The 144,179-nt window shown below is 42.7% G+C and overlaps 1 protein-coding gene and 1 non-coding gene across 3 annotated transcripts; both read left to right on the top strand.

The window, feature by feature from the left end:
* Positions 1–48,095: 48,095 nt before the first annotated feature.
* Positions 48,096–107,248, top strand: GPATCH2L (G-patch domain containing 2 like). Of its 2 annotated transcripts, none has more exons than XM_004426383.3 (10): positions 48,096–48,179; positions 50,377–51,048; positions 65,622–65,686; positions 70,519–70,695; positions 72,274–72,353; positions 75,615–75,682; positions 76,665–76,719; positions 78,666–78,751; positions 90,001–90,095; positions 96,432–107,248. In XM_004426383.3, the coding sequence occupies exons 2-10, from the start codon at positions 50,387–50,389 to the stop codon at positions 96,590–96,592; spliced, it is 1,449 nt and encodes a 482-aa protein (XP_004426440.1). In that variant the 5' UTR covers positions 48,096–48,179; positions 50,377–50,386; the 3' UTR covers positions 96,593–107,248. The 2 variants fall into 2 exon arrangements, with proteins under 2 accessions (XP_004426440.1, XP_004426441.1); XM_004426384.3 differs by lacking the exon at positions 76,665–76,719 and adding an exon at positions 76,569–76,608.
* A 7,599-nt stretch (positions 107,249–114,847) lies between these two features.
* On the top strand, positions 114,848–114,973 carry LOC147913912 (U6atac minor spliceosomal RNA). The gene has a single exon (XR_015556248.1). It is a non-coding gene; the product is annotated as a U6atac minor spliceosomal RNA (small nuclear RNA).
* The last annotated feature ends 29,206 nt before the right edge of the window (positions 114,974–144,179 follow it).

Genomic DNA, 144,179 nt, shown 5'->3' with positions numbered 1-144,179 from the left:
TAAGCAGCTGCAGTCCCAGGCTGCCCCGCTCTCGGGGAGCTGGGCTCACGCAGCTACACCAGGGCAGGGGAGCAGGACTCCGGGCCCCACATCTTTGCTCCGTTGTTGTCGGTGCCTTCATGGGGCTCCTTTGGCACCAAGTTATCCGTGCCCTCAGGCTCAGGAGCTTGCAGCCTGCAGGAGGCACCAAAACCCTGGGGCTCAGAGGTGACATCACCTGGCCGACGGGGTGAGGCACACCTGGTTTGAGGATTAAATGAGTTAATGCATATAAAGTGCTTGGAGTGGTGCCTGGCACACGGTATGTGTTGTATGAGTGGTGATGAGGAGGAGGAGAATAGTCATGGTTGTCAGCCGTGTTCTGGCCAGCTCTTTACTCCAGCCCTACTGGGCATAAGCAGAGATTTCTACTGGGCCTCCCCCCCCCCCCCCCCGCAGGGGCCTCCTCCCCCAGGGCCTTCACAGGACCACAGCTGCAGAGAGAAACAGGCCACAGGTCTTAGCTGGAGCTTTTCTCCCGAATTTCCCCCTGGAGACTGTGACTGGGCTTAGGGGGATGGCGGGAACCAGAGGGTCAAGGCCACAGACTGAGTGTTCTCTGTCTGAGGATGGGATGCTATCAAAAATACTGGCAAGATGGCAGTGAAAATGAGTGAATTGTCAGCATGCCTGAATCCCATAACTATAACATGAAGCCAAAAAAGCAAGTCCCAAAAGAAGATGAACTATGTGGTGGCCATTTATATAGAAGTTTAAAACTTGCAAAACAATACTGCATTTTGGTAACAGTCTAAGGAAATATACAGGGATGATAACACTGAATTCAGGATAGTGGTTCCCCTAGGGGGAGGGGAGTGCGCACGGAGAGGGGTGCCCGAGGGCCTTCACTTGAATTTGAAAAAAAAACACATGTGATTTCTTAAGCTGGCGGGTGAATGTGTGAAAGTCCTTCATATTATTCTTGATACCTTTTTTAGGTAAATATTTTATAATGTATATCTTTTTAATGGAGGCAAGGCTAATTTTGCAAAACCCAATAGAATTTTAGAGGTCTCCAAATTTTACCAAGAAGCCCCATAGATGGGTCAGTGGGGATGAACGCACCCCCATGGACAGTGTGCCCTTGTGGTGTGCGGGCTTGCCCCTGACACCCTTCATCCGTGCCCACCGATGCCCTCTCCCGCACACATCCCCAGCCCCTTCCTGCCCTCTCTGCCTGAGCCTGGAGCCCTTCCCCATCTGCTGGCTGTGCCGTTCCTTGCCCGGCCGTGTGTCCTCTCTGGGCTGTGGGGCCGGCAGAGGCTCTGGCCCCCTCCCCGGTGAGGTGGTGGGGCTTTGGAACATGTGTTTCAGGGAGGCAGACACCAGCTGGCTGGGGAGCCGTTTGCATATTCATCTGAGCCCCCAGAGCCAAGCCAGGATTGTGAGAAGCAGGCGGTGGCAGGACAGGGGGAGAGGGAAGGCTCTGGTCAGCTGGGGGTCAGGCGGAACAGATTTCGGATTGGAGAGACAGATGGTTAAAGCAGAACAAGAGGGAGGGGAGCAGATCCTGACTCCTACATGAAGGAAGCCATTTGAGAGCCCTAAAATATCTTCCCTCCTCACAGGACTTTGTGGTTTTCAAAGCATTCTCATATCTCGCGTTTGATTCCTCATTGTGGTACTGCAAAGTAGGTATTAACATCATCCCCATTTTACAGGTGGGGAAACTGAGGCTCAGAAAAGTTAGACCCCTTGTTCAAGACCACAGGGCTAGGGCTTGGGGTGGGGGATGTCTTTGGACTCCTAGTCTAGTGCTCTTTTCATTGCACCTCAGAGCCAACTGCATTTGCCATCTCTACTCACTCATCTCACAGTCTTCTCTCAACCCACTCCAGTGGGCTTTCCGCCCCCTCCATCCCATTAAAACTGTTCTTCTTGAGATTACCAGTGACCTCCCTTGGTTCCAAATCATGGTCACTTCTCTGTGCTCACCTTACTTGGCCTCTCCGCAGCATTTGACACCGGTGACCGCTGACCTCTCTCTTTTTCCAGAAACAGCCTCCTCCTTGGTTGCCTTGACAACACAGGCTCTTGTTGCCCTCCCACCTCCTTGGCTGCTCCTTCTCTGTTCTTTTGCAGGCTCTGCGCCACCTCCGAATGTTGGAGCCCAGGCCTTAGACCTCAGCCCTCTTCTCTTTCTCCTCTCTCTACACATCAGCCTGAGCCACCTCGTCCGGTCCTGGCACTTCCAATATTGTCTGTGCTCAAGGCTCCCACATCTATTTCTGCAGCGTCGCCCTCACTTCAGGCTGCCTTGCATGGTGGTCCAGAGCACAGACTCCGGAGTCAGACCAGCTAGATCTGGATCTCAACTTTGCCGTTTATTAGTTATATGATCTTGAGCAACTTTTCTATGTCTCATTCTTGCCATCTGTGAAATGGGATGATAAAGCCCTCACTCCATAAGGTGGGTATGAGAATTAAATGAAATGTAAAGGGCTTAGAACAGTTCCTGGTACAGAAAATGCAAGCTATTGTTACTTGGCATCTGTTCCTCCAACATGTCAACATCTTCTCAACCCAGGGCCTTTGCACTAGCCCATCCCTCTATCCAGAATGTTCTTCCCTTGATTTTCCTAGGGCTGACTCCTTTTAATTCAGATTGTCTGACCACCCAGGCTAATGTAGTCCCCTAGTCAGTCACTGTCACCGCACCCCATTTAAATATTCTGCATAACATCTATCATTATTGGATATTTCCTTGTTCATTTTTTATTTATTGTCTGACTCCCCCACTAGAACACAGTCCTCATAAGAACAGAGATTTTGTCTATTCTGTTCACTCTATCTCCCCAGTTCCTAGAAGGGGCACATAGTAGGTGCTAGATACAAATTTGTTGTGTGAATGAAGGGAATGGGGGCTTAAGCTTCCAGCCGGGAGCGGCCCGACATGTGCCTCATGTGCTGACATTCTTGTGATTGGCAGCTGCTTCCCACTGAGGAATCACTGAGGAGACATTCACTTGTGTCTCCAAGCCCCAGAAATGCTGGCGTCTCATAAATTGTCCCCCATCCCTTCCCAAGACATGATCACAGCAACCACACTCTCCCTCTGTCTTGACCCAGCCTGACCAAATCCTCCCCATCTCTGTCTCTCCATTTGGGTTGGACTGCTGATTCTAGCATGTGGAAGTCAGAGAGGAGAGGCAGTGTCTGGGTCACCTCCAGGGTCAGGATGCCCCCCTCAGGCATGAACTGCTTCCCCCAGGTCCCACTGCACTTCACTCAGATTTCGCCTTATCTTTTCTCTCGCCTGCTTCTCTTGCCTCCAGGGCTAAGAAGAATAAAGGGACGGTGGTGACTGGGGGCTGCATTTGGGCCTAGGCAGCTGGCCCTTTAAGGTACAGGGCGATTATCCTCATCTAGGGGCCAGGACCGCACTCAGGTTTTTTGTGGTCGATCAGGACCCAGCTCCCTTTGTAGACAAAGCTTTTGCCAGACCTTCCCAGAAAGCATGGGTTGCACATCCCCAATCGCAGTGACTGAGCCATTAGAGCACACAGGCTGGTCAGATGCGGGTGCTAGTGCTTGGTCTAGAAGCTCTGGTCATGGGCAATGAAGGAATCTGGTGTTCCTGCCCACCATGGGAGGGAAATGGCTTCAGAGAATGGTAATGCAGAGCCAGTGGCCCAGGAGAGTACACCAAGACTGGGAGGCCCAGAGATCCAAGTGGGTGGCTGTGAGGGAAGGTGGGCTGGGTAGGGGAGCAGAGACCACTCCCCATAACCACATACACCAAAACACACAGAGGCAGGACAGTGAGATCCCCCTGGGGATGAACCCACAGGTTCATTTTTATGGTTGCTACTATGCCGCAGCCCCGTTCACTTCACTGTCACAAGACGGCTACAGCAGCTCCGCTCTAGGTCCTCAAATCCGCTGGGAAGAGCCTCTTTTCGGATTCCCAGAAATAGACTCATTGTGTCCTGTTGACTCTGACTGGCCCACGTGCCCATTTAAGAACCAATTTTTGGGCCCAGGGCGATGGAAGCTGGGATTGGCTGGGGACTAGATTACCTGCTCTGAGCTGGGGTTGGGGCCCTCCATGCACAAGGCCTGAGAGTGGGGGAGGGCTGGTTCCCCAGAAGGGAATTGGGGTACAGACACCAAAATAGGAAGGAAATAAAATTTCCTTTTTTAAAAAATTTGTCTACTAGTCCAAAGATTGGCTTCTTTTCCACTCTGAAAATCTGGTCACCTCACATGAGGGCAATTCAAGAATTTACTCCCCAACAGGGCGGTGAGCCAGAAGCTCTGAGGCCTCCAAGTTCTTCATAAATATTTACTGAATTGAACATATGCTCTAGTGTCCAGCTGTTGATGGCTGGGGATGGGGTGGGGAAGACAAGGCAATGGAATTTTCTCTCTCTTGCCCTCCCCACCCCCTCTCTTTTCATTAAGTAACTACATATAGACTAGATAAAATAGTAGACTTTTTTGTTGTTGAAAGCTTGGGATGGCTGAATCAACAGAAATAAGAAAGCATACTGTTTCAGTTCTTTCTAAAGTGATTGATTCTAGTCTTTTTACCTATTTTGTAGAACATGTAGTATATATAGTATAACTGTGTTATGATCACAGGTTTTTCCCCCCAAGTTTCTTTGTCATAATGAGTCCATTTCACGTGCAATTTTCCGTAGTGTTTGATGAGTGACTTGGATGGGAGACACAAGGTCACAGGAGGGGATCTGGACGGGGAGGATCTAGACAAAGAGCTACGTGAGGTATGGTCAAAGGACCGGGGATCTTCATCCCACAGAAGAGTCTTCAAAGGTGTCATCAGAAGGCTCCATGGATTTATCTTGTGTGGCTTTAGGAAGAAAGTTAGAATCAACGGTTCAAAGTTCAGGGGAGACAGATGACAGCTGAGTATAGAGAGGAACTTTCTGTGAATAATGGACGGCCCAAATGGGAATTGAGTGTGGGATGGAGGCAGTGGGTCCCCCATCGGAGGCATCCCCTGAAGCTGGATGTTGGAGAGAAGACTGCAGCTCGGGAGCTGGTGCTCAGGAGCTCGGAGGGCCTTTCTGACTGTCAGGTTCTTCAGCTGTGCAGGTGGCAATGCAGATGAACACAAGGCTCAGATCTGGGGGAGCATCAGAAGTCCTTTTGCCCCCACCCCCCCATCCCCAGGTTGGGGGTTCTGCAGGTTCCTGTGCAGGAACAAAAGGAGGAGCCCTGGTGGGCCTGGGAAGGCCCGTGGCTTGTGCTGGCCAAGCCAACTCCTGACCACACATGAACTCTGCACACACATGGTCCCCGCACACACGTGGACCTCGCACACACATGGACCCTGCACACACATGGACCCTGCACACACATGGACTCTGCACACACATGGACCCTGCACATACATGGACCCTGCACACACATGGACTCTGCACACACATGGACCCCGCACACACATGGACCCTGCACACACATGGACCTCGCACACACATGGACCCTGCACACACATGGACCCCGCACACACATGGACCCTGCACACACATGGACCCCACACACACATGGACCTCGCACACACGTGGACTCTGCACACACATGGACCCCGCACACACATGGACCGCGCACACACATGGACCCTGCACACACATGGACCCCGCACACACGTGGACCCCGCACGCACAGACCCTGCGCACATGGGCTTCCTGCTCATGTGTACTGAGCTGGCCCTGCCTCCTATACCATGCAGCCCCAAACAGGACCCCTGAGGGCTGACCACGCCCTGGGAGCTCACCCGTTTCCGGGGAAGTGCTGGTGCCTTGAGGAGGTCTGGGCAGGGGAAGTATGAGGTACAGTAGAAAGGGTGGACTTTGGATTTGACTGATCCTCACTTGAATCTCGACTCTGGCCCTTTCCAGCCCTGTATGTGCCTCCATGTCTTCATTTCTAAAATGGAGAGACCAAGACCTACCTTAGAGCCTTGAGGTGAGACACAAGGTGATCTTGGAAAGCCTAGAAGGGGAAACAAAGGCTGGGAGAGTTTCAGCCACCCAGGTGCCCCAGCTAGTCAGAGGCAGAGCCTGGATGCCCTCAGGGCTCCCGGCCGAGTGCCCCTGCCAGCACTCCAGGCTGTTTCCTGCACCTCGGAGAACAGCCTGTGCTCCAGGTCCACAGGTCGGCGTGCGGCTCCTCGGTTCCCACGCGGCCTGGCCTCCACTTTGACCACGTCGGGGTTCTGAAGCTGGGGTGCAGTGGCAGCAAGCTCTCTGCAGGGCATCCATCACTAGAGGTCACTCTTCATCTGTGTGTGTAGTCTGGAGGGCAGAATGAGGCTGCCGAGTGGGTCCCCGGGACGCTGGGTCCCCGGGGGTCTCCTACGGTGAGGGTGCGGTCAGGCCCACCTTGCCAGGAGTGAGAGCCCACCCTTTCCCAAGGTCTCTGGGCCTGACAGGGGTGAGCTGTTCCCTCCTACGGGCCAGGCCCGCTGAGCGCCTGAGCCTGCCCGGGTGCGGACGGGAGGGCTTGTGTGGTCCCAGGGCAGCCTGGCCGGCCCGGGGTTCTGCCTAACACTTCTGGTTCCCCATGAGCCAGCTGTTGCCGAGGATGAGGGGGTGGGAAACGGGGGTCTGATGGGAGGAATTGCATGGCAGGAGGCCCGGATTCCCACCTACTAGTTCCTAAGCCTTGCTCACTGGGACCTGTGTGGGACTTACTTTCCTCCGGGCGGGACCTCACTCAGCACTCTTCTCTAGCACACTGGCTGTCCTGTGCTCGCCAAGCCCTTTCCTGCCACTGGGCCTTTGCACCTCCCTCAGCCTGAATGCACACCCCATCTGAGCTCAAATGCCACCTCCTCAGAGAGACGTTCTCCGACCCCCTAGTCTAAATTAGCTGCCTCCCAGCTTCAACTGGTTACCCTTTACCTCACCGTCCTGAGTGTCTCCTTCACGGCACTTACCACAACTGTGATGGCCCCCTTGGTTTACTTGCTTGTTGCCTACTCTCCCTTCCCCTCTTCACTAAAGCCCTGTGGGCTCAGAGACTCTGTCTGCTCTCTCTTGTGCCCCCAGCTCCTATAACAGTGCCTGTCACATAGTAGGTGCTCAATGAATATTTGTTGGAGGAGTGAACTGAAAAGTCTTAGAAAGTAGACTGTTAGTATTGTCCTATTTTACAGGATAATACTATTTTTTATAGATAAGGAAGTTAGTGAGAATAAGAGATTTACCACGACCACGCAGGTCGGAAATTGCTGAGCCAGGAACCCCATCCCAGGTCTTTGGACTTGAATCTGTCCCGTTCCCCCACCAGTCTGTGCGATTTCACACCTGAGCCCAGACACCCTGTGAGCACCCTGCGGAGGGTCAGCAGCCCCAGCCTCACCCCTCCCCACCCCCACCCTTGATTATCTGGGCGGAAGTGGGGTGCACGGTAGAGACAGAGGGGGGATAACGAGGTCTTAGGTTGAAGTGTCTGAGTGAGAGCACACACCTCTCTCAGTGGATCTGGGGACCCCTGAGCCCCCAGGTTGCATTTTTTCCGGGAGAAAATAAAAAGCTTATATGAGAGGCACAAACCCATTTTAAGATGAAAAGTACAGAAGTGACCACATTTCAATGCTTGTGTTTACAATAGGCACTTTGCTGCAATGGCTGAGGGGTGAGCTCCCCAGTTCACGCCTAAAGCAGCCCCATCCCACAGCCAGAGCAGCCAGCCAGCTCAGCCCCACCCGAGGATGGGTCTCAGGGCCTCTGTGGGCCTCTGCGGTTTCCTGGGGCCCTAGGAACACTCGAGAATGTGGATTGTGTAACCAGATTGTCTTGTTTTCACCTGCCCCTTCTAACCGGGTTCCACAGCTAGGGGGCAGAAGGAAGAGTCAAACTTAGACTAATGTTTCCTCCCCTTGACTTCCCAAAGGTTGGACACACCTTCCTCACCCCCAGCCCCAGCCTCCCCCCAGTCACCTGCCCCAGCATCCCACAGCGACCCTACTTAGTCCCAGACACAGCACTCACTGCTTCGCCTGTGTTCCCCGCTGCCCTGGCAATGGGATCCTGGCACGTGTTCTGTCTGCCGGGCTTGGGAGGTGGGCTGAAGCGCTGATGGAGAGACTGCTGGTGGTTGGGGGCTGATGGAATCTCCCTTCTCCTGGTAGGTGGAGGAGAAAGAAAGGTGGTTAGCTCTAGGGCTGCCAGTAGCATCCTGGGGATTGGAGAGCGGGGTTGGACCTAATGTAAGACTTCCAAGGGGCACTGGGACCTAGCCCACGGGCGGAGGCCCAACCCAAACCAATAAGCACAAAGTTCATGAAACCAACCTATCCTGGGTCTGTCTTGGCCTGAGCCTGATTGGAGGGGCCCTGGAGTAGGAGCCCAAACACCTGGGCACTAAACTCAGTCCTTCCTTTAACTAACTGTAGCCTTGGGCTACTCACTTAGCTGCTCTGAGAGCTAAGTGATATGATATAACATAATACAATATATTATATACATTTATGAATAATTCTGCTGCAGCAAGAATCAATAATGTGATAACGCATGTGAATAAACTTAGAAGATTATAAAGTCTGTGGAGGTGGAGGGTGGGCCCAGCCTCCACCTGGTGTTTTCCATCTTCTTCTGCCGCACCACCGCAGCCAGTGGGTCAGGTTTCGTCAGGCAAGGGGTGGGCTTTCGGCCTTAGTGTTTGTGGCCGGCATTCCAGCTGTTCCCCCGTACCCCACTCCTCTCTTTCCTGGCACGTGGGAGCGTTGTCTTTCTCCACCCCTTAAAGTTAGGCAGGGCCCTATGATTAGTTCTGGTCAGTGGGTTGTGGGCAGAAGTGCCACATGTCGCTTTGAGGCTGGAGCATTTACGTGCTGTTGTGAGACCCTCCAGCTCTGCTCCTCACTGGTGTGGCGATCACAGAAATCCGATCGAGATGGAGTTCTGTCAGCCTGGGTCTCAGAGTCTCGACCTCAGGGAACAGAGCTTCCTGACAACTTGCATTGGGCGTGCAGCTTGAGCGAGAAGTGAATTGTTGTTTTAAGCCACTGAGGGCTTGGGGGCCGTTTGTTATGACAGTGCAACCTAGCCTAACCCAATTGATGTGGGGCTCCATCAGCAGAGTTTCTCAACTTCAGGGTTCAGGGACCTACTGCCTCAGAATCACATGGAGCAGCCCTGTCAAAATGCAGATTCTCAGGCTTCACCCCAGAGGCATCGAGTGAGAATGCCCAGGTGGGGCCCCGGGATCTGCGATTCTAACCACAGTGACTGCTTCTTCAGAGGCAGCCAGCGCAGATCCAGACCTTGGGAGTGGTGGGGGAGGCTCAGCTCCCCACCGCCTCCTCATCTGGCGCCTCTGGATCTGAAGCAGGCCTGCTCCTGGCGTGGGCTGAGTTCTCCAGGTGCTGCTGGGCTCAGCGCTCAGTGCCCGACAGGTCCCTGCCCTCAGCTTGCGGTCATGGGGCTCCACCCTGCTCTCCCGCCTCCTCTCCCCGCACCTGGCAGTGTAGCAAATCCCCTGGGCCCGGCGCTGGGGGAAGGGCTCGCAGAGTGGTCTCGGAGCGAGAGCGGTAGAAACCCTGCGTGATGGATTGAAGGAGACGAGACCATTCCCGGCTGACGGCTGACGTGCGGCGGCCGTGACAGGCGGCGATGTTTGTGCTCTGAACCCGCAATCTCAGCTAATGGGAAAGATTGAGGGGTTCGTTATGAGACGCGTCGTGGGCCGCAGCCCCACGGGCAGAGATGCTGCTGGCGGAGAGCAGCGTAGCTTCGTGGCTTCCTGAAGGAGGGAAGGGGGGACACATTCCTGCCCCGGCCCCCACAGGTGGGAGAAGGTCTCTGGGCCCTGGGAGCCGGGCTGACCCAGCAGGCCCCCAGCTGCGCCTGTGGCTGCCTGTGACTGTCAGGAGGGCCCGGCTGGAGCTGTGGGAGGAGGCAAGGGGTCTCCTTGCTGCACCTTGAGCAGAACCTTCCCAGCATCTCCCAAAGGGGCTGCCCAGCGCAGGCGCACGGCAGGTGAAGCCCCAGGTGGGGTGAGGGCGTGAGATTGAGGGCCCAGAGCAGCCCTCGAGTAACTTCCTCCCCACAACGGAGCTTCAGGTGTCCTTCTGCGGGGGCAGCCTGAGGGAGGGGACGGTTGAAAACCAAGAATCAAAAGCTCAGAATCAGAGAATCAGCTCACAAACCTTCCATCACTTCTTTCTTGGTTTTGAAGCCACACTGCCCTGGGTTTGAATTCCAATGCCACCCTTTCCTACCTGTGACCTTGCACAAGGAGCTCCGCCTCTCTGGGCTCAGTTTCCTTGTCTGTAAAATCTGAAGGGAAAAACCCCACTTCCTGAGATGCTGTCCTAAGGACTGGATGAGAAGCTGTGAAGCGGTGTCTGTGCGTCACCAGGGATCCTGTGAAAACGCGGATTCTGACTCAGCAGGTCTGGGATGGGCCTGGAGAGCCTTCAGTTCTAAGAGGCTCCCAGGTGACGCCGAAGGATCACAGTTTTAGTAACGGGGATGTAGAGGGTCAGAGCAGGTGTTTGGTCCACAATGAGTGCTCAGAGTGGTACCTTTGGTTATTATTATCATCGTTGCCAACACAAAATAGGTGAGACTGTCCCTTTCCCTACCCCAGCCCACAGCTTCCTGTCTGGTCAAGCTTTCCCTTGAAGCCACCTGGACACAGAAATTGGAGGGGCCCATAGTTGGGTTCACAGCAAGCCTTGCCTCCAGGGCTGTCCCTGGGCCCTGGGCCCACCATGGGTGCCCAGTGGCCAAGCTGTCCATTAGGCATCTCTCAAAGCAGCCATTGCTACCCGCTCCCGACCCAGGGTCCAATGGGCCTAGTCACTGGGGCCTTCAACGGGGCAAGCTGGGACGGCAGTAGGTGTTGCCCAGTCACTTCCCCACTCCAGCCATCACACCTGTGTAAAGGCATGGCAGAGGTCACTACCGTATCACAGCTGTGTAAAGGCATGGCAGAGGTCACTACCGTATCACAGCTGTGTAAAGGCATGGCAGAGGTCACTACCGTATCACAGCTGTGTAAAGGCATGGCAGAGGTCACTACCGTATCACAGCTGTGTAAAGGCATGGCAGAGGTCACTACCATATCACAGCTGTGTAAAGGTATGGCAGAGGTCATTACCGTCCCCATCCTGCATCTCAGAAGAAGACCCTGCTCTCCTCTTTTCTCATGGGAGGGAAACCTGGGGGGTCTGGGTCTGCTCCTCCAGCAGCAGTGGAAGCAGCATGGCTCAGTGGTTCAAAGCTTGGGACCTTGGGAAACTCATGTAATCGTTTAGAGCCTCAGTTTCCTTATCTGTAAAATGGGGCTAACACTACCACCGTAGCTTGGTTGTGAGCATGAAATGAGATAATGGATGTAAAACTCTTTCCACGTGGTGTGCACCAAATGCATGTCATTTTATAATCATTAGCGTCTCCCTAACTCTGGATCCCGCCTCCTCCTCACCGACCCCTGAAAGCTGGCCCTGGAACTACCTGAGCTGTGATGGCAACCACAGGTTTGAACTGGCCCTGCTCTCACTTGGACTGAGGTGGTTGCCATGGTTTGGAGCCAAGTTAAGGGCAGTGGAAACACGAAGCCAGAGGAGGCAGAGAAGGCCAGCTGTTTACAGCTGCGGCTCAGGTGAGGAGGGCAAGAGCTGCTGAGAAACCACGGGAGGGGAGAAGGAGGGGAAAGAGGAAGGGAGCAGAGTTAATTGTGGAGAGGCAGACACAGTGCCACCCTCAGCTGAAGGCTGACCTGTCCATCATCTTGGGGAGTCTGGGGAGGGTCAGGGTGTGTGGTGAGTGAGGCTGTGGGGTGTGTGGTGGCTGCAGAGGCGCTGGAGAGAGATGCTGAGGCCTCGACAGCCGGATCCCCTACAACCCTCTCCGAGGACACTCACTGCAGGCCTGACTGTCCCAAAGCCCTTCATCCCATTTGCACTTGTGGTAAAATACACGTAACATCTTAACCATTTTTAAGTGAACAATTTAGCGGTATTAAGTACATTCATACTGTTGGGCAGCCAATTTCCAGAATTCTTTTCATCCCCCCAGTGGAGACTTGTCAATTTGACTACTCCAGGTCCCTCAGATGAGTAGAATCGTGCAGTATTTGTCTTTCCGTGACTGGCCTATTTCACTTAGCACAACGTCCTCAAGGTTCATCCATGTTGTACGTTTTGTGTTTTTGAATCCAACTTTACTAGTTGTTCTTGGAGGCCTGGTTGGCGGGATACAAGCTAGTCGTCCAAAGCTGGAAGCAGAAGTGCAGCCCCCTGGCCGTGTGGGGCGTGGGGCCAGCTCCCGGGCTGCAGACGCCCATCACCTGGGGGAGAGGGAGGCTGGTGCGGGAGCACCCCTCCCACTCCGCACTTCGTTTGTAAGGATTAGCTTTCAAGAACACCAGGCTGGTGAACTCAGCCTGCTGTAACCTGGGCTCACGAGGTCAAGTTCATGCCTTGCTCCCTCCAAGGACAGAGTTCAGTGCACTTGGGCTCTGGGGTCAGGTGGCCTGGTATGGATCCTGGTCCTGTTACTTACCCTCTACTTGGTCCTTTATAAAGTGGAGATAATAGGGTCGCTGTGGGGATTAGATGAAATGACTTCTCTACAGTGCATAGCCAGGCCTGGCACCGAGGAAGTGCTCTGCGAGGGCTTCAAATGACTGATTTTATTAGCATTTTGTGGGTTAAGACCTCATCTCCACAGCTGTGATGTTACCCAGCTCGGACTGAGGTGAGCAAGGTGTCGTTGTTCCCAGGCAGTTTTCAGTGTTTGTATATTTGTTTACAATGTTTGTAAATTTGTATACAAATTTGCCTTTTGGCAAATTCTTTTGTGTAGCCCTGGTATTGGGATGGAAAAGGAGAGTTGCTCCAACTGGGAGGTAGGAAGTCTGGCCCTCCCCACGCTGTGGGCACAAGCACACCCACCTACACACACACAGGCATGCACACACACTGACATACACACACAGACACTCTCTCTCTCTCTCTCTCTCTCTCTCTCTCTCTCTCTCTCTCTCTCTCTCTTGACGTCCCGCTGCCTCCTCAACTGGAATCCTGTAAAGCCCCGGGGCTCCGTGGGATGGAGTTGGAAATCACTACCTGGTGGGAAGGCCCCTCCTTGTAGAGAGTCCTGGAGGGGTCTCCCAGGCCCTGTGAACAAGGACCACTCACTGGGCTCTGTGGAAGGCAGGGCACGGCCTCTGCCTGATGGGGCCACAGCATAGTCACGGGCAGGCTGGGCTGCCAGGGGCCTGAATCAGGGCCAAAAGGAAGGAACACCGTGGGGCCCCCAGTGTCCCTTTGTCTCACCTTCTCTCGGGTCCTCGCAAAACACTTTTCCCTCACTTCCCACAGGAAGCATAACTTAAAAAGCAAGGTCTCCGATGGTGGGACTCAGGGTCACCTGCATGAGCTGGGGACAGTGTGTTTGTTTCTAGCACCCTGGCTGAGCCTGTCAGAGAAAGGGTGAGTCAGAGGTGAGTGAGTGTGTGTGTGCATGTGTGCGTCCATGCATGTGCATCCATCTACATGTGTATGTGTTTGTGTGTGTGCATGTGTGCGTCCATGCATGTGCATCCATCTACATGTGTATGTGTTTGTGTGTGTGCATGTGTGCGTCCATGCATGTGCATCCATCTACATGTGTATGTGTTTGTGTGTGTGTCTGTGTGTATGTATCTGTGCATGAGTATGTGTGTTCACGTGTGTATCTATGGATGTGTGCATGAATTCTCAGAAAGGCCCTCATGCTTCACCATGTTCCCCTGCAAAACTGATTAACTCACTAACTCACTTACTCATCCATTCATACATTCTTTCAACAAACTAAATAACAAGTCTTAAAATGATGCCTTATAATTTTGTTAAATGCCCTGGTGCCATGAGCGCATAAGCCCACGATTTCGTGATGTCATAATCCTGAGGTCTCTATAGGGACCTGTGCCTCCGTGATCTCAAACACAGCCAAGTAGGTTAGCACCTGGTTCCTGGCACCCCCGCAGCTCCGTGTCTGCTCTCTGAGCTGTGGGTTTGAGCCCTGCTTCTATTTATGTGCATAACCCTATTTCTCCCCCTACCTCATACCTGTGGCCTAGGGCCACCCCGAGGGCATGGCTGTTCCTCTTGCTGCTTTCTGCCACATCAGGCATACATGGGTCCCCTCAGAGGGTCCCAGAGTCAACTCCAGATGCATGTGTGTGTTTCCCCCGTGGACGTGGGAAGGTGTATTCTTGGGTGTGAGGTCTGGGGGGCTACTCAGGTCCTTGTGTCGGGGCATCTCCGGGGATGTGACTGTATCTCTGCGCTTGGCCTGGGCCTGGACCTGTTCCCAGCCCGCCCCCAGAAGCCCCCACTGCGTTGTCCTGCCAGTAATTACAGCAGATAAACTGCTACAGTTGAGGGCTGCTGTCCCCGGCTGGCTGCCAGCCGTGCGGCCCCAGGCTGCGCTGTGGGAGTCCATTCATTTTAATAAGAGGTACACCCTGTGTTATTAAGAAGAGTGTTTATTACTGTCGCCACGCACTGACAGCAGCTTCCATCATCGTTAAACGGCAGATGGGGGGAGTGCAGGGGGGCTGTGCACTGCAGCTCTTCAGAGGCCCTGGCCCAGCTGGCGAGGCTGGAGAGGGAGGGTCTCTCCCCCTTCTCTTGCCCAGGACTGCGTGGCAACCCCTTTCCAGCAGGCATGGAGCTGTTTGTCTGAGGCTGACCCTGCTTGGGGTGGGGGTTGGGGCTGGTGGAAGGATGATGGAGGGGACTCTGCTCAGCATCCGGGTGCTGCCCAGAGAGGGAAGGGCCCTCACGTTTGGGCTTGTCCCTAGGGCTAGGCAGGGCAACCTGTTGGCCCACCTGCCTGCCTCCCGGTTTCACCTGGAGTGCCCCACCCTGGGCTTTGCTTGATGGCTCCTCGCAATCCTGCAGTTTTAGCTCAATCTCAAGTAGTCCACACCTCCCACCCTGCCGCTGGTCACTCTCATCCCAACGCCAACTGAAGTCTTCACAGCCCTCTTCTCTCTCCCTCCCACTGAGGGAGGCTCCACGAAGAAGGGCCTTTTCAGTCTGTCCCCTGCTCTGGCCCCCGCACAGAGAGCAGGGCCTGCCTTCAACAGAGACGTGATCAGTCCTGAATGAGTGAAGCCTCGCCGAGCTCCTTACCCCTCCCGTCGTCTTTCAGGACGTTTGGGTGTGGACAAGTGTTGGGCGCAATAATGAGACGTGGGGTGGAGCACAGGAAAGAACAGACGTTCCTAAACTTTCTTAGTTCGTGGTGCTCTTAACATCGCAGTAATTGTTTTCACGATACCCCTTGGTTGAAGGAAACACCTAAAAGTTCTGTTTCTTAAGTTGTCAGGTCTTCACAACTTACGTATTCATGTCTTCATAACCGGTTAGCTATTTGAAAAAGCAATACATATAAATTTAAGGTAAAAATACTTTATTTTATTGTTAACCTCAATTACACACCAGTGGGACGTGTGTGCCTGTTGGGCACTGCACATCTTCTCGGACGTTGGAATTAGACTGAGCACCATCACCCTCGTTTCCGGTTCCACCACGATTTTTATCATAGCAACCACCGAAAACCCAGTTTCTCAAAGATATGATACTAACTGCGAAGAATGTAGCGTGATCTAAAGTTGAAGCTGTGAACTACCTCAAGCTAGCAGTTCGTGTAGTGCCCGACAGATGTCCAGCGTTGCCTGGAAGGTTGAAAACATCCTACGGCATCCCTGTGCATGTGCTTCAGTGCCCACGGGCACCTCAGCCACAGGTGGAAACTGTGGTGGTAAAAGACCTGGGTTCAAGTCCCAGTTTGTTTGCTTATGTATTTATTTATTTAACAAACACTTTCATAGTACTGACTCTGTGTCAAGCCCTGATCTAAGAGCTTTATAAGAATTAACTTGGGGACCAGCCCGGTGGCACAGCAGTTAAGTTCCCGTGCTCCGCTTTGGTGGCTCAGGGGTTCGCCGGTTTGGATCCTGGGCACGGACCGACTCACCGCTCATCAAGCCATGCTGAGGTGCCATCCCACATAGAACAACTAGAAGGACCTACAACTAGGACATACAACTATGTACTGGGGCTTTGGGGAGAAAAAAGAAAAAAAAAAAAAAAGGATGAAGATTGGCAACAGATGTTAGCTCAGGGCCAATATTCCTTAAAAAAAAGAGAAAGGCCTTTAATGATTAAAAAAAAAAGAATTAACTCATTTAATCATCATAACAAGCTTGTGAGATAAGTACTATTGTGTGATGGTTCACCGTATGTGTCAACGTGGTGAGGCTATGGTGCCCAGTTGTTTGATCAAGCACAGGTCAAGGTGTTGCTGTGAAGGTATTTTGTAGATGCAATTAACATTTAACTCAGTGGACTTTGAGTGAAGCAGATTACCCTACATAATGTGGGTGGGCCTCATTCAATCAGTTGAAGGCATTAAGACTGAGGTTTCCTGAGGAGGAAATTCTCAAGACTGCAACATAGACATCCTGCCTGAGTTTATAGCCTGCTGCCCTGCAGAATTGGGACTCAAGACTTCCAACATCAACTCTTACTTGAATTTCCAGGCTCCAGATTTCAGACTTGCCAGCCCCCACAGTTGCATGAGCCAATTCCTTAAAATCAGTCTCTCTTTGGAGAACTCTAGCCCTGATTAAAACATACTGTCATCTTCGTTTATGGATAAAGACACTGCTCAGCTACTAACTAGCTGTGTGGCCATGGGCAAGTCTTTCTCTCTTTGGGCCTCTGTTTGATCACAGCCACGTGAGGGAGTTAGACAAGATGAATTCAAGGTTTCTCCCAATGCTAACATATGAGCTGTGAGGGGGGTGGATAAATAGGGCTATGATCTTGCCGAGGATGCTGTGGTAGGCCTTGTTCATTGACCACCCCGCAGCCATTGCTAACCCATTTCTCCTTCATCAGCACTCACTATACAGTATAGATACTCTTGTTCCTCACCTCACTTGTAGCTAGGGGTAGCCATGTGACCTTCTTCTGGCTAATGATGTGTAAAGGGGAAGTGTACTGGGAACTTCTAGAAAATATATTTTGCTTCCCCATAGGAAAAGGTTGGAGAAGATTCACTGGTGCTGATCTTTCCCCTTTCTTTGTGCCCCAAAGAAGGCCATGGTGTCTGGAGCTGCAGCAGCAATCTTGTGGCTATGAGGCACAAACCAACAGCTAAGGATGGTGGAACAGAAACAAAAAGAGTCTGGGTGCTTGAGATACGGTTAAGCTGTCAAACCAACCCTAAGACCTGCTGCCTCTGGACGTCTTGGTATGCAGGATATACAAATCCTTACGGTTAAGCCACGGTGGCTGAGTATTCTCTTACTTGCAGGCCACAGCATTTTTAACTGATACAAGTGCCTTCCTCTATTGCTAGAGGCCGTGGCTTAGCTTGGTGAGGGATCAAGGGAAGGGTCCTGACTTTGGGGGTTGTTGCTTTGGGCCTCAAGGAAACTGAATTTACTCTTCTTGATTGAGTCATAACTTTGACTCCAAGGAGAGAGACGCTAATACTGTGTTGTCCCAGATTTCCAATAGGGGGTGCCACACATTCTTGATCACTAAGATGGATACTCCCCAGACAGTTTTAGAACAGTGTGCTGATCAAATAGATGGATTTGGAGCTCATAGAAAGGCATGGGGGTCACCGGGGCCAACATTGCTCACACCAGCCAAACCTCACTTTCCCTGTTTTGTAAGATGGATGAGGGGAAAGCCAGACACATCACATTCTTGTATGTCAGGGTGTTTAATAAACCTATCACAATAGACTTGGGCTTGATACAGAAGTGTGGGCTGAATAACAGCACAGTTTTAGTTCACCTCTCTTGAGCAATCAAATCCCAGCTGTTTGTTTGTTTAGCAAACACTGTCATATTACTCACTATGTGCCAGGCCCTGTTCTAAGAGCTTTACAGATGTTAACTCATTTAATCATCACGACGGTCGTATGAGATAGATGGTATTATTACTTTCACTAAAGAGGTCTGATCATTGGGTTGATGTCAGCCTAGGTGGGGTGTCTAGTGGCAGGCCACAAGGCTCTGCTCTGACTCCTGTCCTGTTAAGTCTTTTTTAAGATCAAGGACTTGGATAGGAAACACATGGCCATAGTTTAGGACCGCCAAAGCTCTCATATGTTAGATGATTCCAATGGGCTGCACTGATAGGGCTGAAACTATCAAGCTGAGACTGAATAGGATTACATATGAAACCATGCACTTTTGTTTAAAAAAACTCTACTGTACAAATACAGAAGGGGAGATGGGTGGCTAAATGGCAGCACATGTGACGGAAGACCTGGGCGTGTTAGTTGCCCGCAGGCTCTGGGAGCCAGAACTGCTGTGTGGTCACATAGTAGCAAATGGGACCCTTCATGTGTGATCAAAGTGGGGTGTCCAGGAGTGGGGTGGGGTAGACCTGAGACCCACTGTTCATGGTCGACACCACACATAGGAGGTTGGGTTCTACTCTCTGAACTAGACCCCACAGAGAAATAGCAACACACCAGAGAGTGCACAGAGAGAGTGACTCAGAGGGGACGGGCCTTGAAACTATGGCAACTACAGTGGGCAGTGGTGGTTTTGGCTCAACTTCCACTCTCCCTTGTTCTGGAAAGAGCTCCATGATTTTCCTTACGGCACCCGCCCCATCTCACTGTCCACGTCACGTAGGTGGGGCCAACTGAAGGTTGACCCAGGCCTGACCATTCAGAGATTTGCGTCTCCCTGGACACAGGGACTGGTTCAGGGGTGGGCGCATGACCCAAGTCCAGCCAAAGAGAGCCCACCCACAGCTTTTTCTGGAATTATTGGGAAAGAGGAGCTCTCCTTCTGCTGCACTTGCTGAGCTGGTGGGGTTTAGGCTGAGTCTGCCGAGGGCTACTGCATTGGGAGCGCCTGCCCGAGAATAGGGTCAATGCGGAGGAAGACAGAGCCAAGAAATGGGGACAGGTTCCTGCAAACATCGTTTGAACCTTTCAGTCCCGCAGTGCCTAACCCTGGATTTTGCATGTTTCATAAGCCAAGAAATTCCCTTTGGGGTCTGGATTTTGTCCCTCGTGATTCTGACTGACACAGCAACTGAACCCGTTGGGCCTGACGAAGGGTTTTCAAATTCTTAAAGTACATGAGACTTTTCCACGCGGATCCTGTGAGGAGCAGAAGAGCCAATGGTGGTGGTGAGGGGACCTCGCAGATCTGGGCTCCAGGAATATGAGAAAGGGTTTTCTAAGGGCAAGTGCTGCCTGAGGATGGAATAAACCATCCCTCTGAGGTGGTGAGCTCCTTGGCCCCAGAGGGTGCCAGCAGGGGCTCTGGGGCCATCTATGCTGGGGTTATCACGGAGACTGTTTGTGCATAAGGGTAGAGAATTGGACCAATAGCCCTTGAACTCTAGATAACGCTGACTCAACTATAAATTTATAAATTGGGTGTGGTGGGGGCAATGGTTCAGTAGAATTATGGTCTGGTAGAAAGAGACAGACCTGGAATCAGAATCTCTGGGTCTTCATCTCTCTTTCACTGACCAGCTGAATGGTCCAAAGCAGGCCAGTTAACCCCTCTGACTCATGCTCCCCACCTGCCCAAATGAGGATGGTGCTATCTGCTATCTCGGGGGGTTATTATGAGGCTCAAATATGGTAAAAGCTGTAAAGGGTTCGTGGAAGTTAATGCACTGTCCAGACTGAAGCAAGGGGCTGGCAGTGGGTGGTGAAGTGCAGAAGGAGCCACAAACAGGATGGAGGGTCTGAGTGGGACCACCCAGGATCCAGCCCTAGGCTGCAGGGGCTTCCTTGGGAGTCATGCTCCCTATGGGGAGGAGGTGATGTAAATGACTAGAACTGGGATGGAGTGAGATAGCAGGTGTCTGTGGAGCGTGGACTGGAGCAAGCCTGCCCTGTCTGAAGAACTGCAAATTCTAATTTGATAAAACAAATGCAGACCAAATAAAAGATAGCCATTGGGCCATATTTGGCATATGGGCCCCAGTTTGCAGCCCTTTGGCTAGCTGGGTAGGTAAAGAAGGACTTGGAAGTTGGCTGGTGTCTTATGAACGAGTGTGTTTCAGAATTACAAACTCATCCTGACCCAAGGGTCCACCCGTGAAAGGGGGACGTGCCTGCCCAGGTCAGGGTTTCAGGCCATCAGATTCCCATTCCTTCTCAGATGGCTTAGTGGGGACAGGTCCCTTCGTGCTAATCAGTGAGCTTGGAAAGGCCCTGATGGGCCCTGCCCATACCTGTGAAGTAAGCCCCTCCACGCCCTCTGTCCAGGTGACCTCTCTCCACGTAGGAGCCACCACACCAGGCTCTCTCTAGAAACTGGGGAGAGCTCCTGGCCTGGTGATGCTCCTGCCCCGTACCCTGCCTGGAAGTAGCACCTGACTGAGCTGCTCAGAGAGCCCCATCTGAGGATGGGCCGGGTTGCTGGCTCTAGGCTGCTTCTCCTCCCTCCCCTCCCCTCGGTGATGCAATAAACCAGCCTAGGAGCCAGCGTCCGTGGTCCTGCTGCCCTCGCTCATCCCACCCTCCCCAGGGACATCGGGGTGGCTGTGACATTGGGACTCGTGTGCAGTCTGCTGGCTTTGGCAAGGTTGATTGGTACCCACATGTCAACCTAGGCCACTTCCTCATCACCTTAACTCTGCGCCAAATAACAAGACCACGGGAATCTGCTAGCGCAGGTCTGGGGAGCCACTCCATTACTCTCTTTTATTCACTGGGGAGATTTATGTGGCCTATCTCCCTTCCCTTTGTCCACCTGCGAGGCCCTATAAGTCATGTCCCCAGGCTGACAGGTCACAGGGCCTGTGCTGCTGCTCTGTCAGAGTGAGTGATGCTGGGGGGTGATTAAAAGAGAGGAAGGGTGAGAGGTCAGCCGCAGACGGCATGATGGGAGTTTGGGATGTAATTATCACTCCCGTGACATACTGCTGGGTTGTTCTCCCCCTTCTCATAATAGATATACACACTTGGGTGCAGCTCAGAGAGGGGGGAGGGTGCTGATGCTAAGAGGAGCTGGAAGGACCTGCTGGAGCGGGCTGTGTGTAGTGGGCCTCACAGGGAGCTTAGAGCTCGGAGGACGGAGGAGCGTCGGTGGGCCACCCAGACAGCAGCACCCTCCCTGCAGTAACATGGTTTCCCAAGGCCATAGCGCAAAGCCCAGAACAGACAAAGCACTGCCTGTTATTGTTATTGGCTCTGAAGGAAATTATTAAGAAAAGGCACAGATAGAGGAAGCTCAGAAGGTAACTGGAAAGAAATCTCCCGAAAATGTCCTGGGCTGAGAGTTCACTAGTTGACGCTTATATGATGCTGGCATATAGTCAGTCGGAGGCACGAAGCTCCATGGGTGACCAAGAGATGTCACACCCCCACCTGCTCGGGAACCTCTCCCTCACCCACTTGTCACAATGCCTGGAAGTTTCGCCAAAGGAGCTGCTCCAGAAGACCACTACGGCTGCCTGGGAGGTGGGAGAGCCAGGCTGGGACTGGCTGGGGTGCATTAGCACGCTGAACGACAGGTTAGCAAGCTTGGTATGGTCAGTCAGTCCTGAGGGGAGATTTTAATGTGAGTTGGAAAAGGCCAGAAAGAGTTATTCTGGAGGGTGGGGTTGGGAGGGTCCTGAGAAGACCAGGTCTTACCCAGAGACTGGTACTGGGGTGAGGCTATGGAAGGTTTCAGAGAGAATCCTCAGCTGCACAGCCATGTCACCCAGGGTCAGCCACTCCCTAAATGCAGGAGAGTCACAGCTTCAAGATGGCGCCTTGCTGGGTAGGGGATCGCGCCTCTCTGCATTCACGCTGTTGTGTGGTTCCCTCCCAGAGTGAATCTGACTAGCCTATGACTTGCAGCAAAAGTGAGGTTGTGCAGTCTAGGCCTAGGTCTGAAGAGGCCTTATGGCTTCCACTTTCACTGTCTTGGAGTTCTGAGGATATAATGGGGCATCCTGTTAGAGAAGTCACGTGGAGACAAAGCCTCTGGAGGATGAAAGACCATCAGGAGAGAGAAGTCCCCGTGTTCCAGCCATCCCAGCTGAGGGGCCAGGCATGAGAGGGAGGCCATTTTATATCTTCCAGCCCAAATTGCAGCCATATACCAAGCTCAACCAAACCACATGGAGCAGAGATGAAACCACATGCGCCGAGCCCTGCGCAGCCAACCCACAGCATCATAAGCAAGAAAATGGTTGTTGTTTTAAGCCACGTTGTTTTGGGATGGTGGATGACTCTTTTGCCTGTGGTCCCTAGAGCCACCCTCCCTCTGCTCCTCACTTCCTGCTAGGATCTTCGCTTGAGGCCCAAGCAAGGGCACCTTATTGGAGCAGATCACCTGTACCCAGTAGATTCCTACCCAGAGGTGTACCAAGGGTGGGGTGGGGGAATGGCCCACCCTGAGTGCAGGCATTTAGAACTTAGACCAACAAAAGTTTTTTTGGGGGAAGAGTATTTTATCATTGGCATGGTTTAGAATTGCTAGAGCATGTTAATAATAAAAAGTAGACTAACTTTCAGTCAGCCTCGTTGCTTTTAAATTCTTTAAGACAATGCACCCCCTTGTTGCCTGCACCCAGAGCAGACTGTGCTCACTGTCCCACCCTTGGAACACCACTGGTCCTAGGTCTTCCTCATGATGCTTTGAGAAGAGAGAATTGGAAAGAGGTCAAATCTGGAAACAGCCCAAAGGCCCCAGGAAGGAAGGACAGTAAGGTTTCCTTGGGCCTCTGTTATATGCAGGCCTTTTGCAGGTGTTATTGCTTTTAATCCTCAAGGGAACCTGTCTGCATTTTGACAGAGGGAGACAGGAGGCTCTCCAGGGTGGGAGACTCGCCTGAGTTCACAGAGCAAGAAAGTGGTGGGCTGTTGCGTGTGGACACAACGCTTTTTGACTCTGGACTCCAAAACTGTGAGGTTGGGGGGAAGAGTGGGCCCTGGCCCTGAAGGCTGGGATATCCTGGTCAAGGCTGGGGTGCCCTCTGACAGAGGCTGTGGTGGCCTCTTCCTAAATGCCTTTCTGAAAGTTTTATCCCACTTTTCACAGCTACCCCAAGAAGTGAAATTTGGCTCCTCCCTTTCCTTTTACGACATTGACATACAGGGCAGTGGTCAGGTGGTGCTGGACGGCCTAGGTTCAAATCCTAGCACTGCCCATGCTAGCAGAGCTATTTGACCTTAGACAACTTTCTCAACCTCTCTTTGCCCTAGTTTCTTTTTCCATAAAGTAGGATTAACAATAGTATTTTCTCACTAAAACTGATGTGAGACTCAAATGAATCAATATACATGAAGAATGTAGACTCTAGCATATAATATTTTTAATTAACAACCACTAATATAGCATTATGGGCGGGCACTTTAAGAACTTGACACATATGAACTCATTTAATTCTTCCAACAACCCTATAAAGTGGGTACTATTATTATCTCCATTTACTAGATTGGGGACCCAAGACTCAGAAAGGCTAGGCAACTCGCCTGGGGTCACACAGGTAGCAAGCGGCAGGGCCAGGCTTCAAACCCAGACGTGCCTGCCTCCCAGACACGGATTTAACATCTACACAGGGCTGTGCTCGTTAAATCTCAGCTCTTATAATTTTACCCAGTTTCCCCTGTATAAACTCCAGAGGTTCCTCTATCTCTCTCTCTACTTTTCTTCCACAGAAATTATACTAGGGACACCTTGGTAGAAGTAATGACACGAAAAGAAAAAGCAGAAAAGGCAAAACAGGCACCATTTCCACCTATCAAACAGGTAAAAATTTAAAAGTATGGTAACATTAAGTATAGTCAACAGTATGAGGAAATGGGTCCTTTCATCCGCTGCTGGTGGGAGTGTTCACTGGAAAACTTCTTTGAAAGGATCATTTGGAAGAGACAATTAAAATTAAAACTATGCATTCCTTATGATCCAACAATGCCACCTCTCAGCGTCCACCCTAGAGAAATGTGCACACATGTGCATAAGGTGACATGGGCATGAAGTCCACTGCTGCATTGTGACAGTGATAAGCCAGGAACAACCTAAGTGTCCGTCAACAGGGGATGGCTACACAAATTACAGAGCTGCATCCTGCCCCACCCACTATGGAGCACCATGCAGCGGTGGAAAGAATGTAGCTTTACAGGCACTCACATGAAAGGCTCTCTAAGATTCAGCGTCTGCTCATTCATTCATGCAGCCAACAAACGTTTACTGGGCACCTCCTATGTGCCAGGCACTCTTCCAGGTCCTGGGGACACAGCTGTGAACAGGACAGACAAAATCTCTGGCCCTGTGGGGCTTCCAATCACTGCTGAGTGAAAAAAGCAAGTTGCAGAACGACACATAGGAAGCCATTTATGTAAAAATAAAACCACACCACAGAACAATGATATATCTCTTCTAAGAGTATTTGTTTACATATGTGAGTACATAGGAAAAGAACTGAAAGCTTACACACCAAATTGCTAATGGCGATGACCTCTGGGAGATCAAGAGGAGACCAAGACTTAAGACGGGTCAAACATTATGAATAATATTTTTTTAAATGATAATTTATTTTTGTTTTACTTTTATAATTACATTTTAATATTAAAGTGGGAAAAAGTCAATCAGGGAGTGTGGCTCTCTGCGATGTAAACCTTGAAATTAAACAAACGTCATGTCTTAGTCTGCTCAGGCTGACATAACAAAATGCCATAGACTGGCTGGCTGAAACAACAGGCATTTGTTTCTCACGATTCTGGAGGCTAGGAAGTCCAAGATCAAGGTGCCGGCTGATTCAGTTCCTGGTGAGGACCCGATTCCAGGCTTGTAGACAGCTACCTTCTTGCCGTGTCCTCACAAGGCAGCGGGGAGAGAGCTCTGGTTTCTCTTCCTCTTCTTATAAGGACACTAATCCCACCCTGGGGGTCCCACCCTCATGACCTCATCTAAACCTAACTACCACCCAAAGGCCCCACCTCCAAATACCATCACATTGGGGGTTGGGACTACAACATAAGAATCCTGGGGGGACACAAACATTTATTCCATAACACCTGAGCTAGAATCCCAGCCATTTACTGTGACTCGGGCAGATTATTATTCTCTTTGAAACTCTGTTTACTCAGCTTTAAAAATGGGGCTCACACCCCTCACTTCACTGGATTGTGGTGAGCTTTGAAAAACTCATATGAGAAATGCCAGACCTATAGATATGAGTCCAATTTTCCCAGTGTCTTGAACTCTGCTCCTGCTTCCCTGCTGGACCACACCGCACACACACCCCCGCCCACTTCCCTCACCTCATGCATGTGACTTCCTGTCCTTGAGCCTCCGCATTAAGGTTTGTGAATGGGGGAAATACTATGTGTGGGCCAGTGTCGTCCAGCCAAAGCCATCAGGAATGCCCCTGTAGTGGAGCAAAGTTGGGCTTATGGACTGGTTGCAATGAGGCAGAACGTGGGCCATGGGGACTGTGGGATGTCTCAGTAATAGAGTGCTAGAAATGAATTATTATAGGGTTTGGACTCATGTTGGGTGATTTGGGGGAGGGTTCAAGGAAGCAGGGCTTTACTATAGGTTGGATGCTGTCAGGAGGTTGGGGCAATTCTATGATCAGGTATCTTCATGAATTCTATCTAGAAGACAAGGGTAGGTCCAGGCTGAAGCTGTAACTGGTGAAGAAGCAGCAGTCATCCAATTAGCCAGGATGGGGGATAGTTGGTCATTTTGTGCTTTGGATAATGTTCTTGTTTTTGTCTTGATCTTGAAGCGCTCTTGTTTTCGCCTTGATTCATCACGGTCACAGAGTGGCTTTGTCTGATGTTGGTGTTCTGTGAGATTGTTTACAATCACCAGGAAAGCACCAGGGTCTAGCTGTGAGTGCCAGGCCAGCTCTCTGATGTCAGAAACTGCTTTTCTCCTTTTCATATGTGAACAACTTTGAGGTCAATCAAAGTATTTGTAGGGTTCTTGATCAATGAAAAGAAAAGAACTTTCTTATAACTCTAGCTTGGCTTGGAGGAAGAAGATGACATTAGCCGTTAGCCTCCCTTCCCTGTTCTCCCACCTTTGCCCAGGAGAACTCTAAGGGCCCACCCCCACCCCCAAACTGTCTCCAAGGTGATAGGTACCCAAAGATAAGGAATCTGCATTCTCAGCATCTGCCAAGGCTGATAGGCCTGAAGTTAGAACGGGAGTGTGTGTGGGGATGGGGAGATAGAGAATGTTCTCTGTTGAGAGGGTGGGAACTCTATCCCCAGCCCAGTGTGGGCCTCAGTGAAGGTAGCAGGGAGTGAAGAAGATTCTGCAGGGACAGACAATGCGTGTTAGTGCTGCAGAGACTGGAGCCAAAAGGGGAGCACAGACTATTTTTAGCTGAAGAATTTTTTCTTTAAATGAAATCCTGCACAGAAACCCCGTATATAACATGGGAGCCACTGAAGTTGAATCAGAGGAGTGGGGCATCCAGAAGTCTAACCACTCCCCCTCCTGGACCCCCCTCATCAGAGGTCCATGAAGCATCTCTGGGGATCCCTTAGAACTTTGAGAGTTGAGTTCTCATCTTACTCAACATTTCACCTTCTAGAAGCCTAGAAAAGCTAGTTACTCTTCCAAAGAACTCTCCCCTCACCAACCTTCTAGATTCTTCTGGGTCTTCCACGGCCTGAGGGACTTTGCTCAAATCTCATCCAGGTCTTCTTCCAACAAAATTTTTAATCTCAGAAACTTCCCCTTGGGAGATGTTGGTCAAAGGGTACAAAGTTGCAGTGATGTGGGATGAATATGTCTAGAGATCTAACATACAGGCATGATAACTATACTTAATAATACTGTACTGAACACAAGAAATATGCTAAGAGTAGATTTCAGGTGCACTCATCACACACACAAAATGCTAACTATGTGAGGACATGATATGCTAATTAACTTGACTGTAGTAATCATTTCACTATGTATATGTATATCAAATCATCATGTTGTACACCTTAAATACATACAATTTTTATTTTAAAATACACAAATTTCAAAAATTTGTTAAACCTCCCCTTGATGGTGAGGGGGCACGATGGACACTTTTGGGGTGCTGGAACTTTTATATATCTTGATCTGAGTACATGAGTATGTTATACAGTGTACAGAGGGGTGCTGAGCTCATTCAAACTGGCTCACATTGGCTCATGGGAGCCAATTGTGCTCATCTCTTCCCAATTTTGCATTCAGTGACATCACGTTGGTGACTTGAAATCAGCCATGGTGGGAGTATTTACACCACAGTCATGGGTAAAGTTACAATCAGGGCTTTTTTTCCCTGAAGAGCCTGTTAAACATTTACCAGCACACTGCTGGATGTATACATACATAAATATTCATTGAGCTAAACAACAAATTTATGCACTTTACTGCATGTGTGTTAGATCTCAATAAAAAGATCTGGGGTCTCCAGACTCCTATTCCCATGATTGCAACCTAAAATTATCTTACTGATTGTCTGTTTTCTGTCCCTAAGTTCTGTGAGGACAAGGACCTCATCTGCCTTGTTCACCACCCAAGAATTAGTGGTTGCATGAAAAAAAGAATTTCCATGATGTTAATGCAGCTTGGGCCATCCCAAGGGTGTGGCTATCCATGTCCTGACTAGGTTTATGCTGCTGATGGCTGGGGTGCCCATGGGGGTGCTCACCATTGACACCTAAGCAGCCTAGAACTGTAAGGCTGGTACAGTTTCTTATCCCCACTACTCTGCCATATTTGCCATATTAGCCTTTTTCAGGTGTCTTTTTCTCCCACCCCCCATAGATAGAATTAACTTCTGTTTCCTCTCTGACTCTTTGCCTGTCTCTCTACAAAGCACTTACTCAGCCCTGTGGAATAGAGACTGTGGGTCATATCTGTTTCCCCTGCAAGACGAGGTTGTTTAAGAAGGAGGATGTCTTCTTCGCTTCTGTGTGGATAAGACTGCAGGGCTTACATCCACCAGACCCTTAACAGAGACCTGTTGAATGAATGAAATGGGCTTCAAGAGAAGAAAGAGAGGCTGGGTTTGGAGGAAGAAGGAACTGTCCCACTGACGTGGTCACACATTAACGAAACAGGGGTGAACAGGGGTGACTCTCCAGAAACTAGAAAGGCCAGTGTGGTTTGGGATGTGGCCCTGCTTGGTTGGTGGGGGCTGACCAAGTAGCTTTTTGAGATCTTCTCCACTGCTGGGGTCCCACTATTCAAAGCAGAGGAGATGGCCATCAATATAAGCACAAGGTCAGAAGTCATCCTGCCACATTGGCTGCCCTAGGCCGTGTGCTTCCGGGGATCTGGCACAAACACTCCCCTACCACACACAACCTTCTAGACTCTTCTGGGTCCTCCTGGCCTGAGGGATTTTGCTCACATCTAATCCAGGTCTCCTTTCAACAAGTGTTTTTATTCTCAAACGTCTCCTTGACTGGGGGTGGGGGGGTGCACATGAGGGAGGAAGTGGGGGTTTTAGAAATGTTCTATAGCTTGATCTGGGTCATGGCCACAGGGGTGGTTATATACGTAAAAAGTAACCTAAGAATTGTGGATTTTGTGTGAGTTATACCTCAATGAAAAAGTAAAAGAAACGAAACCAAAACTCTCCCGCTGTTGAGGAAGGGGCTAACCCAGTGAGTGTCCCTCCGGCTCCTGCAGGGCATCCTGAGCCAGGGGCCAGCAGGGACTGAGGGCGCCCGAGGCTGGGCTAACCAGGAGGGAGAGAAGACGAGGAAGTGGGGAAAGAAAAAGCCCCTCAGGCTTCCCAGGGGAGACACGGGCACTAGGGCTGTTCAGAGGGGTCAGGCGAAAGGAAGGCGTTGGGTGTGGAGGAAACCCTCGGGAATGCGGAGGGCAGAAAGGAGTCGGGAAGGAACGCGACCGTCGGTGGGTGGGCGCGGCCGGAGCCAGTGCGCTGACCGCAGCGGCTCATCTCGGAGGAGGGCCGGGGCGGGCTGGGGAGGGGAGGAGGGGGAAGACAGCGTGACTGCGTCTGATCTACAGTGACGAGTACCAATGTTAACTGTCACCTCTCATCTCCAAACTAAATCACACCTGGAATTGGAGGCGCCGAGGAGCTGATAGAGTCAGCCTCGCAGAGGCGACAAGTCAATCAGCGCGGAGATGCGCGCGGAGACACCGGCTCCACGAGGCCGGGCGCCTTCATTCATTCCGGGATTTACACTTGTCAGGCTGCCGCCTGGGGGTGGGCAGGAGGAGGGGTGGGCAGGAGGCTGGTCTCACTTCAGCTCCACTTAAAACGGGATGACTGGCGGCTTCTCCCCGGGGGCACGGCAGGCGCAGTCCTCTTGTTTTTGCTGCCCCTCCGATGCTTTATCCTGTGAGCCATCCCCCAGGATCAGCGGACTTCAGGCTCAAAGAGCAGGAAGAAGCACAGCAGAGGGCAGATTGGGACAGATGGATGGTCTCAGGGCCAAAGGTATTGGCTGCCCAAGCAACCCTTGTCGGCTGGCACCATGTGAGGGCAAAGGAATTCTGTCCTGGGCACTGGGTCATGTGTTTGGGAGGGAGCCTTGTGGGGAAGGAGAGAGAGATTTAAATTAACTACTTTGGAGAAATTCTCTCTGTGTTCAAATGAAATGGAAACCTCTCATTCATTCCTTTACTCATTCAATAAATGGTATTCAGTCAGTCTCTATGTGAAGGGCTGAGAATTCAACAGCAGGGAGCCCCCATATCCTGCAAGGAAGGGGAGACTTAAAGTGTTAAAAACTTCTCAGGTTGCCATTTCTGTCTTAAAATTAGTGTATGACCCTATAGCGCCCCACTCCTCCATCTCTGACTATACCATGATAATCTTCAGCACAGTCATTTATAAAGTGCTTTTTCACGTATAAACATAACTGTGCTAGGTGCTGTGCCAAGGAAAATGCCTGGAGATATAAATTCCAGATGGAGAGAAAAACATTGAGTTTCCATTGCTGTTTAAACATCTATTTTATTTTTGTCACTATGAAAGTAATATAACTTCATTATAGAAAATTTGGAGCATGGAGAGAGGAAAAAAAATCACCTAGAGACAAAGCTAGCATTTTGGTATGCTTCCTTCTAGTCTTTTTTCTTATATCTCTTTAACTTTTTTTCTCAAAAGCCCTTAGCTGAGGGTGTGTCCTATGGCACTGAACGTGGAGTTAGGGTGGAAGCTTCATTTTTTGCTCTGACCTCCATTCAGAGTGGCCCCTGAGGACAAGGCTTCATTCTGCCTGATGCCCGGGTACAGAAATGGCGATACAGGCATTCAGCAGGCTGATCTCTTAATCCAGATTGGTGTAGTCATTTGAAACTGAAAGCAGCTCCTTTTTTATGTCGCCTGCTTCTTGGCATTAACTTCTCTTTGATGTAATTTTTGCTTCCGATGCTCTCTCCCTTCATGGGTTAGATTAGTGTGAAATTGGCCTGGCTCCTCCAGAGACTGCAGTGTTAAGCTTCAAATACTTGGTCCTTATTGGAAATCCTTAACCCACATCAGGGGAGAAAAGTGGAAACGTTACTTGGGAGTGTGTGTGTGTTGAGGGTGGCGGTGGGGAGGATTGGGTATAGGGCAAGCGGGAGAGAAGTGCACGTTGGCAGAAGAGGATGAGAAAGTTGAGAGTCTTCTCCATTTATTGACTGCTGAAGATCTCACCTTAATCTTGCGGGGAGAGGGTAAGGACGGATCTTGGGTAACTTGAAAACAAGATAATAGGGGAAGAAAGCCTAATTAGTTGGCTGGAGCTCTGGCTGGAGCTGTCCAAAGGTCTTGGTGCTGAAAGGAAGAAAGAAAGGTGAGTGTTTGGGAAAGTAACAGGGCAATATTGCATAACCCTGTCTAGATCCCTGGGGTTATACCTGCTCCTATGGGTGTTCCACCTGGTGCAGATATGACCTTGAAGCACATACAAGACACAGTTACCAACATTCTGTGAGGACTGGCAGAAGTGGGTCCCTTCACCAGTTCTGCCCTGCTCTCTTACCAACCTCCCATGTGGCAGAGAAGAATGGCATCTTGTAATTGGTCCAGACTGCTGGAGAGAAGTACTCAACTCCAAGGGAGACTCACTTGAGCACCTGACTCAGGAGATGGTTTCCCCCCACTTTTAAGGTAGAACTGGCTGGGGTGGGTGTGCTTCTGCCATTAGTCGGACCATTCCAGAGAGAAGAGATGCTCCAGGTTTTGAATGGCACCTCCAACTTACTCCCCCAATAACAACCTCAGACCCTCTGCCCCCAAATTCAGATTGCCACCTGAGGATATCACCAAAGGACAGAAGCTGCCAAAGGTGATTCTGATGGCCAAACTGGCCCATGCTGTCCACAGAGGAAGTAATCACCAAACTGACCATCAGGTGTTCTGGGGGAACTTCAGACTCTCCATTCAAAGACAGTTTAGCTCCAGATATTTCAAGTTTGTTATCAGCCAACATATACTTTTCCCCATCGAACTTTCTCTGCCGGACTAGCCATGACCTTTACTTGTACCCCCAGGTTCTGCCTCGGTTTCTCCCCTTCCCCACAACGCATCATTCCTGGGCCTCCACCTTCTGTTACTCCCAGCCCCTATATGTCTGTGACCACTCTTTCCCTTGGCCTGTTCTCTGTTCTTCGCCCTCACTCCTAAGTGGATCCTTCTACTCGCCTTCCCACTCACCTGGGTCCTCGGCTTTGCCCCCTATTTCCCCCAGCTTGACCCACTTGTCCCCACTCAGTGCCCTTGTCCCTACCCAGTCTCTCCGCAGTGGAAGGGCCTTGGGCCACTTTGGCGTGGCCTTGTGCCTCCTTGTGCATGGGCTCTCCTCTCCCCTTCTTGAGTCCGCAAATCACTCCTTCCAGTGTCAGCCGGCAAATTGGTTTATCCTCCCCCCATCCCGGCTTTCATTACCTTGCCGAAATGAAGCGATATCTCCTCTGCGGAGGCTTCCCGTCCGTGCCGCCGCTGGCATAATAAATGAAGACAAAGTGCCAGCGGCATAGACCATCTCTCCCACCGCACCACCAGCCGCTGCCAGCTTCATTATTCGCTTAAGTTGCCGGAGAGAATTACTTAACCCTGACCCGTGTATTAGGGGCCTGTATTAATGCCGCGACAGGCGCCTCTTACTGCAGAGAACAATTTATTAGTGCCGAAACAGGCTGCTTTTCTCTGTCATTTTTCCAATCTGAGCTTTGAACACACATCATTAAACTTGTCTGACTCTCTCCCCTTCTCCATCATTCCTTTTTCATTTTTTTAAACAGAAAGCACCATAGAGAATGGAGATTGTTCTGAAAATCTTTGAGTGCCTCTCCCTCTTTTCTCCCTTTTCTTCTTTTCCTCTTTCTAATTCTTTTCTTGGCCTCTTTTTGGTCTTGGTCTCTTTGCTGGTGGTTCTCCTGCTTTTAGAGTCAGAATATGATGGCGGGAGCGTTTGGCTCCCGGAAGAGAATCCAGCTGTCCTTTAGACGTGGGGGTTGGGGGAGAACAACCATAGCTCCCCGTCCCTTGAGCCCTGCATCAGTGTCTCTCCCTCAGATTCCTTTTCCAGAAGCAGCTCTGCCTCTCTTTGTGCCTCCAGCTGGGAGCATCTTACTTTGAAAACAGGCATCGGGATTGATTCTGGGAGCTAAAGGAGCTGTGTGTGAGGAAGGACTAGCCAGGGTTCCTATTTGTCATGAGGACTTTATCACGTCCGCATTTGGAAGAGAAGGTTGGAAGGGGTTTGGAAGCACCTAGAGATGGCCGTGCAGTGTCTGAAGCACCCTGAGCCTTGGTGCAGTGGCTGGCCACAGCCTGCGAAGTTGGACTGTGCTGCCACAGGTTCGCATACACAGCTCTCCCTGACCAAGGCAGACAGAGTGTCCGTTTCTAAGCATTCTCATCTCTGGCTCCCATGTGGCTTTGTCTCAGCACCTGAGCTCAACCTATAGCGTCCATGTCCTCCCTGGCTCCTGGTCTTAGCTCTCTGGTCTGGTACATGCCCTTGTCTCTAACACCACTGCTGCCCAGGGCCACATGGAGCCATTCTCTGATGCACTACTTGCCACTTCTCTTGGTGACTGTCTCCTGCCCTTCGTATTGGGGACACATATGGCCACTGTCTTAGTTTGTGTTTCCCTGAAAGCAGAGCTTGAGCAGACTTGGGTACAGGTAGATTGAGAGACACCAGGAAGGAGTGAGGGGTGGAGAAAGTGAGGTCCATACGGAGGAAAAGCCAATAAAAGAGTGTGTTATCGAGAGAGCTGTTATAGGCAGTGGGGCTCAACTCCACCAGGCCCTCTGTGCCGGGTACAGAACGCTTCCCAGAATTATCCTCCTGGGAAGCCTGAGGTATTTATCCTCAGGCTTCTGTCCCCCACTGGCTAAGGGTTGCTCCTGGGGGTACAAATCTTCCCATCCTTCTCCACCATGCTTGTGCATGGGTGAGGAGTACCGCTGAGCAACTTCTTCTTGGAGAAGTCCCTAGGGCAGAAAACTGGAGAGAAATGTGAGGGTCCTGTTCCTGATGGGTTTGGATGGGATGGGTTCACATGGACCTGACCAGCACCGCTATGGCTGAAATCAGAGGTGGGCCAGGAGGATGTGAGTTGGCATCAATAGCACCTACTCCTGCCACCATCCCACAGGATCACCTCCTCTCACTATCCCCTCCCTCTCAATCCCCAACCCGCAAACCTCAGCAGTTCCCAGCTCCACAGCCCCAGCCTGACCAGGGGCTGCACACACGAATGACGTCACAGACCAGGCAGGGACATAACAAGTGAGGCAGGATGGAGGCGATAAACAAGAACTGGTGGGGACTGGCAAATCAGAAAGTAGAGACAATCTCAGAAAGACAAGGACATAATTTTAAAAGCACATGCTATTAGGCAAACCTGTCCGGGGGCTAGAAAATTTGACCTGCACACTACTGGTTTAGCATCAGGGTGGATGGAGTCTTTAGACAAGATGTGACTTTTGCAAAGTTTCACTCACTTTTTTGCATTCTTGCCAACTCTAGCTGATGGCTTTGGGGACTGTTTGGAAGTGAGTACTGGGGAGAGGGGCCGAGGGGGGCAGCAGAGCAGGAAAGCCCATCTACAAGGCCAGTGGCTTTTCCCCCAGTCCAGTCCTCCCCAAATTCCCTCGGCCTCCAGCTCCCTGCAACCCTCCCCCCTCTTAGCTCAATAGCTCTGGAAAGTTCTCTAATCACCTCTCTGCTTCCTGCATTAATGAGCCTCTCATCGCACTGATGGCAATCAGAATATTTGCTTATGAAAGGGACACGGTTAATAACACGATTGCTCCCCTCCGCCTTCTTCCTGCCTCTCCTCCCCCCTCCACTTTCCTCGCCCTCCACACAATTCTCTCAATTAACGATAGGCAGAAATTAATTTTTCCCCTCGATCGAAACAATTGCAGGGAAGCGGACTGCCAGCGTCGCTTCAGATAGGGACCGCTCCCAGCAGAGTGGAGAGAAAGAAGGGGAGATGGAGGAGATATGCACGGCCCTATCTGCAGGCACAGGACAGAGTAATACAAATGTTATCCTTAGAAATGTACTTAAAGAGGATATGTTTATAATTCGGAGGGGATTTTCAGGGCTCTCCTGCCCTCCCTCCCTCTCCAGGGCACTCCACTCGACTCACTTCTGTGCAGTAGGACCCAGAGTTTGTTGGCAGTTTTGCTCTTGCTGCCTCAGTGAGTGGAGTGGGCCTGGGGTGAGAAGGAGATCGGGTTAGCCAAGGAGTCACGGCCGTGTTCCAGGGGCCAAGGCTTAGGTCACAATAGTGCTGACTTTGTGGCCAAGTGCCAAACACCAGGTATCAGGTCTGCCTGTTGTGTGGGCTCTTCAGGTGAGGATCTGGCTTATTTGCCACCTTTACCATCCCTTCTGTGCCTGCCTGGACTTTTGGCTTGGGCCTCCCTCCCAGCGCATTCCTCCATCCAGGTAGAGAGGCAGGGGCCTTCATGGAAGCCAAGATCATATGCTAGCAAAGTGGTTTTATGAACACAGACTCTGGAGCCAGACAGCCTGTGTTTGAATCCCAGCTCTGCTGCTTAACAGCTCTGTGATGGCAGGCAAGTTACTTAACCTCTCTGTGCCTTGGTTTCCTCATCTGTAAAATGGGGATCATACCCACCCCAAAGGGTTGTTACAAGGACTAAATGAGTGAATATTAATAAGTACTTAGAATAGTACCTGGTAGTTAGCAAGTGCTATTTACATGGTTGGTAAAGAAGTAAAAACAAACAAACAAACAAAAAAACCTATATCTGTGGCAGTCAGGAATTTGTTGATCCATTAATTCAACAAACATTTACTGTAAACTAGGTCTATGGAGGATATAGACATTTTAAAGACTTGATGGTCTCTACCCTGGAGCTGTAAATAAACATAATGTGGGCAGAATTCACCATAACGGTGGTGTACTCAGTGCTAGGGGATTTCAGAACGATGAGGGAGGGAAATTCAGGCAGGACAATCAGGGTTGGCTTCACAGAGGAGGTGGCATCTGAGCTGAACTTTGAAGAGTAAATTGAATTTCTGTAGGTTGGGAATGGTCGCAGCTGGGCAGAGGAGACCAGAAGCATGAGAGCATCTAGAGGTAATGCCAACAGGTCAGGGAGGAAAGTTGGGGAATTGGTGGGGGAGGGGAGATTAGCGTAGTCCCTCCTGTCATCTCCACCTTTCCCTGTTCACCCCACCCCATCCCGTCCCAAGTCTCCCCTTTCTCTCCACATCCGAGAAAGATTAACTTCTCTCAGAGCGCGAGAGAAAGTTATCATTAGCAGAGACTTAAAAGAGCGATTAATGATGCGCCCCCTCCCCCCACCCCGCCGCCGGCCTTATCTGGTGGCGGTGAGCTGGACAATGCGGCCGGTTGGGAGGGGGAAGAGAAGGAGAGGGAGAGATGGAAAACAATAAATATTAAGTGCAAGAAGAAAGGGAGCGCAGCGCTGTTCCCACTTGTTAGATTGAAGGCGCCTCTCCAGAGGGGGGAAGGCTCCAAATTGCTAATTAGCGCCTCTGAAAAGGCCCCGCTCTGATATGCGCGCCGCTGAAAGGCCGCCGTTAATGAAGCCGCGGCGAGCCCGCCTCGCTTTGCCTGGCCTTCATCCCTCCTCCGAGCCCCGGGCCGGCCGCAACAATGAGGCGGGGGGCGCCGGCTCCCCCAGGCCGCGCCGGGACGGCCCGGGCAGCGCGCGCGGGGAGCGGCGTGGCGCCGGCGAAATGTGGAGGGGGAGATAAGGCCGAGCGGAGGGAAGAGGCTCACTCCCAGGGGCCCAGGGAAAATTTGCAGTTATTATGAAGGAGATGAGACAGATTAAAAGCCCTTGTGTTCGCCGCTTTGCCCCTTTATTTAGTGGCTTCATCTAGGAGATGAAAGAAGTTGGAAATGACTTTCTCTGCTGTGCGCCGCAAGAAGCTTCGTGGCACATTTCTTGACTTGATTCCTTCTTTTGTTTCTCTCTTCCTTGCCTTTAACCCCTGAAAGGCTTCACTGTGCGGCCATAGGCATTGGAGGCCGGGAAATAGGGACTGCTAGGGGCCTACCCCATAGACCACTGGCAGCCAGATCTTGGAGGTCTGTGGCTTCTGGCTGATCTCTGGGGGAACCGCTGAGCCAGGGAGGGATGAGCTTGCTGTCCCTGGAAGGCCTCAAGAGCAGGCTGGATGACCGGTTATTCAGATGGGTTAGAGACTCCTGTAATACCCTGGGCCTATTCCAGAGGGCAGAACAGCATTGTGCACAGGGTCTCCATAGCTAAATCATCTGGATTCAAACCCAGTTTCCACCACACGCTAGCTGAGACCTTAACAGAGAAGTTACTTCAGTTTCCTATCTGTAAAATGGAGACCACGGTAATAATACTAATACCTACTTCATAGGGTAGGGTGGACTGATTGCATTACTGTCCCTGGTTTTTCATGCCTCCATGTATCTACACCCTTTGTTAGTGCCACATTAGTAGCTTCAGTCAGTGGGTCAGTTATAAGTTTGGTTCAATCAGAGGCATGAAAGAGTGCTGCGTGTCTCTGTCTTAGAATGTGTGCCTCTGTGTGTACCTCTCTTAGAATATTGCCAGTCACGAGGACATACCAGGTCTGGCCTCGGGTCATGAGAACACGACTGTGCCACCCTGCTGGGAGCATGTGGGAGACATGTGCAAGAGAGCCAAGTGGTCCCAGACAAGAATATACTAGAATAGCCAGCTCCCAGTTGACTGCAGGTACATGAGCAAGCCCAGCCAAGATCTGCCAGTTCTAGCTGAGATGGGCAGAACTTTCCAGCCAGCCTATGGACTTGTGAGAAATAATAAGTGGATGTTGTTTTAAGCAACTAAATGTTGGGGTGGCTTGTTATGCATCATTATTGTGAAATAAATAACTGATGCACAAATTGGTGCCTAGAAGTTTGATGCTGCCCAAAAGGAAACAAAACAAAACCCAACCCTGAGATACATAGCAATGACTTTGGGATTGGAAAGCAAGTAGAGGCCAGAAAAGATGATAAAGCAGCAGATTGGAAAAAAGGTGACTCATAATATGTATGGTGAAACAATCAGTAAAACTGTCTGAGGTAATTTGGAAGGCAGAAAAAGTATTTAATGAACTTATGGAGTTGAGCAATGAGATTTCCAGGTAGAATGCTGAAAGGATCAACTGGCTCCTATTAACTGAATATGATAAGGTACTATGAGAAAGAGATGAGCTAAAAAAGGATACAACTAGTTTGTCAACAGCATTTAGAGGGAATATAAAGGGCGCAGAACTTGCTGGATTGGAAAATAAGACTGTTCCTCATCTCCAATCTCCCTAGCCAGTAAAAGATTCTCAATGTAATACAAGGCCTGTGACTTCTGCTTCTAGCCTTAAGGGAGGAATAGGGACTGTATTTACTCTGCCACTTTAAATAGTTAAAGGAACACAAAATTTCCAGTATCCTGTAAGGTAAAATTAGTAACGTCTGGAAAACAATAAAAAATTTCCAGACATAAAGAAGTGGGAAAATACAAACATAATGTAAAGAAAAACCAATCAATAAAACAGATGTAATTCTGTGTAATGACAGAACTATCAGACAAGGACATTAACAGCTTTTATAACTATATTTCATGTGTTTGTAACAAAGTAGAGAAAAACATGAGCATATTAAGGAGAGAGATGGAAGTTTTTTTTTTAAAGCTCCAAATCTAACTTCTATAAAAATATAATGTCTGAGACAAAAAATAACTTGGGTGAAATTAACAGCAGATTAGGTACTGCAGAAGAAGAGATTATGACCTTAAAGACACAGCAATATAAAGTATCCAAAATAAAACATAGAGAAAAAAAACAAACAAACAGAAGAAGGAGGAGGAGGAAGAAAAGGATAAAAAGGAGAAGAAAAAGAAAAAAGAAAGAACAAAAGAACAACTTAAAGCAACCTAAAATATGTGTAATTGGAGTCTCAGAAGCAGAGAGGAGGAAAATATTTGAAGAAATAATAGCTGAAAAACTTCCAAATTCAATGAAAATTATAGACCCACAGATCCAAGAAGCTCAATGAATCCCAACGACAAGAAACATAATGAAAATGACACTAATATACATCATAATCAAATTGCTTAAAACTGGTGATAAAGAGAAAATCTTAACAGTAGCAACAGTATAAAGACATGTCATGCATGGAGAAAAAAGGTAAGAATGACAGCCAACTTTATCTCAGAAATAATGTGAGCTAGAAGACAGTGGAGCAACATCTTTAAAGTACTGAAAAAAAAATACACCATCAACCTAGGATTCTATACCCAGCAAAATATCTTTCAAAAATGAAGACAATATACAGACTTTTTCAAACAAACCTGAAGGAATAATCACCAACATACCAGAACTACAAGAAATGTTAGAGAAAATACTTCAGGCGAAAGGAAAATTATACCACAAAGCAATCTAGATCTACACAAAAGGATGAAAAGCACCAAAAATGGTATTTGTGAAACTATAACTTTTTTTTTCTTTTTTAAAAAATCTCTTTAAATGATAATTGACTGTTTAAGGCAAATAAATAAAAACGTATTGTGGGATATCTGCCGTATGCAGAAGTAAAATGGATGACAACAAGAGCACAAAGTCTGGGAGAGAGGAAATGGAAGGATACTGTTGTATCTTTTTATACTAGGCATAAAGTGTTACAATGTCACTTGAAGGCTGACTAAGGTAAGTTAATGATGTGCACTATAAACCCTAAAGCAACCACTGAAAATATAAAACAGGAGTATAGCTAATAAGCTAACAAAGGAGATAAAATGAAATAATGAAAAACATTCAGTCCAAAAGAAGGAAGAAAAAGAGAGAAAAAGGAACAAAGAACAGATGGGACAAATAGAAAATAAAGAGCACGATGGTAGATTTAAACCTAACAGTTATGGGCTGAGTTGTATCCACCCCAAATTCACATGTTGATTTCCTAACTCCTAGTAACTCAGAATGTGACTGTGTTTGGTGATAGGCTCTTTAAAGAGGTAATTAAGTTAAAATGATGTTGTTAGTGTGGTCTCTAATCCAATATGACAGATGTCCTATAAGAAGAGGAATTTGGGACACAGTCACACACAAGAGGGAAGACAATGTGAAGAGAGAAGACAGCCATCAACAAGCCAAGGAGAGAGGGCTCAGAAGACACCAAACCTGCTGACACCTTGATCTTGGACTTCAAGTCTCAGACTTGTGAGAAAATAAATTTCTGTTATTTAAGCCACCCAATTTGTGGTAAATTTTTTATGACAGCCTTAGCAAACAAATAAACTAACCATATCAATAATCATATTAAATATAAATATTCTAAACAACCTTGGTACCCACCACCACACCAGCCCAGCCAGACCAGAGCCAACATGTTCTTTTAATTAATAAATCTCTGGATCAAGAGGAGCCATATTTAAGGAGTTGCGTTTGGTCCTGATGTGGATCACAACATCCTTGACTCCCAGTCCGATGCTGTGGTTGGATGAGACTTTTGGGTGTCCTGGGATGGAATGTGAATATTTTGCATGTGGGAGGGACATGAATAATTGTGACCACAGGGAGGACTATGGTAAGATGGTGATACTAATGACCCCAATTTTTCATGTGTCCTCTAGAAAGACCTGTTCAAGTCCTAACATCCAGTACCTGTGAATGTTAACTTATTTGGAAACAGAGTCTTTGCAGATCATAATCAAGTTAGGATGAGGTCATACTGGATGAGGGAGGGCCCTAATCCAATGGCTAATGTCCGTACAAGAAGAGGAGAAGAGACACAGATACAGCTACTCACAGAGGGAAGACCACCGCGTGAAGATGGAGGCAGAGATGGGAGTGATGCATCTACAAGCCACAGAATGCCAAGACCCACCAGAAGCTAGGAGGAGACAAGGAAGGCTCCTTCCCTAGAGCCTTTGGAGGGAGCATGACCCTGCTGACACTCTGATTTTGGACCTCTAGCCTCCAGAACTGTGAGACAATAAATTTCTGTTGTTTAAAGCCACCTAGTTTTTGGTTCTTTGTTACAGTAGCCCTAGGAAACTGACATACCTGCTCATGGCCCTTGCCCTTACTGTTCCCTCTGCCTGGTATGTTCGTCCCTGAGATGATTGGATGGCACACTCCTTCCTTTGTTTGAGATATTTGCTCAGATGAGCCTTCATCAGAGAGATCTATCACACATAGCAGCAAGCCTCCATGTCCAGCATTTCCTTTCCCCTTCTCCTGCCTTGTTATTCTTCATAGCATTTCCACCACCTGACAGTTCATATATTGTTTGACTTCCTCTCCTGGAAGGGAAGAATCCTGAAGGCAGGGACTCTTGTCTATTTTGTTCACGGTGCATCTTCAGTATCCAGGACATAGTAGGCACTCACTAAATATACCCTGACTGAATGCATGCAACACCTGCCAAATAGCTCCCAAAAGGGAACGAGAGAGTAGAGTAAAAAGAGCACCCTTGGGAGTCAGATGCCTAGTTCCAATCACAGTTATTTCACACACCCACTGTGTGACCCTATTTCACCTCTCTGAGCTTCAGTTTCCTCATCTGTGTAAGTCAGGACAATAGCACTTACATTAAAGAGTTATTTTGAGGATTAATTGAATGATTTCATCAATAAATAATGGAGGCACAAATCTCTTTGTATACTCAACATGTGTCTAACAATTAATGTATATCATATATGTGTGTATGTATTGCTACATGCCATGCAATGTGCTAAGCACTTACATTCATTTTACAGGCATTGTAACTTAGTAGGTAAGTGCGTAGCTTCTGGAGTCACTCTGCCTGGTTATACGCTTACCAGTTGTGTAGCCTTGGGCAAGCTACTTAACCTCTGTGTGCCTTAGTTTTCTCATCTGTAAAATGGAGATAATAATGGTACTTACTTCATAGGGTTTCTGTGAGGATTCTTGAGTTAATCCATGTCATTATTTAGAATAGTGTCTGGCACTTACTGAGTGCTCAGTAGATGTTAACTACTATTATTTTATCATCTAACTTGATCTTCTATGCATTTCTTGGCACACTGGTGCTCCATAAATTCTAATTTCCTTTTCTGCCCCTCCACAAAGTCAGTTTGAGCTTCCTTTTGTCACATTTCCCCATGCTCCCCAATGAGTTGCAGCTTAAACAGTTTTGGTCCAGCCCTCCGAGCACTCCAGTTTCTTGCTTTTCTTTACTTCCAAAGCCTTCCTGTGAGAACAAGCTCAGCCAAGCACGAAGGGTGAGTAATCTGTGCTTGGTTACTTCAGCCCCTCATTACTTGCATCTTGTGCAAGTAACGCACAAGAGGGGTCCTGCATCTTGTGCAAGCCCTTTCAAACACAATTGTGCCAAACAATTTTAATGCACATAAGGGCAACATGTTGAGTACATGTTTCACTGTCATTTCCATAAAGGGATGGCAAGCGGGACATGAATAGAGGAGCTGCAGGTTTTGCCAGTGTTAAGTGGCAGAGCACCTTTTGGTCCTGATGGTAGACAACAAGAGGGTGGTGGATATGGCAGGGTGGCCTGAATGACAGGCAGGTATAAAAGCTAGGATGCTCTTGGCTGCAAGTAACAGAAAACTATAACCCAAAGTCACTTAAATAATAAGGACATTTGGTGTGTCGCATATCAGAACACATAAATTCTGGAATAGATCTTTAAGGGTTGGTCGATTCAGGCCTCAACAGAGTCATCAGAGATCCAGATCCTTTTTATCTCTCTGCTCTGCTATTCTCAGTGTTGGCTTCATCTTCAGGATGTTAACAAGAAAACTGTGACAATTCTAGAGATCACATTCAGACATAACAATTTCCAGAAAAAGAAGAGACACAGTCTCTTTCTGTGATTCTCCATAAGAATAGAAACTTGTCTCAGAAGGTGTCCCCAACGTGTCTCACTGCTCATTACTGGGTCATGTGCCCATTCTTGAAACAATCTGAATGGGGAATGGGATCGATCACTCCTTGAGATGGGAGCGGGGTCAGCATTCTCCGAGCACATGGATTATGGGGCACTATGGGCTGAATTGTGCCTCCCTCCACATTTGTAAGTTGAAGCCCTAACCCCAGGACCTCCAAATGTGACTGTATTTGGAGATAGGGACTTTAGAGGTGATTGAGTTAAAACGAGGCTGTTAGGGTGGGCTCTAATCCAATCTGACTGGTGTCCTTATAAGAAAAGGACATTTGGACTCACAGAGAGACACCAGGGGTGCACATAGAGGAAAGACCATATGAAGAGGCAACAAGAGGGTAGCCATCCAAAAGACATGGAGAGAGGCCTCTAAGGGGACCAACCCTGATGGTGCCTTGATCATGGACTTCGAGCCTCCAGAACTGTGAGAAAATAAATTTCTGTTATTTAAGCCTCCCAGTCTATGGTATTTTGTTGTGGCAGCCCAAGCAAACTAATATATGGGGGAAGGCTCTGTTAGAAATAAGGAAGAGAGTTGTCTGGTAGGCAGCCAATAGCATCCTCTACAGTAGTAGTGAGCGGGAAAGGAAGGGGGCCAGAATAGATGATACAGCTAAAAGATGAAGTGCACGAGCTTTGCAGTCAGACAGAGCTGGATTTCGGTCCCGGCTCTCTCATTTTCTAGCCGTGTGGATTTAGGCAAGCTTATTAGCCTCTCAAAGCTTCAGTTTCCTCGTCTATAAAATGAGGATAATATGACACTGTGGTTGATGGAATAATGGCCCCCTGGAATCTGTGAATATATTACCTTACACGGCAAAAGGGACTTTGCAGATTTGATTAAAGTTAAGGACCTTGAGATGGGAGGATTGTCCTGGATTATCTATGTGGATGCATTGTTTTAAGCCACTAAGTTTGAGGCAATTTGTTATAGCGACCATAGGAAACTAATATAAACACCTATGTCAAAATGTTTATTGAGAGGATTCAACGAAATAGTGAATTTAAGGTCTTCAGCATGATTCCTGGCCCATAGTAAGCCTTCAATAAATGTTACCTCAACAAACCCCCAAAATTCTATAGTTGAGGAGGGTACATGAGAGAACATGAGAGGCGTGGCATAGGAGGAATTTGGCAAACCTCTGCCAGCTGCCACTGCTGCCCCATGGCTGCCTGCTCTGGACACAGCACAGCCTCTGTCACTGTCCCCTCACCTGGTATGCTCTATAGGAGTTCTGTTTCTGTTACCACTGCTGCCAAGGAGTGGTTGACATCTGCTCCCCGCCCCAATCCCAGCCTCCTCAGAGGTTTCCTATAATGCAAAGGAGAAGGTACCAGGAGTGCTGGGGCCAAGGACAAGGGCGAATTACTGAGAGTCACTCACTTTTCAAGTAAATGCTGACACTTTCTGCCCTCCTTGGTGGACGCTGCTTCTATTAGTAACATCTCTCCAGTGGCTGTTGGAAAAAATTTCTGGAAAGATTCCAGAATGTCTTGGATCAGTTTAAAGAAGATCTGAGCAAGGAAAAGGGGAAATGGAAAAGAATTGTGGGGACGAGAGGATGAGGAATTCATCCCTTCATCAAATGGTTAGGTGCCTTCATCAAACTGTTCTAGGTGCCAGGGGGATCCAATGGCAAAAAGAAAGACAATGTTCCTATTCTTACGATATTTACATTCTAGTGGGAGGTGACAGAATGTAAACAAGTACACATCAAGTAAACAAGTTTACGTTGGATTATGATACAGGCCGTAAGGGAAAGAAAGATGATGAGATAGAAAATGGCTAGGGGAGTAGGACTCCTTCAGATTTTATTAGGAAAGACCTCTCTGTGAAGGTGACATTTTAGCCAAAACTTCAAATGAGGCGATCCCCCAACCTACCCCTGCAAAGCCCTGTAGACAGGTATTCTTGGTTGCAGGACAGCATATGCCAAGGTCCTGGGGGGTGCAGGGAGAGAGAGCCTGGTGGGCTGGTACTGTGAACGTGGGGAAGAGGGTCAGAATGAAGCTGAGAGGGAGGCAGTGGCCGGATCCCATGCTGTGCAGGCCATGGTGAGGACTCTTGGCTTATTATAACTGCAGGCAATCTAGCGAATCAACAGTAGAGGTGTTTTTTTCTGATGTGGTTTTACTTACTTATTTTTGTAGGAAGGAGAAACATACTATTTCCTCCTATGTGCAGATCCTTTTCAGCTGGTGATTTCCTCTTTCAACTAACAGTTTCACACTAATGGTCAATCAAAGGAAACTTGTTAACTAGACACTTGTCCTCTTCTCAGTAACTACTAATTTTTTGGAGCACTTAATGTATATTGGGCTCTATGCTAAATGCTTCGCATTCATTATTTCATTTAATTGCCACCCAAGAGATGGGTATGTTTTATTATCATCTCCATTTCACAGATGAGGAAGCAAGGGCTCGAAGTTCAGCAGTTAGCTCTAGACACAGTCAGTCCGTTACGGAGCTTCACTCTTGGCTTTCCCTTCTGCCTCCACTGTTACCTGCTAGCAGTCTGCTCAACACTCCCTATCGTCAGTGACTTCTTCAATCACCAAGTGTGATGGACTTTCCCTAGAACTGTTCCTCCCCAATTTTCCTTTTGGTCCTCTTTTTCTTAAATTTTCTCCCTTCTCTGGCTTCTATACGCTGGTTCTCTTCAAATGCTCTCTGTTTCTTTTGAGCTGTCCCCTTAATCCCCCACCGACTTCTCTTTCTACCCTCTTTCTTTGAGCGGTCATGTCCCTGATTAACACCATCACTTGAAGGTGGAGCTTTCACTTAAATTTTCTCTTAAGATTGAGACAATCACTTCTAATTTCCTGTTCCTGCATTTTGTAAACATTTTTTTTTTAATTGACAGTAGTTACTGGGCATCTACCATGTGCAAAGCACTGTGCTAAGCACTGGTGATAATATAATGGCTAGGACAGGATCTCTGGGGCAATGGAGTAGGCTTCATTGTTCACACAACTGTAGCTCCAGAGTTTAGCATAGGTCCAGGCATGTAAATATTTGTTGAAGGAGTAATTTAGTTGGGGAGGCAAATTTGCACATTAATGGCTCTAATTCAAGGTTGAATGAGGAAAATGCTGGAATAAAGATACCAGCAAATGCTGAGAAAGCCCAACGGAGTAGGTGAGCAAGGGGAAGGCTTCATGGAGATGACATTGGCATTGAGCCTTTAAATCACCCTAAATCTCAGGGGGTGGGGGGTGGTTCAAGAAATAGCAAGTGATCTGGTGTGCTCAAGCATGATGCAGAAGGTAGTGAAAGATGGATGAGTGAAATCATGTTTCAGGACTCTCACTCTGGCGCCAGTGTAGAGACTGACTTGTTTGGGGAGAGACTGGAAATGGGAAGACCAGTAAGGAGGCTGCTGCACCATCCAGAAGAGTGGTTGCCTACCCAGGAGAATGGCAGAGAGAACACAAAAGAGGGAGGATGGATGCAGGAATTCTGTAAAAGTAGAATCCACGAGGCTTGGCATTTAACTAGATGAAGGGATGTAAGGAAGAAGCAGAAACTAAAAATGGCTTTGAGGCTTCTCACCTGGGTGACTACATGATGGTGGTAACATTTCCCAAATGGAACAGTGGAGAAGGGGCAGATTTGATAGGGACTATGGAAGAAACTAAGCTTTGTTTTGACTTTTTAAATTGGAGATAGCTAGAAGAAAGCTGAAAATAAAAGCTGGATGTCAAGAAATTTGGGAGCTTTCCTGCTGAGGGAGGCAACTGACACCATAGGAGATGATATGAATTGTTGGAGAGATCTTCACTTAAGCAGAAAAGAGGGCTGACGGCTGTGGACACTTTTGAACATTTCTATCTTTCTGTCCTGTGGGAATCACAAATTCAGCATGTCCAAAATGGAATTAATCATCTTCCCACCAAATCTCTTTCTCTTCTTCACTTCTCTAGCTGTGCAAATGGCACTGACCACTCTCAGTCACGCTGGCTCAAAAGTCTCCTCCCTTAATTCTTTACACAATAAGTTTCACCTATAGAAAATTCTGAAAACCCATAAAAACAACAGGTAAAAGATACAGTCATTTATAATGGATGATGTGTAGTATATCATTCTTGTTTTTTCCTATGCAAGTATAGATTTAATTTCCTATATACACGAAAAGAGTCATACTCTACATTTTTAGAGTAACCTTTTTATTAGAGTATAACAGTCACGAGGAAATGTACACAATCAGAAATTGATGACTTTTCATGTCATTAAATATTCTTCCACATCAATTTTAAAAGGCTGCAAGGTATTCCATCTCACAGATGTACCATAACTTAGATAACTAACCCTGGTTGTAGGATTTCTGGCTTTTTTCTAGTCTTTTCACCCCTCCCTCCACAATGCTGCAAAGATGAATTTACCTGTAGTTAACATTTTTGTGCCCAATTCCAATTTTTCCTTAGAATAAAATTCCTAGAGGCAGAATTTCTGGGTCAAAAAGGTATGTGCATTTTTAAAAATAAACTTTTTATTTTAGAATAGTTTTAGGTTTACAGAAAAATTATGAAGTTATTACAGACAGTTCCTATATACCCCACACCCAGTTTCCCCTATTATTAACATCTTATATTAATATAGCACATTTGTCACAATTAATGAACCAATATTGAGACATTATTATTAACTAAGCCCCATACTTTATCCAGATTTCTTTAGTTTTTACCTAATATCCTTTTTCTGTTTCAGTATCCTATCCAGGATATCCCATTACATTTAATTGTAATGTCTCCTTAGTCTCCTTGGTGACAGTTTCTCAGACTTTCCTTGTCTTTTTTGACCTTGACAATTTTGAGGAATACTGGCCAGCCATTCAGTAGATTGTCCCTTAACTGGGGTTTGTCTGATTTTTTTCCCCCTTATATTTAGACTAGAGTTATGGGTTTTGGAATGAAAGTACCATAGAGATAAAATGCCACTCTCAACATATCATATCTGGCCCACATACTATCAACATGATTTATTACTGTTCATATTAACCTTGATCACCCGGCTGAGGTAGTGCTTGTCTAGTTTCTCCTCTAAAAAGTTACTCATTTTTCCATTCTTTCCATACTGTACTCTGGAAGGAAGTCACTAAGCACAGCCCACATTTAATGAGCTGTGAGTTATGCTTCAGGGTGGAGTATCTACATAAATTATTTGGAAGTCTTCTGCACCAGAGATTTATCTCTTCTTCCCCATTTACTAATTTATTCATGTCACATTCATATCATTACTTTATATCAGTATGGACTCATGGATATTACTTTTATACTTCGAGTTATAGTCCAATAGTACTTTACCTGGTTTGTTGCTCAAGGCATGTGTATTTTTAAAACTCTGACTCACTACAAAGCTACTCCACCAAAGGTTGTACCAACTCTCACGGTTAAGCATGAGGATCCATTTCCCCTCAATTTCACACACCCTTTATAAAGGTAGGTCAGCAGCCAAGGGCGAGGCCAACGCCCCTCCCTAGCACCCAATTTCCTGACGCCCCCAGAGAAGATGAGGCCAGCCTCGGGGGTGGTGCCCTTCCCCAAAGTGGCACGCAACCCCTTGCGCTGCCCCCCAACTAACCACCACCCCTCCTTGCCCGCAGCCCCTTCTTCGGCTTCCTCACGCCCCGCCCTCCGCGGGCGGAAGTGGGCGCGGCCGCAGACCGGAAGCGCCCTGCCGGGACGGGCTCTCTCGCGCGGCCAGCCCCTCCCACTCCGCCGGCGCCCCACCCCTCCGGCCGAGACCGGAAATGAGGTCAGAGAGGGAAACCCCGGCGGGGAGACTCGGCCCCGAAAGCGGCGGCCGTTGGAGGTGGCTGCTGCAGCCGGTGAGGGGAAAGAGGGGTGGAGAGGGTCGGGGTTCAGGGGGCCGGCGCCAGCCGGGATCGGGGCTCCGGGCCGCGGCGTAGCGACCAGGGGCGCCATGGGGCCGCGGCGGCCGGCGGGAGGGGCGACGGTGGTGGGGCCTTGCTTTTCAGGGCCCATCGCCCCCATCCCGGGGGATGAGGGTCGGGCCGTCTCCCGGACGACAGTCGCCTCCCCTCCTTTCTTGTTTCTGGCTCTTTTGGGCTGGCGACAGCGTGAGGGTGTCCTGAGCCGTGGTCGCCTAGTCCTCGGGGGTGGGCCGAGGTGTGGGGGAGAATCCTTCGAAACACGCCTTTTCTCAATATGTGGCCTTGTTGCGACCCCTGATCTCGGAGGGAGCTTAGTGGCCAGGAGTGGTATTTTGGCAGTTTCTGCCCTAAAAGGGCTGACACCCTGCCCCTGGTGAGCCCTGTGAGAAGCTGCCTCCTGCCTCCTCTCCCGCCCCAACCCCGTTTTCTCCTCCGACCCTGCGCCTGCCTCTCTTTTTACTGCTCCTAGTTTCCTTTCCTTCCCTTGCATGACTCAGCCAGCCTTTCTTCTCCCCGAGTGCTTGCCTGGACCCGGGGGTCCTATCGGACTGTGCATCGAAACCGGAGGTGTGGAAGTCCCAGGGTTCTTCTGTCACCTACTGTTCGAATTGCAATCTTTTAGACAGGAGATTCTGCACAGGCATTCGACCACAGGTTGTTTGGTAACTTCGTTCCACGTTCAAGTTTGCATAGTTCCGCTTGAGTTTTTAAAGCAGTAGTTCTTTATTAGGGTAAGAGATATAGACATGCTGTTCCCCTTTATCTATTTTAGTCTCAGGGACAGTTGTCTCTTAAACACTAGTCATGGAGTTTTAAACTACATCTTGTTGCTTAAAGGGACGTGGTCATTTTATGTGTGTGGCTTTTGACACTTTGAGAAGTTTTGTTTGGTTGGTAGTTTTCGACCTGGGTGTCTCCATTGCTCTCACCGATATGGCAGATAACCCAGACGAATGTTTTCCTGCCTTTGAATTCGTTGGCATAGGGACAGCATGAATATAGGTTTTAGAAAGTCCTTTGCAAAATGTGAACTGCATGAACGGAAATACGGTCTGTGAGTGGCGCCACACAGAGCTTTAAGCTCTAATTTATGGTCTTGAAATACTTTGGGCTTAACAAGGCCTAGGGAAAAAGTGCTAATTTAATATGTTTTTAATTAGATGTTGTACAAATTATATTAGATCTTTCCCTTTAAAGGGGCATTTTGAAAATTGCTCCTACTGCTTTCATCCCTTAGAAGGTTTGCCTCTGAAGTGACCCCCTGAAGAATAATGGTTTGACAAGAATGAATAAAAACATAGGAAATTTTGGAAAACAGCTAGAAATCTGAGAGACTCCACCCATCCCTGTCATTTTAGTCTTTATATCACGTTTTTTTGTGATTGTCTGGCAGTGAAGCACAAGATTAGGGTGATCACTTAATTTATTTTCTGAAGGATGGGGAGAAGAGCATAAAAGTTGCTAATTATTCAAAAATAGATGACATAGTCTATAAGGTTCTTTACCTGGTAGCTTCCAGGTGGTAGTTGAGACCAGAATGGGTGCAAACTTAGTCTCTTTTTTCCATTCCGAGTAGAAACCTGGGATGCTGCAAATTCTTGGATCACTAAAACTGCAAGTAGTCTTCCTTAAAGTGTGTCACTAAGTTGTCTTTCTGTTCCCTGCCACAAGTATTCTTATCAGTGACCCCAGACCGTAGAACAGTCCTTCATCCATATTTCTGAAGTTGTGTGTTTTCTGCTCTTCTCTGATGAGACATTTTCTAATTTTTGTTAGATCTCATCATCAGGCAATTTAGTGACAAGTTGAATTGGGGAAAAATGGGAAAGATTTATTCTCCGCTTTGCTTGTTTTTGCTAATGTCCAACTTGTCATCTTGTGAGCGTTTGAGTTTTTGTGCTTAAGAACATGTTGACTTCAGGCATTTAACAAGGGCCAAACACCTATTTTTAGCGGCTTAAGGAAGCATGGTTGGTAGGAACAGAGTGTAAGTGTAGCTAGATGAAAGGTGACTTTATTTTCTATAGATAGGGTAGACTCTGCAGTGCCATGATCTATTTTATAAAATTGTTCTAAAACAACAGATCCTATTCAGGCTTTCTTTTTCTGTTTTTGAACTTCCTTTTGGCAGATGTGGCCTCATGGATGAACTGGTACATGACTTAGCCTCAGCCTTGGAGCAGACATCTGAGCAGACTAAGCTTGGTGAACTGTGGGAGGAGATGGCCCTGAGCCCCCGGCAGCAGAGGCGTCAGCTTCGAAAACGGAGAGGCCGGAAGCGCCGTTCAGACTTCAGTCACCTGGCAGAGCATACCTGCTGCTACAGCGAGGCCTCTGAGTCGAGTCTGGATGAGGCCCTTAAGGACTGTCGAGAAATGGCCCCCGTCACCAATTTTAGTGACTCTGATGACACAATGGTTGCCAAACGGCACCCAGCTCTCAACGCCATTGTTAAGAGTAAGCAACATTCTTGGCACGAGTCTGACTCCTTTACTGAAAATGCACCTTGTCGACCGCTCAGGCGGCGGCGGAAGGTGAAGCGAGTGACATCAGAGGTGGCTGCCAGCCTTCAGCAGAAGCTCAAGGTGTCCGATTGGAGCTATGAGAGAGGCTGCAGGTTCAAGTCTGCTAAGAAGCAGCGTCTGTCACGCTGGAAGGAGAATACTCCCTGGAGCTCATCAGGTCACGGGTTGTGTGAATCAGCAGAAAACAGAACTTTCCTGAACAAAACGGGGAGGAAAGAAAGGATGGAGTGTGAAGCAGATGAGCAAAAACAGGGCTCTGATGAGAACATGTCCGAATGGTGAGATCTCCCTTACTAAGTCAGAGATTTTCCTGGTTAATTTTATCCAAAGTACATCCACAGTCTTGATGAGTACACCTTTCTGTGAAACCAGCCACTGTAATACTGACTTGGCAGCCCTCCTTTAATCAGTCAGCTAGTGTTTCTCTCCAGCTTTTTAAAGTACATTCATGCTTCTACTTCTCTGTGTCAAGGAGGCTATATGGAACAGAAACACATTGGTTTCTAAAAATTGTTTAAAATGTGTACCTCAAATGCGTAACCAAGAATTTTATTTAAAAAACAATTTGCTGCTGTTTATGCCGTATAGTACATACATGGATGTGGTACTTTAGAACCAGGGTCTCAGCAGAGGCTGATGTGTGTGTGTCTGTGTGTGTGTGTGTGAGGAAGATGCTGGTGCCAGGCATAGGGAGTTTGTCTGTGCTCCTGGTAAGCTGCCTTTACCCATTAAGAATGAGGGCTTTAGATACTTCTGGGCTATAATTCTGTTCTCTGCTATTTACAGTTTAACTGTATTGAATTTATTTTTTATGGCTGACATTCAAGTTTTCTGAACACATGGGAGGCTTTGAAAATAACGGTACTGAATCCCATTAGTCTTACACCAAATGTCATCGAGCCAGAAAAATTTGTCTCTAATGGGTGCATGTTTAAAATGTCAGTGCAGTTTTTGATGACTTTTTATTTTTTATTTCTCAGATAGATAGTCCTAGGAACATTGATACTCTCCAGCTGGATACTTTAATATTATCATTAATATTGATGTGTGATATCTGTTTCTTAGTGAAGATGCTGTTGGTGTTTCAGATGGGGCAAATCTTTGTGGTGAGGGACTGTCCTATGCCTTGCAGGATATTTGGCATCTCTACATTGTTCCCACCCCTCTTCATAATATCAAACCAAATGCCTCCCTGGGTGCTCGGTAGGTGGGTTGAGTAGTCCTGATTGAGAACCGTTGTATTCTATAATTGTTAATATTAGCTAGCATTCATTAAGCACTAACTGTGTGCCAGGCACTGTACTATTGTGCATAACATATATTCTTATTTAATTTTTGCAACTCCACTGTATGGTAGGTACCACTGTTTGTATTTTATAGAAGAGGAAATAGAGGTTAAAGGCATTTAGATAAATTGCCCAAGGTCACCCAGTGGCAAAACTAGGAATCAAACCTGATTCCAAAGCTCAGACTTACCCACCGTGTTTTGCTGCCCTTTGAGTTTGCCTTTTCCCTGGCTCTTTTTTTGTCTCATCTTAACTTGTACAACTGTAGAATGTATGACCTTTCTTAGGACTTTGCTTCTACTGAAGTTTGTCTGAAAAACAAAGACATAAATTTTAGGAACTCTGAGGTAAGGCTGTGTCAGGAACAGGAAAAGCTGTGTAGGTCTGTATGCCTGTACCTTTCATGGGTGGTTTTTAATCCAGCTTTTACAGTTTTTCTGACTAACCTTGTATTTGCCAGTCTGCACAACTAGGTAGGTGGCTTGTAATTTCACTCTCCTAATTTTCATCTAATGTATATTGTAAGGCCTGTGTACCCAATTTTTATTTGTAATTTTGGATTATAAAGATTTTTTTCCTCATCATGCTATTTTTAATCAAACAAGAAATGCTTAGTCAACTTGTAGCCTTTCACGATATTGAAACCCTCAATTGAGGTGTTGAAATTTGTCAGTATCGAGCATATATGCCAAATAGTAATCTTGCTGTTGAGAATGGTGATTTTAAAAACAGCTTTTTGGGATGATAGCTTGTTTGTATTTCTTCCCCAGAATTTCTTGTTAAACTATGACATAATTGTGTGTGTGAGAGACTGTTAACTCTGTCTCCTCTAAGATAACAGCCCGAGTATGGTTCCAAAAGCGGAGCCTGTAATTTAGCAGTGAGGCCCTTCAGTCTCTCCAGTTCCTTCTTACCCCGGACACATCTATCGCACATTACAGTCAGGTTGTGGCAATATACATTCTAGTTATCTGAGAGCCTGGATAAATTCAAGTAGGCCGCAATTCTTATGAATTAGTCTTTTCGAATTGAAGAGACCTTGTTCCCCATTTGGTCTATCTCCCTGGTCCATGACTTGAGTTCTCTCAGGAATGTAGATGCCAAAGTCCTTGTAGCTATGAGGGAATAATGGATGGAGTAATAGCAGAATGAGAAAAATTCTTTAGAATCTAATAATTTAGGAGTCTTGAATTCACCTTGACTTATTGATGCATCTGTAGTTACAAACAGAAGTGGTTTGTATTTTTTTCCTCCTACATCTACTCTATAGGGAAAGAGGGATGATTCTTATTCTTTGACTGCATGTTATGTTCAGACTCTCAACGGTAAAGTGGATCTAAAATCTGACCTCAATTATTAAGCACACCTTATAAACAGAACTAGCATTAGAGTGTGTTTAAGTAGATAATAGTTTATGATTTGGATATGTTGTCTTGGTGAGTTGATTCTGTCAAAATTTTTGTACTTATTTTCTGCATTAAAAGAAGTACTTTGAAGAATCCTCTTGGTTACTCTTTCATAAATCTGCTTGGATGTGCCAGTTTATTCACATACACATCAAAGTATAAAACTTTACTTTTTATCAGTGGTATTGAGGGTTGTCAGAGTATGTGATCCAACTTGTAAAATTATTGGGATGAAGTTGATCATTAAGCTTAGCTTAGCCTAGTCAATGGATAGAGTTCTTTTTAAAAGCATATATTAGGTGGTTAGGTTCGAAAATGTTTGTCTTAATCAGAGAGCTTTATTTCTAATTTCTTTCAGTTTGCTCTGCTAACTAAACATGGAGTTTTTAGCTTAACCAATAATTCTTATTGCTTTTCTCTTTCTATCCTTCCTTCAATTCTACACATCAACCAATCGCTCAAGAGTTCTGAGGAACTGAAAGTGGTTATGATGTAATAGTTTTTTATGCCTGCAAAAAGAGCAGTTATTATTTTAATATTTTTCTGTGCATGTGTGTTCTATTCTAAAATGGAACAACTGTTTTGTAAAATTACTGTCTACTGATCTTTATTCAAATTGTCTATATAGAAGCTATTAATTAGGTGATTCCTAGCTTCATTTTGTTCTATTCTTCACTAACACATCATTCATTTGTTCTCTTGAATATAGTTTAGCTACTTTTCTTTCATAAGTGAGTAGGTTTGGTATGGCCTGAAGTCGCAGTCAGGAGCCTTCCTAAGGTGATGTATTAGAGGCTGATCTCACAGGAAAGAAAATGTTCCCTTCTCTTAGAAGGCAAGTGACAGAGATAGAGTGCTAAACCTTCCCCCTCCTTCTCCAGCCCATGCTGACCTTCTGCGGCCCCTTGGTGCCTCTTGTTTTCTTATTTTTATAGAAAATCAATATCCCTTCTGACACAAACAATAGCTCAGATGCAAGAATAAATGGGAGAAAGCTGAGATCTCTGTCCATCACCTCTCACTTGAACCCCCCCAAACTCTTTAATTATGAGCGTGCTTTGCTCCAGGTGTTTGCGACAGTGAAATTGCTAAATGAGGACCATTTTAACCAAAGATTGGGTGATCAATAACCCTCTATAGCCGTAGCTTGTTCGATCAATAGCATTCATTATTTCATGGTTAAGGTAAGTAGCCTCCTTTGCAAGTGGAGGTCATTAATCAGGGGTTACTGGAGCTGTGCAAAAGAATATATGTGGTGGGTTGAGGGTGTTCTGTGTTCTGTTTTGTAAATAGGGATGCTGAGCAAGAGTGTGTTTACTATCATTGCAAATGGTACTATTGCATTTGAGAGTTTTGAATAATTAGCATGGTGTGCTTATGTAGATTTATTCAAAGTTCTGCTAGTATATCCTTAGGAACAATGGAAAAAGACAACCTGGGAGGTGGATTTGATACTATTGTATTTGAAGTTCTATCTCTTGAAAGAAATGTCTACCTCTTGAAAGAAAAGTTACGATTATTTTGTGTGACTCCAGAGGAAGGAACTAAGACTCTTAGAAAGTACAGAGAGTTAAGTGTTGCCTCAGTATAAAATATAACGTTCTAAAAATTAGAACTCTATAAAAATGAAGTGAATTGTTTCACCAGGTAATGAGTTCTAGATCACTGGAGGGCTTCAAGCCTGGGCTTGGTGACCACTTACTGAGTTACTGTAGAGTTGGAGAGGCTGAACTGAATGACCTCTAAGGTCCCTTGCAACACTGAGATTCCGTAATTTCGTAGTTCTTTTCAGTCACAACCTCCTTCCCATCGTTGTAACTTCATATTTTAAAAAGCATCTCATAAGCAGCCTCAACTGCCCACTAAAATACTTATGAAGACATAAAACATTGCAAACTCATATTGCTAGAAACTAGGACTTACAGTTGGCCTCTTGCTGAGATTTCCTCAAACTGCAAGGCTGATAGAACTGTACTGGTGAGTGCGATTGGAAGCCCACATCAACAGTGCTGAGCCTGCCCTGAGGGAGATAGCGAGACCCTGCATCCTTTCTCTGTAGTCAACCCATGGTTCAGAAATGCAAGGTATGTTTCAGTCAGAAAATTGGGCAGCTGCGGTTTGAACCAAGTGTTGTTCCATCCTTTGCTTTCCAACCAGTATCTTTCAGTTTTTCTTTGGAGGCTGTAACTTCCAGAATAGGAAGGGAATCTTAGTGTTTTCTGTGTGTATATTTGTATTTGGGGGTAAGAGGCAGTCACAGTGTATTGAGTCCTGGGAAATATAGTCTCCAAGAATGAAGTTTACTGTTGGCATGGACAGAGAAGGAAAAAGCACTCATAGTAGTGCGTTCTGGAAATCGTAGTGTTTTATATACCTTCATTTATTGCAGACTCCTGGAATGGGGTAAGAATCAGACAGTGAGGGTTAGAAGAAGATCCTCTCTCAGTCCAACATAGCTATATGAGATAAAAGCCTACCAGTGACACTGGGAATTGAGCTAGGGGCTCTGCACATCCTCTTGGCCAATTGTGGATGTGAGAAGAGCTTGCTACTAAGGGGGAGAGAATGGGACCAAGGGTAATTTACATACCCTTTCTGTTTGCAAATACCAGATTCTAGGTAAACCAGTCCTCAACGAGAGGCCTTTGAACAAGTTCTGCAGAAGAAGGGAAAGGGAACGTCATCCAGAAAGTTCAGTTCTTTGAAAATGATTGCCAGTGGAAACCAGAAGAACATTTTAGGAAATCTTTATTAGGATGCAAGAAGATATAAACACTTTGAAATAGGAACAGTAAATCATAAGGACAGAAAGATGGCTATTTGAAAACCCAATAGTATGGGAGGAAAAATTTTAGGGAAATTTGAAATGTAATTGCAATGTTAAAGTGAAGGACAGTTTATCCTGCAGAAGATTGAGGTGATGATGTGGAAAACTTCAGAAGCCCTCCCAAAATGCAGAGAGAGGAGATAAAAATGAGAGAAAAAGTGATAGATCTGGAGGACAGAGAATAGAGGCCCAGTCTGCAAGTATGTAAGTATTCCCAAGGAAGAAACCAAAGCATTAGAATAGAAGAATGACTTAAAAAATATAAACTGAAGAGCAAAAGTGTTCCTGGGTTGAAAAAATTAAGTATAAAGATTAAAAGGGGAGAGGCTGGCCCGGTGGTGTAGTGGTTAAGTTCGCGTCTACTGCTTCAGCGGGTCACAGTTCACACATTCAGCTCCTGGGCCTGGACCTACACACCGCTTATCAAGCCATGCTGTGGCAGGCCTCTCACATATAAAATAGAGGAAGATGGGCATAGATGTTAGCCCAGGGCCAATCTTCCTCAGCACAAAAAAGAGGAGGATTGGCAACAGATGTTAGCGCAGGGCCAATCTTCCTCACAAAAAAAAAAAAACGTAAAAAGGGGAAACTAATGAAGAGAGACCTCTACCTAGACAAGTCCTGGCAATATTTGCATTCTGCATTGGTGGGGGGTGGAGCAGGTATCAAGAAAAGTCTTAAAAGGGATGAAAATAAGGGTGGCATTCATCCCTACAGTACTAGATGTGAGGGGCTACATTTGCCTGTAGAGTTTGGAGGGGGAAAATGTTGCTCTCCTACCTTCCACCCCCATCTGAATTTTATGTATAGCTAAGACAGATTTGATATGGAAAGGCAGCAGAAAGACATTCAGGTCTCAGAATATGTGCTCTTTAAAAATTTACTCTGAAAAGTCATTTCATCTAACCAAAGATGAATCACTATTAGCTCTAAGGTAAGGTAAATCTTAGAAGGATGAGTGGACTTCTTTAAGGCACAGCCCCCAGCTCAGTAGCAGAGTCCTGAGGAAAAGCATTATCTCTGCAACGTGTACCTGATGCAGTGGCTGTGTGAATGACCCTGTGAAACTGCAGAGGTTGCTGCCTCCTTTGGTGGTGCCATCTGGGTGAAACTGGAAAACAGACCCCTTCATTATACATTCCTGTAACTTATTATGGGAATAATTTTGCAATCAATGTGAGGTATTTCTCTGAAAAACCTCTCCCTCAGTCATGTTTGCTTTCAGACTCAGAAGTCTGATTACCTGTGGTTACAAATGTACCACCTCGACCCAGGAAGAAGTCGGGAAAAAATTGAGCCAAGATGTCTTTGGGTGATGGATCTAGGAGTGACATTTTTTTCTTTCTGTTTTTCTGAATTCTAAGACAATTTTTAATTTTTGTTAAATGCATTATTAATAAATTAAAATGAAGACCCCTAATTTTTTAGCACGATGTTGTAAGCCATAAACTCTACCCTGCTTGTTTCTTTGAAAAGTAGACGTAGAAGTCACCTCTTATGTCAGCTACTTGGTTAATCTTAAATGGCTGAGAAACCCGAGTGGTAACTTACTGATACCAACTTGCTTATAGATGATAAACTAATTCTTTACCTCCTCATTGTAATTGAGACAGGTATGAACTACGTTCATTCAGTTCTAAATTTCCAGTCTTCCGTAGTTAGGAATATGAAAGAACTAGCAAGCTCTCAGGTCAGAGGATAAGCTGTATTTTTTTCTCCCAGTTGTGGGAATTGAGCAAGATTTGTCTTACTGAAACTGGAAGCTACTCGTTGGGGCTAGAAAGTAGGGAATTATTTTCAAAAAAGAATTCATAAAGGTGCTGTATTATCCATTGCTGCAGAAAAAATTGCCCTAAAACTTAGTAGCTTTAAACAACAAACATTTATAGTCTTACAGTTCCTGGAGTCAGGAATCTGGGAGCAGCTTAGCCGGGTGGTTCTGGTTCAGAGTCTCTCATACTGTTACAGTCAAATTATTGGCCAGGGCTGCAGTTGTCTCAAGGTTCCGCTGGGGCTGAAGGATCCACTTCCAAGCTCACTCACAGGGCTGTTGGCAGATCTCATTTCCTTATAGGCTGTTGGACCGAGAGTCTCAGTTCCTCTCCACCTGGGCCCCTCCACAGGGCTGTTGGCATCCTCAAGACATGGTAGTCGGCTTCCCCTAGAGCAAATGATGTGAGAGAGGAGAGAGAGAGAGAGCGCCAGCTAGCACAAGTGCTCTCTCTTGAGTGCCCAAGATGGAAGCCACAGTCTTTTATAATGTAATCTCAGAAGTGACGTACTGTTACTTGTGCCTATGCTGTTAGTTACACAGACCAACCAGGGTGTGAAATACCAGGAGGCTGGGATCATTGGGAGTCATCTGAGAGTCTGGTTACCACAGATGGCTACTGGTCTTCTGAAATTTTTTCCTACCTTAGTGTGAAGCTAAATTCAGGAATAGTATCCTCAGACTAATATTTCCCCAGAACTTATTAAGAGAATGTTTTTACTTTGATTTCAAAGGAAAGGCATTCAGGAACTATAGGGGCAAGCAACGTATAGATCCCTGAGACTATATTGTATTTTAAGTAAGTATACTGAAGATGAATGTTTATTTTTTAAATTCAAGATATGGCATTAAGGGAGAGAGCTTTCCGAAGTGTGTTTGTCATCAGTTTTCTTGGTGTTCAGTGCGTATGATGCATTTTTAGCTGATAAACTGTAGTAGTCAAAGCACAGCTAGAGTTTCAGCTGGGTCTGACTGTTTTAAGTAGCAAAAAGCAAAGGAACACTCTTTCTCTGGTTCAGTTAATCTGTCTGCATTTTCAGAAGAATGAAAATGAGAAGTGCTAAAGTTCAAAAGTGTCTTTATGAGTATAGAAACATGGGATTGACTTTCAGTAAATGAGGCGAATCTATCTGTGCACTGTCCGTGTTTTAGTGGCCATTCAGCGAGCACATGGGCGTTGGAGATACACCGCCCTGGCTCTGATGCTTGTTCGCTGTGGAATGTTCGGCAAGTTGCTTAATCTCTCTAAGCCTCATTCCTTCATCTGTAATATGAGGTTGACATAGTTCCCTCATAGAGTTTTGGGGTAGGAGAAAGGCAATAATGAATCTAAAGCACCTAGTGCTTTGCCTGCCCTATAGTAGAACTAATAAATGTTATTACTGCTATCAGTAATTAATAGTAGCCTTCTATATTAATAATTTTCCCAGTAAACTCAATTCAAGTACCAAACCCCTTCTTGAGATACTTGTAGTTTAGATATCTGCCAACATCAATGTTTCCCTCTCTTGGATGAAACCCAGTGCAGGAAAAATACGAGATTTCATAGGCTACATTTTTTCCATTTAAAATGAAAATAGATTTGAGTCCCATAGAATTTTTTTTTTTTTTTTTTCCCCCAAAGCCCCAGGAGATAGTTGTATGTCATAGCTGCACATCCTTCTAGCTGCTGTATGTGGGACACGGCCTCAGCTTGGCCGGAGAAGTGGTGCGTCCGTGCGCGCCCGGGGTTCCGAACCCGGGCCGCCAGCAGCAGAGCGTACGCACTTAACTGCTAAGCCACGGGGCCGACCCGCATAGAATTTTTTTTAATTGAGGTATAATTGAGAGTCCCACAGAATTTAGATTACTATTTTATTTTATTTTTATTTATTTATTTTTTGTGAGGAAGGCTGCCTCTGAGCTAACATCCATTGCCAATCTTCCTCTTTTTGCTGAGGAAGATTAGCTCTGAGCTAACATCTATGCCCATCTTCCTCTATTTTGTGTATGGGACGCCGCCACAGCATGGCCTGATGAGTCAGTCCGTGCCCAGGATCCAAACCTGCGAACCCCAGGCTGCCAAAGTGGAATGTGCGAACCTAACCATTATGCCACCGAGCCAGCCCCTAGATTACTATTTTAATGAGAGTGTCAGTGAGGAAATTACTACTGTTAGCCTCTAAAATAATAATATTTGGGTGTATACAAGAATTAGCATTCTAGAAGTAGCCTTTGAATCTTTCATCCTTTGCTTTTGTATAATGCTCTAGAATTCACAAAGTGGGTTCACATGCCTCGTATCAGCACATCCTCAGAACAATCCCTCCACATTTTACATGCAGGAAAATAGGATTAGAGAGTGAAGTGACTTGCCGCAAAGGCCATACAAGGGGAGGCAGCAGAGCTGATTTGAACGAGTTCATTCCATTTAACATTTACTGAAAGAAGGAGCAAGAGATCTTCTTTCCCAGCCTGGATGTCTCTCTTCCATGGTTATAGGATCTTCTTTCTCCCTGGGCTAGGCAGGGAAGGGTGATCTGTACAACTCTTGAGTAGTTTCAGTTCTTCCGGTTTGCCTGAAGGTCCAGTTACCTTCTCATGGTTCCCGGGATCTGGAGGCCTCAGACTGCTTGAGGCCCTGGCCCAGCCCTGGCAAGGGAGAGACAGTGTTGCTTCTATGGGATGTTGACCTCTGCCCCTGAAGGCTGGCTCTATCCAGCAGAAGTGCACCGGCTCCTCTGAAGCAGTTTCCTTTAACATGATGCCTTCCCTCCTCTGTTGATCTGCTTTGTTCATCACTCTAGATGAGGGTTCTCAACTTTTGCACTACTGATGTTTTGGGTCAGATAATTCTCTGTTGTGGGGAGCTGTCCTGTGCATTGTAGGATGTTTAGCAGCATCCCTGGCCTTTGCCCACTAGATGCCAGTAGGACACCAACTCTCCCACCCCCCTCCAAATTCTGACAAACAAAAATGTTTCCGGATATTGCCAAATGACCTTGGGAGGGGGGTGGGTGGAGAAGAAGGGGGCACAAAATTCCCTCCAGTTGAGAACCACTGCTCTAGATGTTTCTGGTACTGAGATTAGGTTTTTACTTCATTGACTCTGCTTTTACCAACAAGCATGAGTTTCAAATTTAGGAAACTTAGTAAGACCAAAACATTGATTTCTTCTATAGAATAAAAATACTGTAGTTTAAAATTGTGAGTTTTTGCTAATTTGGTAATAATACCCTTTAATTGCTCCTCAAAAGGACAAACAGTACATTTTCAGAACTTGGAAAAAAGAGCAGCTCAATGAAAGCATTTTAAAGTTAGTACCAAAGTTTACAATGTTTGGCTAACAGTGTTTGCCCTGGAGTTTGTTATTTAAATGAGGCAAGAGGCATCAATAGTGTGTAGTTAGGCTTGACTCCTATGATAATCAGCTCTCTGAAAGTGGATGCCATGCCCAATCATCTGGTCTACCCAGAGTGCCTTGCATTACAAAGATACTCAGGTGGGAAGGTTAGATGGATAGATGTGTCATAAAACAAAAAAAGCAAAATGTTAGTTGCAATATGTAGGTGATGGAGTATGAGTGGTAACTGTAACTTCTTTCAACTTTTTTGTGTGTTTGAAAGTTTTCGTAATAAACTGTTGGGGGAGAAAAGCCTCTGGAACTGCTGGTTAGGTTGACTTTCTTTACACGCCTATTATTTCAGTTGGATGTGGTTCAGTTGCTTTTCTAACAATATTGTAATAGTTAGGTAATACAATTGGTGGTCCAAAATCCAGGCTTTAATATTGTTTGTGTCCTATTTAAAATGATGGCTATGCGGCTGAATTAAGTGTGGGAGTGTTTATTATTGCAAACCATTATAGAGAAGTGTGATGTATTATTACTATTTCTACTCACATGTGAATATTTTTGAGACATTTTCTGTCTTCTAAAAGGGGATGATTTCCTCATTATTATAAAGTTAAATTCTAGGCTTATACCACCTCTGATTTGCAGAATATTCTTCATTGGAAAGCATCCTTCTCTCTACCTTTTCACACCCTTCTCCCATAGTGTAGACTAAGTTTTTTAGAAACTATGTCAGTTTTAGTGCTGGTTATAGCAGTGTCTGGTGTATGGTAAGTACTTTGTTTTAGTGCTGGTTATAGCAGTGTCTGGTGTATGGTAAATACTTAATGAATGCTTACTGAGTGAGTGAGTGGAAGTTCAGGAGAAATAGGGGGGAAATTCCTTCCTTCTCCTTTTCCTGTTAGACTTTTTGTTGCCCCAATTGGGGATTGAATTTTTTGAATGGTGTATAAATTATTTGTAGAGTTAATACATTTCTGCTCCAAAATATTTTAGAAATAGTCTAGGAAGATTTTTGTATGCAAACTATTTATAGGTTAGAATCTTGAGAATAGGGAGTACACAACAGCTCCTGCAGCAGACAGGAGGCATTGATGCCTCTGGGAGTGGCTGCCATTTTGGGAAAAGACAAGATTTCATTATCTGCTATCTATCCTTGTGGGCTTTGTCTTGTTGCTTTTTCTGAGGATTAATAAAAGCTGAGTTTCTGTCTTCCTGACTAAGCTTCAGAGGACCACAAGTGGAGTGGACACTAGAGGTAGGATCACATTTTTTCCTTATAAAAATGAGGAATAGAGCTTTTTTTCCTTGCCTAATAAAAAGGCTCATAGCCAAAAAGTTATAAACAAATTTGAAGGTTTTGGAACAGGAAAAACATGCAGGAGCCTGGCATCTTTTAACCTTTTGACCTTGTGGTCTACAAAGGCGCTAAAAGAAAATTGTCTTTATTGAAAGATAGGAGCTTATTTTTAACAGAATATTGAACATTCTGTTAATTGGCTAAATTAACATTTTATAGTTGACTAAATCATTATTAAAATCCTATTAATTATATATTTTTTTAAAAAATCATAATCTCTGAGCCAGAAGTAAAGGAAGCCTGCATGACTGGACAACTTTGGCCTATAACTTGGAAGGGGAAATATTTGCTTCTACTTGATAGCTAGCACTACATTTTTGTGTGCTGTATTATAGTGTTTATGTGCAAACATGCCATGAAGTCCCCATTTTTTTCCTCCTCAGCAAATTATGCTAACAGTTTCTTACATGTGATTAGATTTCTACAATGCAAGTTCTTCTGAGGGAATAAATAGAATTAGCAGATGCTATCAGATGATACAGTCATTTCCAGATACTGGTAGAATGGTAGATACTTTTATGTCATAAGTCTTCTGTAAGACATAAATTACTTTCTTGATGAAGAAAACACATATTTCCCTTGATCAGAGCCTTAAAATCCTGGTAATATTTCTGTGACATCTTTGCCATTACTCTAATTAACTATATATAGAAAACTTAGAAGCGCATTCAGTCCAAGCTCTTTTAAGAAAAGTGAGTGTCCTTAAATGCTGTTGACAAAAATAGAAAATGTACCGTGACAGGAAGGTTTTAGGTTACCAACACCATTCTCGATCCAGCAGATTTCTTTGAGCTTGCCCTCTTTATTTAGAATATGAGGAGAGAATGGAATCCATGGAGAAGAGGATCCAGGAAGCACTGTATCTTGTTGTGCTTACAGATGATGAATGGGGAAAAGAATTGATAGACTTTGTAATAAAGCAACAGTTTTAATTTTTTAATTGGAAATATTCAAACAGAGGGGACTATAGGCATTGCAGAGTAGAACTTGTAATACATGTAGAGCAGGCATCAGCAAAATTCCTCTGTAAAGAGCCAGAGAGTAAATATTTTAGGGCTTTGTGGGCGATATGTTCTCTGTTACAGCTACTCAGCTTTGCAGTTGTAGTGTGAAAGAAGTCATAGACAATATGTAAATGAATGAATGTGGCTGTACTCCAATACAACTTTATTTATGGACACTGAAATTTGAATTTCATATTATTTCCATGTGTCACAAAATATTCATCTTTGATTTTTTTCCCCCAGTGATTTAAAACTGTAAACATTCTTAGCTCACAGGCCATAGAGAAAGAGGTGATGGGCTGTTGTTTGCTGACCCCTAAATCTCAGTTAGTGATACTACTAACCAATAAAACATGTAACGTGATGATGGAATAGAATGTCTGTCCCATGCGCGGCCTACCGTGCTTTTTAAGCCCTCTTTAATATCAAGAGAGGTTAAAAAATATAAAATTTGCTTTATCTTTGAGAAGAGATGAGAATAATAAACTAGTAATATGATTAAGACTCAGTGGAGTTAGACCACTAATATTCTTAGGAATTTGCTAAACACAAAAACAGCACCTTTAAGTTCAGCAGGCACAATTCCTTAAACTCAGGAGTAGGACGAATGCAGTACTCAGTGAGGATGTCTTCTGGATTTAACTGCAGAGCTCTTTGAAAATTCTAAATCCATCAGAATCCAGCGGTGTAGTTTCGTAAGACATTTCGTACAATGACACCTGAGAATGTTCCCACTCATGAGTACAGAAGACAATAGAATAAAAGAACTTTTAAAGAAATCAAGTGTGTTTCATTGGCTCTTGCTGCAACAAATCTCTTGGACCTGTTATTCAGAGACAAGCCTAAGTGAGGAAAGCATTGCTCCTTAATTTAACCGGCATTTTTAGGATTTAGTGTTGGCAAAATATTTGGAAATGTTGCAAAATACAAAATATTTCAGATTTTTGATCTAGAAACGTAGACTGGGATTTTGCCACGCCTGTTTTTTATGGAGCGAGGTGAAAATATTTCTTCCTTGCTTTAGTTTCTTCCATCTTCTAGAGCAGGTGAAAAAAATTGACCACTTGGAAAGAAACACTCCCAATGAAAGATACAGTAATATTGTAAAGAACAGAGAAATTTTTCTTGAACCAGATAAATAAAATTTGATGAAGATTAGGTGAAAGAAATGCAGCATCAGAAGAGGCAGAATCAGTTGTTAGCAATACCTTGGAAAATGAAGCTATGAACAAGTTTTATTTCAGTGAGTTCAAATGGAGTTTGTTTTTATATTTTTATTTTTAACCTTAACGTCTTTTTCGAAAGTGAGTTGTATTGTATCTGCTTGATATCAAGGAAAACATTAAATTTAGAACATATAACTTTGGTCATACTGATTTTTTTTTTCCTGTTCATGGATTTTTGTTTGCTGCTTTGTAAATGGGGAGAAAGCTTGAGAAATGCTAGGTGTCTTAAAGTTGGATAGCTTCATTTGAAACTTATAGTTGACGATATTTGAAAATAAAATGGGTTGGTAAATTTGTAAATTTGTGTTGTTTAATATACCAAACCAGGTTGAGATTATGTCTATGAGCCTTAATAAATAACTTTCTAATGCTAAACTAACAAAGTGACTTTAGATATTTTAAAAGTACTTTGACATATAAGTAAAAGTTTTAGAATTCTCCTCTTATATTTCTTTTGTTTTGGGGGAAAATAAACTTTCCCCTGACTTAACTATGAAATTTACATTTCTGATTAGCTAATGAGCTGGAGTGAAATTAGGGAAACTTGCGATCTTTTGATTTGAAAACCAGAAGAAGAATGGACAGTGCTTTGTTTTTGACTGGAGCTTATGCGTTCTCTTGTGTTTTACTCTTTTTTCAGTGAAACCAGCAGTGTGTGTAGCAGCAGTGACACAGGGCTCTTTACCAACGATGAAGGACGGCAAGGTAATCTTGATCCCGGCTTTGGGACGTTGGTTCTGGGAAGATTCTAATGCTTATAGGAGTGACTCGCTGAGAATATGATGGTTGTCTGTGGCAGTGGTTCTCAAATTTTAGGGCATATAAGAACCACCTGGGCAACTGTTAAAACTGCAAATTCCTGAGCTCCTAGAAATCAAATAGGTCTAGACTTGGCCCCTGGAATCTGCATTTTTCATAAGCACCTGTGGTGACTTTTATGCAGGTAGTTCAGACTTTGAGAGTTATTGATCCAGAGGGGTTATAGTGTCAAGGATGGGAATTTGGGAAGTGGCTTTTTATTAGTACCGAAAAATATCCTCATGTATTACTCTCTTTTTTTGGGTGTTAAGATATTCTTATTTTCACATAGGGAGAGTTTATTTTTATAACCTTATTTATAAATTATCATAGTGTTCTGGGTGAATACATTATAGAAAACATTTTCTTTCTAAAGTTAAAACTCCTGAAGTTTAGTATAGAGCACTGTGAATAAGGCTGGTGTTTGTTAATGATCAGTTCTTTATTTTTACTACCTAAACAGTGATTTGAAACTTTGTTCTTGTCCTGTACACTTGCTTAGAGCCACACTAGTTGTGTACCAATAAGAATTTCATATAGCTCCTTTGGACTGTAGTTTTCTTAATCTAAATAAGAGATTTGTAGATCTCTAAAGTTCCTTCCAGCTCTGGAATTCAGTGATTTTTCTCCAAGAGTTAAGTGGTGGAAGGACAGAGGCATGGTGGCTACATGCCCAGATTGATCCAGATAGACTTCCTAGTAACTGAAGGGATCCTGATTTTGAGAGAGACTGTGGGGAGGGTGTCTCCCCCATGCCTCAGAGTTGTGGGCATGGATGGAGGTGTTGAGCTTCCTACTATATTGGAGGTTGTTTTGAGTACAATTCTATCCTTTTCTCATTCTGAAAGAGCTAGGTATCATTAGAGGCTGTGCGTGTCTTCTCCTAGGTAGGCGCTAGCTCAAGTCGTGATTCTCTTATCTCATACCGGGAAAGTCTGGTTGTCTTTCCATGAATGAGCTAGTGCATGCTGTTCAGAATTACTAATATTTGCTCTTTTTCTTTGCTTTTACTACAGTGCTATGAAGTATCATAATGCACCTCTTAAAGATTGTGATGCATAATTAAACAGAGGTATAAGAATGTGTGGGCCTATTACAACAGATTAAGTTTGGGGCCTTTGGAAAGCCTTTCCACTGATAAGGCATGTTTGGTTTATCATGGAAGATTGTAGAATATTCTAGAGCCCCGGCTTTCCTCTCTGTCTCTGCCTCAACTTCACACATTCTGGTGATATTTAGACGTTTAGAGTTCTCAGCACAAAGCTATGTTATTTCCAGATTTCATGTTTTTGTGTATGCTGGTCTCTCTGCCTACAGTCTCATCCTCACCTTTCCTTAAATGGCTGGTCATCCACCAAGACACAGTTCTCTTTTTGCCCCTCCAAGGCATATTTATGGACTACATCAGTGGGCTTTCTTGCCCTCAATTTCTTGTTGAGTTTGACCAGTAGGAGACATCAGCAGAAGAATGGAGGGAGGGAGGTGAATAAGATTGGATGTATTGGTTAAGTTTTTATCGTGATAGTACTGTTTATCAGTCCTCAAATTTCAGTGGTTTACCACATTTAATTCTTGCTGTGGGACTGGAGGTTAGCTGTGGTTCACCTGGTCTTACCTGGGCTCAGCTGGTCTTTAGGCTTCAAGTTAGGTTTGTATCTATTCAGTGTATCTTATTCTGAGACCTAGGCTAAAGGAGCAATGGCTGTATGTGGCATGGACTTCTCATGGCAGAGGACATGAATGACAAGTGACCAAGCCAGACCATGCATGAATATTTAAAGCTTTTGCTTGAATCACATCTGCTAATGTTCTACTACCTAAAGCAACTCATATGACTAAGCCCAGTGTCTGTGGGATGAGGAAGTGTGCTCTGCCTCATGGGGAAGGCCCTGTGGAATCCCATGCAAAGGCCAAAGGGCGTGGATGTACCATTCTATTATAGGGAGGTGGTGAAGAGGTGGAAACAATAATGCAGTCTACCACATTGGATTGTAGCTTTCCCTGGCTCCCTTTCTGTCGAACTGCTGGTTGGCAATGGTTGTGTTCCTCTGCTGAAGGCCACCACTCCTATTGGGCAGCCTTCTCCTGTAACCACAGTTCTCTCCCTGGGCTCTGATAACCATTCTTTCCCCTTGCCACCTCAGGTCTAGGAATGGTCAAGACTCCTGGCTGTGCTGGCTCCAGGGTGCTTCACCATCCCTTACTGGTCTCTCATAATACTGTCTGCACCTTTGTAAATAGTCACTTCATTAAAGTCTTAATTACTCTATTTAAATGTGCATGTGCTCCGTAAAGGGATTCTGAGTGATATACTCAGTGTAGGCATCATCTCCTAGAACCCTTACTCTTTTCTTGCTGTATTTATTGCTTGCTTACCACTTACCATATTACATTATTGTCTGTAGATGTGTGTCTTTTCCATTGAACAAGCTTTTCAAAAGCAGAAATTTTTATATTATTTGCAGCCATAATAGGTAACACATTGCTTGGCATATAGTGAGCTCTTAATAAATAGTTATTGGGAAACCCAGTTAAGGGGAAAATTCTCCTTTTTTTCCCTCAAACAGAGTTGTACATAGAACCTCAAATTGTAAAACAACTAAACCTCTTTTAGTTAAAGCAAGAGCCTGAAGGAGTAGGAGGTCAGGAGTCTGATGCACTCAGCCTCTTTCTTGTTCTCTGGCCGCACTCTTTTGAGGAGCTCCTGCGTCAGGCATCCTAGTGAACCCAGGTTGAAGACTACTGGTCTAGATGGTCTCACAAGGTTCCTTTCAGTTCAATGAGTCCCTTTTCATATTATCAAAAATCTTTAGTGAATGCTTGAGAATGAAAAAAAATTCCATTGTAGTTTGCCATTTGTCATCAGAAAACATGATCTGGTTAAATATACTGTTTTAATAAATGGCCTAAAGAATGCTTATGAATAAGAAAGGAATATGTATATTGAAGTGCAGAGAAACGGATCATTGTTAATTCTGATGCCTATCTTTAATTCACCTATGTACTTGGTTTGATGAGATGCCTTTAGACTAGTGGCTCTCAAAATATGGTCCCCAGACCAGCTTAGCATCACTAGGGAACTTGTTAGAAATGCAGATTTTTGGTCCTGCCCCTGCCAGACCAGAGTCAGAAACTTTCGGGGTAGGGCCCAGCACAAACAACCCCTCCTTGTCCTTCTGATGCACACTAAAAGTTGAGAACCGCTGTTTTAGAGAAACAGCTGTTGGTGGTGTGCTTTTTATAAGGGAACACTTTGAGTAACTTCTTTCATGGCAATATCTGTTGCTATTCACCAGGATGCAGCTTTCATTTCTTCTTTCAGCCGTCTGCACAGTGATTTAAGAGTTATCATTATCCTGAGTGTTAGTGGCCCATGAATCTGATACTTCATGTCCTGAACATCTTCCCTGGGATCAGTAGAGTCGGCTATCCATCTTGGGGGTTCAACATCTGCAGATTTCAACTAACGGCGGATTGAAAGGCCTACAATAGTTGTGTCAGTACTGAGCATGTATAGATTTTTTTTTCTTGTCATTATTCCCTAAACAATGCAGTATAACAACTATTTACATAGCATTTACATTGTATTAGGTATTATAAGTAATCTAGAGATGATTGAAAGTATATGGGAGGATATGCGTAGGTTATATTGCAAATACTATGTCATTTTATATAAGGGACTTGAACATCCACTGCTTTTGATATCCACGGGAGTCCTGGAACCAGTCCCCTGTGGATACCGAGGGATGACAGTTTATATTAGAGAATGAGTGCATTATGAACTCTTTAGAAGTTCTTTTAATAATTTCCTTCATCCTTGCTATTTGAAAGGGCGGTGGGGTGGCAGACGTCAAGTTATGTATCTTACTCTTTGTTGGCAGGACTGAATGCTATTGGAAATTGAGATGCTATCATTGTAGCCAGTAGAAAGAAATTTGAACCAAGAGTCTGAATATATGAGTCTAGTCTTGACTTTGTCATTAATGAAGAGTATGGCCTTGGGTGAATGGTATAACTTCTTGACAAGCGTTGGGGAATTATATTGTTTATCTCTGTCGTTAGTTTTTTATTGGGAGCTTGGATTGCTAGTGTCAAGATGATTTTTCTGTCCCATTAATGAGGTACCAAGGAAAAAATGAGGTATGGGTATACATTCTTTATTCACCTATTATGAGACATGCAAATATAGCAAGAAATCCCTAGGAACAGCTAGTTTTGAATTGAGAAACATTTGTGGGCTTTGAACCCCCAAGTTCATTTATACCACTGATAATGGTACATGGGAGGCAGTTTATTTTTTTGATAAAGGCTTTGAAATTTGTTAGGGTTTGGCTTCACATCCTGGCTTCATCATTTACTAACTTGACCTTGACTTCTCTGGGCTTTAGTTGCCTCTTTTGTAAGTTGGAGTTAGTGTAAGGTTTGGAAAAGATAACATATTTACAGATTTTTAGTAAGGATCCTGGTAGGGGGTAAGGGCTTAGTAAATGATAGCTTTATTAGTTTTTACTATTAAAAGCAGTCCAGCATAACACAGTATGACATTTCTGTGAAACTAGTTTGATGTTCCAGTTTTCATCATAATATGGATCAAGAAGAAGGATCAAAACAATTTTTTTGTACTTTGACTTTATTTAAAAAGTATAATCAAACCTATAGCACTGAGAAATTATTCTCCCATTTGCTTTTTCATAGAGCATGTTAAAATTCCAGCTTATGATATGATCTCTTTACTCTAGGGGATGATGAGCAGAGTGATTGGTTCTATGAAGGAGAATGTGTCCCAGGATTCACTGTCCCTAATCTGCTGCCCAAGTGGGCTCCTGATCATTGCTCTGAAGTAGAAAGAATGGATTCTGGATTGGATAAACTTTCTGATCCCACGTTCCTTTTACCTTCTCGGCCAGCTCAAAGAGGTAAGTTCTGAGGAGACCAAAATATAGTTCACATTGTATGGTTCTCTTTGGGGAGAATCATCCCATGGCAAGCGTGCTCATGCCTCTAAGCCCGCATTAATTGTCTGAATTTTGGAGCTAGTCCAGGGCTGTTTCTGGAGGATTCAAGGGTGAGTCTCAAAGCTTGAGTTTCTCTTCATTCTTGTCTAAATCAATCCATGGAGACCCTTGGGATAGATACAGCAGGCCATTCCTTCAGCTTACCATTGCCATTTGTGCCAGATTAGAAAGCCTAGCAGCGTGTCAGGGTGCTTATCCTGCTGTGAAACTGATGGGCTGTTGAGTGCTCAGTGGAAGCCTGAAGTATTGGATCTTGGAAGAGAACAGATTTCAGTAAGAACATTCACATACAAGGTATAATGGCATTTTTTAAATGGATGATTTAAAAATATTTCTTTAAATAATTTTATTTGAATAGTTCTATTATTATGGACTTCAGTACAAATACATATCCTTTCTCTTTGCTTTTCCTTTAATTATGATGTAGCAAGATGGGATGGAAAGAGCCTAAGACAGAGAGAAGGAAATGTGGCAGTAATACTCTTTGATACTGTCTACTTAGCTCTGTGACTGTGACAGTCACTTCATTTCCTTGGGACCTCAGGGTCATCACGTAAGATATTGCGACATTGAACAAAACTGTTGCAGAGATTTCTTTTAGCTCTATAAATTTATGATTCTGGGATTCCCAGTAATCAGTAATCAACCACTTAGTCATTTATCAAGTATTTGTTGAGCATCTGCTGGTGATCAGAATTACACCAAGAGCTCTAAACTCCTGTTCTATTGCATTTTGTTATAATGAATTTGGGTGATTGAAAGGCCTTCTTGAAGCAGTTGGTTCTTGGTAAAGACTACTCCCTGGCTGAGGCACATTGTTTATTACCTTAATAACTTGCACTGAACATTTCCATAACTATTTCTAAAAGTTCTTTATGGACCGCTTAAAACACACACAAATAAGCAAGAGTAGGGAGAAGAAGAAACTTAAAATGGTCTGTAATCCCACACCCAGAGACGGTGTCATTGATGACATTTTGTGTGGGTCTTCCAGCTGTCTTTTCTATGTGTAAAACACATACAGCAGTTAGAAAAAGAGGATTATATTATCCAGGCTGTGTTTATCATTATTTCATGAATTAGAATGTTTTTGAGATAATAACCAGCATTTAACTTATAATTAGACATTGTTGATTATACCTTATATTTGTGTAGTGTTTTCAGTTTATAAAGCACCTTCCAGATGCTCTTTCATTGGGTCTTCAAAATAGCCTTGTAAGATAGGACTGAGCAAGTGATTATTCCTCTTTTATAGACAAGGATGCCTAGGTCAGAGGTAAATGATGTCATGCCTAAGATCATCCTGCTGGTGACAAAGACATGGGAATAATAAATCCTTGGCACATAGCCTGGGGATACCAGTTTAAGGGTCAATCTAGCAAGATCCTGGGGGTTAAGGCTTTTGGTGTGCTAGAAGCATATCATTGCTAATGAATCTTCTGCATTCAGGTACTGAGGACTTTTTTCTTTTGTTTTTAGGGTACCATGCTCGCTTGAATCGTCTGCCTGGAGCTGCAGCTCGATGCCTCAGAAAGGGGCGAAGAAGGCTTGTTGGGAAGGTGGTAGCTCTCACTGTTTACTAGGCTTAATGGGAAGATGATGTTCCCTAGGGGATTTGTGTACCTATTCATAATCAAAGGTGCTGCAGAACTCCCTGGAGTTAATTAAGCCAACTGGAGTATTTTGTGAGTTCACAAGAGTGCGCATTATGCAGGATATGAATGGATACACACTTAAAAGATGAAGCATATTTCATACGGAAGTTCTGACAAAGCAAACATTGTTATGACCTTGTCTATGTCTATATATCTACAGGCCTGATCTCTGTCTCTTCTACTCTTTTGATTAATCTTTTATTCTTATTATATAAGTTAAAATACTCTTGGCTTCTTTATGATTTCTCCTGAATTCATGAATGCTTCTTTTGTCCTAACTTTGGTCTTTCATTCTAGAATTCATTAAAAAGAAAAAAATGGAAAGAAAACCTCTGTTAACAAATTTTAGAAGCCCCTCCTTGGCCATGAGGGAGGAAGGTCTACCATTGACTCAGTTCTGCCTTTGCCAGGGACTGTGCTAAGCACTCAGTTCATATACTTCTTCCAACAACCTTGTAAAAAAGGTGATATTGCCCTTTAGCAGATGAGGAAAATTGGAGTTCAAAGAAGTTAAGAAATGTCTGATGTTACCCAGATAGAAGTGGCAGAATAGAGAATTGAACCCAGGTCTACTTCTCATAATTTTATCTTTTTTAATTTAAATTTTAAAAATTATGTATTTTTATTCTAGCTTTGAGATTGAAAATAGGTTAAGACTGGGGCTCATACCGAGTCAAAGAAGATGGTGGGGCTGGCGACATGGCTTAGCGGTTAAGTGCGCATGCTCCGCTGCTGGCGGCCCGGGTTCGGATCCCGGGCGCGCACCGACGCACTGCTTCTCCGGCCATGCTGAGGCCGCGTCCCACGTACAGCAACTAGAAGGATGTGCATCTGTGACATACAACTCTCTAATGGGGCTTTGGGGGAAATAAATAAATAAATAAAATTATAAAAGAAGATGGTGGTGGGCAAAGAGAAAGGAAGGGAGAGGCATTTTAGAGCTGTAGTTTGTTTGTTCAGTCAATAAGCATTTAGAATGCCTACTGTGTGGCAGCTCTGTGCCAAGCCAGGCATATAGTAGTCAGAACCACAGTCTGGCTGCCCTCAGGGAGCTGCTATTTTGTAGTTTAATCAGAGAACTGTTTTCTGAAGTTTTAGCCATGCAAAATAAATGAGGCTGTTTATTTCCAGATGAACTCGGATTCTTACTGCTTTTTATCTTTAAACTCAATTTCAAATCTCTAATTAGAAAGATATTTGATTATTGGAAGAATGATACCTTCTTCTTTTGGATCACTCATTTTACAGACAATAACATGCTGCTTTTGCTATTCTGGGAGCTTATTCTTAACAGGACAGCTGGCAGGGGAGAAGGTTGTGGGGTGGAGAGAGGCAGGAGGTTGGGAGTGGGGACCTTTTCTCTTTATTGTTTGGGCTTGACAGACAATGTTCTCCCTATCACCTGCCTTACTTTGTTTCAGCTGCTGTAAAATAAGAGCCTTCGACTTCCATTGAAGTAAATCGGTTCATCTTGAAGGCTCCCTTTAGCTTGCCTAGAAGGAAACTAGGGCTGATTGGACGTGCCTCTAATGATTTCAAATGAGTAGGATAATATTTACTTGTTTAATTCATCTTCATCACCTTAAAGGGATATTTGTCATTTCTAGCAGAGGTCACTGTTCTGCCCCCCTTCTCCCCCCTCCCCCATCTCTCTTCTCTTTTTCTAAATTGTAATCATAAATAATGAGTTTCATTCACAGCTCCCTGCCAGCGAGCTGCTAATTACGCAAAGTAGTGCTTGTAATTTACACAGTAATAAACTGTAAATTTAAACATTACGGCACTTTAAGTTAATAATTTTCTGCTGTAACAAATAGCTCATTTTTCACCTGTCTTTTCCCTTGGTCCCACTACCATGGCTGTGTCTATAAGCAGGAGGCATAGCGTAAGGGATAAAGAATATGACAACTACAGTGTGTGGAACCTTTGCATTTAGCTCCACTCTCGCCCAGAATCTGACCTCAAATTAATTTTTCTATAACCAGTTGTTCTGCTAAAATGTGTATCCTAATGTTTAGACTAATCCACACACATAGATGAATACGGATAATAATATTTGCCCAGAAACAAATGTGTTTGAGTAACAGGCCTGACATTCTTGACATTCATGCCTATGACTTATGCTCTCTCGTCTTAACACTTATTCTTAAGTGTGTAATTCTTACTCGTGTATGTACTGGTATGCTTCCCCGGGTATTGTGATAGGTATTCATTGTAAATATACTCAAGCTAAATGAAGGGTGAGTGCCTCTGCCATTTTCCAGTTTTTGGAGATGATTAGATTTGAATTGCTTATGGTGTTATGGGTAAGATTTCGTATTACAATCTTGAGAATGCCAAATTTAAGAAGCAATTTATACAAACTACTTCTTTTTTTTTTTTGGTGAGGAAGATTGGCCCTGAGCTGATATCTGTTGCCAATCTTCCTCTTTTTGCTTGAGAAAGATTGTCACTGAGCTAACATCTGTGCCAGTCTTCCTCCACTTTGTATGTGGGACGCCTCCACAGCATGGCTCAGTGAGTGGTGTGTAGGTCCACGCCTGGGATCTGAACCAGTGAACCCCGGGCCACCGAAGTGGGGTGCGCGAACTTAACCACTATGCCACCGGCCCCACAAACTTCTGTTTTTACTTTGAGAGATGACATTTAACAGACCAAATACAGGGTGACAATTTTTTAAGTTACAAAAGTCTTTTGATGTATATACGTTTAGTCAGCAGATATTTAGGTGTTACCAGTGAGGACTCGGTAAATGTCCCATTATGAAGGCTGTTAGGGATATCATCATATCACTTGAGGGAGCTTGATGTGTTCGCTTGTTAAAAATTGGCTGCTGTTGGATTTTTTAAAAAAGTGTTTCTATTTCTATACACTTTAATAACTCTAGGAGGTATTACTCACTATATTAAAATACTATATATAGTAAACAATGTTTATGACTTTTTGAGCGCTAGAGAAAAATAAGTCTAGAATAACATGTAAAACTTTTAAGATAGATTCCCATAAAAAGAAATGTAGTTGCTGTTCGATTAAAGGTTGACATTTGACCTGTGCCTTTGAGGATGCCGACACAGTTGTGGGAAAGTTGTGTGCTTGATGACAGGTTGTGCTTTATGTATTTGTTTCTGTGGTTAGATGACACTCTTGTCTTCCTTGTCTTTTCAGGAGACCAGCATAAGTACTTTGGGTACTGAGAGGATAGGCCACATCATCAGTGACCCTCGGCAGAAAGAGTAAGTGCTTATATATTTACGGGCTCTCCAGCCTGTTCCTTGGAGAAGGAGGCACAGGGAAGTTTTATGAAGGAACCTAGAAATCCGACTTTGGAGCTGAAAGAGGAGATCTTAAAGATTTGCACTTTATAACAGTTAACATGGCTAACACCCTAAACCCATGAGAGTCATGTTTTTTCCTTTCTAGACTAGTTTCTATTCTTTGTATAGCTATAGGTGCTGCATTAGGAAAGTAGACTCCAATAAGAATGTTATATTTTAAACTCATTTTTCTGTCTCTTAAAAATTTTTTGTTCAAAAATGGGTGATTGCCTCTCTATTCCCCTATATGCTTTTCCCATTTTTAGACCTCTAGATAGGGAAATATCTTTTTTGTCCTAACTACTATGATAAGTGCAACTGGGAAGCCTGTGGGTAGCTACAGTACAGTCATTCCACCCTTTCTATTGACAACTTCGTCCCCTGACATGATTGACTCTTTGATGTCTCCTGTACACGTTATGGTCAGTATCCATTTGTGATCCTATACCCATCCAGCCTGGTCACATTTTTAATTTACAAAATAGGCAGGATTTGCGTGTGGTTTATGCCCTTGTTAAATGGGGATCCTGTTGTCACTGCACAGCTGAGAGTGTATTGGTGTCACACCATAATCTTGGGTTTGTTTTACATTCCATTCCAAGGCTTTTTCCTTTGAAGAGTTACTTTCCACAAAAAAGTTCATACACATTTAACATCTCTTTCCTTTTCTCCTCCAATTCCATCTTTTTCCTGTTTCTTTCTTTGTCATCACTTCGTTATCCCAACATCTTTTTATCTTCTCTCTATAATTTTCCTACCACTTCTTTTATTGTTTTCTTTCCTGTTATTCTCTCCCTCTCTTTAGTTTCTGGTTACCGTCAGCTGGGAAAAGAGAACGAAATCAGGTAAGACCACTTTTCTTTGTCGTCTTTATTTTATCATTTGATTTCCTTTTCTTTAGAAAGAATAAAGCGTTGGCTTCTGATTTTCCTCACATTTCTGCTTGTGCACATGAGGTAAGGTTCTCGTTCCCCGTGTTATTCTGATTTTCTTGGAGGACTGTTTTCCAAAAATATCCAGTATTCACTGATAAGAACTGTAGCTAGTTCCTCTTTTAGAGTCAACTGTGATCTCAGTTTATTACTTGTAATGCATATTTTATAGGAATCCCGTTTTTATTTTAGTTTTGAGCTTTGCAGTAAGAAATCAGAGTGCACTTCATCTGCTTGTTGTTTAGTTCAACCTCAGAGTCCTGTGCTGAGGAGTACATGTTGCAGCCTAAACACGTGAAACTGAAGAAGGTACAGCTGCTCTGGGTGAAGTGGGGTTGAGGCCTTAGAGCCTTGCCCTCTTAGCCTTTTCCCTTTCTGTGGGGGCCCTTGGCACAGCTAAGCCTTTGTAGGGGCCACAGTGTTAATATTCTTCACAGTGGCTATCAATATATCCCTTTATGTTTGAAGCTTTTTGATTTCTTGGGGGGAGGGGTTGCTTTACCTTGGTGATTAGTTTTAAAATAGATGACGACTGGTAGGTAAATATTCTCAGGCTTTCTATTGCTCTGTGGTTTTTCTTTTTTTTTTTGACTACTTAGTGGCTTGTTAAGTTGTTATACGTTTTAAACTTGGAACCTTCATCCTGAAGTCACTGTTTCAAAATGAGCTAGAGCAGTGGTAGACCTAACTGGTCTATATTTATGAGATGATTTTAGATGGTATGTGGACACACAATTTTTAGTTACAATAATTTACATTAGAAAAACTGTAATCATTTTATCAAACTTGATATTTCATAGAGATATAATAAGGACAAGACTGAGGAAAAATAATTGATATGAAGAAAAATATTCAGTAAATAGTAGTGCAGGTGGTGGGCAGATAAGGAGAAAGTTGTTAAGGTGGTATATGAGAGACTTTGACTTGGGGACCTCTGAGCTAGAGTACTAATCATGTTTGCAGCAGAGGCTCTAAAGGCAGAGGGGACCTGTAGTGATCACCTAATCCAGATCTGTCATTTATAGATGAGGAACAGGAGGTCCCTAAGATTTAAACAGTTCGCCAAAGTCACACAGCTAGTTGAACTGGGACCGGAACCTTCATGACAGATGGAACAGTGGCTTAGTTTGTGTTCTTTTAAAGTTCTCTTGAAATTACCATTCAGAGTTCTTCCAATCTTAAGATATATTTACTTCTGACCCTTTTGGGGAGGATTGTTTATTGTGGAAAAAGTCCAAAAAAGGCTAGCAAATATAAAGTGAGGCACTTTTATATATGGTATCCCATTTGATCTTCACAACCGCCTTTTGAGATCAACTGATGTTTTACAGATGAGAAACTAAAATTACTTTATAAAGTGAAAGCAATATTTCATTTAGCCCACACAATAATCCTATAAAATAGATATGACAGAGAACGGTACTTCTATTTTACAGATGAGTATGGTAAAGCTCCAAGCGATTATGTAATTTTTAATACATGGCAACTCAGTGGTAGACAGGAACTAAACATTAGGTATTCTAATTCTTTAATGTAGTTCTGTTTCCACTACACTGTGCTGCTGGTATGTGCTAACCAGATATTCACTGGAAACATTTGCCAGGATAAGGAATTGAAAAGATAATTTCATGCTAGTTTTCTTGGAAACAAGGGCTGATAATCAATAGGCATAAGTTCCCGTTATGTCAATTAGAAAGTACTATCTTCTGCCAATTAAGTAATTATCGTGTATCGGAAGTTTTTGAAAAATTGTTGTTTCCCAAGGAATAGCCTTTTTTTGAGGTGTACTGGATCAGGTGTGCTGCGTTCATGGGTACCCTATTGCGTACGTGCAGCTTTATTGACTGGTGTCAGTGGTGTGGCAAGAGTTGAACGGTCAAAGGGGAAAAGTCATCAAACAGCGGGGTACCCTGTAGGATCAGGTCTGTTTTGTATAAGCCTTACTGAAATAATCTTCTTTATTCCTGCAGTTTAATCCCCTCTCCCCTCTTTACTCCCTGGATGTTCTTGCTGATGCTTCTCACCGAAGATGTTCACCAGCCCACTGCTCTGCCAGGTAGTTGTCTTCTTAGTGGCAGTTATTTTCTTCTTGATAATACCGTTTTCCTTTTTATAACACTTTTCAAATTTTAAAGTACGTTTGTGTATAGTATCCAATTTGATCTGTACAAGAACCTTTTGAGGTCAGTAGATGTTTTACAGATGCAGAAACTGAGGCAGAGTGCTGAAGTAGCGTTCCTGTGGTCACATGACTAATATGTGATTTAAATCTCAACTTTGACCTAAGTCTTCTGGCTCATATTTCGTATTTCTTTTCCTAAAAACCCCATCTTCAAAGAACATTATTAATGGTTCTTGCCGTGACCTGCAAAACCGTACGTAATCTGACTTTTGCCTGCGTGTCCAAACTCCTTCCATACACTACTTCCCCTCACTGGGGGAGAGATCCAGCTGCACCAGGGAGTTCCCTTTTGTTCTTCAGAAATAGCAACTCTTTCCTGCCTTGAACTTTCACACGTGTTCCCTGTGCCTGGACTGCCGTCTCATCCCATGATGGGCTCATTCTCATCTCCACTCGGGCCACCTCCTCAGGGAGGACCTCTCAGACCATCCTGTCTTAAGGGGCCGCCTCCACCTGTCTCTGTTTATTATCTGTTTCTTTTCCTAGCTTTTACCACAGTCTGTAATGAATTTGCATACAAGGTTTTTTTTCTCCCTATTTATCACCCCCGTCTCTCTCACTAGACTATCAGCTTGAAAGGACAGAGGTTTGCCTTGTTGTGTGGTATATCCCCAGCTCCAACACAGTGTCTGCCACTTACTGGGCATTCAGTGTATGTTTGTCAGAGTGAATCCTGCACCTCTCAATATAAATTCTCTCAAGTTAGGTGTCATGTGAAGTAAATATGGTATTAATGGTAGCATACCCTAGCAGGATTATTGTGCACAAAAGAGAAGCTAATAGTCTGAAGCATAGTACTTTTATTATTTGTAGTGGCACAAAGAATTTCTTTCCAAGGTTCTGATGATTTTTTTCTTCTTTTTTCCCCTAATAAGTTCTTAAATGGATATGTTCATAGATTTGGGGTATAGGCTGCACAAAGAAGTTATTGTTTCGTGGATACAATTAGAACTTCCACTATAGGCTGTAATAATAAACCCTGCATCATACCTACTGCCAAACCTTCTACTGGAGAAGTGGTATTTCAATGGGGAAAGTCTTTTGAAAAGAGAGACCTTCACAAATGGTGTTACTAAGACTGCAGAAAATTGTGGGATGGTAATAAACTACCCCTGAAAGGCCTTTTCTTCAGTAATATGCTGTTTATTCATCAGGTATTCATTCAGCATTTGTTGACTCCCTACTATGTGCCAGGCTCTTTGTTTAGGTGCTACCCTTGAGGAGCTTACATTCTCTTGGGAAAGTCAGGTCTGGAAATGGACAGTTACAGTATGGAGTGACATATGTGTAAAGGTGTGCAATAGAATGACATGAAGCACAGAGGAGGGGCTTCTAAGTCTGAGGCTTAGCGAGGTTTTTTAGAGATGGTGGTGATCAAGCTATCTTGGAAGACACAAGGTTTCAATCCATAGGAGAGCAGTTCTCCAGCTTTTTATCTTAATACCAAATAAAGCAATGGCTGTGTATACTCTTTGGGAAGACTATATGAGTAGCGCCGTATCATGTCAGAAGCGGACTGTCTGCCCTCCTCCCTTTACCTCTGCTACCTGGAGCTGTGCTGTGCTAAGATTGGTATCCCTGCTTTTATCAGGATTCCTGTTGCCTTTAAAGCCTCATCCCGGCTGGAGTGGGTGGCAGCTTCTTGTTTCTTTGTGTATCTCATTATCCACATCATTCTCTTCATTCCCTTGCTGGCACTGCTTGTGGCTGGACTTGGAAACATAAGGAAGTCTAGGCTGTGCTTCTAGTGCACTCAGCTGTAGGAAAATATTGCTTATTGCTTTTGACCATTGCTAAAAGCAAGGCGAGAGAATGTGGACAATTATAGCACATCCTTGGCCTTCTAGACATCATTCCCAGGGCAGTGGATACAAAGTGGATTGCATGCATGAAGGTTCTTTGGGTGGAGGAAGAAGATTATTAAACTTACATTTATTTATAATCTTGTCCTTAAAAATTTCTTTTTGTTTTAAATTATAACATATTAGTCTAGCAGCACATATTTTTGTTTTATGTGTATGTGTTACATATATAAGGAGTGTGTGCTAAAATTTTTTACTCGTGAGAGTACACAGTCAATGAAGTTTGCAACCACTAATCTATGGGAAATGGTCAGCGCAAGTGACCTCTATGCAGATTTTAGAAAATTTGATGATGAAACGCTGAGCCCTCAGGGCTCCATCTCATTCCTTTGAAATGGTGGGGTCCCTGCCTGGCAAGGGGTCAGTAGAGAAGGAGCAGTCTATCTCCAGTGTAGCCGACTGATGAGATCAGATTCAGAACTGGATGGTAGACTTTGCGAAGAGTGGATCATTTAACAAAGCCTGGCACCTAGGAAGGAATGTTAAAGAGTGGTGGTGGAGGGGAAGAGGCAGGTGAATGACTGTATTAAAAACTGTTTCGAATGGAAATTTTACCTTTCTCTTGTTCCATTTTATTTGTAGTAGGGAAAGATTTCTTTCAAAGCATCTGGGCAGCATTGGGAATTTCACACCCATCATTAGAACGATTTGTGTGTGTGTGGTGACTATGTTATCATTAGTGGTATAATTTTATTTTGCGAAGAGAGAAGTGTTTCTTGTTTTATCACAGCTTTCCCCGAGGAGGGCTGGTGTATTAATTTGCTGTATTGCCTCCTGGCTGTTCCCAGGCTGTTTTTCCTCTTCATCATGGAATTTTTAATGGCCCTGGTGCCTCTTGGGAAGCATGTGAGGAAGGGCTCCTCAGGGAGTGCTTCCCTTTTTTCACATGCCTATAATTACTCTCCTTTAAGAGCACAAAGAGTTTGATAATCAGGCCTGAACTGTGAAGGCTTCCTCCTGTCAGTTTACTGAGCTGAGGCTGCTTCCTGCCCGGACGTTGCCAGTTCCACTCTCCCCAACACTGAACCATGTGAGAGTGAGCCCCCCTCAGCCACCTCCTCATTGCTAGAGCATTCTACAGCTCTGGTTCTCAGAGTGAGGCCTGGGGGCCACGGGAGTCAGTGAGTGACCTCAGGGTACTCTCTTGTTTAGTATTTCATTGCTATAAAAGAAATAATGGGACCGTGATTTTAAGAGAACATGTTATTGGTGTGTCATTTTAATACAGCCCAGATGGCAGGTGCAATGCATGGGAGAGAGGGTCTTGGCGGTCTTTGTAGCACCTATTCGATTTGTGGGTTAAGAGGTTTTCAGAAATTCCACTCTAGAAATACTTAAGTTTTGTGGTTTTTAACCCTGGCTGCACTTTTGAATCACCTGAGAAGCTTTAAAAAATATATCCGTGTTGGGTTCCACTTCCTGAGATTCTGATTTAATTGGTCTGAGATGAGGCCCAGGCATTGGCATTATTTTAAAGCTTCCAGGTGACTCTAATATGCAGCCGGGGTTAAGAACTATTGTTCTAAATACATATGGTTTTATGACTGGTGCTTTGTAGTTTGCTTAACAGGAATCCCATTTCATAATTGGCACGAGCTCTGGGCTTTGGTATTGTGAGCACGATTCCGTAGGGGAGGTAGAACACGGGACTCTTCGCTTTGGAGAAGTGCCGCAGGTCAAGAAGAGAGCGTTAGGGTCTAGCACAGTGCCCAGCAGATAGCGATTAACAGATGGGAGGAGGTGTTGGGTGGGCGTATGGATAGTTGGATAGTCGCCAGGGTGTGTAGATGAAATTCATAAAACATCTGTTTTGGTTTGACTGTTTTGGTTACTAGTATTGGGATGTTGCTATTAAAGTAGTAATATTGGTATCAGTGTTAAGAATTGCTGCTGCTCCAACAGCAGATGGTGTGATTGGTGTTCTGGTAGAGGCAATTGTATTGCTGTCAAGGACACAGTCATAGAATGGTAATAAGGAGCCAGTGCTATAGGCAGCTTTTCCCAAAAGGAGAGGTTTATTGATTGTGAAGGATAGCTTTTCTTACCATTATTGCTTTAGAAAACCATAACTAGAACTTATCAATTGCTACATCTCTCTGTATGATGCACAAGCCACCAGTTGTAGTTTTTGCGTGTCTAGTGGCAGTTTTGAGTTTTCTCCAGCTTTCCTGACCTTTCCTCTATTTTGGGTGGTGATTTGGTAGTGCATCACCGTTTCCATTTTTTCCTTCTCTAAGTTGTTAATCTCATATTAGTGGATATTGGTGTGGGGCAGACCCAGGTAAGAATCTTGGCTTTACCTGGGCAAATGACTTAGCCTCCTCATACCTCAGTTTCCTCATCTTTAAAATGGAATGTGAATATTTATTGGGCTAGTGGGGACTAAAATGAAATAATATATTTGAATATTTAGCATACTGGTAGCTTCTCTTGTTATTTTTGTTAGGTAGTTACCTACCCTCCCCTGGCCTTAGGATAATTGCAGTCTTGCGAACTTTGGGTTGGCTTCGAGGCATTTGCTAATGAGATGTAGCACAGATTCCTGAGGTGCTTAAATGGCCTCAAATGGACTATAAGAGGAGGCATTTGGACAGTGGTTGGGTACAAAAGAGGGAGACCTTCCTGCCCGTTAGAGAGTTGCAATATGATAGGCTGCACTCATTGTAATTCATTTTATCTGTTCACAAACGTTATGATCTGCATATCAGAGTTGTGTGCCCAGCTGGCTGTGCCATTTGACAAGGAGTTTCAAAGAGCAAGAAGACGACTCAGTTCATGCTTTTAATTTTGACCTTTGGAGCCATAGTAAACAGCCTCAGGTTTTACCTCAGGGCTTGGGGGAAAGAACCTTTTATTAGTCCTGTATCTGTTGGGGCTGCTGTGATGCACAGCACATCTTGCTCACCTCTTTAGTGCCTTAGTTTTAGCCATGGGTGAGGAAATGTTTCTGCTATAATGTCCATAAGGCTGCCTAATTCTACTGGAACTTCCCATGTATAGTACACAGTTCTTGAATCTTTTGTCCTCTGTTGGATGGTCTTGTTTATAGCAGCTCTCAGCCAGTTGGCATCTTACTGCTTAAGTGGAATGATGAAAGCATTTTCTCTCTCTGTTCTGCCAACGTAATATACCCATCTTTCCAACTCATGTGAAACTATTCTGCTCCTGTTGGTGGCATGAAACAGTTTCATGATATGCCAACCTTGGCCCAGCCAAGGGAAGTAGATTCTGGAGAATTTTCAGGGACTGGTGAGCAGTTTGTCATAGACTGCTGAGGGTTAGGTTTGAGTGCAAACACTAGTGGAATGGCCAGGATCTCTTCCTATTAGATAAGCCTCCTCTGTGTCCTATAATTGTGAAGTGTTTTTCTCTCCCTAGCTGCTTCTAGTGTCACAGGCCCACCTGGATCCTTTCCTCTGTGCAAATCTGTGAGAATATTTCCCCTGCTGGGTGTTTAATAAATGTCAGTTAATCCTCAAGATAAAGCACGTGTGAGGAAGGGGTCTCTCTACTTGCCTAGATTTAATCCTCTCCTCCCTCATTTTACCCTAGCACTTTGCTTGTTCCTTGGTTACAGCTCAGTGTCTGTGTGTATTAGTTCTTAATGCTTTGGCCTTCCTCACTCTGTTGTGAGCTCCCTGTGGACGGGCCTTTGGCTCAGTCATCTTGTGTGCACCCTCTCCAGGTCTAGCATAGTGCTATACACAGGGTAGGCCTTCATAAATTTTTGTTAAAAATAATTGAGGTGAATGGATTAGTAATTAAGGAGAATAATTGGAATATATGATATATATGACCTTTGGTCCTTAGAAATATCAATAATTTTTTCCTGATGTTATTTATTTGTATGTGCTTAAGAAAAAGTACAGCAAATAAATACCTTTTCACAATAAATTTCATACAAAAAAATGAACTTTTAAATGGGTTTTAAAAAAGTGATTTTTGAAGGTGAACTATTCCTTAAATTAGCTTGCCTTTGGCAGATAAAGACTGTTTTCTCTCCTTAGGAGTGACTCGAGACATCTTTGTTCTAAATCTAAAGCAGTCACTTCAGTTATTTTTTGCCAACATTGGTTCTATTAAACATGCATGTATTTCTCAAAGTAATTTTTTTTTCCCTAAAAGTACATTCCTGCCCCAGGGACATAGTGATCTGCCCAGTTTCCTAAGTAACGCTGCAGTTTTAACAACTCACCTGATCTTTCAGTTACCTGCAGTAAAAAATAAAATAGAAATGTTGTGTTTATGTGTGAATATACAGAATACTCTTTCAATTAATTGTTAATCTTCAGCATTCACCTTCACATTTATGATATGAATTTAATGACTTTTCTTGAAGTAAGAATTTTTAAAGAGTATTTATTGCTTTTGAATGCTCATTTCCACCCCCATAAATTCTTTTTGGCAAATGCCGCTGAGTGTGACGCTTTTAGGGGAAGTACTGAGCCAGCATTCATGCTGTGAGAGAAGTAGTGCCCGAAGAATCCTTGGGCCTCCATCAGATGAAACTGAACGAGTGTAACCTGTCTTTTCTCTAGGTTAATTGCTTATAGACTGGGGAATAATATTTTTATCTAAATTTATATTCATTTAATCATTCTGTTATTCTTTAAGTTAAATATTTAGATCTCTTTTATTGACTAGCTTCGCTTTGGGAATTTGGTATATTTTTTTAACTCAGTAATTTTCACCATTCGTAGAAGCTTATCAGAATTACCTGAGGAGAAATACCAAAATAAATGTATTACTGATTCTTCTTCTGTCCCAGCGTGGTGGGGCCTGTGTATTTTGTAAAACCTCCTTACGTGATTCTGATAGCCATTTGCCACTCCAGTTGAGAAGGAAGTTTTAACTTGGTAGAGATTTTCGCTTAACTTAGCCTTTTTTGCCCCTTGCATAATTGAAAGGTCCCCTCTCCCCTCATAGAGTACATGGTTTACAACACAAGAACAACTGTATACTGCTCGTAAAAGAGTTTTAACAATCTAGTTAAATCTTCTCCCTCTCTTGCCTCTAGAGGGACGGGGTGTGTTGGTGAGACGGGGAAGCTCAGACTCTTTCCGTGTGCTTTGTGATGCCTCACTTGTGTGTTATCCCTTTTCAGTTTCTATCTTGTGAGAGTAGACAGTGACACTGTCAGAGTAAAATAGCACAAATTAAAGAAATAACACATTAAAAAGAAAGGAAGCAAAGTGGTTAAATACTCCTAAATGAAAATGGAGTGGGAGGAGGTCCATCTCTTTATTTTGCCTTCCCTTCTTTAATTCTTTATGTCTACAATTCATTGATAGGGAATTATTTTGGAACAAACAAAAAATTGGTGCTGCCTCTTGAATAGGAAGCTGAGGCTGTAGCAGTTGCCTACCCCCTTGATCAGGTTCTCCAAAATAACACAAGCGGCCCTTCCAGCCCCACACAGATTCTTCTTGACTTCTGAACAGGGCTGTCCTGGTGTTGTGAATGTGCTGTACAGCATGGCAGGTTCCATTTCCTGTCTCCCTTAAATCCTCTTGCTCCAGGCATCCCTCTTCGCTTTCCCCGGGCTTGTTCTGGGTCCTCTTCCTTCTTTGTCTTCTAATGTTCTTCCCAAACAGATGGAGCCCTCACAGGGAAAAATAGATTTTCCCAAGCTGTAAACTCTACCATTACTAGTGTTCACTTAAAACCAAAGAGAAGGAAAATGTCTTACTCTCCTTCTGTAACAATTGTTTCTCTTCCTCCCTCCCCAGGTCTTTACTAGGAAGGGACATAGGGAGAGAAAAATATCCCTTCTGTACTCAGCCCTAAGGTGTGATGTTACTCTGCCTCTTCTGAAATAGCTCTTCAGCCTGGAAATGGTCTTAAGAAGAGTGTTTTAAGAGAGAAGGAGCATTAAACTGAGTTTTAGGAATGAACACGATTTCTCTTTATCCCTGCCTCAGTTTCTCTATTATCCAGATTCTAGAACCCGAAAAGCTCTGTGGCTGGAAATAGGATGAGACTACAAGGTCCATTAGGGAAGAGACTGTCTGTTTTATTCACCACCATATCCCTAGAGCTCAGTGAAAACTCATTGAAGAATGAAAGAAGCAAAAAAATTGCTGAGTAGAAAGGAAATAATCCACCCCAAAATACATACTTTTACAACGAAATAAGGTTATCAACTTAATAAGCTACATGACCTGGTTTCCTTGGAAAGCCTTCAGTTCTTTCTTAAGTTCTAACCAGAGGAATTTACAAAATTTGAAGGATTTAGAATGTTCAAGGTAACAATGAGGAGTGGGAGTGGGGTAGAAGTAGATCATTTACTGCAGAGGGAAGTAACAGGCTGGAGGCTTAGCAGTCATTTAATGTAGGGACAATTAACCCTGAAGCCCTTAACATCACTGAGCCAGGCAGAGTGGGGATCCAGGAACCATGGCCCAGGGGGCAGGGCAGTGTAAGGACCACCTGAGCCTTTGAGTCCACAGCAGCTCCCTAAGGATGTTGCAGATGACAGTGCAGTGTAATAACCTATGTGCATAATAGTAGGCAAGTAATACTTATTTTCATATTATTAAAATAAATAAGCGCTTTTAAAACCACCATATTTCTATTCAAAATAGTTAAAAATTTAAACATTTTAGTGCATAAACGGTTTCATCTTTTTACTCTAAAATGTGTCGTTCCTTGAAAATATGAGATAGATGTTACTGACTAGGTCCATAAAAGCATGATAATATGTGCCCTTAACTGTCTTACTGACATGTATTAAACGTGTGAAGCTGTGAAAATGCTGGATGGTGTGTAGATAAAAGGCAGTATTTATTTAATTTGGCCCAAGTTGATACTCTGAGAATTAATTTCTTAAAACCCTTTCGAGTACTTTTCTTATGCTTTTCATTTTGCATCTGTCTTGTCAAACTCAGCATTTTGTAAACATTGATCTTGAAGAAGCAGTGTTTTTTAATTAAACTTTTTATTGAAGGGTAATAGACATACAGAGAAGCTACAAAGAAATACACAGTTGATGAATTTTCACAAAGTCGCGTCCAAGTACCCACCCTCTAGATCCAGAACAGAAAGTTACCAGAAAGAATCCCAGAAGCTCCCTGTGCCTTTCCTAGTCACTGTCCCTCCTCCCCACTCCCCGCAGCTGCAGGGTAACCACTCTCCTGACATCTAATCACGTAGTTTAGTTTGAAGAAATGGTGTTAACATTTAGTCTAAAAAGTTTTGGGGAGTCCTTTAATGGGCTTCCGGTGAAGAAGAAAGGAGCTTGAATATAACTGTTGCCTTGGTTTGACTGGTTTCTCTTTCTGAAGTGCTTCAGGAGAAGCGTGGCTGAATTAGAGCAGAGTATTTGGACGGTGTGAGTTCAGGTCTGTATGTACTCAGGTGCCTCGTTTGTGGAAAAGGTAGAAGCTCTGTTCTGTACATTTCTCTGTTTTGACGAGAAACAAAATTTTGTAGTGTCACTTTCTTTTCTGCCTGTGTCTTTGGCTTCAAAGGGAATTACCACCTCTGCATTTAGACTGAAGCCTGTCTCCCTTTGACATTCTGTCATCTATGTTTCTTATTATTAAATCAGCATGCTGATTTAGACTATTCCCTGGACTTCTGTAAGGTATGAACAATGAATTGTTTTCTCTGCTGTATACATTTATACTTATATTTCATTTTGGGGTTTCAGAATTAACTATTCATGAGGTACTTAACCTAAAGTTAACTCTTTTCCCGTATAGAAGAGAGTGATCAATAAAAGGTGACTTGGATGGAATTTTCTAAACCATAGGCTTTATATTGTAAATCTCTGCATATTGTAGTGTTCTTTGCATTCTAAAAAATTTCTGATGATTTCAGTCAAATTCCTCTATTTTATTTATAAATTGAATTGACTCTTAAGCCTTTCCTCTTTGGAGAAAAGAGTATGTGTGTGTGTGTGTGTGTGTGTGTGTGTGTGTGTGTGTGTGTTTGTGTGTGTGTGTGTGTGTGAGAGAGAGAGGGAGAGAGAACGAGAGCAAGCATATGCATATACTTTTAAACTATGGAATTTGCCACATTGTGGCCCTCTGAATAGAAAAATTTGCCCGTTCAACATTTGTCTTGTTGCCTTGCTAACTAGGTTCTCTTAGATTTGACTGAGAGTCCTGCTTTAAGACTACTAAGCCATGAGCCTTGATCCCCAGCTAGGACTACCAATTAGGAGTTCATCTGGTATAATTTTACTATATTCCTTTTTATATTTTGTGTCCTCTGGCTATTTTTAAAAATTGTGGTAAGATATACACAACATAAAATGTACCATTTTAACCACTTTTAAGTGTACAGTGGCTATTTGGTTTTTAGAACTTTTATTCATTTTTATCAGTTCTAGTTAACATATTTAATGGAGATCCGCTATGTGCCTTGTGCTGAGGTTGGTAAATCATTGGAAAATTGAGAAAGAAATATAAATATGGTCCCTGTTCTCAAGGAGATTAAGCTTCATTAGGGAAACAAGATATATATACACCAGTTAGATAATGATTCATGTAGATAAGGCCTTGAATGTTCAAGGGAAGCTTTGTGTAAAGGTGAGACTCAGCTTGGTCCTTACTCAGGGGTACGATCTGTCTAGTTTGAGAGGAAGGAGGAAGTGGGAAACTAAAATAGCATACCAGCTATTTCAGTGTTAAGTCCATTGTCTTTCAGAGAATCTTCTGCTTTTCTAGTTTTGAAGCTCTCACTATTTGTTTGTTTTTTTAAAATAAGCTGAATATTCAGATGAGGGAACCTATTATTGGCACATAATTAATATTTTTAAAAATCACAGAACCAAACTTATTTAACTGGTGATACAAACACTATTAAAAATCTAGATTTATAGTGATAGAAGAGTTAAACTTTCTATTAAAATTCTATGCAAATATCTGTGTTCCTGCAGCATTAAACTTTTCAATATATTGCCATTTGGGAGTAGGTATTTCATTAGTGAGTTTAGAACAATTGTGGTTATAGTTTTTATGAAAAATAATTGTATAAATATAAGTATGTAATGAAACACATATTTATTAAAATTAATCTTGAATGCCTGCTATTCTGCATTCAGGTAAAAAGTTTAGAATGGATACATATTGTTTATAAAGAGTAAGTTATGAATAACTCTGACTAATCTTGTATTGAAACTTCATAGCAAAGGACGGTGCCCATTTTCTTAGTATATGTCTGTAATGGGTCAACGATTTCATCTGAGCTGAACATAAGGTCTTACAATAAGAATTACAAAGTTAAAACAATATTTTTTCTTTCTCATGTCTGCAGACAGGCAAGCATACACTTGGGACCCCCATGTTCACGTGACATAAAGAGGAAACGGAAACCTGTGGCCACAGCCTCTCTGTCTAGCCCAAACACAGGTAATTATTTGTAGTTATCATGTCTTGAGCACCTAGTGTGTGTAAGGCAGTAAATTTCATGTTTTGTAGACCTTTTCATCTAACATTTATGATAAGGTAGGTCATTTTATTCCCATTTTACATGGGAAAACTGAGAATGTGAGAAATAATTTGTCCAAGGTCACACATTTTGAGAATTCAAACCTAGTTCTCTCTGACCCTGAAGTCTGTGCTTTTTCACTGTGTCACATGACTTTCTTGAGTTTGAATCCCTGTATTCCACCATCAACAATCTTGAGTCATCTGTGCTTTTGTTCTGACACAGACAGGAAATTAAGTTAAGTCCATGTTGAATGAAAATCCTGTTAGGGTGGCAGTTGAGTCAGTAGCCTAGGAGACACCTGAGTTTATTTTCTTTCTTATTTGGTTTACAGTACAATACATTCTCACTGTTTTATGTATAGTAGAGTGCTAATATTTTACCAGTCATGAAATTTCTAATTAAAACAAATTTTTCAAGTTAAAACCTTTAGTTTTCTGGGCAAAACTAGTTGGTAGAAACCAAAATAGTGGTTATATTTGGCTGAGGGTAGTGACCGGGGAGAGGACGTGAAGAAATCTTCCGGGGGTGCTGGAAATGCTGTATATCGTGAACTGGGTGGGTATTACATGAGTATATACACATGTAAAGATTCATTGAGCTGTACATTTATGATTTATGTACTTTACTATTATATATGTTATTCTTAAATGAAAAAAAAGGGAGGGTAGTTATGTATTTGTATCAGCAGAAATATTGGATGTCTATAGATATTTTTCTTTGGAGTTAAGAGAACATAGTTAAATATAACTAGTAGTCATAGGAAATCCCTTTTGTTATTTCATTATAATTTAGGGTGAATTGTTCTGGATAAATAGATCGTATCTGTTTTTAGGACCTGTCAGAAATGGTTATTTTCTTGATGATGGTGAATTCACTCTGAGGGGATTGAGTATATCATAGATTATTTTATCTTGTTCAGAAAATACTCTATATTATATAGATCGGAGCAGTTGATAGCTGAGTAGAGTAGACTTCAGACAGGTAGAGAACTCTGTCCCCCCTACCTTTACTTAGTAAGTTTCAGCATACTCTGAAATTGACCTTTTTGAGCTTCTGTTTGGAATGGCTGCTTGATAATGATTCATACTGGACAATCAGAGGTCTGATGGTTATAGTAAATTTTTTTAGTGATTTCCACATGGCCATGCCCTGAGATGAACACTTTGCATGCATTATTTCACTTAGTCTTTGCAATAACTTTATAAGGTAGATGCTGTTTTTATTCCCAATTTACACGTGAGAAAATAGAGGCTTAGAGAGGTTGTCACTTCCCTCAGGTAACATGGTTGATAAATTGCAGAGCCGAGATCAGAGCAATTTACTTATGACTCTAGAACTGTCCTCTTAAACACTGTAGCGGTTCTCTTTTATACGAACGGAATGGTTCATACAATAGGAACAGTTCCATGCTATGACTCTACATCAAAACCCAGATCCTCATCCAGGCTATAGTATGGGAAGCCTTAAAACACGTTCTCCCCTCTTTTATCTTTTTGTTCTTTTTTTCTCTGTAATGTCTAGCTTCTATTTTTAGCTTTTAATTGTTTATAAGAGAAGAAATGTTGAGAAGAGTTTAAAATCCTTTTCCATATTCAAATTGGGAAAGCTACCGGGAGGTATTAAACAAGACTTGAGCATTAAATATTTCCCCAACTGAGCCCAACTCCTCCTCTCACTTGTTGACTAAGACCTACTTCACGGAACATTTTCTTTTTTTTCTATCCACAACCTGAGTGCCCCGTGGAGGTGAAGGACATAGCCCGAGCCCACGCCATCAGTCAGTAGAACAAATGGGCTTGCTCTGCCTAACATCGGGCCATCTCGGATTCCACCTCTTTTATAGAAATGAGTGATGAAGAGAGGTGCGTTCCGCTTTGCCGCTGTATTAATACACATCAGGGGCCAGCTCTTGGCACTAAATCACGCTGCTGCATACATCTGTTATCGGACTCTTCACCAGTGTGATGAACAAGACTGCAGATAGAGGCTTCCTTGTGTCATTCTTTATAGGATTTTCCTAAAAGAATAAATAGCTCAGATCTCTGCCAACACTCTCCCCTGTCACTGTGATGAATTCAGCTTCTTTCTTAAACATGCAGCCACAATCTTTTCCCTTTTCCCCTCCCCCACTGGTGGAAAGTTTTGAGTTGAAATTGACTGAATTTAAAGATATTAATAATGCTAGAGAAGGCAAGAGCAGGAAGGAATAGCATGCCTTCCCGTCTTTTTGTATTAATATTAACAAAGGCCAGGGAAAAGGACCTTTTCATAGGGTTGTTAAGTAGACCCTTCTTGAAAGTGTAGCACCTTTATTTTCTTTATTTTCCAGCCCCTTTCCCTTTATGGCTTTATAACATACAGGTGTCTGGTGCACAGAGCCGCCCCTGGATCTTAGTGAGTAACCATGTAACCTGCCTCTAAGTCCAAGACACCAGACAGGAATGCCCAGCAAGTCTCTACCTCATGCTGAAGTGAACTAGCTGTGTGTGTTCTTAAAGAATGTAACTGGAAAAGAAAAAAAGGGTTATTTTCTTCAAAATTTGAGACTAAGTATCTATAAAAAACATAAGGAACTCAGATGAAAACCAGAGTTCATTTCCTTGAGATGATTTTCTTCATTAAAATGGCAGATCAGAACTTTTGGTGTACAAAACCCATTCCTTCAAAAAATAAACACATGGCTTTAGATAAAGGAGAATTGGGATAATAAGATGTTCTATTCAGAGCCCTGACTATTTTGGCCACTCCAAAGCCTTTTCGGACCTTTCTTTCCCTGGGATAGGACGTGTGTCCTTAGAGCATCAGTCGGAAGGGTAACCAACTGTTAACCTGTTAATTAGGTACATCAGATTCTGAATACCAAGCCAGTGATGCTAATGATGCATTCTCAAGGGCAGGAATTTGTATCTGTTTTGCTCCCTCTTGTGCTCCGAGCGTCTAAGATAATGCTCAACACATAGAATGATTTTACTAGATATTTGTTGTATGAATAAGTGAATAGAATCTTAAAGTTGAAACAGTGTTATTCTCAATATTATTCTAACCCTGAGATTGGATTCAGGAGTTCCACTTTAGGATGGCCCTTGTCTCAGGGGTCATGGGGCAGGTTCTTATTGCCCACTATGCCTTTTTAAAGTTTAAATTATTTTTTAAAGTTAAAAATGTTTTTCTAAGGGGCCAGCCCTGTGGTGTAGTGGTTAAGTTCGGCGCGTTCCACTTCGGTGGCCTGGGTGTGTGGGTTTGGATCCCGGGTGCAGATATACACCACTCGTCAGCCACACTGTGGTGGCGACCCACATATAAAGTAGAGGAAGATTGGCACAGGTGTTAGCTTAGGGCTAATCTTCCTCAAGCAAAAAAACGAGGAAAATTGGCAACAGATGTTAGCTCAGGGCTAATCTTCCTCAGCAAAAAAAAGTGTTTTTTAAGTAAAAATTGAATGGCTATAAAGGAACATTTGTAGAAGATATGTAAGATGTAAAGAAAAACAATACAGCAAATATCCGTGTACCCACATCTACTTTAAGAAGAAGAAGATTACTTTTAAAATCTTCTTCCCACTCTCCTCAGAGGTAACCATTATCCTGATATATTTTTTTTGTTAATCATTTATCATTCTTTGCTTTTTTTAAATAGTTTTAATAGACATATCTATCTCTAAGCAATATATTGTCTAGTTTTACATGTTTTTGAACCTTGTATAAACCGAATATCATATTTTATAAGTTACAAATTTTACCAATTATGTTCTTGAGATTCATTCATGTTTTGTCCTGCCAAAATCCATTCATTTTTTACTGCCATAAATATGGTATTCCATTGTATGAATATGATGAATATACTACAATTAGGTATTCTTGATGGACATTTGGATTGTATCCCATTGCATGCTATTGTGAAAAATACTGTAATGTTCTCTAGGAGAACAAGTGCCAAAGTTTGTCTGAGCCACTTCACACTCTTAGGATGGCAATACAAAAAATACAGGAAACAACATCTGTTGAGAAGGATGTGGGGAAATTGGAACCGTTGTGCATTGCTGTCGGGAATGTAAAGTAGTATAGCTGCTATGGGAAGCGGTATGGTGCCTCCCCAAAAATTTAGACATAAAACTGCCATATGATCCAGAAATTCTGCTTCTGAGTGTATACCCAAAAGAACTGAAAGCAGGAATTCAGACAGATATTTGTACACCCGTGTTCATGGCAGCATTATTCACAATAGCCAAAAAGTGGAAACAACCCAAATGTCCATCACTGGAGGAATGGATAAACAAAATGTTATATACACATACAATAGAATATTTTTTAGCCCGAAAGCCTTCATTATTCAGAATGAAATTCTGAGACATGTTACAACATGGATAAAGGCAATATGCTAAGTGAAATACGCCAGACACAAAAGGACAAATACTGTATGATTCCACTTATGTGAGGTACCTAGAATAGTCAAATTCATAGAAACAGAAAGTAGAATGGTGGTTGCCAGGGACTTGGGGAGGAAGAGAATGGGGAATTATTTAATGGGACAGAGTTTCCATTTGGGATGATGAAAAAGTTCTAGAGATGGATGGTGGTGATGGTTGTGCAACAGTGTGAATTTACTTAATGCCACTGAACTGTACACTTAAAAATTACTAAAATGGGGGCCAGCCTGGTGGCGCAGGGGGTTGGGTGCGTGCATTCCGCTGCGGCGGCCCGGGGTTCGCCGGTTCGGATCCCGGGCGCGCACCGACACACCGCTTGGCAAGCCATGCTGTGGCGGCGTTCCATATAAATTGGAGGAAGATGGGCATGGATGTTAGCCCAGGGCCAGTCTTCCTCAGCAAAAGAAGAGGAGGATTGGCAGATGTTAGCTCAGGGCTGATCATCCTTACAAAAAAAAAAAAATTTACTAAAATGGTTAATTTTATGTGTATTTTATGATAATAAAAAATATATAGCAAAAAAAAGTTTTTCTAGGGTAGGTATTTCTCACTGTGGTTGATGACCATGTGATAATGGTAGGTATAGTTTTGTGAAATTTCTTGTCAGTCAGATACAAGTGAACGAGCATGTGTGTGCATGTATATGTGTGTGAGAGAGAGATTTGGATTGTGATGTCAAATGTATTTTTTGCTGCTGTGATTGAGGTTCTAAACCATTTGAAAGCCATTACCCTCAAGAAACTCTTGTATATGTGCCATAGAGTAATAGTTTTCAAGATTTTTTTTATGATAACTCACAGTAAGAAATTCATGTTTGACTGTGTATTGGGTGTATGTGTAAATCTGAAATAAACCCTTGGGTGTGCTCTGATATTTTCTATTATTTTTCATTAAGAAAAAAAATGTACTAGTCATGACCCACTAAATTGGTTTTGTGACCCACAATTTGAAAATTGCTGTTCTAGGTCACATTCCTGGGAGTGGAATTATTGAGTGACAGGGTAAAAACGAAACTTTTCTGGATTTTGTTCTATTTTAGTGTATATTCATTTTCAACAGAGTAGGATGGTGGTTAGTACTACTCTGCTGAGGGGGCATTTGGAAATGTGAGGACAGTGTTTAGTTGTCGCAATTACTGGGAGTGCTTTTGGCATTCATTAGATAGGGTCCAGAATGGTAAGTGTCCTCAAATACACAGGACAGCCCTGCACAAGCAATGGTTACCATTTCCAGAATGTCTTTAGTGTCCTTGTTGAAAAGCAATGGGCCTGATTGTATGATTTTTCTACCATTTTCCTTATTGTTCAATATTTATTAGTGACACTGTCATTTTGGAGGCCTGGGGTGTGATAGAAAGAGCACAGGGCTTGAGTCTAGTATCTGAGTTTGAATCGTGCTACTTAACCAGCTCTGTTGTGTCCCTTAGCAATTTATCTGCTCTCTCTATGCCTCAGTTTTCTTGGGGATGACAATACCTACTTTTAAGAATTTGTGTTAAGAAATAAGATTATGAGTGTGCAGTGTTTACGTAGTACAGTGCCTGGCACAGAAATGCTTAATAAGTGATTACCACTACATTATGAATTTGTGCTCCTGAATTTCTTCATTTGTTCAGTTAAACCCATTTTCTCAAGGGGAGAAATACTTATCTTACTTAAATCTTGCCTTTAATTTTTTGTAAACAAAAAAGAGAAACTTGATGTGACCACTTTGGTTAATAGGACATAAAATATAAGGATTAAGAAAATTTTGCACTGACGTATTTCTCATTCTAATTTGTCTTCCTTGATTTTTTTCCTCTTTACTTTTATTGTAACAACCTTACCAGTTCATATGGATGCAACGGAGCCCACCACACTGGCATCGCAGGCCCAGAAGTCTGCAAACTCTGAGTGGTTGGTCAGGACCTCTGTCGCGGAGAAAGCCACTGACTCAGCTGCAGCTACGTTTTTTAAAATGCCACAAGAAAAGAGCCCCGGATACAGCTAGAGAGCAGTATTTCAGCCGCCGGGAGCCAACTGGGTGTTGTTGAAACAAATATTAGACTTTATGTTATATAGTCTTGCATATCTTAATTGACATTCCCAGTCCTTTCACCGCCAGGACTGACTCCTCTTCAGACAAAGCAGTGGACTCTTTCTCTTAGAAGATCATGTTGTGGAAATCTGTTTTTTTTTTTTTAAATTGTAAAGTGTTGGGGCAGCAATTTTTGTAAAAAAAAGTCATCCTATGCTATATTTGTTACATTGCTATTGCTGTCCCAGCAGTTACCTGCAGCTCCGTTTACCGAGCTGTTGGTTTTTTGCAGGTAGGTCTTTTTTCTTGAAAAGCTAGTAACTGCTTTTGCGTATTTTTTGTGTAGAGCTTTTAATATCATTTGGGGAAATCCCAAATTTGCCGCCAGTTCCAGACAAATTTAAACACTGAGTTAAGACCTGTGTGTGGGATTGTTTGCGGGAGGTAAGACTTGCCTTTGAGCCTGGTCTTGATAGACTCAGAGTACCAATGAGATAAATCCACCAAGTTCTCAATTTGGAGCCTCAGAAGAGACACCAGCAGCATGGGCCTTGGGAACTCCTTTCATTTTTCTAGGTGGTCTAATGGGGTCGCCAGCAGCTGCGCTGTACTTTGCCTCTTCTCCAAAGTTCATATTCTACCAAAAGAGGACCTACTGTAATATATATACAGATTGGTGGAATGAAGACGGTGGTTTAGGTGTACAGCAAACTTAAAATAGTCAGTGGATTGTGTCTTAATACTTCATGTTGCAGTGTAAGCCTTTATGTACTAACCGGGACTTTTATTGTTAGTATTATAGGTCAGTAACCTACAGCAGAAATTCATACTCTATTATAATAATGGCTTCGGGGGCCATGCTTTGGGGAGGAAAAATGTCTTTTTGACATGCCTTTATACTTGGCGTGTTTATGATGGCTCAGCTGCCTGTAGAGTTATATATACAGCCATGCCTGAAGTTGGATGCTATTTTGTCAAAATGAGGAATAAGTGACTGCCTAGAGCTGCTGGAGAAAAGCCACTCTTTCTGAAAAAGTATTATCAAGAGTGTCTGTCATCCAGGGGCCTGGTTGACAGAAGGGCTTTTTTTTGTACGAATTGAGTGCTTTTACTCTGAAATGTATAGAAGCTGTTCTCTAGATGCCCGCTGCTCTGGTAATGTGCTAGAGGAACTCCTACTCCTGCGCTTGGTTATTTTCTCTGCTTAAATAGGTGCTGAGTAGGACAGAGCCTCTTTTCCTTGAAGCCGAGTTATCCCTTTTTCTCCCACAGAATGTAGTGGTGAGCTGCTCTGTTGTGTTCCCTATTGTCCTTATCAGTGCTAGCTCCAGAATTCCCTTGTCAGTGGGTGGGTGTGAGTCTATTTGGAAAGGGGGACTTGAAGCTATGTTTACATGGCATTTTGTGTAGGACTGAGAACATGTCAGTTGTCCTTAAGAAGGAATCGGGTGGAGGGAGGGGCAGATGGAGGTTATGGGGTGAGGAGTAGTGCTAAAGCCAGCCCACATCCCTGGGAGCCACCCTGGTTCTCATGTCATAGTGCATGTACTTCCCTTCCCTGTGGGCTGCACCCAGCAATATAGAAAATATCATGTCTGTTGAACATAGAATGGCACTACTGAATTGTTTTAGTGATGAAGGCAGGTTTTGCTGTCTATGTGCTTTCTTACCTAGTCCCCATGGTGTCCTGAGGCACACATTTCTAACGTAATTTTTGGATTTAAGAGAGAAACCCATGGACATAATTTTGTTATCTTTGCATAAAGCTCTGTGGCTCATGCAGAGATTGGTCCTGTCTGTGTTCATGGCTTGTTAAGACCTCTGCAGTTTAGGTAGCATCTTTTCTTCAAGACATGTTGCCTAATAGTTCTCCTTTCTACCTGTGATGAAAAACAATTTATATATACAACTTTATTTACATTTTAAACATCTCTATGATATAAAGATAGGTGACTGGAGCCACTTTACAGAGACAAGAACAGTCACAGAGTGTAGTGACTTGCCCAAAATCACATAATCAAGCCAAGACTGAAATCCCAGACTTGCACTTTCTCTGCCCTGGGTTATAATCTTGTTTTTCATTGATAGACCTGAGTCACTCTGAGACCCATATTTTTGAAACAGTATGCCGTGAATGTTTATCATCTTTCTTGGGCATGCTTTTCTGCATGTTGTGAATACTTTCAACAGGGATCACCCCAAAATGCCATATCTACCTGTAATAAGTGGGGAACAAAATTAATTACCTAAGAGAATAGCCGTTAAGCACACAAATACTTTCCAACACAAGGTTGTAAACCGTGCTTGTCATTTTAAGCTGCTGCGTGAGCATGCTTACAGAATTATTAACAACTTATTCTGCTGTTTTTTTGTATGAATTAATTCCAGAGGAATAACCTTAGAATCGAGTGTAATTTGAATCTTAAATTTTAAATTTCCTTTTTATACAGCAAAGTGTGTAATGTCATAAATTAAGAAAAATCTGTTGCCTTTCAACAAAAGATGTAATTTCAAAATCAGGTTTTGTAATCTATTCAGAAAACTCGGGTAGTATGACTTCCTTTGAGGATAATCATTGAGCTTCACATGTATTTGTTCTGCACAAAAATAATAACTGAAGCTGAGTTCCACAATTCTTACTTATTTCAGGGTTCTGATTTATCCCAGCTGGCCACACAGTCTTCCTGTCTGAATCCTAATCTTGTGTATTTTCCACAATGGATGGAAGTCAAACCATTATCTACTTGCATGAGCATCATTCGTAAAAGTTAGTTTTGCTTATGAGCTTAAGGGAATTTGAGATTACTTTTTAGATGCAGTATTTTAAAGGGAGCTCTTCATTTGCATCAGAACTCTTGTTTTGCTTTTTGGTAAGAACTGTTCGGAATAGGAAGTTAGTAGCTCTTTACATAGTGCCAAATTTGGGAGACAGAGAGTATGATCTTTATGGAATGGGTGTGCTTGATAAATAGGCCACATTTAGTCTTGAATTCTTTAGAAATAAAATGCAGTTGAAAATTTCATAAGACATTTTTTTGCTGGGCTATGAAACAGGCTGCAAACAAGGCCCTTTTGGCAACAAAAATGACCATAAGCTGAAATAAAGCTTCTTAATCTCTGATGCTTGTAGCATCCTTTGCTAAGTAAAGCTCAACACCTAGGACAGGCAATTAAACTATTTATGAATCCCAAACAGATGAATCTGATATGTCTTTGCATTTTGGAATCAAAAACACAATCTAGACCACAGCATGGCAAGTTCTCATGCTGCGACGTAAAGGAGCAGAGTTATCACAGAGGTCACTTAGAGCTGAACAAGTTGTCAAGTGTTGTGAGAGAGGAGCGAGGCTGCCGCTGTCATTGCTGATGTGATGGGTTCTCCACTTTGGCTCCAGGCGAAGGCTCCTGGTGATGCATGATTCATTTCAGGTCTTTGCTTTATTTTGGCTTCATTACCATGGTTCAGAGCCACACGCTTTTTGTTTCCTGGGGAGAAGGCTGTATAGAAATCTCAGCGTTAGATGCCGTGTTCAGTGTTTTGTATGTCTGGTGAACCTTATCTGGGCTGGGATGAGAACAGAGTGGTTTTCTCTAGCAGCTGTGGATGCAGTCTGGTTGGGGCATGGCTTACAGGATGTGTCATGGTTCGTGGGATGGCGGGAAGGATGGTAGCAACAGTCTGCTCTTGCTGTCAGCTGCTTCCTTTGTTAATGTTCGAGCTGCCCATTTTACTTGTCAGAATTTCCTTATTTCCCTCTCTAGTCATGACAGTTAGTGGAGTCACTGATGGTAACAGCAATCAGGATGGGTTCCTGCCCCATCAGAAAATAGGTACAGAAGGAAAATGTGAGGCAATTGGTGGGTTCTGCTATTAGCAGTAAACGCAAGTGGTCCAGAGATGCTTTCACCCACATTAAGATCACAAAACCGATGAACATCAAATGCCTGGAAACAGCAACATGAAAAAGAAACAAGGGAAGTGAGTAATGTAGCTGAAGAGTGCGGATTATAAGGTTTATAACAAGTCCAGCAAAACAAATATATGGCCAAAAGAAGAAATTTTCCTACCATTGCAAATAGACATAATCAGTACTTGGTAAAATTGCCAGATTAGGGGAATAAAAAATTTTCAAGCATAGTATTGAAGAATGGGGCCAATCCTGAAGATGTTCACCAAGGAAAGCAGTCTTGGCAAGGTCCAGAAGTGGGAAGGCAAGGGAAAGAGAACGGGAGATGCTTAAAGCAGGGGTGCTAGGGTCCCTAGAATGACAGCATCAGTACATTCTCGCCCCACCAGGCCTGCAGAATCGGACTCTGAGGGTGGGCCAGCCATCTTTCACAAGCCCTCCAGGGGACTCGGGTGCACGCTGATGTTTGAAAACCACAGGCTTTGCCACGGTTAAAAAGTTTTAATATACTGATATCCCCCTAAGCTCTGAGGTGCTCTTATATTTCCCTCCGTAAGTGTAGAGATGTTTCGTATATGATTCTTTGCAGAAACTGTTATTGTCTTTGTTTCCCATACTTTTTCCCTCAACCTCTTGAAAGATCCCCTGAAAATATTGAGAAAAATGATGTGGAGAAAAATGCCATTGCGGCCATATTTAGATGGATGGAAACAACTTTTTAAAAGTGGATTAAAATATAACAATGAATTTGTAGTCTCTGAGTGATAGTCATTTTTCACAATTGGCAGTAAAACATTTGTGTAAGATACTTCCATCCATGATTTTACGGTATTTGTTCATTGCATCTTAGTTTCATGGGAAAATGTCATGTTTCTTCCAGCGTCATAATGATGAAGCCTTTAAAGTATAGCTTACAAAAATGAAAAAAATAATTGGAAGGAAAAAGCACCCTGCGTACGTAGCTGTTGTGTAATAAATACCTGTTGAGTTATTGGTAATCGTTTGCTAGGACTCAGTCTCAGTACTTCAGAGCATGAAAAAATCAATTTTCAGTGATCCCACTTAATCACACCCTATTGTCTTTATTTTACATTCCAGCTAGTGATTCTGCAGGGTTGGGGACCAGTAGCAACAGCATGTTATATTTTTCTGTTTTCTGACTCATGGATTCAGCATTTCAGAATATGGTACTCTAATCATAAACTTTGAAATGAAATCATGACCGTTTTTTCTTTAGATTTTATTTGTATGACTTGGGCTGGGCCCTAACTTATTACTAAAGCCTGCGGACCCAAGTTCTTTGGGAATATGTGGCTAAGGAGGAGTCTCTAATACCATTTCCTCAGATGCTCATGTTGTTTTGTGCCCAGATCTTAATTTATAAAGGTGACCGACAACACGGAGAGGTCAAGGCCATTGAAAGGAAAGTTTAATGGTACTCCCAGTTCCCCTAGAAACAAGAGGCACAGCTTGCCATGCAGGGCCTCAGGACGAACACCAGGTTTGGGTCAGGAGGCAGAAGACAGGAGCAAGCAATAGGTTGAGGCCAGAGCCTTTATTGGGGTTTCCTCCAGAAAGGCAAGGGAAGGCAGGGTGAGCAGTTGGGGACTGGCTAGTTTGAATAATTCTGGGGCCTTTAGACTATAGTGGGGTCTCTATTTGCCTGGCCCTGGCCCTGGGGTGGTTGCTTTCTGGTTGTACAGGCCAAGTGGAGGAGGTATGGCTCCCTCATACCTGGTTAGTTTGCATATCAAAAGCAGGCTGCTGGCTGAGTCCTTTGCTATTTCTAAGAATTGGCTAGCCCTGGGAGGGGCAGTCTCTCCCCTTAAAAAAGGTTTTTTTAAGATGTCAAAACATCATAATATACAGAAAGTAAAAAACATGGTTAATACACATATGTAGGCTGTTTAGCTCTCCTTTAAATTTTTTGCAGTCTTAAAACACCGTATAATTTTTCTTTTCCATCTTGAAAACCAGTTAAAAGTATCTCTGGCCAAAAATGTCAGTGTTACTAGATATTATCAAAGTGTGGGAATGTAAAAAGAATATTTTTAAGATGTAAGTTATGAAAATTAATGTTCTCTGTCTCTAGAAGTGAGCTCTGCCCCTTGCAGATCCCTCATTCAAATGTTTTTAATTGAAAAAGGAAAAAAAAATCAGACCATACAAACAGGCTTAGTAGCTTTGACTGAAATCAACCCATTTCACTATGTATAGATTCCATATGTTGCTCCTCCCAGTGGGCCATGTATTTCTCCATGAACAATTGACATGACTGCAAACTTCTGCCACCCCAAAATCATGGCAACAGTTTGAATTGCTCTAAATATTTATCTCACTCAGCCTCCCACCTGCTGTCAGCAGCTATTGCAAACTGGCCATTTTAAACCCTTTCTACCCCCACCGCCTCACAACCTCAGCAAATAATCTCACCCCTCCCCTAACAGATTATAGAGCATTAGACGGGAGTCCCCACTTACACACCTTCACATACACACTTCCTCACCTCTTTTTCTTACAAGTGCCTGTCCTGGCCAAAACGAACCCCTTCTCCTATACTCTAGGTCCTCTCCCTTGAGCAGATGCTCCATCTAGCTGCAGCTTCTCACTCCTGGCATGTACAGCTTTGCATTTAAACCCCTTCAAAGACTCCCTCTTCAAATGATACTCTTCTTCAACCCTTTGACCCCCTTGACTACCACTAAAGTACTGCTCTCTCCTGCACTTTCCGTCTGTTAAATCTTAAACCACTGAAGCAGTGGCTTTTAACCCTGGCTGCACATTGGGTTCATCTGGGGAGATTTTAAAAATTCCTAATTCCCCTGACTGAACCATAGACCAATTACATCAGCATGGGGAGGTGGGATGGTCTTTAGGCTTTTTAAAGCAACAGGCAACCAGGGCTGAGAACCACCACATCAAAACCTGGCTGCTCACCACCATTAAAATTGTTCTTGCTGGGTTCACCAGTGACTTCTGGTTGGCAAAATTTAGTCCTTAGGTTGATCTTTATGACCTGATACTGTATAACTACTTCCTTTTTGGAATTCTGCCTCTTCTGACCCTGCTCTCCTGATTTTTCTCCCACTTCTTTGCTCTTTTCTGTCTCCACAGGTAGGCAGATGGGTTGGTAGGTCGGTCTAACAGACTGAATGTCTGTCTCTGCTCTCACCCTCCATTACTTCACTCAATACCTGTGTGCTAGTGAGTCCTTTGCCATACTGCCTTAACGCACTGACTCAAAGCCAGACTTAGAGTGAAGCATTTACATTCATTAATAATTATCGTAAACTTCTAGGAAAGCATACTCAAGGGCTCTGCTCCTTCCCTCACTTCTCTTTATGCATCCTCCAAGCCCACTGAGGTAGGAAGAATTGCTAATCAGATTAGTCAGAGTCTAAGATGGAACACCCCTATTTCCTAGTGGGTGGAGTAGCTGTTCATGAAAAGTCAGGCTTGAACTGTGGTCCGTCTTCTGCTTTCTCCTTTCCAGGGGGTTGGACTGGCAAGGAGGCCTGGGCCCACTGCTATGTACAAGGTGGCTACCTCCATCTAGTGTTCTCTTCAGTTTTTTGCTGCTGTGGGTAAGATTTTAGTTTGGGGTTAGGGGGTGAGACAGACCCATTCCCTCACCACTTTTTGACCTTGGGTACCATCTTGGATCTTACTTTATCAGAGAACGTTTTATTGGGGTTTCAGGCACTAACCCTACTATAAATAAAGTGGAACTTGACTTCCCACTTTATCACCATCACTGCACGCTGCCTCTGGAATTTATGTAGGAGTTCCAGCGTCACCAGAAGGGACTCTGTGTGTTCCTGGCTTCTTTGAATCACTAGTTTCTGATTCAAAATCTGGGATAGGTGGATCTCATTAGTCATCATGTGCCCATGTTCCAGCTGCAGGAAGTGAGAATGAGGTTACCTGAAATGTTTAGCTTCTATTGGGGTTGGATGAAGTCCTCAAATCTAGGGGGGCAATCCAGATGCTGGACAGCCAACAAGAATAACAAAGGTTTGCTAGAGTTATTGCCCTGTTCACTGATTGAGCAAACGTTTATTGAGTGCTCATTAAGCCAGTCTTACTCAGGGACCTCTTGGGGAACAGGGTGGCTGCCCCAAAGCAGGATGTTCCTAGGTTCCTTGGGTATACTCTGTTTGAAACCAATAGAACCCTTTCCAGAGCCAATAATAATAATAGTGACTATTTACTGAGTGATTATTATCTGCCATTTGTCAACAGCATCTCACTTAATCCTCAACAACTCTAGGGTAGGTACTGTCATCTCTGTTTTAAAGCAGTGAAATATGCTTACAGTTATAGATTAACTTGTTCAGTGTCACATAGCTAATCAGTGTCAGCCAGGATTCAAACTCCAAGTCTGTTTGGTGCTAGAGTTTCTGTTCTCAGCCAGTACCCTATGCTGCCCCTTTTCACAACATAAGTGAACCGTTGGTGGGCATGTATATCTGACATAAACTTCGGGCCACTGGGCCCAGGGCTGGGTGTCTGGTGACACCCTTTCACTCCATTTACCTGTTGCTCCTGGTGGGCTGTTTCTCTATCAAAGCAACTGTGAATGGACTCATCTCTTCTCTGCGTCTACATCATTGAAAGAAGATAGGCAATTTATGGGGCATCCTCTTCTGACAACCTATTCTTGTTTTTAAAAGTGACTAGGGCAAAAGTCAATAAAATCTTCCAAACCTATAGCAATAAAAAGGTATTGTCCTTTGTGTGCCAAAGCAAAACCAATCCCTAAACCAGCAGGACATGGCTCTGAGTTGTTAATGGTAGTGATGGACTATGCTGAACATCTTGCTAAACATCTCATAGAACGGCTAAGAAAATAGCTGTGTTAACAGTCTTGGCCTTTATAAATGTCCCTTCATTCAGTAGATGTGTATAGAACACATTTGGGGCCAAGCACTGTGCTAGGAGCTGAGTATACAAAGAGGAAAGGCATTCTTGGCGTCATGAAGTTCATGGTCTTCTGAGGAAGAGACAAAGAAAGCAAATATTACAATGTAGAGTGATAAATTTTGAGATAAGAATATCAGGGTATTTGGGCAACAAGGAGGAAGGCGCTCTAACTCAAACTGGGCAGAAGGAGGATTCAAAAACTACTGAGCCAAGTCCTGAAGGATGAGCATGAGTTAAGTGAAGACAAGAGGATGAGGCCATCCAAGGGTAAAGAGCATGGTCTATTCAAGGCACCACGAGTATTTTGGTAGGCCTGATGTATAAAGCATATAGAGAAGCAGGGAGAGGTAGGCAAGAGATGAAAAGTGAAGGGCCCTGTGTACACTGGCTTGCTTGTTGATGTGGAGAGCTGTTACAGTATTCCTCGGCTGTGCAGTCATGGAAACCCTATCACAATCAGCCCATTGTGCGAACAAAGCTGGAACTGAGATGTGAACAGGTTTCCTTTCCTTGATCACCTTCCTGAGAAATATAACGAGGTCCACCAATTTGTAGGAGCTACTGACATGCTCGGGAGTATATTAGACTGAATTGGAAATATCAGTTTACACCATGGCTGACTGATTCCCTCTCGTGATGCCAGTCTGAAGTTATTCCCCTTGAACCACCTTATCTTGGTAGAATTTCATGCACAATGTGATGGTCCTAATTCCTAGTACAATTCTTCAGTAATCAAGTTACTATCAACGACCAATTATGCATTTTGGGCTTTGTTTCTCAGTAGTAACAGCAAATTTGTGTTGATCCATTCACATCTTTTAGATCGGGGACCTTTGCAATCTTGGCAATTTCAAGGCTGCAGAAAGTGCCCATAGCATAAAACCAATGCAGCTGGCGCACACTAAGCTCTGAGCCCTGGATCTTTGTCTTGTTAATACCATGCTGTAAGTAAATAAAATTAGCTAAACCCCTTGAAACTGTGTAAAACGAAACCAATTAAGTGTTTTTGGCCAACAGTGGTGACTTATGGTCTTTCTAGTGTGATTCAGAGCCTCCTCTCCACGTTCTCTGGGGCTCTTGATTCAAAACCTTTTTTAAAAAAATATTTCATTTTGAAATAATTTTAGACTTACAGGAAAGTTGCAAAAATAGTAGAGAGAGTTGCCATATGCCCTTTTCCAAGCTTCTGATGTTAACAACTTACATAGCCATTGTATAATTATCGAAACCTGGAAATTAACATTGACATACTCCTATTAACTAAACTACATACTTTGTTTGAATTTCACCAGTTTTCCCAGTAACGTCCTTTTTCTGGTTAAGGATTCAATCCAGGATCCATATGTACTTGGGTTAGTTTCTGGGCTCTGTATTCTGTTCCACTGGTCTGCCTACTTGTGCACAGTACTACACTGTTTTAATTACAGTGTGTTTTAATGTCTAGTAGAGCTAGTCCTTTCTCTTATTTTTCTTTTTCAGTGTTTTCCTGACTATTCTTACATGTTTGTTTTTCCATATAAACTTTAGTATCTACTTGTCCAGCTCCATTAAAATGTGTGTTGATATTGTTATTGAGATCGTATTGCATTTATTAACTAACTTAGGGAGAACTGACATCTTTACAACGTTTAGTCATCCTATCCATGAACGGGGTATGTATTTCCACGTGTTCAAGTCTGTTTTTGTGCCTTTTGAGGACTGTTTAAAAATTTTCCTTGTATAAGTTTTAAGCATTTCTTGTTAAGTTTATCCCTAAGTATTTAATCTTTGTTGCTAGTAAATGGGGTTTTCTCTGCCATTATGTCTTCTACTTGGTTATTGTTCTTACATATGGAGGCTATAGGTTTTTGTATGCTAATTTTATATCTGGCTACGTTAGAATTCTTTTACTAACATAGTGAGTTCTTTTACTTTTTGGGTTAATTTTATCATTGATCTTCGAGGGTCAAAAAATATCTTTCTAAATGCACAGAGCAGTGGCAAGAAAGGAAAGACTCTATAGAGGTCAGAAGTGACATGAAAGCTCGAACCCTGGGAGACAAGCCACCTTTCACCCTCAAGGTATCTGCTGAGACCTGGTCCCCTTGAGCCTCTGTCGTGATGACTGTGATGGGTGCAGGAGGTAAGGCAGGGTCTGCTCAAGGCAGGGAATTTAACCTGAGATCTCGCACAGAGCAAGGACGCTCGAAGTGCTACACTTACAGTGTAAGGGTAACTACTAAATAAACCCACCCAGCAGAAATACCAGCAAGGAAACATGCCCTTCCTGACCTTGACCCTGGGTGGAGGAAAAGATTTTTTTTTAACCTAAAAATGTTTAACAAGTTGTCCCTTATAGAAGTTTAGGGCCCAAATTTATACTACTTGTGTGGTCAAACATACTGCAAGTGGGAATTCAATTTACAGTGGACCAGGTCAGTAGCAACTCCAGAGGACTAGCAGAAGCAAACACAAGTTCTCTCTGGAGGAATGGAACTTTGGTCTAGGTGTTAAAGAACTCCCACAGATAAAGTTATAAAGAATATGGGTAGCTCACAGTTAAAAACCACAAATCAAAGAAGGCAATAAGATACCATGAGTGAGAGTCTTCGGAAATAACGTACAGGAGGATCAGACTCACAAACACTTTAGATATTGTACTTGTTAGCACAGAATGGAAACTACATGTTTTAAATATATTTCAAGAAATAAAAGAGAGGCTTCAAAACACCAGGCTACGAAAGCATATGATTTTGAAAGGGGTGATGACAGTTACAGTGTCCCACTGCCCTTTAATGTTCAAGAGGAGGGTAGAGAGTCTTATTAACTTGGGACTTTAGGTAAGTAGACATGTTAAAATATTTGGAGTAACTGCTAAAAGAATAAATACAGAGAATATAACATTTACACTAATATGGGGGAAAAGGAATGATAAAAAGAAAATAAACTGGAAAGGTGAGAAAAATAAAAAGCATAATAAGATGGTAAAGAATTCAAGTATAACAGTAAATATATCAGAAAAGTGTAAATGAACTCTCCAGTCGAAACAGAAAACCTATAATACTGGATTTTTAAAATCTAGCTATATGCTATTTACAAGAGATACATCTAAAACTTAAAGTCACAGGGAGATTAAAAGTAAAAGAATGGAAAAAATATGAGGCAGATATCAGAGGAAGTAAAGATAATCTCTACAAAATAGTAAATATTGGTTCAATATATGATATGATAAATGGTTCAATTTGTCAGGGAGATATACTACGTAGTCTCAACTAAGTGTAATAACATAGCCTCAATATGCCTAAGCAAAAATTGACAGAACTAAGTTTAAAATATTAGTAATATTTCAGTAGTAATATCTTTCAGTAATTGATATAAGTGGGTAGAAATTGTTATGAATATAGAATATGCAAACAGCACAATAAATAAGCTTGACGTAGTGGACACGAATAGAATATCACACCCAACAATTTAAAGAATTACACATTATTTTCAATCACAGTGTGAACATTTACAAAAATTGACTCTCAGACCATAAAGCAAACCTCAGGAAATCCCAAAGATTAGAGTTACATAGATCACACTTTCTAATCACAATGAAATTAAATAAGAAGTCCATAGCAAAAAGATGAATTTTCTAATGCATGTGGAAATTTAGTAACATCTAAACCAATGAATCAATGAAAAAATCCTAATGGCTATTAGAAAATACTTATAACTGAATTATATCAAAATCTTATGCATTAACACTCTTTGGATGCAGCTAAAGGGATAGTTAGAGGAAAATTTATGGTCTGAAATGTTTGAGTTACAGAAGAGAGGACTGAAAATTTATGAGCTAAGCATTCTACTTGCACACTTAGTAAAAGAACAAGATTATTCCCGCAGAGAAGAATAATAGCCCAGAGAAGGCAAAAGTGATAAAATAGTAGTGGTGAGATCAGAATTAGATCTGAAATAGAAAGTAAACATATAATTGAGAAGTCAACAAAGCCTGAAATTAAGACAAACAGAATAGGCAAATCTCATTAATTAAGAAAAAACAGAGAAGGTGCAAAATATTAGGAATGAAAAGGGGTATATAATTATAGATACAGCAGAGATTTGAAAGTTAATAAGGTGATGCTATGGTGAACAACTTTAGCCAATAAATTTGAAAGCTTAGACAAAAATGGAAAAATTTCTAGAAAGATATAATTTACCAAAACTCAATCAGGGGAAATAGAAAGCTTGATAATTAAACACTAAACAAATCTAGTCAGTAGTTTAAAATCTGGACAGTATAGTCTTCGTAGAAAGATTTTGTGCGATCCACCCAAAATGCTGGTAAAGTCTAGCTCTTTCTGGAGCTAGAGATGTTGATTGTAAAGTTCATTTGGAAGAACGAATGAACGAGACTGAAAAAGAGCACTTGGAACGGAGGAAGCATTAAAACATAAAGCCTCTAAAACTGAAGGTGCGGTCCAGGGCCATGAGTAGACAGACAGGCCAGTGGGACACCAAAGGAAATCCAGACATAGCCCCAACTGCACATGAAAACTCAGGATACAATAAAGGTGGTGTCTTACGTCAGTGGGGGGAAAAGACAGACTATAAAAATGAACGGTGTTGGGATAACTGAATATCCATATGGAAAAATAAAATTGGATCTGTTCCTCATACTATATACCAGGATAATTTTCAAATTGATCAGAGATTTAATTGTACAATATTAAACCACACAATTACTGGAGAAAACAAGATGAATTCCTCAGCAGACTGGCATATTGGCCAAAACTGGCCTGAGGCCTATTTTGAGGCTGCTGTGAGTTAAGAAAGCATGCTTTTTTTTTTTTCAATTTTAAAGGGTTTAATAAGAAGGAGGAGGAGGAAAAGGACATGAACTTATCTGGTTGAAAACCCTAAAATGTTTACTAAAATATTTTTTAAAAAGATTGTCCCCCCCTGCTCTGTAACCTGGGAGTGAGGAACCTTTCCTAACGGTGTTGGTTAGTTATTGCACAATAATGCCACTGAGCTCAGCCAGGCAGCTCTGCTCCACATGTCTTTCCGTCTCCTTGGACCAGTAGGAAAATATTCTCCACCCATTTGGTGGAAGGGATTGTAAATTCACATGGCGAAAGGTGAAGAATTGGGACCAATAATGTAATCCTCCAGACTAAATATGACTTAAAAATCCAGATACAGCAGAGATTTATTTGACTATGCTAAAAAACCTTTTGCATGCAAAATATACTGTAAGCAAAGTAAAATACAGGTGATAACTGGGAAAACATATTTGTAATTTATTTCACAGATTAAGGGCTAAATCCCTAATTTATAAAGAGCTTCCAAAAATTAGAGAAGATCCTGCAGAGAAATAGGGAACAGATATGAACAGACAGTTGACAGAAAAAAATGCAAATACCCCTTAAACATTTGAAAAGATTCTCAACTTTCTATAGTAATTTGATTTTCACAACAACTAATAAGGTAGATATTCCTATCCATATTATATAGACAAGGAAACTAAGTCAAAGAGAGGTAAAGTATTCTGCCTGAACTCCACTAATAAGTAATGGTGCTAGGATTTGAACCCAGTCAGGCTGGCTCCAGATAAACGAGTAATTCACCATGACTAAGTGAGGCTTATTTCAGGAACACAAGGATCATTTAATATTAAGACTAGCTGGGTGTTTCCTTAATATGATAAAATATATTTATCTCAATCCAAAGCCAGCATCATGCTTAATTGAGAAGTAGAGAAGCAATTTCATGAAAGTCAGGAAGAAGACAAAGATGTCCACTAATTACCACCATTATTTAAAATTGGTCTGCAGGACTTAGACAAAACAATTAGACAAGAGAAAGAAATTAAAGGTATAGAAATTAGAAAGGAAGAGAGAATAAAATTATAATTTGCAGATGATATGTTTGGATTGTTTACCTAGCAACTAAAGAGGACTAACCAAAAACTTACAAACAAAACAAGAATGTAATAAATTAGATGGGTCTGAAATTAATTTTCAGAAAACAATAGCCTCTGTATACACAATGTCCAATTATATGCTATAAGAGAAGAAAAGACCCATTTTATAATAGCAGCAGAAAACATAAGATATAAAATACTTAGGAATGAACATAAGAAATATTATTTGTAGAAAACTTTAAGATACTAATGAGGGACACAAAACAAGACCTGAACAAATGGAAAGACATACCACGTTCTTGCATAGGAACAATTAGGATCATAAAGATGTCACCTCTCCTTAGTTAATCTATAAATTTAATGTGATATCCAATAAAAATACCAATAGGATCTTTAAAAAAGATTTATACAAGCTTATTCTGAAGTTCATATGGAAAAGTAAATAAGCAAGACTATCAGAAAATAAAGGGATGTTGATAGGAGATTAACTCTATAGATATTTAAAAATTTATAAATCTATAGCAATTAAAACAGTGTGATAATAAATTGTGAATAGTCAGATCAGTGTAATAGAACAGTTCAGAAACAGATATAAATATATATGGGAATTGAGTATATGAGAAAGGTGGTTTTTTAATCAGTGGGAAAAAGATTATTCAGGAAATGGAACTACTGGGTAGTGTTCTGGAAAAAAATTAAGCTGGATCCATACTTCGCTCCTTACATCAAGACAAATTGCAGGCAATTCAAAGATTTAAATACAAAAAATGAAACTCTAAATGTACTAGGAAGAAATTTTTATAACTTAAGAGTGGGGAAGGCCTAAGTATGTCAAGAAGCCATAAAAGAAAAGATTGCTAGATTAGACTTTGTAGAGATAAAAATTTCTTCATGACAATGGCACCATAAGCAAATGCAAATGAGAACCTGGGCAAGATATTTGTAACTTCACCAAGATGAGGTTAATTTATCTAATATAAGAAGAGCCCTTCAAATCAAAAAGAAATAGGTAGCAATTTAATATAAAAATGGGCAAAGGAAATTAACAGGCATTACATAGAAGAGAAAATACAAATGACTCTTAAGCATATAAAAATATGCTAAACCTCACTTGTAATAAGATAAAATTTTCACCTATCAAAAATAATAAAGTTTGATAACACACTATAATGGCAGGCATGTGGTTAAATAGGTACTTGCACACATTGTATAAATTAGTACATACTGTGGAAGTTGGCAATATCTAGCAAAATTACAAAAGTACATTGCATCTTTTAACCCAGCAATCCTAGGAATTTTTCCTACAGATACACTTGTATATGTGTGAAATGACTTATGAGCATGGCTGATGAATAGAATTTACTAGAGATGAGTCAGGTTCAGTACACACTCAAGGGGAAGAGATTATACAAGGAGGTGGGGGTCATTTGGGATCATCTTGAAGAGGCTGCTTACCACATGGAAAAATATTTTAAAAACATAACTATACCTTGCTTTCAAGAGGCACACTTTTTAAGTGTGAAGAGGAAGAAAGATTGAAAGTAAAAGAATGGGAAAGATATACCAAGAAAAGATCAACCAAAAGGAAGCTGATGTAGCTATACAAATATCAGTCAAGGTAAATGTAAGTCAAGAAGCATTACTAAAAATACAGAAGGACAGTGCCTAAAAATAAAAGGATAAATCTACCAGAAATATATAATAATTTTTTATTTTGATGTGCCTAATAATACAGTTTCAAATTATAGAAAGCAAAATTACAGAACTGTAAGTAACTGATAGTACAGTGAAAAAATCATTGAGTATGGAAGATTTCAACAACATGAGTAATAAATTTAGTCTAATTGACGTACATACCATATTACAACCAGCATTGTCAGAATATATATTCTTTCCAAGCATTGGTGGAACATTTACCAAGGTTTACCATGTGCTGGTCCTTAAAGCAAGTCTTAACAAATTCCAAAGGGTGAAATCATCCAAAATATGTTCTCTAACCAAAGTGGGATTTGGGTAGAAATAAATAACAAAAAGATAACTAGAAACCCCTCAAATACTTGGAAATTAAGCAATATACTTCTCAATAACCAATAATTAAAAAGGAAATTATGATGGACATTAGATAATATTTTTAACTTAGTAACAATAAAAATATGACATATCAAAACTTGAAGAACAAAGCTAAAGCTGTACTTAAATTTGTTTCTTTAAATCTGCATATAATAAAAGATAAGAAAGGCTAAAAAAAACTAAGTTTCCATCTCAAAAAGTAGAAAAAGAATAGTAAGTTAAATCCAAAGATAGAAGAGTAAAGAAAATAAAGTAGTAGCAAAAATTAATGAAATAAGAAAAAGTATCAAAGAAAATCAACAAATTTAAAGGTTGGTTCTTTGAAAAGACTAATAAAATTAATAAACTGCTAGCAAGAAAAAACCTGCTAGATCAAGAAGAAAGTACAAATTATTAATGTTGTAAGTAGATATTACAAAGAACTTTATGCCAATTTATTTGAAAATCCACATGAAATGGAATTTCTAGGAAAACATAACTCACCAACTGAAGAGGAAATAAAAAATCTGAGTATATTATATCTGTTTAAGAAATTGAATCTGTATTTAAAACTTTCCTGCAAAGAAATCTTCAGATCCAAATTTATTCACTAGAAAATTCTTCTGAACATTTATAGAAATGACACTAATATTACACAAACTCTTTCAAATAATAGAAAAAGAACAAACAATTCCCAACTCATTTTGAGGCCACCATAATTTTAATACCAAAGGGTGACAAGTACATTACAAGAAAGAAATATTATAGACCAGTATCTCTCATGAACATACAAATATCCTAAACAAAATATTCGCAAGTAGAGTCCAATAATATGATTTATTTTAGGAATGCAAGGTTGGGGGCCAGCCTGGTGGCGCAAGCAGTTAAGTGCATGCGCTCTGCTTTGGTGGCCCAGGGGTTGCAGGTTCGGATCCTGGGTGCGCACCAACGCACTGCTTGTCAAGCTATGCTGTGGTGGCGTCCCATATAAAGTAGAGGAAGATGGGCACGGATGTTAGCCCAGGGCCAGTCTTCCTCAGCAAAAAAAGAGGAGGATTGGCATCAGAAGTTAGCTCATGGCTGATCTTTCTCACACACACACACACACACACACGCACAGACACACAAAGGAATGCAAGCTTGGCTTAACATTACAAAATCAAGCAATGTTTTCAATAGATGGTGCTGGGACAACTGGATATCCATGTGCAAAAAAATAAAGTCTTCACATACCATATGCAAAAATTAACTCAAAATGGATCAAAAACCTAAATGTAAAAGCCAAAATATAAAACTCTTAGAAGAAAATATAAGTGTTAATCTTCATGATCTTTGATTAAACAATGGTTGCTTAGATATGACACCAAAAGCTCAAGCAACCAAAGAAAAAAATAGATAAATTGGACTTCATCAAAAGTTTAAACTCTTGTGCTTCAGAAGACACTATCAAGAAAATGAAAAGTGTTGTATGAAAGGAGAGAAGGTTAGCACTCCCCTTGACAAGGATGGAAGAGGCCCTCGGGCCTGACAACACGCATACGGTTAAGGCATTGCCACCTACTTCGTGGCATCTAACCATCGTTTTTGGATGGACATTGAGGGTATAATGCAAAGTGAAATAAGTCAGAGGGAGAAGGTCAAATACCGTATGATTTCCTTCATTAAGTAGTAGATAATAACAACAATAAACAAACACATAGGGACAGAGAGTGGATTGGTGGTTACCAGAGGGGAAGGGGGGAGGGAGGAGGGTGAAAGGGATAATTCGGCACATGTATGTGGTGATGGGTTGTAATTAGTATTTTGGTGGTGAACATGATGTAGTCCATGCAGAAATAGAAGTACAATGATGTACACCTGAAATTTTTACAATGTTATAAACCAATGTTACTGCAATAAACAAAAAATTAAAAAAAAAAAAAAAAAAGAAAATGAAATGACAACCCACAGAATAGGAGAAAATCTTTGCAACTCATATATCTGATAAGGATCTAGTATCCAGACTATATAAATAATTCTTACAACTAAACAACAAAAAGACAAACAACTCAACTGAAAAAAATGGGCAAAGGACTTGAATAAACATTTCTCCAAAAAAGATATACAAATGGACAACAAGCATATGAAAAGATGCTCAACATCATTAGTCATTAGGGAAATGCAAATCAAAACCACAATGACATACTACTTCACACCCATGAGGAAGACTATAATAAGAAAAATACAGACAATAACAAGTGTTGTCAAGGATGCGGAGAAATTGGAGCTCTCATATATTGCTGATGGGAATGTAAAATGTAAAATGGTATAGCTACTACTAGTTCTACAGTTCCTCAAAAAGTTAAACACAGGTTACTATATGACCCAGGAATTTTACTCCTAGGTAAATACCCAAGAATTGAAAACCTATGTCCTTATATTCATAGCAGCATTATCATAATTGCCAAAAATCAGAAACAACCCAAATTTCCATCAACTAATGAATGGATAAAGAAAATATGGTCTATTCACATGATGCAATATTATTCAGTCATGAAAAGGAATGGAATACTGATTCATGCTACAAAATGGATGAACCTTGAGAACGTTAAGTGAAAGAATTCAGACACAAAAGATCACATATTACATGATTCCACCTATATGAAATGTCAAGAATAGGCAAATCTATAGAGACAGAAAGCAGATTAGTGACTACCAGTGGCTGAGGGTTGAGGGTAATAAGGAGTGACTGCTAATGGGTATGGAATTTCTTTCTGGGGGTGATTAAAGTGTTCTGGAATCAGATATTGGTGATGGTTGCACAGCTTTATGAACATACTGAAAAACACTGACTTGTACACTTTAAAAGGATGAACATTATGGTATATGAATTATATCTCAATTTAAAAATTAGTGCATTTAACCAAATCAGCATAATAAAGGAGAAAAAGAATAAGATTGTTTCCATAGAATGATGTAGAAAAAGCATTTAATAAAATCAAATACTTATTCATGATAAATACTCTTAACAGACTAAGAATAGAAGGAAACTTTCTTAAACTGGTAAAGATCACTGCAAAAATCTTACAGAAAATTTCATTGTTAATAGTGAAATGTTGAAAGCTTTCTCCCTGAGATTAGGAATCCCTACCTCCTAATACTACTTCTATTCAGCATTGTACTGGAGATCCTAACCATTGCAATAAGGCAAGAAAAAAAAATTTAAAAAGACTGGAAGGAAAGAAATAAAACTGTCCTTATTCACAGATGGTGTGATTGTTTTTGGAGAAAATCCTAAAGAATCTATAATTTATTAGAATTATTAGAAATAAATAAACATAGCAAGGTCACTAGATTCAAGATATGTATAGTATTTCTATATATCTGCAATAAACAGAAAACGAAATTTTAAAATACTGTTTACAGTAGCATCAAAGACATAAAATATCTGGGAATATTTGCACATCTAATGAAAGATGTGCAAGACCTTTATAGAGAAAACATTACTGAAAGAAAATGAAGACCAAATCTCTCCTAAATAAATGGAGAGATTTGCTGTGTTCATGAATCGAAAGGCTCAAATGTTAATTCTTTCCAAATTAGTCTATAGAGGGAATGCAATCCCAGTCAAAATCACAGCAGATTTTTTGGGGGGAAATTAAGCTAATTCTAAAATATATGTGAAAATAAAACACCAAGAATTCTTAAAGACCAAGAATAGAGAAGACAGTCTTGAGGCAACAAAGCGGGAAGACTTACACTGCCAGGTATCAAGGCTTCTTCTAAAGCTATAGTACTATGTGGTATTGGTGTAGACAAGTAGACCAATGACACAGACTAGAGAGACCAGAAGCTTACTCACACACATACAGTCACTGGCCTCGGGACAAAGGTTACTCTGTAGTGCAGTGAGGAATGGATGACCTTTTCAATAAATGGTGCTCACTCAGTTGGATATTCATTTGCAATATAAATATTGAATCCTATTTACAGGATTAAATAAAACCAATTCCATAAAGATTGCATCATAAAAGTGGAAGGGTAAAACAATAAAGCTTCCAGAAAAAAACAGGAAAATATCTTCATTATCTTGAAGTAGGTAAAGATTTCTTAAACAAAATATAAAAAGTACTACCCAGAAAAATAAAGATTGATGCCATTGGATTACATTAAACTTAAAATTTTCTATTCATTAAAAGACCCCATTAAGAGTAAAAAGGCCGGCCACAGGGTAGGAGATGATACCTGCAATACAAATATCTGACAAAGGACTTGCATCCAGAATCTATTTTGAAAACTGCTACAAATCAATTAAAACAAACAGATAATCCAACAGAATAATAGGCAAATGACTTGTATAAAACATCACAAAAGACGATATCCAAATGGCCAATAAATGTATGAAAAAGTGCTAAGCATCATTAGTCATTCATGAAATGCAAATAAAACCACAATGCTGGACTGCTACACACTCAACAAAGGGCTGAAATTAAAAAGACTGACAACACTGAGTACTGGTGAGGATGTGGAGTAACAGACACTCCCTTAGACTGCTGCTGAGGGTGTACATTGGTACAGCCACCTTGGAAAGTTATTTGACAATATCCATTAAACTGACCATATGCTAACCGAACCACCCAGCAATTCCTAATTGTGAATTAGGTATATTCACAAGAGAAATGTGTACATATCTGCACCAAAACACATGCACACAGCAGCTCCATACATAGCAGCCAAAACTGAAAATGACACAAATGTCCATCAACAGAATGAATTCATAAATTGTGATCAATTTATGGATTGATGGAATGGAATACTGTAGAGAAACGAGGATTAATAAAGTATACACAGCAACATGGGTAATGTTGAGCAAAGCAGCCAGATACGTGAGAACGTATTGTAAGACTCCGTTTATATAAGGTTAAGAACAAGCAAAACTGAACTTTGCTGTTCAGAAAAGAAATCAGGAGCGTGCTTGCCTGTAGATGTGAGTAGTAACTGAAGGAGACAGAGGGCCTCTGGAAGTTTTGGTAATGTTCTTGTCTTTGTTTAGGGGGTATGTTCTCTTTGTGAAGATTCATTGAGTTGTACCTTCATGATTGTGCATTTTTCCAGAATTGTGTTGTATCAATAAAAACAACACAAAACAAACAAAAAAGTGTGCATGAGCGTTGGTAAGTGTTTTTGAGTGTATGGGGATCTCTGAGAGCCCGGCGCAGGGCATGTGCAGACCCCACCTCCCCTTCAAGCTCTGGACCTGGGCAGGAAGTACGGCACAGAGGCCCTCCCTCTTAGGCTGCCGGGGGGTCCTCCCACCCCGTGGCTTGGAGATCCTTGAGGACCCCTGCATTTCCTTTCAGAGTAGGCCATGGGGCCATATATAATTCTCCACGTTGTTTGAAAAGGAGTGACCACAGCAAAGGCCATGCTGGGACTCTGCCCCTGAGTCTTCTGGCCAGCATCTGTTCTGATTAGGATAATCGCTCTCCCCACAGGATATCCCGGGTATGGGACTAAGCGGCCATCCAAGGATGACTTTAGCACCTCTCCCTGCAACCTCAAAGGGCCTGAGCACGTGGTCAGTGTGGAGTAAAGAGCCCAGGCAGCAGGGAAGTGAGACCTCTGGAGCCCCAGAGCCCAGGGGAGAAGGATTTGTGACCAGTTGATGGGGGTGGAGCCCCAGGTATGAAGTTGATCCCCTGTGGGGAGACGAATCCAGGGACGTGTAGAGACACCGCCTCAAGCCCATTCCAGGATGTTCACATTCCACAGCCTCACTGGTAGCATCGCTTGCAGGTCATTTGTGAACTGAGTAACATAAAATGAATCATGTCCCTGCTAGGACACGTGCTTCCATTGTAAGATATTAAGAAGTAGCTCATGTTTGTAACACAGATACAATCCATCCACAGTACATCTAGAAATGCATCGGTAAAAGTTTTGCTATAACTCTAGTGGAATTGGCACCCACATTGTGTAGGCAGGTAAAATGTGAGTTGCTCGATTCTACCTATGAGCAGAAAACAGACCCGTAGGCCTGGCCATTCCGGTCTGCACCACAGGGACCCTACACAGAGTCTGGGAGTTGGAAAGCCCGATGGAGGTCACCTGGTCCAGCCTGATGGAGGTCACCTGGTCCAGCCTCTCCCAGGCAGAGGGCTCGGTCCATGATTCCCAGCCCCAAGAGTAAGGTAAGTTGAGAAAAAACACCTATTCACATGTCTGGGAGCAATTCCTACATGAAGGGGAAAAATAGCAGTAGGCAATCCTGGAGCTTTCCAGAAGCAACACTGCTTTATGGGTCTCTGTACCTGCAACACTGAGGTGGTTAAATGTTAAAAGCCCTGTCTGGAACCAAAAGAGTCGTATAGCTCTAGGTATCGGGATATTGCTGGTTCACATCCCCACTTAAAAGCCCATAGAGTAGTATTGCTTTCTCTCCACCCTGAAACCCAAGAGGGCACAAAAATTCCCCTTTCCCTTAGATCCAAGATTCTCAAGCATTTTGTTTCAAATTTTGGGTTCCTTTTGGGGAGGGAGGAACATAAACACTTTTGGTATTTGATTTGTGTGTGTGTGTGTTCACAAAGAAATGTTGCTCCTTTCCTCTCACCTGCCCACATTACAAGTCTTTGCCTCTTCCTCTGACCTTGTAACTTGCAGCATTGTGCCAGGGGGCATGCAGTTTCTAGGTTGTCGGTTTTCCAAGGTCATCCTTTGAGATTAGCTGACTGCTGGTTGCATCTGTAATAAGTCGGACAAGGGTTTCTCTGGCTGACTTAGTAGGTTCTTCTCTGATCTGAACCTGCAGAGGAAGTCTCCGTGTATCCTGTAGCCTGTTAGTGACTGTAAATTCCTAAAAGAAAATGAAAGCAGAGTTTAATAATTCCTGGTGCCTCTTCCTCATCTCCTCCCTCCCCCACACCGTCCTTTGGGGAGTGTGAAAGGACGTGACAGTGTGTGGAGGAGTTGGTGGAGGGACAAACAGCGGCCTGTGGGTGGGGGCTCGGAGAAAGAGGTTATCCTAGGATGAAATACAAACCATATCGCATTGATTTTCCCTTTGGGGGGTCCGGATATCACATCCTTCCATTTCCCTCTAGTCCCTGCCCGTCATCGACAGGGAAGCATTAACAGGGAATAATCAATGGCGCTCTGTCCTGAAAATAAAAGGCTTGTCATGTCTCTCCATTTGGTGGAATGGATGTGGGACCAGGGGTCATGTGGCCAGCTTCCATCCGTCTCCTGACACAGGCACTGACTCAGACATGCTTTCCATCTAGAGGGCTGCAGCCCGCAGCCAGGTGATTGCAGACTCTCCATGGGCATCAAGAAAAACAAGACTTCAATTTCTTTGAACTCTTGTGTCAGGAGCCTGGCTAACTATCCAACATGGCGGCTTAGGAGTGGCTTTACTGAACTTTAATCTCTGGGCTACGTAATGGATTGACATTCCCTAATATGATGGATGCTGTGCTTGCAGTCAAAACAAGGCACCGTATTCACTGTTTCGTGATAGAATCACAGAAATTCAGAACTGACAGAGTCTTAAATCTGTGGTCCAGCCCTATTCCCCATCTGATAGCTGAATTTGCTACAGTTTTCCTGGTAAACCCAATGGTTGCCTGAACACTGCTGCCTCCTGATGTTGCTCATCCAATATCAGAAAGCTCAACTCTTAGAAAGTATTTTCTTACACTAACCTTTATCTGTTTTCTGATGCTCGTGGTCATCTTTCGTAGCCCTCCATATGCTCCCACCTCTTTCACTTAGATCCAGTTCCCACATGGTTCCCAACTCCTGATTCTTTCCCATTCACAATCCTAAATCCCTTTAGATTTAACCCTTATATTTGGTTATTCATTAAAGGCTCTGGCTTGGCAGCATGCCAGTGGCCCTCCCTTTCAGACTCCTTGGGTACCCTCCCTGCCCTTGTCTAATCCCCCACCCTTCCACCCAAAGGTAAGTGGGAAGTGCCCCTTTCCATTTTCTGTATTTGTGTCCACTTAGCTGAAGACCCGCTTAGCTGGCTTTGGAAGGCATCCTTTGGGCTTGTTTTAAAATAGCTCTAATCTAACATCTCTTTGCATTTTTGATGCATGCTACAGTTAAAGCCACATTTTTCCATCCCATACCTGTATGATTTGGTTTTATTTGGACCTAAATAAAGAACAATACAACTAGCACGATTACATTTTATCTTGTTAGATTGGTTTGTTGCTCCATCTTATTAAGATCTTTTAAAATCAGATTCTGCCATTACGAGCATGCACTTTCATCAGCAGCTTTGGTTAATCTGCAAATTTGATAAGCTTACCTTTCCTACCTTGGTCTCAATCACCGGCAAAAATGAGAGGTTGGGGTCCAGAACAAAGCCCTTGAAGAACCTTTAGGAACCTCTCTTTAGATTAATATTTATGAGGCAATCTCATTGGGTCTGGTAGCTACTGATCCTCTAATTAAACTAGCATCTATGCTGTATTCTTAATGATGAAGATCCCTTATTGAGTCTTACCATGTGCCAGACAGTGTTCTACATGCTTTATATGTATTGTCTCAGTTAATCTGCATAATAACCCAGTGGAGTTGGTACTATCATTATTCCTATTTAACAGATGAGGCACAAAGAGGTTAATTAACTTGCCTGAGACCACAGAGCTGTTAAGTGGCAGAGTCATGATTTGAACCCAAGGATTCTGACTCAGGGTCCATACTGTTAACCACTCTATTATATTTATATCTCATCCACCACAGTGTGAAATTCCTTTTCATATGCCCGTGCATTCTAGATCCTTTAGCAGCTGCATGCTTATGCAAGCCAGCGTGAGAACTGGATAAAGCCACCAGGAGCATGGGTGTCCCACCTTGGGGACTCCTTCCGGCTTGCTTTCCACTGGCCCCATTCACTAGTGCTGGCTCAGTGACTCCTCTGGTTTCACTGAGATTGGGTTAGTGGGGAGTGGATTGATAAGACCCTTTCTCCTTCCCCAGTTGGGAGCCAACTGAGAGATAGACCCAGTAATCAGAGAGATGGAGACCCAGATGTTGGCTTTATAACTGAATGGAGGACAGGGCTTTAGATTTGTTGAGCGGACTTCATTCCCCTTCTGGAAAGTAGGCTTCTTGTTACAGGGACAGAGCCCACCCCACTAAGTTACTACGTAGCAGACAGCAGTGACTCCCCGTGGATGGGCATCTTCAAAGGAGAGCCCAGAAGGCACTGGTGGACACACTCTGTTACTTCTCAAAATGCACCAGAGAAGTTTTCCTCCTCCCGTCCTAACAATAATAACAGTAAGCATCTTAGGGTGCCTTACCATTTACGGAGCACCTTCCTGCTATTCTCTCATTCAATCTTCCCTCCACTGTGTTGTGGGAGGAGGAGAGTTTTCTCGCTGACATCCCTCCACATGTTGACACGGGCCCTGGAAACAGTTGCCCCGGGGGCCCAAATATGAGTCATTCACTGTATTTCCAGCAACGGCTCTGATTTTCTTTGGGGGATCTGTTCTCTACTCTCACTTCATGAGATTTAGGAGAGATTTCATCTCTCCTCCCCTTCTCCAAGGGGTGGGCATACTACTAGAGCTAAGCAGTGGGACTCACTGTCCCAAACTTCCAATCTCGGGTAGAGTGACTTAAGGGCAGCCCCCCATCCCCAGAGACAACACCGAATCCATTCCAGCGGAGGGCCCTGACGAGACAGTTCTAGCTGGCTGAGTCCTGCCCATCCTTGGCCTGCGCTCCACCTTCCTCTCAGTTCTGTGAGTTCTCCAATACTTTCTCAGGAAAGTCCACTGTTTCCCTTACATGTATGGGAGAGTCTATTGCTTATAGCAATATAACTGTAAGAAAAATAAAATGCAGGTTTTGATAGTTACCAGGCTCTGAGCCCAGCCTACTCTGACTCAACCTGTAGCCCCCTTAACACAGCTTTGTAGATTTCCTGGTTGGTGCTCATGCTTCTACCATCCATTAAGGAACAGCCCAGCCTTGTGTCTGATGGCAGGGGGTTAGGAAATCCTTTGTTGAAATACAGATATCCCATATCCAAGAGTCTAATAATCATGGCAAAGATAGAAATTATGTCAATCTGATATTCCATGTGTGTGTTATGTAAATGAATCCATACAGCATCCTAGTGTTCACCATTTTGTTTTCTAAGTGCTCAGAAGTTATTTAGAATCTGAGACTCTTACTTAGGGGTCAGTAATAAGCTCCTGTATTTGCAGAATGAGCCAGCAGTGGGACCATGGACAGGTCTATTTGAACCTCAGCATCCTCCTCCTTAAGATGGATGGGATAATTATCTCCATCCCACTGGTCATGATTCCAATCCTCTGTCTGGGGCTTTACCTTTTAGCATTTATTCTCTCATTGATCCCATCATATTTGTTTGTTGCAAAGAACAAACAAGAATTTGTATGAAAACATTTAGTGAAATGTAATGCATTCTGTCTAGGCTGCGGTTTGTTAGCAAAGCTCCAACCTTCATCTTCCAGAATCTTCTATTCCCCTGGTTGCCTCCAAGATCCCTGACAATAATTTAGCAATCCCATTTGCAAGGGTTATCAGCATCCTGGAAAGTAATTCATCGAGGTAAGCGACTTTTAATTCATTAGAGTTGCTGGAGAACAGGTGCACTTTTTATAATCTCTTCACTCAGGGCTTTAATTCTCTCTTATCAACATTTGTATTACCCATTTAGTAGTAAAAGATTTTATGTGACAGAAAAGATGGAAGCAAATTAGGGGTATAGTAGTTCTGCCTTCTTTCTGATAAAAATCACTGCCATTCCTAAACAGTGGCCTGTGTCATCTTTTTTTTTTTTTTTTTTTGACTTGCCCTATACTTAACTTTAAAAAAGGAGAAGCCATTTTTGATGCCCTTAGCTCTTTTTGCAAATCTCAACTCATTGCTGGCTTCAGCCTTCTGACACTTTTAAACCAAAATCCATCTTGTTTGTTAAAGTTTTTATTCACATTCCCGCCTGCCAAGATTTTGAAGGACAGAAGCCGGTGAGAATAGATACGTTGTTTGGGAAAGTGTTTTGAGCGCTGTATCAGTTCTAGACCCCTTTGCCTCACTCAAGAACCGAAGCCCCTGATGTAGGTATTAACCTGGAAGTGATCCCAAGCTTTTACCAGGCCGCAGCCCCTGTTGTAGACTCACATCACCCTGTCACCATGAACTTCTCTTCTATAACACCAACTGTCACTGTTCTCAGAGCTTCACGCTACTGGCTGTGTAGGTCCTGGGTTTTGTGTTTCTTCTTTCCACGCTTTAAATTTGTGCTAATCAGAGCTCCTCCTGCAGCTGCTTAGATTTCCTTACCTTCCATCTCTCTTTCTTTCCTTTTGGTGACATTTTTAGTTATAGAGTCAGGTTTGAGCTTTTGAGAATTTCCCAATCGTGAACTACCTTCCTTATGCTATGGAATCATTGCTAAGATGGCTAAAACTTAAAAACTAAATACACACACATACCTTTCTGATTATCAAAGTAAGTTATACATATCGGCATTCTGTAGACCATTTGAAAAGTTTAGAGAAGTAGAAAATTAAAAAAAAAAAATCACATAATCTTACCACCCGGAAACAGCTATTCACTGGCATTTTAGTATAATTTATCTAGACATTATTCTACATGTATTTTGAAATCTACATGCATATAATAATAATACTACACATCAAACCTTTTGTGTTGGACGTGTTACATAACTTCCCCCTATTAATATAAATTCTTTATAAGTGCTATATTTAATGCCTGCATAATATTGCATACATGAGACACATAGCACTTCTAATATTAAATCCTGAAGTTGTTCCTAGGAATGTTTTTCTTTTATAAATAACCCCATGTGAGGTTAAAGGGGGCACAATCCATAAGACTGCCCTCACTTCTGACACCAACTGTGAAGTTAGGGAACAGTTCACAAGACCACCCTCACTTGTGACACCGATTGTAAGTTTGGGGATTTCCAAGACCACCTTGAGTTTTGATAATTCACTAGACACTCACAGATCTCACTGGAAGCTATTATGCTCATGGTTATGGTGCATTACAGCTAAAGGATACAGATGAAAATCAGCCAAGGGAAGAGACACATGGGACAGAGTTCAGGAAGGTTCCAGACGTGGAGCTTCCAGTTGTCTTCTTCCCATGGAGTCACGGACAGTGTTTCTTCCTGGCAATTACGTGGGTCAGCGTGGACAGAGTATTGCCAAGCAGGGACGCTCACCTGAGCCTTGGTGTCTGGAGTTTTTCGTGGGGCTCCGTGGTTGACAGGCTTTGTGGCTGATCTCTAATCTCCAGCCCCTCCAGACAGAGAGCGGATACCACACGGCCCAAAGCCCCCATCGTAAATCACAGTGTTAGGCTGTCCAGTGGCCAAGCCCCCCAAGTAAACAAAGGCACTCTTATCAGGGGGGACATCCCAAGGGCCTAGGGATCACCTCCGAGTAGCTGAGGGCAAAGGCCGGTCCGCTATTTGGGTAAGGTGAATCCTCTACTACACATCCTGTGATGAATATCTTTGTGCATGAGCTTTGTCCTATTTCTTTAGGGTAAATTCTCAGAAGGAGAATTATTGAATCAAAGGATATGAACATTTTCAAGACTCTTGATACATCTTATCAAAAGGCTTTCCAAAGAGTATACCAATTTATACTCCTCCCCCTCTTACCTCCCCAACAATGTATCAGAGTATCTGTTTTATCACACCCTCACTTGCAATGAGTATTGTCATTTAAAAAATTTCTGGCAATTTAATAGACACAAAGTGGTATCACATGGTTTTCACTTGCATTTCTATGATTACTAATAAGGATATATACCCATATGTTTATTTTTAAAGCTTTTATTATGCAGGCTTTTGAGCACCCACAAAAGTTGACAGAACAGCTTAATGAATTCCCATATGCCCATCATCCCAGGCCCACAACCAACAACCCCTGAGAATTCTACCTCATCCATAGCTCCACCTTCTCTCACTCCCATAGTTTTTTGAAGAAAATCTCCTAAAGATATCATTTTATCTTTAATATTTTAGTATGAAATTTTAAAAGCTAAGGATTCTTTATTACAAGTCCACAATACAATTATCATACTTTAAAAGTTAACAGTAATTTCTTAATGTCATCAAATATCCAGTTGATATTCAAATTTCCAATTGCTTCATGATTATTGGGGGTTTTTTTTTACATTAAAAAAATCAGGATCCAAATGAAGTCCAGGTACTGAGATTTGTAGATATAGCTTTTAATCTAACAGATGTCCTTTAATTTACATATCCTGTTTCTCTCTCTCTCTCTCTCTCTCTCTCTGCTTCCCTCTAAGACATGACATGCTATTCACTGCTGGTACCTAAAACAGAGTCTGGCTCGTAGCAGGTGTGGTGGACAGGCTCTAAGATGTCCCCACAACCCCTGCCTCCTGGTGTCTACATCTTGGTGTAATCCCCTTGTCTTGACTGTGACTTCCTTCTCCCCAATAGAATGTGGCAGAGGCGATGGGATGTCGCACCGTGACTATGTTAGCTGAGACTCTGTCTTGCTAGCAGCCTCTCTGCAGGTCTTACTAGCGGTTCTCCTCTTTGTCTTCACGTCCCAGGGCTTCACAAACCCTCCATTCCTCTTGGCGTTCTATCTACCACCTCCCATAGTTCAGCCTGAGCGTTTAAGAACAATCATGGTCAGAATATGCATTTAATCTGTTTTCATCTTTTATTGTAAAAAGAGGAAGTGAAGACTAGCGGTAAGATTGCAGATGAATAATGAAAGAATTCCTCCCACCTGTTCAGGGATATATATTTTTCCTGCAGTGGAGCGAGACGGATTCCCATTGCAGCCTGGGGACTTGTTCCATGAAGCCCCTCATCTGTCATTCTCCAGGGGGGAGGGGAAGGTAGAGAAGTGTCATTATGGATGTAACTGGGCTCAGAAGTGACTGGTCAAGGTTGGCGCTGCAGTCCTGACTAGCTGTTTATGGAAATTTTCCTGGGAGGTGCTGCTGGCTGGTGGGGTGGACGGCTCTAGACAGCACCTGTTCTGTGGCTGATTGCTGACTCCTTTCCAGTCAGCCTGCTTTGACGCTGAAAGAAATTCCTCCAAGGTAGCTACTAAGGAAAAGACCCTTTACTTGTTCCAAACGATAGGAACAATACAAAACAGGAAATCAAAACAATAAGTATTCTCTCAGTTTTGCGATAAGCCTGAACCAGATGCCCCTATCTGTCCATACTTTCCTGTCCTGAAGCCACTGGCCCATCTCTGGGGAATTCCAGGCAGAGTGGAATCAGGGTGGTTTGTATCTGTGGCTCATGCATTACACCCAAAGGGAGAGATGCTTGGGATGTGGGGGGGCCTGCATCAGGTTTGCCAATCCTGTGTGGATGCTGATTTAGTCTTAAAATGAGAAGACTAAGGAGGACAGAAATAGGCCATCTCATATGACAGAGAAGCTAGACTTCAGTTTCATTCCCTCACCCCCTTTTCCTAACCCCAGGAAACAACTTGCACAAAGCGCTTTCCAGCCACTAGCAGCTGATCTTCCCCTCTCTTCGCTCCTGCTTTTTCAGAAGCTGGCTCTGACTGCAGTGCCCATCCCACCACTGCTGGAGTGGATCAGGGAAGGCCCTGCTGGACCGACGACTGTCACTCTCTGCCTCTCCTCCCAGGTGTTCAGTTTGCTTGAGGAAGGACTCTCCCACACACACACTTTAAATTTATTTTCTTATTGCCAGCCTCATTCCTAAAAGGACTTGAAATACCTGACAAATACAAATGGTGCGGCAAGGTAGACGGTAAGGGAGGAACATCAGGCAGGGGAAATAAAGGCAGGAAAAATAATAGCCATGTGAGGCTCTCGTACCAAAGGCTGAGTGACGTTTACTTGCTAATTTGGTTCTGAGTTTTCTGGAAGAAGGAAACACAATCAACAATTCCCTTCACAGTGTCTATGAGATAAAAGCAAACTAGTAGTTTTGGAAGAGAGTTCTGAAGTACCAGACACATCTCTTGTGGGATGTTTGTTCTTGTAAAGATGTGAACAACACCCTCAATAATGCTCAGTTACGTGGGGCATAAAATTATTGGAAACGATTAACTTTCTTAAAGCTGCTGTGAAGATCACTGGTGTTTGAATTCTGTGATTGTCTTAAGAAAGAATTGATGTCTTATGGAATCGAGTTTGAAAATACACGATTTTTTGTCTTTTATCGTCGTCCTCCTCCTTCTCCTTATTCTTCTTTTTGAAAGAACACCAGACATTTTCCACTTGCTGGAATCAGGGAACCTGGGCTCTGACGCTGACTGTGTGAGCGGTTATCTGTGTCAGTGCGCTATGTGTGTCCTGATCTCTCTGTGAGTGTTTCTGCTATTGTGTGTTTGTGCACAAACAAGAGTAAATGAAAATGTCCAGCCCGGCTACTTTACCAACTTATTATTAAATTAAATGCAGTAAGTTAGAGGTAGGATTTTTCTAAAGCAGCGATTCTCAAACTTGAGCATCTATCAGAATCTCCCATGAGGCTTGTTAAAGCACAGATGGCTGAGCCCCACCTCAAGAGTTTCTGACTCAGTGGGTCCAGGGTGGGTCTGACAATTGGCATTTCTAACAAGTGGTGCCCCTGCCATTTGTCTAGGGATCACGCTCTGAGAACCACCATTCTAAAGAAACTTCTTTTCCTTTCCTTTCCCCTAAACCATCCTAGGTTGAACAACCAGTGTGGTCCATCTGGGAGTTCCCATCTTGTTTTTCATCCTGGGCCAGCCAAAAATAGCCTTTGTCTTTTGGTTTTATTCTCAACCCAAGCTAGGAATCTGGCTGGGAAAGGTTTAGAGCAGCTCACACTGGAGTCACAAGGAAGCAAAAATGTAGACTTTGTGAGCATACACATTCCATACCCTACTCGACTCTACTCTACCCTGCCATACTATACTGTACTCTTGGGTTTTTCCACAGTTCTCATTTGGGCAAAACACCATGTGGTGCTGCTCAGATGCTTAAGAATGTTCTAAAAATTAGAGAGATAAACATTTTCTATGCATGTGGCAAATACAAGTGCGTCAATACAGGCGGCAGGCTAAAAGATCTGATTTTCTGGATAAAGATTCAGGCTCCTTTCCCAATGCTGTCATCTGAAACTGAAAGCACTTGCTAGTCAGTGTCCATTTTGGCTAGAGTCTGGCTACTGTCACCAACCAAAGAGGGTTTAAGGAAGACAAGAAGCAAGTAGGGAAAAGATTTCTCGGCTGCATAACACCTCCCATTCCTAGGACTGGTTTGCCACCTTTGCTGGTATGTCTTCTGTGGTTCTGCTACTGGTGCTGGTTAAGTCAAGAGCAGGAAACTATGTTTGGTGGTTTTAAAATATGTCCACAAATTGTTTGATACTCCTCCCTTCAGGGCGTGGAGCTTAATTTCCATCCCTTGGGGGTACCCTACTTAGTGCCTCTCTTGTAACGAATAAAATATGGCAGGAGTTATATTTCACCTGAAACTTGATAACTTCTGAATGTACATCATGAAAGACATTGCGGCTTTCTGCCTCCTTCCCCACTTGCTGGGATCACTCGGTCTGGGGGAAGCCAGCTGCCGTATTGTGAGGACTCTCAAGCAGCCCTGTGGAGAGGCCCATGGGGCAAAGAATTGAAGCCTCCTGCCAACAGCCTGTGAATGAGCCACTTTGGAGGTGGCCCTCCAGCCCCAGTCAGACCTTCAAATGACTGCAACTCTGGAAAACATTTTGGCTGCAACCTCATAAAAGACCATGAGAGACAACCACCCAGGTAAGATGCTCCCAAATTCTTGACCCACAGAAACTGTGAGAACATAAAAGTTTGTTGTTTTAAGACACTAAGTTTTGGGATAATTTATTACACTGTAATAGAAAACTAATACATTACAGTAAGACAAACCTTTATACCACCACTGCTGAGACTAATTCTGTCACATTCCTTCTAAGAAACTTGCAGTAACTCTTTCTTACCTCAAATTACGTGCTCACTGCTCAGTTAGGTGACAAGACCCTCCTACATCATCTCCCACGCCTTCCCTAAACAGACCCTATTGAACTATTTGCTGGGATCCAAACACCCCTCAGACTTGCACACCTTTGCCCACTAGATTGAAATTATTCCCCAGCTCTCATCTCCACCTTTAAAAATCCTTGCATCCTCCAGGTCCTATCTCCAAAGTGGCCTTCTTTGTGAAACTATTTTTGAGTCTTTCAACCAGGTGTTCCCCTCTTCATTTGAACCCCTATTGTGCTTTGTGCCCCTGCTGCCCACCAGTAGCCTTTCCCTCTTTGCTCCTTCTGGCAAAGCCCTGGTTTAGTTTGGGTGGTCATTCCTCACTTTGACTCAGGGGCAAATCCTGATTAGTTGAAGCCATCTATAGTGGTTCCAATTCCCCAGGCAGTGATTGGTGCAGGAGTGATCACTGATACAGTTTTGGCCAATGAATTATGAGGAAATGTCTACATTCTGGGAAAGGCTTTTTAAAAAAATGCTTTAAAAAAGATATTATGGAAGGAACAGTTCTGCTGAGCATTATCTGTGTGGGTATGATTTCTAGAATTATAGCAGCCATCTCATAAAGGGAAGGGGTACTAGCCCAAGGATGGATGAACAGAAGATGGGAAGAACCAGGGTCCTTTATGATTTTGTCAGACCACGAATTAGCCAGTGTTGTTATTGCCCTCCCTCTGGACTTCACAGTATGTGAAGTTCTTTTTTAGATATTCTAGATTAAGTCAGTTAAGTTGGTTTTGTTGTTACTTGCAGCTGAAAATGTCCTAATTAGCACAAAAACCTGGTGACACCTTTTAAGACTTATATTAAAGTTATCCCTGTACTCATTTTTTTCTTGTATCCTGTTATAATCCAGAGGGCAGGGATTATATTTTTATCAAAGTAAGACATACATACAAAAAAATACATAGAAAGCCCTTGGTAACCACAAAGAAAATACCTGTATCAATAAAATATCTATCAATAAAAATAGGTAATAATAAAATAATAAAAATGAAAATACCTATCAATAAAAAAACATCATTCTTGTTTTAAAAGGAAGACAGCAAGGGGCCAGCCCGGTGGCATAGTGGCACGTGCTCTGTTTTGGTGGCCCAGGATTCACAGGTTCAGATCCTGGGCACGCACCAATGCACCACTTGTCAAGCCATGCTGTGGCAGCATCCCATATAAAGTAGAGGAAGATGGGCATGGTTGTTAGCCCAGGGCCAATCTTTCTCAGCAAAAAGAGGAGGATTGGCATTGGATGTTAGCTCAGGGCTAATCTTCCTCACCAAAAAAAAAAAAAAAAGGAAGACAGTAAAAGGGACAAAAGAACTATAAGACAAACAGAAAATTGTTTTTAAAATGGCAATATTAAATCCTTTCTTACCAATAATTACTTTAAATGTAAATAGACTAAACTCCCCAATAAAAAAATACAGAGTGGCTGAATGGATAGAAAAAGTAAGATCCAACTGTATAGTGTCTACAAGAACTCACTTTAGATTCAAAGACACACATACACTGAAAGTGAAGGGACAGAAAAAGATATTCCGTGCAAATTGTAACCCAAAGAAAGCAGAAGTGGCTATATTCATATCAGACAAAGTAGACTTTAAGTCAAAAACTCTCTCTAGAGAAAAAGAAGGTCATTATGTAATGATGAAAGGATTAATTCAACAGGAATGTATAAGAATTATAAATATATGTTCACCAACCTCAGAGCACCTAAGTATATAAAACAAATGTTGAAGGATCTGAAAGGAGAAATTGACAGCAATAAAATTAGTAGGGGGCTTCAGTACCCTACATTCAGTAATGGATAGGATATCCAGACAGAAAATCAAGAAAGAAGCAATGGACTTGAACGACACTGTAGAACAAATGGACCCAAGAGATATATACAGAACTTTTCACCCAATAGCAGAAGAATATATATTCTTCTCAAGTGTGCATGGAACATTATCCAGGATAGACCACGTGTTTATGTCATAAAACAAGTCTAAACAAATTTAAAAAGATTGAAATCATATCACATATCTTTTCTGACCACAACAGAATGAATCTAGAAATCAATAACAGCAAGAAAAGGGGAAAATTCACAAATACAGGGAAACTAAATTACACTGTCTTGAACAACCACTGGGTCAAAGAGGCAATCAAAAGGAATTTTAAAAATATCTTGAGACAAACAAAAACAAAAACACAACTTACCAAAACTTATGAGACTGCAGCAAAAGCAATGCTAAGAGGGAAGCTTATAGCAATAAACACCTACATTTAAAAAGAAGAAAGATTTCAAATAACCAACCAAACTTTACACCTCAAGGAACTATTAAAAAAAAACTAAACCTAAAGTAAGCAGAAGGAAGGAAATAATAAAGATCAGAGCAGAAATAATAGAGCATAGAAAAACAATTTTAAAAAGTCAACAGAGTTGGTTTTTAGAAATAATAAACAAAATTGACAAACCCTTAGCTAGACTAAGAAAAAAGAGAGAAGACTCAAATAAGTAAAATTAAAAATGAAATAGGAGACATTACGACAGATGCCTCAGAAATAAAAAGAATCATAAGAGACTATTATGAGCAATTATATGCCAACAAATTGGATAACCCAGAAGAACTGGATAAATTCCTATAGAAAACAACCTACCAAGACTGAATCAAGAGGAAGTAGAAAGCCTAAACAGACGAATAACAAATAAGAAGATTGATGCAGTAATCAAAAACCTTCCAACCAAGAAAAGCCCAGGACCAGATGGCTTCATGGGTGAGTTCTACCAAACACTCAAAGAAGAATTAATACCAGTCCTTCTTAAACTGTAGAGGGAATACTTCCAAACTCATTTTATGAGGCCAGCGTCACATTGATACCAAAGCCAGACCAAAACAACACAAGAAAAGAAAACCGCAGTGCAATATCTCTGTTGAACATAGATGCAAAAATCCTCAGCCAAATACTAGCAAACCAACTTCAACAACACACCCAAAAGATTATACACCGTGACCAAGTGGGATTTATCCCTGGGATGCAAAGATGGTTTAAACATATGCGAATCCAACAATGTGATATACCACTTTAACAGAATGAAAGATATGAACCACATGGTCTCTCAATAGATGCAGAAAGAGCATTTGGCAAAGTTCAACATCGATTCACGATAAAAACACTCAACAAAATAGGTATGGAAGGAAATTTCCTCAACATAACAAAGGCCATTTATGAAAAGCCCACAGTTAACATCATAATCAATGGGGAAAAACTGAAAGGTTTTCCTCTGAGATCCATTATAAGGCAAGGATGCCCACTCCTGCCACCTCTATTCAACACAGTACGGGAAGTAATGCAAGAGCAATCAGACAAGTAAAAGAAATAAAAGGCATCCAAATCAGAAAAAAGAAGTAAAATTATCTCTGTTTGCAGAGGGCACGATCATATATATATATATATATATATATATATATATATATATATCCCATTAAAAAAATGTAAACTGGGGCTGGCCTGGTGGCGTAGTGGTTAATTTCGTGCGCTCTGCTTTAGTGGCCTGCAGCTCATGGGTTTGGATCCCGGGTGCAGACATACACACTGCTCATCATGCCATGCTGTGGAGGCATCCCACATAAAAAATAGAGGAAGATGGGAATAGATGTTAGCTCAGAGGCCAATCTTCCTCACCAAAAAAAAAAAAAATAGTTAGAACTAATAAACAAATTCAGTCAACTTGCAGGATGAAAAATCAACATGCAAAAATCAGTTGTAAAGAAACATCTTTACACCAACAATCATCTGTCCCTAAAGGAAATCAAGGAAACAATCCTATTTATGATAGCATCAAAAAGAACAAAATACTTAGGAATAAATTTAACCAGGAGGTGAAAGATCTGTATGTTGAAAACTATAAAACATGGGTGAAAGAAATTGAAGACATAAATAAAAGGAAAGATATCCTGAGTTCATGAATTGGGAGAATTAATATTGTTAAAATGTCCATACTACCCAAAGTAATATACAGATTCAATGCAATCCCTATCAAAATTCCAATGGCATTTTTCAAAGAAACAGGAAAAACAATTCTAATATTCTTGTGGAACCACAAAAGACCCTGAATAGCCAAAGTAATCTTGAGAAGAAGAACTAAGTTGGAGGCATTTACACTTCCTGATTTCAAATTATATTACAAAGCTATAGTAATCAAAACAGTATGGTACTGGCATAAAATCAGACACACAGACCAATGCAACAGAATAGAGAGCCCAGAAATAAACCCAAGCATGCACAGTCAACTCATTTTCGACAAGGGCATCAAGAATACACAATGGGGAAAGGATAGTCTCTTCAGTAAATGGTGCTGGGAAAACTGGATATCCACACACAAAAGAATGAAACTGGACCCTTATGTTATTTACACTATACACAAAAATCAACTCAAAATGGATTAAAGATTTAAATGTAAGACCTGAAAGTGTAAAGCTCCTAGAAGAAAACGTAAGAAAAAGCTCCTTGACATTGGCCTTGGTGATGATTTTTTTGGATATGACACCAAAAATCTCAGGCAACAAAAGCAAAAATGAACAAGTGGGACTACATCAAACTAAATAGTGTCTGTGTAGCAAAGGAAACAATTAACAAATGAAAAGGAAACCTATAGATTGGAAGAAAATATTTGCAAACCACACATCTAATAAGGAATTAATATCTAAAATACATAAGAAAGTCATACAACTCAATAGCAAAAAACCAAACAACCCGATTGAAAAATGGGCGTAGAAACTTAAAAGACATTTTTCCAAAGAAGACATACAAATGGCTAACAGGTATATGAAAAGGAGCTCAGCATCACTAGTCATCAGAGAAATGCAAATCAATGAGGTATCACCTCACATCTGTTAGGATGGCTATTATCAAAGAGATAAAAGATAACAAGTGTTGGTGAGGATGTGGAGAAAAGGGAACTCTCGTACACTGTTGGTGGGAACATAAATTGGTACAGCCATTATGGAAAACAGTACAGAGGTTCCTCAAAAAGTTAAAAAATAGAGCTACCATATGATCCAGCAATCCTTCTTCTGGGTATATACTGAAAGGAAGTGAAATCAGTGCCTTGAATAGATAGCTGCATGCCCATGTTCATTGCAGTATTATTCACAGTAGCCAAGATATGGAAACCACCTAAGCGTCCATCAACAGATGAGTGGATAAAGAAATATATATATACACACACACACACAATGGAATATTATTCATCCGTAAAAAAGATGGAGATCCTGCCATTTGCAACAACGTGGATGAACCTGGAGAATATTACGCTAAGTGAAATAAGGCAGACACAGAAAGAAAAATATTGCATGATGTCACTTACATGTAGAATCTAAATACTGAATGCATAGAAACAGTAGAACTGTTACTAGGGGTGGGGAAGTGGAGGAAATGGGGAGATGTTCGTCAAAGGGTACAAAATTGCCGTTGTGGATAAGTTTAGAGATCTAATGTGCAGCATGATGTTTATAGTTAATAATACTGTATTGTATACTGGAAATCTGCTTAAAAAAGTAGATTTCAGGTGATTTCACCATACACAAAAAAATGGTAATTAAGTGAGGAGATGGATATGTTAATTAGCTTGACTGTAATAATCATCTCACTATGCGTATGTATATCAAAACATCATGCTGTACATCTCAAATATATACAATTTTTATTTTTAAAAGTAAATAAAGGTAAAAAAATAAAAATCTATAAAGTCCGAGTTTTAGCTTGATGCATGTTCACAAAGTAACACACCTGTATAACCAGACTCAGATCAAGAAACAGTGCGTTACCAGCACCCCAGAAACCATTCTTGTACCTACCTCCTTTTAATCATCAGCCCCTCCCAGGGGTAACCACCAGCCTTACTTCTAACAACATGGATCATTCGCCACTTTTTAAACTTCATGCAAACGGAAGCATGCAGCGCTACTCTTTTGCTATGGTTTCTTTGGCTTCCTATTTGTCTGTGAGATCCATCTAATTTGTTGCATGTATCAGTAGTTCATTCATTCTCATGTGACATAACATTCCGTTGTACAAATATACCACAATTATGTATTCATTCTTCTGTTGATGGACATCTGGGTTGTTTCCAGATTGGGACTATTACACAGAGTGTTGTTGTGAACAGTCTTGTAATATTCTTTTGGTGAATATACGTACACATACCTAGGGGTTGGATTGATGGGTCAGAGAGTAGGTGTGTGTTCCGTTTGATATATATGTATATATTGCCAAATGGTTTTTCAGGTGTTGTCTTTTTTTCGTCTTTGTGTCCCCACTCGCACACTGACATTCCTTGCCCTCTAGTCTTTCTCCCTTCAAAGAACCTACTTTGCACTTAATGAGTACTTAACAAGTAATCATTATATAATTATATGTATATACATGCACATATACACGTGTGTGTACATATATATCTCCAAGTTGTATATAACAGAATTAAATATAAAAACAACCCGAGCAAGTCAACAGTAAACATGCTATGCTGGGATCATAAAGACTGTGAGGTCAGCCGGGGGTGGCTGGATCCCCTCCCCTTCTGAAATTTGGGTCAGTGGTGGATTCATCCATAGGTATATTTCAGTTGCCCTTGGTCTGAATTCTGGAAGTTGCTACAACTTACTTCTTTCTTGTGGTAGTTGACAAATGGAAGCAAGTCTTTGTAATTAAGGGGTATTAATGAAGAAAGGGGTTATCTTTCTTCAATAGTGCTGGAATGGAGGAAGAATGAGCCATGTTAGGATGCTCGGAGAAGAGAAGATTTTTGGTGTGAGAACAGTCTAGTAAAATGCTGCCAGGCCGAGGCCCTTAGGTACAGTATTGATTTTCTTAGAATCATTTTAGTTTTCAACAAACTACCTTTTCCTAAATGCTTTTTCTCGTTCAACCTTTAGAAAGGACTTGGTTTGCAAAGAGATGCTAGCACAGCTTTTCTGTGAACTGTGTCCTAAAACTAGGAACAACTTTCAGAATTTCTATAAATGCAAATATTACAATATTGGGGGATTTTTTTTTTTCACAGGAGGACTCTAAAATGTGTGCTAAAATTTGTTTCAATCTTGATTGGTCTCATGAGAAAATTTAATGTCACTAAGAAATATGTAATTTCCCACAGATGTTAAATCTCTATATTAAACTGTTGCATCCAGGAACCCCATGTACTCACAGAAAGGGCCGGAATCCATGACTTTGGCTAACCATGTACTTGTTCCCAGTTTCTAATGAAAGAAATAACTCAGTGATTGCAATCCAGAGTCTCTGTGTAACAAAATTGTGTATGTGGAGGGGAGGGGAGGTTCATCAATATATCTTTTATCATAAGGGTATGGGTGATTCACATTTATATGGCAAAAATACAGGTCTTTAATCAAGTAATAGGAAAAACTACAGACTCCAAGTAGATCTGCACATATGTATCAGAAAACGCTACAGGATTCATAACAAACTAAGTTGAAATTTTTGAAGTGAAACCCACAATGGTTAATAATTTAAAGGAAAGAATGAGGGAGTATTGAAAACCCTGACCGACTCAAGGCAACACTGATGACTAATGGCACACTGATAATAATCATCCTTTTCAAAGGCTGTGGGAGTCCTGACTCTGTGCAATCATGTTCAGGAGTCGCTCTGCAGTGTGTCCGAGGACTGCACAGATGGCTTAGCAGACCCCGGACTAGAAGTCCCCAGTGAACCCTGGGAATGTGCTAATGTAAGCTTAGGGATATGAAATTTCAGTAATCTTTAATAGCCTTCTTAGGAGGTTACCAGCAAGAACCCCTTAGTCATATGGACAAAAAAGTCTTTGTAGTTGCTCGTCATTTGTCCTGAAGAACGAAGAAAGGACTCATGCTAGTTCTTGGCCCAAGAGGGGACCCCGCACAGCCCAACAGTGGGACTTCAACCTGCTGAGAATCAGAATCCTCCACTACTAGAGTAAGTATAAATGGAGGCCCTAATCCTTTTTGTGCAGATGTTTAAATCTCCCTGTGGGGTTTGGGTGATAAGGGATGAGTTCAAAGGCATCCCCTTAAGCAGCAACCCCTTGCAGCACTGGCCATGGTTCTGCAGCACCTGGAGTATTAGCAGTCAAGTGAGTTTGATTGAGACGTGGGTGTGAGACTATCAATTACCGTGTATGTTATGTGGGCGGTGAGTGTGGGTGTTAGAGGTGGTCTAGGTTGGGAGAGCCAGGTCAGCCTGTTGTCTGATTATTTCTAGTTGTCTCTTTTACTACAGAAAGATTTTCAATTGTCTCTTATTGCTTATATATATGTTTAATTGTCAGATAATTTCTTTAAAAAGTAATCAGTATGCCAGGAATTTATTTATAGCTAAAGTAAGTTTCTATGTATGTTGCTTGGTTCCAAATATATATTTCAAAGCTCTGCATGGTATACAGAACCATACAGAGATCAGAAAATATACAAAGATCAGATCTGGTCATTTGTGAATTTGGTGAATTATACCATTTGGATCACCACTTGAAGGTTTGTTGTCCTCCAAGTCTTATGTATTTCTCGAAATAAAAGAGCTCTTCAGATACCCAGGTGTCCAATTGCTCTCCTTTTTAGCTACCTAATATATTTTGTATTACTCTCCACTTTGCCTTTCTTAATCCTCAATAGCTAAGCATTACTCTAACCAGATTCCCAGTTGATTATTTTTTAAACGAGTGTGCTTGTGAAGGTTGCTTATAGAGATAGTTGCACATCCTGAGCTCCTGCAGGACATCAATAGATAGAATTAGACATGAGCCTCACCCTCTGTGCTCGCCATGAAAATATTAAATAGGATAGAGGCAGGAGGAAGGCACAAGAACACATACCTTTGTAGTTGGGTTTTTCTACCGGAACCTGCAGATCAGTCTTCATTTTGTGGAATATTTTTACAAATGTGTTTATTGACTGAGCTTTAGAAAGGTAGGTGCACCTGTGGTTTATCCTATGTTAGCTACCAGTAGGTTTAGGATTTCCTGCCTAATGTGTCAACTAAGTGTCATGAACCTGTCATGCCTAATAAGCAACAGAAGGCCACCGGAACCTGAGGAAATGCCTGGTGCCTGGACAGCTCTATGATTGACTTATCGACATACCTAATTTGGTTCTGGAACAAAAATAGACAAATTTAGAAAATCTACTTTATTTCTGTGGTTGGTATGTCTTCATTCTTTACTCCAAACAGCTAAAGAATGTTCTATCAAACTCCAGTTTTTAGCATTTCAACCAGTTGTAATGGCATTAGAAATTGCCAACTACCTCACAATTATTCTTTCTACCCCTACGAATGGAACTTTTTTTTTTTTTTTTGGTGAGGAAGATCAGCCCTGAGCTAACATCCATGCTAATCCTCCTCTTTTTGCTGAGGAAGACCGGCTCTGAGCTAACATCTATTGCCAATCCTCCTCCTTTTTTTTCCCCCCAAAGCCCCAGTAGATAGTTGTATGTCATAGTTGCACGTCCTTCTAGTTGCTGTATGTGGGACGCGGCCTCAGCATGTCCGGAGAAGCGGTGCGTGGGTGCGCGCCCAGGATCCGAACCCAGGCCGCCAGCAGCGGAGCGCGCGCACTTAACCGCTAAGACACGGGGCCAGCCCCGAATGGAACTTTTAAACAGAGCCACTTTCTGTACTGGCAGGGGAAATGTAAACTTTGCTATAATTACCACTCTAATGTCTTCTACCTACCCAAATACTGGGGTCTCCCAAAGCTTGACTGGAAGATACACTTGGTGAGGTGTGAGAGTCTACTGGGAATGACAGGCAGGAATGACAATGTTTGGAGTTGGAGAAAGAAGGCAGAGAATGGAGAGGAAGGTGCAATTATGTTAATGATGGAGTCAAGTCCTTGGAAAACTGGAGAAAGACTGTATCTCAGAGAACCAGCACTGATGTACTGACACACCTTGAGGCAGAGAGGATTCTGAAACTGAGAGCCCTTGGTAAAAGCCTTCTGTGCATGTGCACATTTCACATACCCAATGGCAAGGGTGCCCTTGCAGTTGCAGAGAAGGAGAGATCATGAAGCAGTCAGAGCCACTTTCTCCTCCTCCAAAAGGATTTTTCTACGTGAAGGAGGTTGGCCACTGGATGTGTTCTTGGAATTCACTGCTCAAAGCTGGTTACAGTTGGAGAAAGGGGAATAAGGAGACGGAGTGTCACCATTTCTATTTTCAGCCCGAATGTCCTAATACCATCTCTATTCCCATCATCCGAGTGACTCCTTGTGTTTTTCTAAAATGTATTTGTTTCACGGAAGGTCTTTATCTATGTGCTTCTTGCAGACAGAGCTTTCTACTTGTTTCCAACCACACTTCAGTGGCAAAGAATCCAAGAAAGATGATGAATTAATTAGTGTTATTGACTTCCTAAAAGGGTGAGCAGTTCATCTCACAGAGTCCAGTAATTTTCTAAAGTGAGAGGAAAGGGTTTGTGCACAGGGATGTGCATATATAATGAACTTTCAAATGTATAGAATGTAACACACACTGGGACCATTCTTAAAAAATTAAACAGATTCTCATTTAGTTTCGTCACATATCCAATGAAGCCTGGAAAATGGCCGATGAGACTGGTCAGTCAGGCAAGGACTAGTCCCAGTTCCAAAGCCAGTGTTATGGTAGGCTTCTAACGTATATGAGACAGACACACAGACAATCAAACGATACACGTCATTTTAGCTAACAGATTGAATTCATTCTCTTCTCCCTCCAACCTCCCTCCCCAGGCAATGTCTCCCAACTCTTTAATTCAAGGCACTAACAGTAACATTAACACAGTTTGGCCTCTTTTCCTCTCTTTTTCTATCCATTCTTAAATGGATGTTCTGGGGAGTAAGGAAACAGTCAAAAGCAAAATATCATGGGTGACTTTCAGAAAGGATGAGATCCTTGGAAATCTAGAAACAGAGTAGGAGCATCTTTCATGTTGGGATTAGTTATATGTACTTAGGGAATATGGGGCCAATCCCTCACCTCTCTCCTCTCCCCCTCCCCCAAAACCCCATCCCTAGACTTATTCACTGTTGGTCGTCTTAACGTGGAAATTATAACCAAGGAGGAGAGAGACCCCCTGCACCCATAACTAGTTTTGACCTTGTTTGTTTATGGTGTACGTGTTAGGGTGTGCGCCCGCAGGTGCGTATTTCTTTATTCTCTTTGCATGTACCTCTAATTGATCTTGAAAAGAAGGGACAGTTAAAGAAGACGTTAAGGTGAAATGAAGCCATAACTGCAGCTGGAGACTTTTATTAAGTGTGGCAAAGTTCCCTGGGCTGCGCTGAAATTGTTTATTGATTTTGGTATGGCTGGGTGCTCGGGAGTAATCGCCCAGAATGCCGCTAGAGAGAGCGTCTTGTTAGCTCGCGCTCAGCATCTCCTCAGCACAGCGTTCACTCTGGAGCTTGCCTCTTTAACCTGTAAATAAATACCCCTGGTTAACTCCTGAGGTGCCTCTGCCTAGGACTAGAGCTGCTTCTGACCTGAGTGTGCACACTCCAGCAGCATTGAAAGACTAATGGCTGTTAATTCCTTCCGTTGGAAAGAGGATTCTTTCCCTTGAGAGGGAAAGAAAATAGGGTTAGGTTGGGATATTAAAGACGCATATCATTTTCCACCTTTAGTGTGTATTTTGTTTGTTTTTTCTCATTTCTCTTTTAGTATTAAGGTAGGAAGTTGAAGAAATAAAGTAAATTGAGATTTTTCAGCAGTGGTTTGTTTCATTGTCCCATCCCTGTGTCCTGCCTTGTGTGTTAATCAGTTTCATGGGCTTTGCCCATGCCTGGGCCTTCCTGGTTTTCCCATCGCTACAACTAAACTTTCTTGGGGGTATCAATAGGGCAGGGGTTCCAGGGCTGCTCTCCGGCAAGTAATCCTGTGTAGGGCAGCTGTACGGCAAGAACAGGGAGTACACAAGGTCACGTGATCCATGCCCTCAAGCCAGTGAGGTGGTGGGAAGAGAAGCCCGGTTCCAGGATCATCCGAGAGAGGGATCAAATTGTGGGAAGAAAGCCCAGGATGTCTGGGACAGCTGAAAGAGGGCTGGCTTAACCTGGGGGCATCTCTACTCCAAAGACAGGTAAGGTTAGTGTCTCTTGGGATCCCCAGGTTGACTCTTAACAGAGTCACTTTCCTGAAGGTATTTTATTTTGCCGATTAGAGTTGGTGGTGATGAGGAATTGCCATCATTGCATTGGTGGATTTTCTTCCACATCATCCAATGAAATACCCCCATGGTTGTTCTTTCCTTGCCTTTGAGATCCTTCTGCAATTCCCAGGCGCCATTTTTTGCAAGCTCCATGACCATGCTACTTGCATCATTATACAGATGGCTCCAAAATAACAGGGCTGCAGAGCACCTGGGACCAGGGGCTTCCACTGGAGTCCTTTGGAATTAGTAGCTATTCAAAAATCACATTCTGTGAATTGTTCCTTCTCTAGTTATCCTTAAACAATCTCCCTCAAGATGCTGATATAATGTCATGTCCTTTGTGAATCTCTCTGTATTTGCCTTTTCCCCTCACTTAGTAGTTACTTTTTCCTGAAATCATATAGTAGCATATTTTCTCATTCCATTCTGACCACAATGAGATTTTTTCCTCTGAGTTATCAGTTATCTGTTCCTATCAGTTTATCTGAGAGAATCAGAGATTCTTTGGAAAGCATTTCATTCTGAATATTTCTATAGTTTCTCACCTTCTTCATTCTGAATATTGTGTCAACTGTGCCCAGTGTCTGAGGGAATGACTCTACTGCCAGGGAAGAGAGTGAAGATGAAAGACAAACACATAGAAGACTTGGGTTTTATCTCTAAATCTCTATTGATGATGTCTTGTCACTGCTTTTTCATGCCTCTACTTAGCCTCCAGGAAGAGAAGGTTCATATTTGTCCCCCATCCAGCTGGGCAGTGTTGGTCAAGACTGAGAAGGAATTTGGAGCTGTCAAGATGAAATGGACCATAAGTTAACTCAATGACAAATTCCATTACCCTGAAATTCAGTATGATCAAAAGATTTCTAAACCTAAGATGCTATCTTCCTTAACCTCAAACGCTACTCAACTGAATGACATTCTAGTGAAACAGTGGGGTTTAAACAGTCCTTGGGCCAAATTTGACTTGTGTAGCTATGATTTGTGTAGATATTTGACTTATATAGATAGCGTTATTAAGAGTGAACATAATATCTTCTCCTTTGGAAAGTAGCACATGTCTAGGGGAAATTTTTTTGCATCAAGCAGACTTGTATTCAGATCCCAGCACCATCCTTAAATCTGATCCTGAGCAAGTTATTTAATCCTTATGAGTTAAAGTTTCCTTATGTAAAATGGAGATGTGACGATTAACTAAGATCCTATAGACTTTTTCTGCAACAGGCCGGTTAGTAAATATTTAAGTCTTTGCAGGCCATACTGTCTTTCTACCATTGTAGCAAAACAGCCATAAACAATACATAAATGAATGGACATGACTGTGTTCCAATAAAACTTTATTTACAAAAACAGCCAGTTGGATTTGGTCATAGTTTGCTGACTCCTGCTATAGCATTTGGCAGATGATCTGTTATTCATAAACATGAAATGCCTTCCCTTTCATTGATCATAGAATAGTTGGCTAATACGTAGACTATATTCTGCAAACTGGTTTGGCCAGTATGGAGAACTAATCTATAAAAATCTTCTAAAAGCTTGTACTGAGTGTTGATCCTAAGTTGTAATCCATTCTATCTTGCTCGTTAATGGTTTCTTTTCTCCCTAACCTTGTATGTCAC

Source organism: Ceratotherium simum, chromosome 24 (genome assembly GCF_057802395.1).
Source record: "Ceratotherium simum simum isolate JZ-2026a chromosome 24, ASM5780239v1, whole genome shotgun sequence".
NCBI lineage: Eukaryota > Metazoa > Chordata > Mammalia > Perissodactyla > Rhinocerotidae > Ceratotherium > Ceratotherium simum.
This window is presented reverse-complemented; position numbering and strand designations above follow the sequence as displayed.

Excerpts from the sequence above, each read along its gene's own strand:
- GPATCH2L (XM_004426383.3), top strand. The coding sequence starts at position 50,387 with ATGGATGAACTGGTACATGACTTAGCCTCAGCCTTGGAGCAGACATCT. Across the intron at positions 70,696-72,273 it reads TTCTCGGCCAGCTCAAAGAG|GGTACCATGCTCGCTTGAAT; the intron begins GTAAGTTCTGAG and ends TTTTGTTTTTAG. Across the intron at positions 72,354-75,614 it reads GAAGAAGGCTTGTTGGGAAG|GAGACCAGCATAAGTACTTT; the intron begins GTGGTAGCTCTC and ends TTGTCTTTTCAG.